At 42.7% G+C, this 144,179-nt stretch overlaps 1 protein-coding gene across 2 annotated transcripts; it reads left to right on the forward strand.

Moving 5' to 3' along the window:
* The first annotated feature begins 49,512 nt into the window (after nt 1-49,512).
* STRS1 (DEA(D/H)-box RNA helicase family protein) lies at nt 49,513-119,754 on the forward strand. Of its 2 annotated transcripts, none has more exons than XM_086809794.1 (14): nt 49,513-49,732; nt 49,820-50,434; nt 80,350-80,471; nt 80,686-80,793; nt 89,843-89,923; nt 90,346-90,424; nt 90,649-90,734; nt 91,247-91,303; nt 91,721-91,788; nt 116,032-116,100; nt 118,509-118,602; nt 118,728-118,892; nt 119,021-119,113; nt 119,260-119,754. In XM_086809794.1, exons 1-14 carry the CDS (start codon nt 49,579-49,581, stop codon nt 119,347-119,349), a joined length of 1,881 nt encoding a protein of 626 aa, XP_086665920.1. In that variant the 5' UTR covers nt 49,513-49,578; the 3' UTR covers nt 119,350-119,754. The 2 variants fall into 2 exon arrangements, with proteins under 2 accessions (XP_086665920.1, XP_086665921.1); XM_086809795.1 differs by having other exon boundaries at nt 49,513-49,726.
* The last annotated feature ends 24,425 nt before the right edge of the window (nt 119,755-144,179 follow it).

A 144,179-nucleotide genomic window follows, 5' to 3' on the forward strand; every position in this document is an offset into this window, starting at 1 on the left:
GTTCTTTCAGATGTTTTGATGAAGCTTAATGACATTCTTGAAGAGGAGTACAAACAATTTGAAATGTCAATTGAAGGTCATTGTTTTCATATCAGAGACAATGATTTTTGTCACCTTACCGATTTTACTCAGCTATCAGTGGAGAAAGCCAAACTTACAAAGAGGTTCAGTAGATTTTCAAATAGAATCTCTTTCACATGCCCTTCATCCATTTCTTGTCCAATTCATAAAAAGCTTTGTAACTTGTCCCCCAAAGATGTCTCCTTTCTTTTCTTTCTATTTTTGAGAGCAGAAATACAAGATAAAGAGCAAGAATCAGATATTGATGCAGAGAAGGAGGAAGAAAACTTAAATGTCACCACAGTCTCAAAGCTAAAGAAAAGTGAGATTTTAGAAGAGGAAGAAATTGATGTTCAAGCTGAGGAGAAAGAAAGTGCAAATCTTGATGTTGCTGAATTTAGGGCTTTCACTGTTACTGAAGAGCCCTCAGAGGAAGCAAGCATATCTGAATCCTTTGTTACTGTTCCAAGCCTTCCTTTCTTCTATATCAATGAGAAAGATTTTATTCCTTTGTCCTATCTTCAATGTCTCTTCAATATCAGGGAAGACTACTGTATTGCAGCAATTTCAGAAGCTTGTGAGGTGACCAAAGACTTTATTGATACAGAAGTAGAGTCAAAGGAAGAATTTTTGGCACTTGATTTGCAAACATCTGACCACTCATTTATCCCTACTCTTGATGCACTTGCCTTGTGCCTTAAAAGAGTGGATGAGGAGAAACCTTCCCTTAGAGATGAGGATTTTGAGAACAGGCTTATTGAGTTAGGTGTAGAGTCTTTTGGCAGAGATTTCAAGCTTCAAGTAGATTCTGATAAAGTGGAAAGGGTTGGCTCATGCAACTTGATGAAAGACGAAGTAGTAAGTGAGGATGAGTTGTAGAAGGTAGTTTCCTTTTAATCTTTTGCAAAATGCTATTGTGATTGTAATTTTTTTAAAGTGAGGTTTTTGTCTTGCAGATTGAATTGCTTGATAAGGATGATTTTCTAGGAAGAGCTAAAGGCAGCAGAGTGAAAGCTACAGAGACTAGGTCAAGAAGGCCTTCATCTGCTCTCATGCACTACTTACCTACATTGGATAAGGCTGTGTTCTGTGCATTCCACATGAACTTCTCTGAAGATGCTGAGTTGCCAATATTTGCCTTGAAGGTGTTGTCAAGATTCATGGGATACACTCCCCTTCAAATAAATGCTAACAAGGTCTTGCTTCTAGAGAGAGCTGCTGCTCTTAGGATCTTTGGATATGCTGCAGGTTTCAATGCCTCAAGAGCAGGATACTTTCTTTGCTACTCTAGCTATGCAGCTGCAGCAGCAGGAGTCAGATATCAATCTTCTTGGAGGTTATAGAAGGAGAAAATTTTTGAGATACACAGAGGTGACATGCCAAATAGTCCCAAGAGAATCAAAAACTAATGTACACACAATATTTTGCAAGGATTGATTATAATTCAGCAAATATTTTGTAAGAGGTACAAATGTGTTAGTAAATCATTAGTCTCTATCTTGAGGTGTTTGTGTAGTTTCAGATTGCGGGTTCTTTGATCTCATCCTTTGTAATTGCCTCTTGTAGAACCAATTGAATAATTCTTTAAGTGCATTGCTTCTTCTTTGAACACCTCCTCTTCTGGTACATCTGAAAAAGGAAGTTCTCGCTTGATAGTGAGACTTTTCCATTCCTTGTGTGTTCCATGTTGCAAGGGGTCCTTCGGTAGCAAAATATGGTCCATGTGCAAGTAAAGAATATGCTACAAAGACAATTCTTTGTTAGTAAATTTAAGAAATTACACTTTAATTTTAACTGTTTTGATAAGTCTGAACACTCACCAAGCAATAAGTTATGTCTTTTTCTCCCCACGCATCTATGATAGCTTTTATTAAAAGCTTTATTGCTTTTTTGAAATCATCTGCATAAGTATTTGAAATCATCTGCATAAGTATTTGAAATCATCTGCATAAGTATTTGAACCAACTTGTTGTCTTAGGACTTTGAAAAAATTGTCGAGTTTTTTCCAAACTTCCATACGTTTGTTGGCTACATCTGGTCTACTTTTGACATTTGTGGTAATGACACATAGATGTTTCCAGCAGTTCCACATTGCATTGACTTGTTTGGTGTCATGGTTGCTCAAAAATCTTCTTTCTTTTGCTCCTCCCATTGAAACATCTTGCAAAACATCACCTGTACCTCTAGAAAGAACAGGATCTTTTTTAAGATGCACTTCGCCACCATGGAAACCCATTTGAGAGAGCAAGGCTTCGCATTTTTCTATGCACTCATCTGCAAGTTTAGTCGGCTTAATAGAATATGCATAGTCCAGATGAAGTCGGAGCAATTTGTCCAAGATTCTTATCTCTGCATGCAATGTACATATATGCACATTTTTTAAATGTATTGGTAGAATTGGATCCCAAATTTTAACAGAAGTTGGATAATCGACAACATTCACATTATTTCTGGATGGTGGTTTTCCAATCTCATTTTCTGCAAGCCATTCTCTTGTCCCTGTGCTTGCCATGCAATAAAGACATGGATATTTGGTATTTGCTCCTCCACATACACCAAACATACACTTCAATGGCTTGAGGTTGGCACTCAAATGCCATTCCACAATGAAATCACCTATGTCGTCTACATGAAGGTGTTCACCTGCATTTTGGCTCTGAATAACTGAAGGAATGTCTGTATGTGAAAAGAGCCACTTTAATGTTTCATGACTCTCTACTGGCACATGAGCTGATCCAATCCACCATAGCTCCATTTCTGATTGAGTTTTGTGGTATGGAGAATCAAGCTTACCTTGACTATAGTCCAATGCTTTATTCATTAGGGATATAGATATTCTTTCCATTTTTTGACATTTTTGGATTTGGGCTTCATCTAATTTTATAACAAATACAAGTTTTCCTTCACAATCTATTTCTCGAATGTTGTAATATCTCACCATAAAAGATTGAACTTTTCTAATGTTCATCCAAATATTATTATAAACGTTGTATTCAAAAGACGATTTTTTTTTGTCTCTCATATGGCATTGTTCCCTCAATATAGAAAAACTCTCCGAAATGTTTGGAAATTTTCTCATTTAACAGAGTTCTATATTTTCCAACATTGTGAGGTCTAGGCAACCCAAAAACTTTGATTTTGTAATACTTAAGGACCCTGAACCAGGTTTTAGAGATGGCTCTGTATCCCTTTCTACTCACTCCCACTGTGTCACAAACTTCTTGCATTTGGGAAGGCTGGACCAATAAGTCCATATCTTTTAGTAGATGTTGAAAGACTAGTTTTTTTTTAGTTTGATTTTCAGGAAGTTTCAAAAGTTTCAAGATATCCGACCTATTCATAAGCTCATTCAAAAATCTTACCCTTTCCTGAGCATTAGACATGTCAAATCCTAGAAGGGTAGTAACATGATCTCTTACAAGTTTTAACCTTTTTTTCCTTTGTCTAGATCTCTCTGTCAAGTTAACTACATCTCGCATTCGTTTTACTCGCTTAACCCTATTGGAGTTTCTTTTAAGGTTTTCAATTGATCATTTTCTTGTTTCAAAGACACTATTTTGTTTTCAAGTTTTATAATTTTTGTTGCATTCAAAGATAAAGTATTTTGAAGATATGTAATATATTCTGCATAATTAATATGTGATTGAGATAGTTTTGAACTATAACCAAGTAAGCCATCCACCCCATCACCAACAAATCTAATCAAATCATGTGGTGTGTGAAAAGAAGGATACCTTCTTGTTCTGGGATCCGGTGGATATAGACTTCCATCAGTCCATAGGTCAATATGCTTCTTTCCTTCATTGCGAAGATGTTGAGCTTCATTCGCACATGAAAGGGGTCTTTGGTAGACACTCCGTGTAGTTGCATACTCTTGGTTGAGCTTGATATTCAAATGAAACTTACGATTAAATGTATCACTCATTACTAACAGAGCTAAAAATATTAGCAAAGCTATTAGAAGATGAGAGACGCAGAAGAATGAGAATGAGATGTAGCTTGTGAAATTCTTAGAGAAGCAAAGGAGTGAAACTAAGAATAAGCTTGTGAAATTTTTTGGAGAATGGATGAGAGCGCGTTCGGAGGGAATGGTCATTCAAAAGTAAGAAAAATAAGTATTTGCCACGAAGTCACTAAAAGAGGACAAATTTCGAGATGAGCCATTTCTCCCAAGTGCTCCCCTTCACCTTTGAAAGGTCCAAGCTGAGATCTATGAAGAGCTTTGCAAGCATTTGGATTGAGCTCTTCCTCATCGAGTCAGGAGCTAACATTTCTACCACGACGACCTCAATCCATGATCCTATCAATACGAAAATTCTTTGTTAAGTCCCTTTTTCCAACTTAACCAACAAGACACTCAGGAGAAAAGATCACTTTATTTATAATTCAAATCCAAAAGGAGTTAAACTTTAGATCCAACTGATTTTGGGATTTCTTAAAGTTTGGTCAACCCTCTCAGAATCTTGGGATAAAGATCCCTTCTATAAGAAGAAACATATAGAATTCATTATCAAAAAAATAGTTCATTCTTATCCTTAACACAATAATGGTCCATCAGACCAGTAATTTCCAATTTAACATATGAACATTTCCCATGGAAATTTCAATTATACAGGTTCTCGATTCGTCATTCCACAATTTGGGTCTACTGGGCCCAAGGTCAAACTGCGAACAATCTGTCAACACGATCCACTAATCTCGTAGTGATCTGCTGAAAGTCTTGATCGTCTACCAAGCTACTAACATCATCACTAGTATTCTCTCCATTCATCATCATTATCACTTATTCAAATCATCATCCTTTAATCAGAATCCAAATCAATTCATCAATTTTCAACCGGAATTCTAAATTCATATCAACCAGCATTCAAAAAATCATTATCTAGGATAGCATTTTTGCTCATAACTTCAAGGTCTTAGATTCACTCATATATAGTGTCAGTAAAGAGCTACAGTATACCCATGGTATATACGGTTTTTCACGGTCCTTAGAGTTATAAGGTTAATACCATCATATCTAGGCCTCAAGAAAGTCAGGGATTCCACACAGTTGCGGTACTTCCATCTAAAAACCCAATTTCTAATTTATGAATTTCCATTTTGAATATCAATTCATATGAATTTTAACACACAATTACAATCCTTCATTGATAACTCATAAATTTTTATCATTTCTTGCTTCTTGGTTTATCAACTTCAACCAATTCGCTTTGATACCAGCTCTGAGATCCCTGCCCACTCTGTGCATCAAACTCTGGAGTGCTGACAGCAGTGGAAGTAGCAACCTCGCACGTAGGGCAAATCTTCCAACTCAAGGCCTCGCCCACGAATGTCCAGACAAGAGACTAATCCCTCGGTTCTTTCAAAACCAAACCCAGAAAAAACTTCCCTCGACTAGAAAGCATAGGCGATTCCTCTAGGAAAATCTTCTAACGTAGTCAAGGGCCTTAACTATCCTTTGTCTTCTGACCGAACCCTCGGGTCACATGGCCGAATCAAGGAGGAACTTGCACTTGGTTCATAGAGACCAAAGCTTTTTTCCCCATCAAAAGAGGCACAACCATTGATTCTTTTCCATAGAACAAGGATTATCCTGTGACTTACTTCAACTATCGTAACTTGAACATAATTAAATTTTATTATAGGAATCCATCAATCCAGCCTAACCCCATCGAATCCCATAGTTTAGCCAACCACCCAACCACTGTATTGATAGGATCCATTATAAAAATTTGGTTATGTTTTGTCCTAGGGGTACCAGGGAAAAGAGTTCCCAGGTCCCCTAGCTAGCTCTAATGCAAAAATTAAATAGACACACCACTTACGCACCCAATATGAAATTTCCTTTTCTTAGACTCAACTATTTCCAAAATAGCATTGCAATAAAACCACAGTGTTTCCAACATAATCCTCGGTATTCCAGTTCCAAGTCCAATTTTCAATCGTTCCTTCCTCGGCGTACCTATGGCATCATCAGCAACTAGAATGCTCACCACCTGCTCACTCAGGGGTATTTTCAATAGTTCCTAGCCCATAGTATCCAAGAATATAATCAAGTATTCCATTCATTCCTTCCTCAACGTACCTCTGATGGCATCATTGGCAACCAGAACGCTCACCACCTGCTCACTCAGGGGCCTTTTCAATAGTTCTTAGCCCATAGTACCTAGAAGTATAATCACATAAAATCCATATGGACTCTCCGTTAAAGATCAGCTAGATCAACCAACAAGATCCATGTAAAAGAACCATGAACTCATCCGTTGAAGACCAGCAAGGCTAATCAACCAGATCCATGCCCATGTTCAGAAAGTAACTCCAACTCATTTTCTTCCTCGACGTACGCGTGGGTATCCTAGGCGACCCAGAGCCCGAGCACTGTATGGTCATCAGCACCCTCTAGGTTCCTTGTTCGCAAGTGACCTAGTGCTTCACTCATAGCCCATGTTCAGAAAGTAACTCCAACTCATTTTCTTCCTCGACGTACGCGTGGGTATCCTGGGCGACCCAGAGCCCGAGCACTGTATGGTCATCAGCACCCTCTAGGTTCCTTGTTCGCAGGTGACCTAGTGCTTCCTTGTTGGTCTCTTACCCACTGACTGGAAGCTCACCATTTTAACCAAACCGAGGCTGGTCAAGACCTCGACCGACCTTGCCATGCGAGACGTCCTTCCTTGACTCTCTGTTAGCTGTTGCAACATTTTCACTCAGGTCCCCACGACCTCCTTCCACAAGATAGTCAAAAATGCTTCCCCAGCATTCTTGACGTAAAACAATCTTTAAAAGATAAGTTTCACATACAAAATACAGTTTTCAAACAAAATTTTCATTTTTCCTCATCATTCCTCATTATTTCTCATCATTCCACATCATTTCTCATTATCCCATATTTTTTTATATCAATTCACATCCATTCACATCATGCCACAGCAATTCACATCCGTTCACATCATTTCCACATTCATTCACATCATCCCATATTATTTCCACATTCATTCACATCATCCCACATCATTCCCACATTAATTCACATCATCCCACATCATTTCCACATCATCTGCATATCAATCCACATCATTTCTATCACTCCATATCATTTTCCACATTCAACATCCTTCCACACATCACCCACATCCTTCTACACATCAATCCACATCATCCTACACCTCAATTCAATTCCCACAAACAAGATGGTCTCTTTTCGCTTTGAGTGAGTCAGGTTTGATTATCATCTTTCCTTGATCTAGTTATCAAGATCCTTGTTCCACAATTTACCAAATTAAGAGTACAGCTACTCTATTTTTCACACTGACAGAACTTCTAAGTCTCAGCCATTACCTGGCTCAGTTAAAGGTAACTATTTTCTCAACTCAATTCAATTAAGTCTAAGTTTCCATTCACTTTTGGATCCTCGATCCTTTCAAGAATTCCAGATTCCTTTCTTAGGGAATCTAGGAATAAGTCAGTCACAAGTATTTTACATTCATCCAACTAAGCATGTTTCTAGTCTTTTTTTGGGAAATCCTTTTCCCGTTCAGAACGTACCCAAGATTCTACTTTTCGCGAATCTAGATGTATTTCCAAAAGTCAATTATGTTCGTGATTCCTCTTTCTGATTAAAAATTTATCCATGTTTTCTGGATACATTCTTATGAATATTTTTGCATTCATTTCTCAATTCTCCCAAAATGAATTATCATGGAAATTCCTCTTTTAACATAAAACAATTATGCACCCAAACTTATTCATTTTTATCTAATGAATTATATTCATAATCATTTCCATAATTCACATAAATTGAATGAATCTAGAATTGTGCATAACCTTCTTTATTTTTCAGGCAAATGAATAATGCTCAAAACTCTACTTTTAGCATAAAATTTATTATGCATAAATTTATTCTCTATAAATGTTTCCATAGCTTTCCCACATTTTCTCTGAAATGATAATTCTCAAAATTTAACTTTTAATATAAAATTTATTTATTCATAAATGTCATTTTCTAATGATAAAGATTTTACCATAACTTTCCCATATTTTCTATGAAATGAGAATGCTTAAAATTCCACTTTTAGCATTAAAATTAATTATGCATAAAATTCACTTTCTAATGCTGAAATTTTTGCCATAGTTTTCCCGCATTTTCTATGATTGAGAATGCCCAAAATTACACTTTTGGAATAAAATTTATTATGCATAAACCTTCATTTTCTAATGATAAAGTTTTGCCATAACTTCCCCATATTTTCTATGAATTGAAAATGTTCAAAATTACACTTTTAATATAAAAATTAGTTTATGCATAAACCTAAGTTTAAACATAAACATTAATTCATCATAAATAAAAAAGCATGGTTTTAAGAGAAAAACCACAAAATAAAATGCTTCCCAAGCATGAGGGAGGTTCGGAAAAAGATTAACAACAAAAAGAGAGCATAAACTTCATTGTTTAGGCTTACCCTTGGTTTGCTTGATTCTTTACCTTACTAGAATTGTGTAGCTCTCAAGGAAGAGGGTTAGCAACCAAGGGGAGAGGGTAATGTTCAAGAGAAGAAGAGGTTTAGTGAAGCCCCAAAGCTTCACAGTGGAGGGCCAATGAAGAGGGATAATAGAAATACACTAAACTGAAATTACACTAGCATAGAGTTACTCCAATATGAAAATACAAAGGATTGGGGGTCTATTTATAAGTGAGGAGGCCACCAACCAAGTCCAACTATAATTTAGAGGCTTCCAGCTTCAGTTTGATTCAATTTGGATAAGTTTTGGGCCAATTAGGCCCACTTTTATGATCTAGTTTGAAAGAGATAAGAGGAGAGATGAAATATCTCATTTTTTTGATTAAAAATTTGGATTAATGATGCTTATTATAGGCACCTCCTTCATGAGCTCCTAAGGTGTCAAAATTCTAATTTTTTACTATTAAGTACCTATACTAGTCAACTCTTCATCTTATGTGAGAATTTACTCCTTTTTGGGGGATTTTCTTTTATATAATTTTTTGAAAATGTGGACTCTTAGGCTAAGGTGTCTAATGCACATTTCGATTAATTCCTAATGCATATTAAGAAACTCTTTTTAAACTTCTGTTTTAGGGGAATTCATTTTAAATTAAAGGGATAACTTCATATCCAAAAATATCTCAAAACTGTATTATCTCTCTATAGACCAAAACAAAGGAAAACAATGTTTTCTTGTATTCTGAAATAGGGGATGATTACAGAGACTGAAGGAGAGGTTCTTACACCTTTACATCTCAAAAGCTGGAGGGAGGAATCTTACATCCTACCCCACTTAAAAAACGCGAGAGGTCCTCATCTCGCAGGCTGGTGGAGGATAATCTCTTACATCTCTTTCTTCTTCTATTACTTCCAGCATTATTGCCTTGGAAGTAGATGGCTGGTTTGGGAACTTCTCTCTCTGACTTTCCCAATTCTGAGACTGAGGTCTTGCATTACTTTGCATCGAAGCTGAGGGTTGGTTAGGGAGTCTACCTCTGGGGTTGGTTAGGGAGTCTACCTCTGGGGTTTCCTTGAATTTAACAGGAGGGACCCTGATTACTTTGGAAGGAGCTAGAATCTCGAATCTTGGTCCTTGACTTCCTTGTCCTGAAAACCTTGATTCAAAAGGAGTTGGGCAATCCATACTATATACGATGACTGTATCTATAGCAGTTAAAGCATTTAATTCCTTTGTTCAAGGGTGGAACTTCTGAAGTTGAGTTTCCAGGGAATTGTGTTCCGAGGAAAAGGCCTTCCTTCCATTCTGTAACTTCCTGTATCCTGGATTTGACTATGACCTTGTTGTCTCTTAGGAGACGGAAGGTGGGAGTCACTTTCCGGGGTTATGAATCTTTTGAAAGATGATGGTGTTGGTTTTGCGGGGGAACCTTGACAACAAAGGCCTTGGCGAAATCCTTCACCATCCGCACTGGCTTAGCATTTTTCACCAAGGTATCCAAGGGTTCGTTCATTCACTGAATGAACCTAGCTATCAGCTATTCTTCATCCAGTAGTGGAGTATTTAAGGAGGAGAGCGAATGCCTGATGATATAGGAGCAAACCGAAGAAGTCCCACAAAGGTTTGATGGTACTCATCTATAGACTTCTACTCCTAAGACAACTCTAAAAATTCATTCATCTTATCTTCTTGAAATCCTGATCTAATTTTGGCATTGGTATTCCTTGTAACCTTCAGTTGGGTAAGAACCAACTAACTTTTTCCAGTTATAATTGACCACATTAAAATACTCTTCCAGTTATAATTGACCACATTAAAATACTCTTCCATATAATCAACCCAAGCCTCCATTGTACTGGCTACCTTGTGGAGAGCTTCCATGTCATTATCCAAGATTTCCATGGAGGATACAAAACTATGCTGATGGGGACCATGAGGTATCTCCTCATGCGCTTGAGAAATAATTTACTCGTAAGATAATGAATACAATAATTTGATATTCGTAACAAAGAAACCCCTTGAAAAATCTCATTATTTAGTAAAAAAAGTCTTATTACATCCATCAAAGCTTAGTTCCCTATTTTTCAAATAGTCAAAAACTTTGATACGGACCTTGATATACAAAATTTTTGTATGGAAGATACAAACTGAGATGATTTAGTCTAGAGAGATATTTGTGCAAAAGGAAGAAAACTATGTCCAACAATCCTATACTCTTCTAATAGATCTAGAATTTCCATAATCATAGGTAACAATACATTAGAGGTATAATATGTTTTGAAATGTACATCTATCTCTAGAATAAATTTGGCCCTTTGAGTGACCCACTAATATCGTCACATTAAGAGGTGCGCACATAAGGTTCTCCAACATACTCCTAAAACATATAAGGTCCATAGTGTGAACCTAACTATGGTGCTACGACTGTGCCATAATAACTCTAGTAAAACCAAAGTGGTTGTCATAAAGCTTGTAAACCATGCCAGTGGTATATGTGCGGAGGTGTCATCTGACACATCCATATCTGCACTAGTTGATCTTGATATCCATGGGCTCACCCATATCTATAAATAGCATTTGCAACCAAGCTACCTCACTAGTTGAGCTTGATATCCATGGGCGTGATCACCCATATCTATAAATAGCATTTGTAACCAATCTACCTCACATCCTAGCAACCCAGCTGAATGTCTCCTTATATTCAATGGCATATGTCTATGCATATCCTTTGGCAACAAATATTACCTTGTACTTGCTAACAAAACCATCTAAATTATGCTTCACTTTGTAAACCTTGGATGCAAGTCCAATTGCCTTGGTCCAATTACCTTCTTTTCCTTAAGCAAAGGCAATAAATCCCATGTCCCATTTGTTGAAATATACAAGTGAATAGGGTGTGTGCGGGAACAAGCCCTTGGCTACTAGAGGCTGTAAAAGAGAATCTGTAAATGTGAGAGAACCTGTGAAAAGGTGAGAAGTATCTACTGGGAGAGAATAAAGGGAAGCATGAGGAGATTTAGGAGGTGTGGAGATATTCTGGGAGAGGTGGAGAGAATCAAGTAAAAGAGGTGGAGTGAATTAAGGAGAAATCAGTGGGATTAGATGCTTGGATGTAAACTCTATAAATTAAGGCATTGGCCTAATGAGAGTTTGCTGGTTTTTGATTATCCATGCCTACATTAAGCTATCAATTAATTGCTCACTAATCATGTCTTAATTATCATCTAATCTCTTTGTTAATGATGTTGATTCTAGCATTTGATCATCACATTGTTGTAATTTTAGCATGGCGTTAGAGCCTAGCCTAGAATCCATCAATTTGTGAGCCCATTATCTTGCTAATCACTTAGCTAATTAGGATTAGTAGATAATTAGATTTTTTACCTCTTTTTTCAACTAACCTCTGCACCCCCAGCCAGTGGAGGGGCTTGATCTCCCTCCAGGAGAAACATTAGGGGAAATTCTTCTAGCCCAACATAGCTATACTCCCCACAATTCAGCTCATTCAATCGGCGTGCCAAACTGCCTTCCACAGCTGCTGATTTTCGTGATTTTGCAGGTGCCACTTTTCTGAAGAAAATCTGAGATCTTGTCTTCAAACATCAATTGCAATGGGTCTAATTCCTCTTAGCCTCCTAGGGGTTTTCAAGGATGCTCTACAAGCTGGTGAAGTCAGAATTTGATTTGATCAAGTCTATTGTGAGATCCAAGCTCTTCATCAAAACTGCAGGTGACTTTGGTAAAATAGAGATTAAGCATTCAACGTTTGGTCAAATCTTGTGTTTCTTAGCTTAATCCTCTACTAGAATAATTGCTATTGATGGCCTTGAAAGAATTTGAGCTCATTTGAACTCTAAGGCCTCAGATCTGGGCTCCCCGTATACTCTATTTTTTGCACACAAAATAGAGGATTAATTTGCTAATGATTAATCAGTGCTAATCACTATATTTTGGTGCAATTGAGGATTCAAATTAACCATGAGGTATCTGATACAGATCCCTATAACTTCATATTGTAATTCAGAGATGGCTTAATACTCCAACCATTCTGTACAAATTGGTTACCCTTGATTTAATGTAATTTCTGGTGATTTTATGCTGATAAATCTATTGTAATCATCTCCTAAACACCAGATTGAGTTGTAAAAGGATAGACACTACCCTTGAATCTTGAAATTGGATCAAGAGGTAAGACCCCCTTCACATTATCATGAGTACGACGCACAAGAAATAGCCAAAGTTAATGGGGAGTAGTTTTACACATGGCAGACAAAAACCATGTATCTACTCATGATGAGGAAAAATCTGTGGGGGCTAGTTGAGGGAAGAGATGAATGCCCAGAGGTGAGAGGGAAAAATGAATGGAAGAGCAGGAATGAAAAAGCATTGGGACTTATCGCACTCAATTTAAATGATGAAATCATTCATCACATCACAGGGATACAATGGGCAAAAGATGCATGGGATGAAAATAAATTATTTGGCACACAAGCTAAAAATTCAAAGATAAATCTGTTAATGCAATTCTACGAATTGGATATGAAGGAAAGTGAACCTTTAATCACACACTTGAACAGATATAAAAGCATTAAGCAACAACTGGCAACTATGGCAAAAAGGTAGAAGATGATGAGGCACTAGCAGTGCTTCTGAAGAGTGTGGACAAAGGTGAATATGAAAACATTGCAGCAACACTAAAGAATGTACCTGAATGGACAAAGAGTGATAGAAGGAGCTCTACTAGAGCAAGAGAGCAGAGGCAAAGAGAAGAAATGGCTCGACTCAATAGCAGGAGAAGAAAAAGCATTTTTCACCTGAGGAGGATTCTCTCAAGGACGAGGATGAGGAAGAGGCAGAGTAGGAGGAAGGACCTTCACTTGCCACCATAACTGTGGAAAGCGAGGACACATGGCAAGAGACTCCTACAACAAACCCAGTGGAGAAGGAACGACATCAGCAAACTTCATGGAGGCTCCTAAGGAAGTGGAGTCAGATCATCTTTTCTGAGAGAGAGAGAGAGAAAATCCACAACCCAATGTAACCTATCCCAACAGAGTAAAACCACCTGTAAGCCACTGATGATGTAGGCCATGTGGTAGATGTATGTGTGAGCACTTTAGTCAAGGTCACGACAGCGGGCACTTGTAGTAGCCTTGGACACATAGAGAGAGAGAGAGAGAGAGAGAGAGAGAGAGAGAGAGAGAGAGAGAGAGAGTGTGTGTGTGTGTGTGTCAAGGACTATGAGTTTAGGGACTTGAGGCACTGGTCACGGACTATCAAGTAAGAGGGAAACTTGGTATAGGGTCCAGGTGTGCCAGGAGTATTCACTTGAGGGGAGGTGTTGAAATATACAAGTCAATAGGGTGTGTGCGGGAACAAGGCCTTGGCTAGAGGCTGTAAAAGAGAATCTATAAATGTGAGAGAACTTGTGAAAAGGTGAGAAGTATCTACTGGGAGAGAATAAAGGGTAGCATGAGGAGATCTAGGAGGTGTGGAGATATTTTGGGAGAGGTGGAGAGAATCAAGCAAAAGAGGTGGAGTGAATTAAGGAGAAATCAGTGGGATTAGATGCTTGGATGTAAACTCTATAAATTGAGGCATTGGCCTAATGAGAATTTGTTGGTTTTTGATTATCCATGCCTACATTAAGCTATCAATTAATTTCTCACTAATCACATCTTAATTATCATCTAATCTTTTGTTAATGATGTTGATTCTAGCATTTGATCCACCATGGCTCATCACATTGCTGTAATTTTAACACCATTAGCAGCTAACACAATCATCTCTTCATTCATGGTATCTTTCCAATTCTTATGTCCAAGTGCCTCCTCAAAACATGTGGACTCTACCTTTTGTGTATAGCTTTGTACATATATGCATATGATATGATGGGCTATACCCATCATATCTCACCATTGGATATTTGAGACCTACATACACCTAGATCACTATCATGTATTATCAACAATGGTTTGGCTATACACCAAGTGTATCAACCAGGATTCTAAACTCCTCATCAAGGTTGTGTTCTCTTAGCCACTATAAGACCAAGTTGTTGCATGAATGCAAGGATGCAACAAAAAAGACACTTAGGGCTCTTGTAAAGAGTTCTAAGTTGTAGATGAATGTGGGAGTGGGCTTGACAATAATCCCACATGGGAACTTTTGGAAGTTTTAGAGTTTTTGTATAAAAAGTGGCTCATTTGAGAGCTAAGGGGGACTTTTTGGTCATTTGGTTGAGAGGCTCATAGAGAGAGCTTGCTCCATAGCTCCTTCTCATGTGCTCTCCCAAGGCTCTCCATCTCCATTCTTTCTTCAATCTTGTACTCTCTATTCTCTACGTATTCAATGATTTGAGGTTGCGGTCTACACACTTGCTAATCTAGATTTCATAATGATGTTTTGATGCTAAAATCTGATTTGTGAATTGTAGAGTGCATGTGATGAAGCTTGTGCACGCATGAAATGATGTGTAGTTGAGGCTTGTGTGATAGCTCTTTGCATGTTAGATTCTTTGCGTAAGTTGTAATTTTTGTGCTTAAGTGTAGCCTAATCTTGATGCGTTGATTATGTTAGATTGAGAAGGAATCAACGATTGATTGCTTGATTGTTGAAGAAGGATTGAGTAGGATTAGAAGTCATTAGTGTGTGGTTAACTAATCTTCTCCCATTCGGGATAGCCTCTATGCGGGTACCGGGTTGCATTCACGGATTGACAAAGTGTGTGGGTTGGAGTGTAGCCTCCGCTATGCTATGATGTCCCAAACAATGCCGCCGCTGCCAGGGACGCACACCTAAGTTAGTGAAGGGTGTTAACCATTACTTCATACTAAGTGCTCCATTGATTGCAAAATCGTGGATTAGGGTAGATTAGAGTAGAGTTTGCAAGGGCATTGAGTGTGTGATCTCAAGGGCGCCTTGTGTGTTTTTTGTTTTTGATTAGAAGCAAAAAAAAATAAAATTAAAATTAAAACCCCATTGCGGTAGAGTAATCCCGCCATTAAGTAGGTTCAAGTGGTTTCTGTTTTTGTATTTTCCAACGTCGGGCTGTAGGAGGTGTGTCGTTGGAGGTGCAGCAAAGAAAAATATATATATATATATATATATATATATATTTATATTTATATATATACGTTGAAGTGGCTGTTGGGCGGCCGGCTGAAAGCGAAGGCGAAGGCTTGTGAAAGTGTGTGGAGGTGGCGGTCGTAGGGCCGTTGGCCGTAAGCAGTGGAGGCGAGCTGTGGGCGGGCTGTAGCAAGAAACGTTGAAAGCGGCTGAAAAATATATATATATATATACGCTGCAGCCTGTAGAAGAGCAGAAGAGAAGGTCGTCGTTGCGTGGGGGCCGACGACGGCTGACAGAAGAAGGCTGAAGGCGAAGAGGTGACCGCGAGTAAGCTGCTGGTGAGGCGATTAGCAGCTGTGAAGCGAGTGCCAGTAGAAGGAGCAAAGCGTGTGGAGGCGGCTTTTTTAAAAAAAAAGAAAAATATATATATATATATATACTCTGAAGGAGGCGCAGCTTGGAGAGGCACAGTGGGGGGCGTCTTCATCGGGCGTAGCAGAAGAGGAGGTCGTCATTGCGTGTGGGCTGCGTGGAGTTGGAGGTGTGAAGTTGAAGCGCTGCAGCCAGTAGAAGGAGCTTAGGCGACAGCTGGCAGAAGCGTGGAGTGAGAGGCAGCTGAGGAGATGCCTGGCCGCTGCAAAGAGAGCGAGGAGAAGATAAGGTCCGCGGTGCATTGAAGAATCCGGCGAGGCGCACAGAGCTTCGAGCGGATAAGGTTGGTTCTTTTTTATTTTTTTTTATTTTTTTTATTAATTTTTCATGTTTTTATATTTTTTAAATAAATAATAATAATAATAAAACAACAACAAAACAATAAAAAAATATATAAAAAAATTTAAAAAAAAAGAGAGAAAAGCGAAAAAAGAGAGAATAGAAAGAAAAAAAAAGGAGAGAAAAAAAATTTTAAAAAAAATATTTTAAAAAAAACAAGAAAATAATTATTATTTTCGTATTTTGAGTCCATTTTTCATTTCTGAATTTTCTATAAAATTTTGCATAATTAAAGTAGCTTGCATTTTTTTTAGAATTTCTGTAAATTGTGTGCATAATTAGTATTTTTTAGCGTAATTCGTATTTTTTGTAATTGGTACAAAATTTATTAGTTTTTTTTTTAAAGGAAGAAAAAGGAAGAAAACAAAAGGAAAGAAATAGAAAATTAAAAAAAAATCTATAAATTATGTGTTTTTTTAGGAGTCCATATTCTTGCATATTTTGTAATTTTTTATTTTTTTTAATTTTTTGTAATTTTTTACATAATTAGGGTAACTTGCATTGTTTTAAAATTTTTGTAATTTTGTGCATACTTAGTATTTTTTAGCGTGATTCATATTTTTTGTAATTAGAAAAAAAAAGTAAAAAAATAAAATCATTTAAAAAAATAATAATAAAATCAAAATCAAAAAAATAGGATAGGTATTTATACACATATTCATTTTAGTTGCATTTAGTGGTTAGGTAGGGTAAATAAATATATATATATATATATATATATATATATATATATATATATATATATAACAAAAATAAATAAATAAAAGGAAGAAAAAAACATAAAAAACCAAAAAAAATTTGACCTTATGCACTTGCGATCGGGACGTCTTATAGATTCTGCCATAGGGCCTAGGGCACCTTCTAGAGTACCTACGCAGGAAAGTGGGACCCAATCGGTAGGAAATTTGGCAGATATTGCTGAAACCCTTTCCGAATCCCAATCCGACACCCTTTCCTCCAGAACAACTAGTTCATTGTCCATGGACAATCTAGGGCCATCAAATAGTCATCCCTTAGCCCCAAATAGGACACCCACAAGATCTTTTAATCCATTTGAAGCCAACACCATGGGGTTAACACTCAATGTGAGGCTCCAATATGTCTACACGAATGCTCAAGGAGCTGAGATCTTTAGGGATCCACAACAACGGTATCTTGTTAAGATCGCAGACATTTTCTCATAACTTGATAGAGCACCTCTAGTCAATGACCAGGGTAACATGTACATGGGTGGAGATGGTGTTCGCTACGAAGTCACCTACCATCCAGAAAATGTAGACAAATTAGGGGAGCTCTCTAAAACCGAGTTCTTAGACTTATCAAAGCTTTCCAAAGCAAGGGAGTCTAGAGATGACTGGCTCATTGAGCTGGACATGCCTGGACCATCCAATGCCCAGTCCTCAAAACCATCCATAGATGATTTACTTCTTGTAGATCTAAATTTGGAAAGGGATAGGAAAGGCAAGATGTGACAATCCCTCAGGAAGAGTTAGGAAAGGCACGCCTACTCTTGAGAGGAAGGGAGGTTCAAGTAGAGATCCCTCAAAGCCGACCTAAACGTAAATGCTGTAAGAGCCATAAAAGAATCCGTAAACAAGATGAGAGGGAACGACGTGAAAGACTACAAAAAGAAAAGGAGGAGTCTAAGAGTGAACACTCTCGCACCTCACTTCTCAGGAAAGAATGGATATCTATACTATGTCCAAGCACAAGATAGTATCAAAGACCAAGTAAAACGATCAGATGGATTCCAAGCAGGAGAAAAGCTAAAAATTGTTAGCAAAAATCGTAAAAAAAACAGAGAAACAAAAACCAAAACTCAAGTCTAAAACCGATTCAAAAGAGAGTGTCGGAAGTGCAAAGACAACGGTTGAACAAAAAAATCCGATGCAAGATGGCAAAGGAGAGCTCAAAACCGCATGGTCTTCAATGAGTGAAGACTCAAGTGGACAAGAACAGGGTCTCAATGTTGTTGGAATTAGGGTTGCAGGAATGCACACACAACTTCAAGAAGATGAGGAAGCTTGAGCACAACACTGTAGTGTATTATGAGTGCCAAAAATGAAAGATAACCAACCCTAAAAGATAATGGGCGTATATACAATGCACGGGGGAAAAAACCTCCTAGTGAGGGAAAAAGTGCCCCGGCGGTCCTAAGTGTGTTCACACACATCACTACTATAATATGGTAACAAATCCCCCCTGGAGTGATGCGGTGAACAAGAGCTAGCACTCATGTATAGGGAAGTGTCTAGCTATGTGGACGAATCCACAAAAGGGAGTAAGCCCAAAGCTTTGCGAAAAGCTTCGAACTTTTCACGAGGCAGAGCCTTTGTGAAAAGGTCTGCAAGGTTATCCTGTGTTGGCACATAAGCCAAACTAATCTCTCCTGCAGAGAGTCTCTCCCTGACATAATGGTAGTGCACCTCAATGTGCTTCGTACGAGCATGGAACACTGGGTTCCGCGCAACTGCCAATGCGCTTTGACTGTCAGTGAAGATGGTGGTGGCAGATGGCTGCCCAACACCCAAATCAGCCATAAGGCGTCTGAGCCACACACACTCAACCGTAGCTGTGAAAGCTGCCCTGTACTCAGCTTCACAACTAGAAGTGGCCACAGTAGGCTGCTTCTTGCTCAACCATGATATGCATGAGCTTCCAAGCATGAAGCAAAAACCACTCGTGGACACGCGTGTGTCATAACAACCAGCCCAGTCAGAATCTGAAAAAACATGTAAATCTGGCGGCAATGATCCCCCCTTGGGATAAAACAACCCAAGATGCCGAGTACCACTCAAATAGCGAAAGATACGCTTCACTACCTGCCAATGCTTAATGCCTGGGCTATGCATAAATCTGCTCACCTGTGAGACTGCAAACTGAATGTCTGGCCTCGTAATGCATACATAAATGAGGCAACCAACAGCTGTCTGATAGAGTGTGACATCAAAGTGATCTCCAGCATCATGAAGACTCAACTTCAAACCTGTCTCCATTGGAGTAGCAATAGGCTTGCAGTCTTCAAGGCCAAATCTCCGCAACAATGTTTCAATATACTTTGTCTGACACAAAGCAATACCTCCATCACACTGCTTAAATTGTATCCCCAAATAATGATGCAAATGCCCCAAATCTGACATCTCAAAAGAGGCATTCAAATCAGCCTTAAAATCAGCAATATGACTCTCATTTGGTCCTGTGAGCAGCATGTCATCGACATAGAGAGCAATGATTAGATGTACACCATCCACACGTTTAACATACAAAGTGCTTTCTGTTGGACTATTCTGAAACCCATGTGCAGTCAAATATGCATGTATTTTTTCATACCAAGCTCGTGGAGCTTGCTTTAAACCATATAAAGCCTTTTTTAACCTGCACACTTTGTTTTCCTGCCCTCTTTGAACAAAACCACGAGGCTGCGATACATACACCTCCTCATGCAAATCTCCATTTAAGAACGCAGTCTTTATGTCCAACTGATGTACATTCCAACCATTATGAGCTGCTAATGCACAGATGCTACGAACAGTGGTCATACGACATGTGGGAGCAAAAGTCTCATCAAAATCAATGCCCTTCTCTTGAGCATAACCTTTTGCAACAAGCCTAGCCTTATGGCGATCCACTGTGCCATCAGGCTTACGCTTCAATTTGTATACCCACTTAGTGCCAATGGCCTTCTTGCCAGGGGGCAAGTCACATAAAGACCATGTACCATTCTTCATAATAGCATCGTATTCTGCTTGCATAGCAGCCATCCAATTTTCTGAACTTTGTGCCTCATCAAATGAAACAGGCTCACTTTCATCGCACATACTAGAAACAGCCAATGCATAACAATCTGACGCATAAGAGGCACCATGAGAGCCAGAACGAGTGCGACTAGACAAAGGGGCATCCAACTTGCTGTCACGCAGAGTCTGCACCAGCCATCTAGGCATATTCCTAGAGCCCTCAATCTCTTGTCTCTCATCCTCAAGTGCATCATGCACATCTGCATCAGATATAGGCTGATCTGTGCCATCATTTAAAACCTGCATAGGCTGAAAAACTGCCTCATGAGGTATTGCACTTGACTGTGCACCACTGAAAAGAGGCAACAATGTATCATAGACATCACGTGAGCTGATATCTGTCTCCTTAGTACATGAAACCAAGGGCTGAACTGCATCTTCCACAAATACAACATCACGGCTAACCAAAATGCGCTTTGTCTGTGGATGATACAAACGATAGCCTTTGCTCTCAGCACTATATCCAACAAAAATACATTTGACAGCTTTGTCATCCAATTTTCTGCGATGTTGCACAGGCACTAATGCATATGCCAGGCAACCAAAAACACGTAAATGGCCAACAGATGGCTTGCGGCTATGCCAAGCCTCATATGGAGTGACAACCTGTAATGCTTTGGTGGGACACCTGTTTAGTACATAAGTGGCACACATGACAGCCTCAAGCCAAAAACCATGTGGTAGACTTTGACTCTTAACCATACATCTTGCCATTTCCATGAGAGACCTGTTTTTCCTCTTAGCCACACCATTTTGCTGTGGTGTATACGGCACTGTACATTGGTGTTTTATCCCACGCTCAGCCAGAAATGCATTAAATTCTGAAGACATATACTCCCCCCCTCGATCTGAACGGAGGGTGCCCATCTTACTTTCTGACACATTTTCAGCCATAACCAAAAACTGTTTGAAGCACAAAAACACTTCGGACTTTGCCTTCAAAGGATATACCCATGCATGCCTGGTAAAATCATCAATGAAAGTCACGAAGTAAAGGTAGTTTCCAAATGATGGAGTTTGCATGGGACCACAAACATCACTGTGAACAAGCTGCAATCTGCGTTCAGCTCTCACTGATCCATCTTTGGGAAAGGAAGCACGCTGCATTTTACCCAATATGCAGCCCTCACAAACATGCTTGACAGGTGCCTCAAGCTTAGGCAAAGAAGACACCATTTCAGATTTCTGCAGGCGCAGCAAACTTGCAAAATTCAGATGACCAAAACGTGCATGCCACAGTTTTGCATCTGAAATAGCCTGCGTATCCATAATAGCACATGCTGAATCCTCTACACATTTGCCATCCATATTGAGCTTATACAGCCCTCGACATAGTGAACCAGATGCTACAATGATGTCACCACAAGAGAGATCATGAACAGTACATCTGTCATCCACAAATTTTACAACCAAACCTGTTTTGGCAAATGCGGAGACTGACAGCAGATTCTTTTTGATCCCTGGCACATACAATGCATCAAAAAGTGTAAAGGTGTTGCCATTTGCAACATTCAGCACAATCTGTCCAACTCCTTCAACGGGATAAGAGGAGTTATTGGCACAAGTGACAGTATTCCCTGTGGGAGCAGACTCAAGGAAAGTGAATAAACTGCTCTGCGAGGTGATATGCTTAGTGGCACCACTGTCAAAGTACCATACATCTGAATCTACTGCAGACATACATGTGTCATGCAAAGATGGGTCATAACTGCACTGCGCATTGAATGCCCATTCTGTATCTAGCACAACATTAGCAGATTCATTGTTAGAAGGAGAGGCATCTGCAACAGCCATACCAGCCTCTTTCTTCTTAGCCTCTTTCGCAGCCAGCTTAGGACACGCTTTGATGACATGATCATTTCCCTTACAGTACTTGCAAAATGTCTTCTGTTTGTCACCCTTCTTCTCATCTTTGTCTTCCTTCTTTGGTTGCGCAGCATTTGCAGATTTCTGCTTACTAGAAGAAAAGCCAGCTTTACCTTTCCCGCTTCTCTGACTAGCAACGAAAGCTTGATCTGCGACACGCATAATATTCCTGTTTTGCCTTGACTGGTCTTCTTGCAGCAAAACAGAAACTAACTCCTCAAATGATAAGGCATTGGGATTGCCTTTCATCATCAAGCGAAGAGTGGAAGCAAAACCCTGATAAGAATCTGGTAGACCATTCAAAACAGTCTGCACAAGTGAACTGTCTGACAGGATTTCATCTGCAGAAATGAGCTGCTCTTTGAAATCCTTGATCTTTGTCAAAAAGCTATCCATAGAATCACCTTCGTTCATATGCTCACTCTCCAACTGTTTTCGGAGATAAGCAACACGAGCCTCATTTCTTGCCTGATACAATGTGGCAAGTACATCCCAAGCATCCTTAGAAGTCCTGCAGGAGCGAATATGTGGGATAATGGTACGTTTGACAGACAGCGCAATCAAGGCATGAGCCTGCGCATCTCTACCATCCCAACGAATCTGCTCTGCTGAAAGTGGTGGTTCTCGAACAGCTGCTACAGCACTTGTGCCTGCACCATCATCAACAGTATCTGTTTCTGATGTGTTTGCAGCATTCCCAGCCACAATAGGACGTGCATCAATACCCTGCACAATGTTCCATAACCCCTTTGCTACCAATACATGTCGTATCATATATGCCCACAATGGATAGTTGGTGCCATCGAACTTATCCTCAGCAGCCAACATGCGGAATACATCATTGTTGTCAGCCATGGCCAATGACTGTACTACTAGATGTAAATGCTGTCTGTAAGAGGTAAACCTGTATAAAATCGACCTGTGCTATGTAGCACAGCCCAAAACAGACGAATGGGCACCTGTCCTGCAGATTTTAATCTTGACAGAAAATCTGCACAGTAGGACGATTTTGCCTGCGCAGTACTTGGAATGCAAAAACGGAGGGCGAAATGACTTCAGATCAAAATTCTGAAACGAACAAGTCCTACGGGCTTTCCCACGGCATATACTAACCTGCAGACGCTCGTGAAACCTCGTTGCAATCGGAGGAGATGAAGCGGCAGGTGCCGGTGATGCTGCCCGGGAGGAGGAAGCCTGCTCTGATACCAATTGTTGGAATTAGGGTTGCAGGAATGCACACACAACTTCAAGAAGATGAGGAAGCTTGAGCACAACACTGTAGTGTATTATGAGTGCCAAAAATGAAAGATAACCAACCCTAAAAGATAATGGGCGTATATACAATGCACGGGGGAAAAAACCTCCTAGTGAGGGAAAAAGTGCCCCGGCGGTCCTAAGTGTGTTCACACACATCACTACTATAATATGGTAACAAATGTTCCCCCCAACTTCACACAGTACACTCTTCAGGATCGGAAGATTGTTCTTCAACAGCCCATGAGACAAAAACCAAGCATGCCAGGGGTTTCATACGATGGTCCAGAAGATGCAAAAAAGATTGATATTGCTAAGCCAGGAGAAGAACCTCGCTATGTGTGGATTGCCACAGACTTGTCCTTAGATGAGGAGAAGTTATTAATTCAAACAATAAAGGAGTATCGCGATGTTTTTGCTTGGAGTTATAAAGACCTCAAAGGAGTTGATCCAAGCATATGTCAGCATACAATTCCATTGCGAGAGGATGCAAAGCCCTCCAAGCAACGTCCTTATACTTACAATGAAAATTTCGCACGGAAGATAAAGGAAGAAATAGACAAGCTCTTAGAGGCAGAATTTATCTATGAGATTGAACACACTGAATGGGTCTCCCCTATTGTAGTGGTGCCCAAGAAAAATGGAAAACTTCGAGTATGTGTAAACCTCAAGAAGGTAAATGCAGCTACTGTGTGTGATCATTATCCACTTCCAATCACGGATCATGTTCTGAAACGAGTTGCAGGGAAAAAGGCATATAGTTTCTTAGATGGATTCTCCGGTTACAATCAAGTGTCAATTGATCCAAAGGATCAACACAAGACAGCCTTTGCTACTGAAGATGCGTGCTCCTACCGCGCTCGAGGACGTGCACAAAATAGGAAGGGGGGAGTGTTGCATGACGAATGAAGATCAATGCAAGGATGCAACAAAAAAGACACTTAGGGCTCTTGTAAAGAGTTCCAAGTTGTAGATGAATGTGGGAGTGGGCTTGACAATAATCCCACATGGGAACTTTTGGAAGTTTTAGAGTTTTTGTATAAAAAGTGGCTCATTTGAGATCTAAGGGAGACTTTTTGGTCATTTGGTTTAGAGGCTCATAGAGAGAGCTTGCTCCATAGCTCCTTCTCATGTGCTCTCCCAAGGCTCTCCATCTCCATTCTTGCTTCAATCTTGTACTCTCTATTCTCTACGTATTCAATGATTTGAGGTTGCGGTCTACACACTTGCTAATCTAGATTTCATAATGATGTTTTGATGCTAAAATCTGATTTGTGAATTGTAGAGTGCATGTGTTGAAGCTTGTGCATGAAATGATGTGTAGTTGAGGCTTGTGTGATAGCTCTTTGCATGTTAGATTCTTTGCATAAGTTGTATTTTTGTGCTTAAGTGTAGCCTAATCTTGATGCGTTGATTATGTTAGATTGAGAAGGAATCAACGATTGATTGCTTGATTGTTGAAGAAGGATTGAGTAGGATTAGAAGTCATTAGTGTGTGGTTAACTAATCTTCTCCCATTCGGGATAGCCTCTATGCGCTAACCGGGTTGCATTCACGGATTGACAAAGTGTGTGGGTTGGAGTGTAGCCTCCGCTATGCTATGATGTCCCAAACACAAGTGTATACACCAAGTGTATCAACCAAGATTCTAAACTCCTCATCAAGGTTGTGTTCTCTTAGCCACTATAAGACCAAGTGTATCAACCAGGATTCTAAACTCCTCATCAAGGTTGTGTTCTCTTAGCCACTATAAGACCTACTAAAGCATCATTCCTTATAAAGGTTGATCCACCTTGTCTTTTCCCTTACATGATGCATGTGAACTTGTTGAATTCAACACCTACAGAGTAACACCACATGACACATCAAAATATGTAACATTCTACCTCAACCTACCTAACTAAGATCTCATAATGAAACCATTGCTAGATGTTGCTAGAGGACTCTTTTGGTTCACTAAGTGCCTTTGATTCCTGCTCAACATTTAAGGCACCCATTTGATTCTTTACTTTAGAATGCTTCAGTGGTGTATACCACTTACTCATCTCATCAAACACAACATTCCTACTCACTTGTAGCTTACACATATGGTGGGGTTATAGATGCTATAGCCTTTCTGCTCAAGGGAATAAGCAATGAATGTATCTCATCTACTGTTGCTAGTACATGCAATTAAGAAAATCATGCACCCAAGCACTTTCAAGTGTGACAAATCTAATTTACTTTTATTTAAACATTGTGTAATTGCTACTGCCCTACTTGAAAATAATGAGATATCTCTTTCTCATTGATCAATACGTAAGAAACTTTCTCATTGATCAATACATAAGAAACTTTCTCATTGATCAATACACAAGAAACTTTTCACTATGCATGTTTTTCCTTTCTACAACCCCATTCTGTTGTTACAAGGTGTACATGCTTGTAAACTACCTCTTTATCCCAAAATCTCTCAAATAGTCATGGAGAACTATTCTCCCTCACTATCTAACCTTAGGTATTTTATGTGCATGCCTTTTTCTTGCTCTACCATAGCTTTGAAGCACTAAAAGTGAGTAAACGCTTCTCTTCCATGAAATACACCCACACTTTCCCTACTATGGACTAATGGGAGAGAAGACAAGGCACTATTAATTATTCATGAGCTTGAAAGATGGAACTATATGGACAAGCATGGACCGTCAGATGGCTCATTCCCTAGAGGATCAAGTGATGGCACAAACAAGGAGGCCGAGGATATGCCACCAAGGGTCTAGCAAAAGATATCAAGGAACCAGCCTCACAAGTGCACAACAATCTGCAGAGCAACCTAAGGACATCGGGGCTTTCCACGAACTAGATGGGACTATATAAAAAAGCAAGGACCAATAGATGGCTCACACCCTAGAGGACCAAGCAATGATGCAAAATAAAGAGGCCAAGTATGCCAATTAGGGTTCGAAAGAAGATATCAAGGAGCCACCCTTAGGGGTGCAATAGCAGTTGAAGAGCAACCTAAGGACATCGAGGCTTTCCAAGAAACTCCAACAAAGAAAGAGGATAAGCCCTATGGGATGGAATTCCCAGACCTCAATGCCAATGCTTTAGAGGAACCACCTCGGCCATAAGAGGGTAGAAAAATGCAAGCAAAAGAAGAGGTCTCCCCATCACAAACCAGAGAACCATTCCATACTCGGCATACGAGCCTCTACCTAATGAGCAACAGCAGTAGGCCATGACGTGCTCCTCTCCACACCATTACCCAAGCATTCTCTAGTTGGATTGCCTTATTCTAGAACTCTTGAAGGGTCCCCTAGGGAGGAGGAAAGGTCTCTATTAACTTCAAAGAAGTCTAAATGGGGACCCAAAGAACCCATTACCTCAACATGTAATATCCAAGATCTTGGGGAAGCCGAGCCACAAGAACTTTAGCTCATGTGGTGAGCTAAGAAACATTCTCCCCCTCCTACATGGTAAGATTATTAAGCTCTGAGTTATTAAAATTATAATAATTTCTTAGCCTAAAAGGGTTGGCCAATCAAAGAAATGATCTGCAAATTGGTTGTACCATTGGCCGTCTCCTTCCTCAAGAGTTGTGGGAAAGAGAACCAACTGGGTATCATTCCCATTGAGTCTTTGAGAGTCACACATCATGATAAACTGCCTTACATGGTCTTTTGCATCCTCGATGATAATACCTTTGAAGGCTGGTAACCTCACTTGCACTTAGCCTTTGCTAAGGGTTCCAGACCTTGAGGAACAGCCATAGTTGGGGAAGTAAGGGAGGTGTGGGGAATAGTAAGAGAACGAGAAGGTTACTATAGAACTAAGTCTACAGCTTTACTTGAGTGTGGTTTGCATGGGTGAAGAACCACTAGAAGCTCTCATTTAGGGGGCATACACACTATATCGCCACCCAAAAGGTAGAATGTCCTTGACCTTTGTGAACTATTGGGACTGCTCACTCTACACTTACACTCACTCTATACAAAAGAAAGCAAGGTCTACAAATAAGTGAGGTTTAACCCTCATGAATGTTATGTGGAAGATTTCAACAACTAGTGTTGCTTGGTTGCAAATAGAAATAGAGTTGGCAGAATACATTGACATGTAAGCTTGCTTGAAGTTTGGCATGTAAGCTATTAACAACCAGTGATGGTTGGGTACAAAAAGGAAACATAGTTGGCAGAATGTTTACATTGGCATGCTTGAAGTGAAGACTGAAAAGTTTGCACAACATGGTATGGGTTTGATCATAGACATTGATATTTGGCATAAATGCATTGGACATATCAATATTCAATGGCAGCTAAAGCATATGCAAGCCCAAAGTATTATTATAGGTTTTCCAAAGTTCAAAGTGGATGGAATGCATAAAGTATGTGATGTGTGCCAATCGGGCAAGCAGGCTAGCATGCATTTTTTCTTGAAAAGTATGTAATTCAGTGACCTTGGATGTGGTGCATTCTGATGTTTGGGGACCAACAAAGATACCATCAATTAGGGATTGGCATTTAGCTATTATTATATATCTTATAGTAAGACAACCCTAGGAGAAAACCCAGAGGCACTCGTGCAGAAGGCGGTCGACGAGGCGGAGAAGGTAATGTTTTTTTCCAATGCTTCCCAAATTTGATGTGCACAGCCTAATGGGCATGTACATCATGCACATGTGATGGCATACCAATGAGGGGCCAGCAGGGGGCCTATCTGAAGGCTTGCGTGGGCATGCCTACTCTTTTTTGAACTGCAGGCCTACCCACGCAAACCTTTGGACAGGCTGTGTGTAGGCCCCTAATTGGCATGCCATCACATGCGCATGATGTACACGATCATTAGGCCCTACACGTCAAATTTTAGTTTAATCCAATTTTTAAAAAATGGCCTTCAATGCATTGCATGTTAGATGCCTAAATCTGTATGGTGGTGTGTGTAAGAAATTGTTTATCTTGATGAGTTTGCATCAAGACAAAGTGGAAGATCCGAGGTAAGGGTAGGGTGCATGACTCAGTGCTCAAGAAGTATATTGGAAAACTTGCCATGCAAACTTAACAATGATCTCATCATTTTCCACAAGAGCTACTCTCCCAGATTTGCAATGTTTTTTTTAAGCTCAAAGCACTCACCAAGGGTGCTCCATTTAAAATAATCCCTATTCAACAACCAGTCCATATAAATTAGTACTTCTTCATTAATCCAAGCTCCTTTATCTCTATTCTCGACACAAAGATTAGCTTGTACTCTATGGTGGCCTGTGGCATTGTTGTGGGGGTACATGATCCAACGCAGTTAGAGTGGATCTCCAAAGGATAGCATGTGTTGATTCTAGCCACCATCAAGGTGGCTTCATAGATAGGAGAACCCAGTAGAGCAAGAAGCCTAGGATATAGCTATAGATGTCTAGTATGAGATATCTTTTTGTACCCTTTTTTACTATGAATGGAATTTGGGTTGTGTAGTTTTTTGTTTAAACATGTCTTATGTTGTGTTTTATTAGTAAACTCTAGAATTTTATATCAAATTACAGATGTAATGTAAATAAACTTTATAACCATTCAAAGATGCAAATAAAACAACAAATTATATTAACTCAAATTAAATGAGACTCATTTGCAACACAAGATCACAACAATTCTTTTGTATTAATCAAAATATACACCAAGGTTTTCATAGATTTCAAGTACATATATGTAAGATGGGTAGGATGAGAGATAATAATCCTAAAGATCCTAGCCAAGATGATCTCTTCAGTGCCGCATGCATTGCATCAAATGCATGTCTTTCTCATTGATGATGACCCTCTTTGCATGGACCACCGCGTGTACAATGTCCCCAAAGATGTCAACTATATAAGCCTCTACAGCCTCCTATAGTGCCTCCATAGCCTATGTTATCCACCACATAGGTAGTGGACATGTTGCCATGTGAGCCCAAGACCTTCCCTTGTACTGTAAATCTTACATAATCTCTCAAACGACGTGTTGGAAGGATGCCTTCAGGAGAACTAGGTCTAGAGACTTCTGATACTTCCCTGATCTCACAAGGAGCCACCATGTCGGGCCTGGGTCTCCACCTACACTTGTGGTGTTACTCAGGTGTGATGGTGCGGGGTGCACCAGGTCTATTCTTTGAGGGGGGCTAGACTCTCCTCATGGTTTGCTTCATGCAAGCCATGTGAATGGTGGTGAGAGAAAGGAAGAAGAGATAAGAAATGAGGCTTACTTTAGCCAAAAACTATTTTTTGTCAAATATACATGATTTTGTCAATTTATAATTTTTAAAATTAGTTTTATTAATCATATTTGGTTGAAATTTGATGGGTCCTTAGATCATGGATGGTACATACAAATAAATACTCAGCCCCATGTAAAGCCTGTAAGGTGAAATTTGATGGGTGCATAGGTCATAGACATTAAACCTTAGGGTCTGCTCTTGTCCATTCACACTCCTTTTTACACTTTTTTTTTCTCACACCTTCTTCCCAACCCATTATCTCCTTGCCCACACTCTTCACCATTAACCCATCCCATTTTTTTGCATTCACACCTTCACTACACCATCATTATAAAAAGGTTGTTTTCATTTAGCTTGTGCATATGTACACTTGGAGAGGATGTGTGATTTTTGGGCTTGTTCACACGTCGTGTTTCACACACCTACATAAATTTTGGGGATGTTCACACGCTTGAGTGTGATTATGAGTTCGTTCACCCGTGATTACATTTTATGTGATTGTGAGGGCTTGTGTTGAGTTTTGATTCGCATTGTTCACGTGCATTGGCACTTTATTTGGGATTATTCACATGCTTAGTGCTTTGTGAGCATGTTTCCACATTTTTTTGGTGCTGCTTTGTGGAGTGTTCACACATTTAGGGATACCTTTTGGAGAGTGTTCACGCACATTTATGAGTTCCTCCTACTATTTTTACCCCTCATTCGATCAACACTCTACACCCCATCATCGTCATCGAAATCACTATGTTACCATCTCAGATCCTGATCTTAGGAGGGTTGCTTATGCATTGTCTTCATGGCTCTTCATGGCTCTATGCTCGTCACATCGTGAGCTACCATTTCATGTTATGGATCATATTTCCTTGTCACATTCACACATACTTTTGGCACTTCAAGGTTTGGGCCTTTAGACCCTCATTCATTGACTTCATGCTATGATAAGGTAGCCTATTCATGCCACAGGTGGTTTTTCAAGCTTGAGGGATTGATGCCTAGTTATTTGAGGCATTTGTTTGATGAGGTGGATGTATGTGACAGATGGTCTACACACGGGGATTTCATTGTTTTATTGCTTGACTACCTTCACATGGATGGTTTGGCATTGTTCACATGGGACGATTCTTCCTTGGGCATCTCACATGAGTGAACTACACCGACATAGGTTCAGATGATGATGATGATGATATATCACACCCACATATCTATGATGATGTATCTCATATATATACACATGATGTATCGCACACACACACTTATGATGATATTGATACAGGTGTACATGATGATACACATGCACATGATCATAGTGATGCACATGCACATGATGGTATTGCACATATATACATGATAATGATGTATGTGCTAGTGATGTGTGTCATGTGGGCATGATCTCGAGGGCAGAGATGGCAGCAAGCACACCAAACATTGATACTTCTATGCTTATCTTCCTTCTTACGGATCATGTGAATATTAGTTGATCGTGGGAGCATTCTAGAGGATAGTGTGCATTTGATTAGTTGATCGTGGGAGCATTCTAGAGGATAGTGTGCATTTGATTAGTGATACATCTAGTATAGCACACGAGTTTAGTGATACTTCACATGTGGGTTCTTGGGATACTTATGGGCATAGGCATTAGTTCCTTATCCTACATAGGATAGGCTATTCTTCTAGGACTTTCACACGTGGGGACATTCAAGATTTCACCACTACCACTACTCCTAGTTCTTATAGCTTACGTGGCAGCATATGTAGTACACATATATGCACAGTTAGATATTGTGTATGAGAGTACTGGGGACTTTATTGAGGTGAGGCCTCATAGGAGAGGTAGGCTGATGCATAAGCAACCCTCCTAAGATCAGGATCTGTGTATGTTGCTTATGCATCAGACTTAGTAGAGGGTATGTTGCATAGTTTGGATCATATTTATACATGCATAGATGTAGTGGATCATGCCGTTGATTGTTTGAGTGCCACTACATGGCACGAGGGTATTGGTTCATATTTGATCTTGCATGATGCCGACCTCGAGTTGTGTTCATTTAGTCTCCACGATTGTTCAACATGATCCTATGGTCTTTGGAGCAAGATATTTCTCTTTGGGTGCAATCCATGCCACGCGACATTCAAATGCACCTGCGAAATATCATAGTCTTGGTTTACATGATGTTTTTTTGTGTGCCAAGACTATTTAACATTCCGGCCAGGAGTTTTGAGCTCATTGGTGGATCTCTTTAGCGCCATATTCACACTCTAATTGTTGCAAGGATGGGCTGAAATAGTTTTCCCTTGTATTTGAGCTTTTATTCCAACCCAGGAGCTATTTCTACATCAGCTTCGGAGGTCTGAGATGTGTACCATGCACACTCATTTAATCCTAGAGGATATGCGACTAGCTTCCTCATCGACAGTGGTTCCTCTATTTGATCGAGCTCACCACGGAGCCATTGTCTTGGAGTTTGCATGCTTCGGATTTCCTTTTGATCCAAACGGAGGCATAGCTAGCCTCACCATTGACATTGGTTCTCTACAATTTCCATTTGACCTAGGCGACGGATGGAGAGCCGTTGTCTTGGATTTCACATGGCTTGGACTTCCATTTGATCCAAGCGATTGCATCATTAGCTTCATCATCACGATGGGAGTCCCTTATCCTTCTTCATGTGTTGGTGTTCCACAACATAGTTTTGGATGTGATATTTTTTGGCTTTTGTATATAGCCTTTTGCATCTTTTGTACATGACCACCCTTTGATTTTGAGGACAAAATCATTGTAGGAGGGGATGGTGTGTAATGAAGCAATTACATATGCACATGCACATGTATGGGTTTGGGCCTAGGCACATAGACCTTGGGTACCTTGAGCATAGGTTGGGGCATGGGCACATGCACATGTATGGGTTTGGGCCTAGGCACATAGACCTTGGGTACCTTGAGCATAGGTTTGGAGCATGGGCATACTGTTAGCCAGTGTGAAATGGCCAAGCACTATCTAAGTGTTCTTGGTCTTGGCTATTGTACCCTTTTAGTACTTTTACCTTACCTTTTAATATCATTTGATATGATAGACATCTTGTCGTCCTGGAGCTTATGCCCAGCTCATTCATGGTGGAAATTTTTCCATGTCTAGGTGCTACTCCCTAGGATGAGTTGGATATGTGTGTACTCTATGCTAATGAGTGAAATCCCCTAGGTCCCTTCATTGCATTAGTATCAGAGCCATGGATTCTCTTCATTGTAGGTATCGTCTCACAAAGCAACATTCATGTGAATAGATCATCATAAAGCAAGGCAACTTATGTCACTGTGGTAGATGCCATATGGTGCATCCCTAGTGCAATGTTGGTATCAAAGCTATGTGCATCCACAATACATCATAAACCAAGGCAACCTACGTCATATAGAGGCTGCCATGCGATGCATCCCTAGTGCGATGTTGGTACCAAAGCTATCTTTTTTTTAAAAAACTTCACTTGAAGCCTTATATATATAGTAGTGTCTCCATTACAAAGATCCATCTTTGCTTATGTAGAATAGTAATGTGTAGGTTCTACATGTAAAATCAAATTGATCATAGTTGGGAACTCTTGACTTCCTTGTAATAAAAACTATTTGGTATATCTCTACCAAGACTGCAAAATGTGGATGCTGAAGTGCTAAAATGCTTGCGAAATAATGCTCATATGATAAGTATACTTGGTTATATCTGTGGTTATTTAATATACTAGCATTTAAACCTAGATTAGGTCTAATAAGTTTTATATCTACCTTTCTTTGACTTTAAGTTCAAGGGTGGCTATGGGTTTAGGTTTTCTTGGTTGCCATCTAGGTAGCTATATCTATTTTAAGAGCTAATTAGAATTCCACTCAAGCCAATTTACTTGGACTTGGTAACATAGGTGAGCTATATATGAGTACGAGATCCAAATAGACTACTGAAGAATATGCAACAAACTTGGACATGGCTAGACACTTAAAGTCGATTCATATCGAAAAAGGATGAAGTTTACAATGCTTGATGTTGCTCAAAGCCTTACTAGAGTGAAATTAGACTTACGACAATCGAACTTTGCCAGTTTTATTTGTTTAAAAATTGTGTGCAGGCTCTGTTAGCTATGAACTGACTTCTTTGCCGATAGGACGTCCAACTCTGTTATGTGCCTTGTCATGGGGTTTGTGATCGGGTGGTAACGAGTAGAGCACCAAATGATTTTTTGAAGGGCCATGTGTAAAGGAAAGTCTCTACTAAAAAGGAGCCTTAGTCACACGAAGGGCATGTTGATGGTTGAGCTTACCACCCGTGGTGGCCAAATATTAAAAGTGGAAGTCGAAGGTGAAGCATCATTTAGGGGAAAGGCTATTTAAAAGGTCAAGAAGTATGCTCTCTCTTTGATGTTAAATGTGTTGAGGGCGATGAGGTTGCACCATGAAGAAGCGGCAGCTGCTAGCAATAGGGGAAACCCCAGCTATTTTAGCGGCATCATGCCGCCAGAATTAGCCACATGTCCGCCACCGACGAGTGATCCCTCTCAAGCGGAGTACACAGTTCATGGTTTCACACGAGGCTGCTACCAACTCTCTCCCCACTGGGCGGCCTGCGTGACCGACGTCCACCATCCGAGTGGAGAAAACCTTGTGGTTTTCCCATATCCATCTGCGGAGCTGCGTAGGGCGTGGTATGACGCCGCCATGACAGAGCTCTATGATGTTGACACGTGGCGGCTCCCAATGCACTTAGGCTTCAACATGCCATGGTGGATGCAAATGACTACTACTAGTGCACAAGAAGAGAGCCACCATCACACACCCCCGTGTGACCCTCCCCCTCTTGATTTGAGCCGCTTGAGGGCCTACCCGGATGCAGAAACCTCTCCATCTCTTGGTCGCATCAATTTGCAGCTCACTATTGCCCCCCCATCTCCACATGAACACCCTCCTCCACTACAGTCCTTAGACGGAAGGACCAACATTCCTGTCCATTTGGGCCTCATTATTCCAACTACAACCCACACACATGCTCCAACTTATTGAAGCTTGTCTCTCTCTCTCTCTCTTAATGCTTACATATTCTCATTTAAAGGTCCACAATATTAATGCCCCCCTTAAAGCCCATATTTTCTTAAAGCCCACTTATTAAAAAGCCACGGTGACTTATTAAAAAGTCATTCTTGGTAGTGTCTGTCGGTCCCTCCCTTCGGCACCATCATATACAGGTGAAGTGGGTTGCTTAGTTAATCAACAATATTCTGTCCACCATGCTAGCAATCTAATGATGGAGATCGGTTGCATGTGTGTTTTCTCTTATATTCTATTTTGTTTGTCACAGGAACATCAAGTTGAATGACTAATCATTTTTAATTTTTTGGGGCTTGCTTGGAAATTTGAAAGTACACTACTCACACACACTAGATGCCATCACTTGCACAGCGTAGATTTGAACCCATCACCTAGGGACTCTCTTTTTTTGAAAAAAAAATCTCATTGTCTTCTACAATGTGTAGCCGAGCTACCAAGACTCCATTCGCGGTTTTATAATTGGGGCATGTTCTTTGTAGTAGTCAATTTGGATTAGCTCACGTTATGTTCTTTTTTTATTTAGCAATGGTATATTGTGACTTACCTATGTAATGAATATTACACAAAAATTTATATATTTTAGTACAATTAGTGATTGTAAATCATAATAATACGTTCTTAAATTGAAATATATGCATTTTATACCTTTTTCGTTGGTTTTGCGTTCACTTTTCTTGGTTATTTTAACTTAATGTCAAATATGTTTTATGTTCTAGGGTGTATCAATTTTATTTACAAGTGTCTATATAGCGTATGTCGTTTAAAACAATATTTGGCTTGTCAAATCTTTCTCTCAAGCTAGTTGTTTGTGACTTTACATTAGAATTTAATGATTGTAGTGGTTCTTGTAGCTTAACATATATTATGCTATACAATGTACATAATCATAAAAATTGTAGCTTAACATATATTATGCTATAAGATGTACATATTAAGGTCACTTTATTTAAGTAATGTTAAAAAATTTGTTTCATATATAGTAAAGTGATTAGATCAAGAATGCATTTCATTGCAATAAACATGTATGAGCTTTCAGCACTTGTCTTGATATATAAATAATACTTTTATTATGTAGTAATATTAAATATAAAAATAGATAAGTTAATTATTTTTTCCTTTTTTCTTATATATATATATATATATATATATATATATATATATATATATGATTGTGTGTGATTAATTTTCATTAAAAAAATTTATAAATAATGGCTAATTAAATTATATTATATCATATCAAATGATTGCTAATTAAATTAAATTATACATCAAATGGTTGATGCTCTACAAACTCTTAGGGTTTGACCCCTTACTTCTTCATTTAATTTATTCAATAAGTAAAATTAAAATATAGATATTAAATATCATAATCACTTATTATCCTATAATGATTAAGGATATTGCAAAGCTTTTTATAGTCATTACAATATGTAGTTTTATTATTATTATTTCGTTGAGCTTTGCATACATACATTCTTTAATACTTTACCTAAAGAGTGATTATTAAACTTTGATTAAGCTAAATTGTAAGTTAATAATTACTTCTTTTGCATTAAAAATAGAAAACATAGTCAATGGACCTTGTGAGTTAATTTTTAATGAAGCACTCTTTTTTATGATATGATTTTGATCAGCATCGCATTAATAGAATTTGATATTTAATGATAAAATTTTAGAGTAATTCTTCATCATATAGTGGTTAACTCATTGAGAATTTATGCAAGTATTCATGAAAATTTATAGTGGTTAGCTCATTGAGAATTTATGCAAGTATTCATGAAAATTTATTCTAGCTTAGAGAGAAGCACAGAGAAGTAGAGGGAGAAGGAAGGTGCCTCGGAAGCTATAGCATCGTCATCATCACCATGTGGAAAATGGGCTGCCATTTTTTTCTCTTGATCAATGCCATGGAGATAGAATATACTAATAGTGTTATCATTATTAAACCTTGCATAGAAGGGAGGTTCATATGGGTGTTTCAAAGGGGATTTTCTTATGCATGTATAGATGACAAGTGTTTTTTAAAAATTCCATCAACTGTGTGGTTAATATAGTGTTATGTTACAGGGATGGAGAACTATTGGTGATGGATATATAACTCTTATTATTAATGAGATTTGCTATAAAGAGTTTAATAATTCAATTAAAGTGGATGATAGCACTACAATAACTAATTTTGTGGTATGTACAAAGAATTAAGAATTAAGGTTTATAAAATTATAATCACTAAGACTATCTCATGCTTAATGACATCATTAATTGAATATGGGTCTTTAGTAATCCCATGCTCGATGACATCATTGAGCATGATGTCACTGATTGGATATGAATCATAACTGTACTTCACAGATGCTAACTACTAAAGAAGTTGCACTAAAATCAAGCATACACTCAAGATATTATGGTATGTACAAAGAATTAAGCTTTATTAAAAATATAATCACTAAGATTATCTCATGCTCAATGACCCAACAATTGATTGGATATGAGTCATTAGCATTCCTTGATAAGCTTAGTTGAGATATGCTAATAACTACTAAAGAAGTTGTGCTCATCAAACATGCATTCAAGATTAATAGTAAGCATCACACTTAACAAGAGCAAAAGCTTAACAATGTGCAAGAGACATGATATCCCCACAAAGGACCGCTTCGTATTACTCACAAGAGAGATTACAAAAGCTATATCTCTCACATGTGCCACGCAGTGTGAGCCTCCTAAATATGCCCATCAAAGAAAGGTTCCTAGATCCACTTGTTGACTTGCCCACTTGGCCATGTGCCCTCCATCAACTAAAGATGCCATGAATGTTTGCATTGACCTATCTGACCATGGTAGCACTTAGTGACCCATAATTATGTGAACCTTCAACCTTAGCCTGTAACTTATTATAATCTACCACAAAGGATTTATATGTGACCATACAACCCATCACATTTTCAAAACCCTCTCATGATCTATATACAGACTAACATGGAATATAGATTACAATGTACTCACATAAACATACAAATTGCATGCTGGCTATAAACCACAAAGGTATAATGTACTCACATAAAACATACAAATTGTCGCTGGCTATAAACCACAAAGGTATAATGTACTCACATAAAACATACAAATTGCATGCTGGCTATAAACCACAAAGGTAAAATGAGCCATAAAGGCTTTGTTAAAGACATTATTACTAAAACAAATGGTTAGCTAATTTTTCTTCATGCATTGAAGAAGAGTCTTCCTTGGTGTTGTACTTGCCTTCTCTTCATCATTCTTTTTTCTCTTGAACAACCATCTTTGTTGATGATAAGGTGACATTTCTTCTTGCAATAATAATAAGACCTTGGGGTTCTTGTTCTTGTGGGTCCATGACAAGTGCTTACTCACCAAGAGCTTGGGGTTCTTGTTCTTGTGGTCCGTGTGACAAGTGCTTGCTTTACTCACCAAGAGCTTGGGTTGATGGTCTTGATTTGGTGGTGCTACTGAAATAGAGAACTTGGATCCCTCCAACCTCATCTCCTCTAGAATGAGGGAAGAGGCAACAGACATGAGAGTTGAGTTGGGTTGAAATTACTACTAATACACATTGTTTAAATGATGAAGGCATTTTATAAAGGAGAACGAACATTGATTCCTCCTCTAATATGTTGACCCCTGCTCCACTAAGGCAGTCCATTAAGGTGGTCCACTAATATGATGACCCCTGCTCCACTAAGGTGCTCCACTAAGGTGGCCAGTTATGCATCTTACATCATTAATTTGAGAAGCCATAGAGGTCTTCTCATCTTTTTCCGATCTGCCTTGCTGCTACATTAGATCCCAAGCCTTATTTGAACTAGGAAGGAGATGAAACTACTTATTGTATTTGTTTGTTGCTTAGTCCACTAAGAATTTAGCATTAAGGCCAAAAAATGACTCATAATTTTTAGGCTAGTTACCTCCCTTTTCACCCACACTTTTTAGGCTAGTTACCTCCCTTTTTACCCTTGATTAATTAACTTAACTACTTCCTAAGCCTTTCCTTATATGGCCCATCTTTCCTCCTTTTTGGTGCTAATGAAAGTCTTTAGAATCACTTGTTTCCCACATACTCAACAAGTGTGGGTTCCTACCCGAGGTTATTATTGTCCAAATATTACCTTGATCCTAGCCCAAGCCTTATTTGAACTAGGAGATGAACATACTCAATATATTTGATTGTCATACGAAACTCTTGTTTCCCATTTATTCACCAAGTTTGGGTTCCTTCCTGAGGGTTTTCTCTTAGTTCCATTCACAATGCCATATAACTCCTTATCTAGTAGGGGCCATTTGCGTCTTAATAGTCCAAGTATAGAACTTGGATCCATCAAATCTATTACCTTTATCTAAATACCCACACATGTTGTTTGTCATGATGATGCTGCTAAGAATTTATCACAAGACTTTTCCTTGATTAAAGGAATTATAAATGAGGGTTTGTACAAAGAGATCTTCATCACAAATGAGGACGATAACTCACACTTAATTAACTGAAACCTATTCTCCCCATAAAAATGAAGGTTTTTACTTAAAAATTTTGAGTATCCCAAGCTTTTAGCATTGATATGATAATGGGGTATTTTTGGTTTCTTTGCTTTGATAGCTTGTCTCCAATGGTTAATGGAGAGTCCTTATCTTTTCCCTCCTCTCACAAAGAGAGTGAGAGAGTAAAGATCTGTTTTCCTGTAAACAATGGGTGGCAGAGAGACCTTATCTTTTCCCTCCTCTCTCACAGAGAGAGTGAGAGAGTTAAGATCCATCTTCCTCGAATGGGTGGCAAAGAGACCTTATCTTTTCCCTTCTCTCATCACAAAGAGAGTGTAAGATGCCTCTCAATGCTACTCAAACATTAATTCCATTATCTCATAAAGTGCCACTCATAGAATGTGAGGAGGTAGCACTCAACAAGATTTAGAAGAACTAAGATATAAAATGAAGAAAAAACTTACCCAATGTGCCACTCTTTAATGGGTAGAAATATCTCTCTTCCACATAGGACTCAACACACTAGTGAATGTATTGTTGGATAAACACTAACAACTCATTGTGCCAGTCAAATCAGAGATTAGTGAGGATGAAAATAACTCTTATTGAAAGATTAGAGTTCTTAATATTGACAAAGAATAAAATAAACAAACCCCACAAGATAATTCCATCTCTCAACTCACAAAAAGATTACCATTCCCCAAAGAAAGATACCATATTAAAATTATACTCACTAATATTATCTTATGCGCAATGACCTAATCATTGGTTGAATATGAGATATTAGAGTTCCTTGATCTTGATAAGGTTACTTGAGAGCTGCTAACTACTAAAGAAGTTATGCGCTAATCAAAATTTCATTCAAGATTAACATTTAGCATCACCAACAAGAACAAAAGCTATGTGTAAGGGATAAAATACCCACAAAGGGATATCCACATAGGATTACTTAGTATTACTCACACCTACAGAGATTACCAGATATGCCACATATAGTGTGAGCCTCCCAAAGATATAAGTCCATTAAAGTAAGGAGCCTAGATCCACCTACCTTGCCTACTTGTGCAACGGGTTCTTGATCTTCTTCTTGTTTTCCATGACAAGTGCTTTCTCACTCATTATATATCTTCCTCGGTCAAATGAATAACCAAAGTGTAGACCATCCAACCATGGAACAATGTGTGAGCACCTGGATCAATAAGGAAGTATCCAAACTCCTTGTCCAAGGTGAAATGAACACCACAAATACCATCATCCAACTTGGAGACAACAAATGACATAGGGGACATAACATGATTCAACATGTTGACTGAAAAGCTGCATGTTTAAGAGACTCCTTTACCTCAGAATAACGCAAATAAGACCAAAAATCGGGGGCACTTTTGGAGCTCCATTATGCATAAAAAACCCTAGCTAGAGTCAAGTTTTGTATGCTAATGCCTCTTTAATCTATTCAACATATGTTGGCCATCCAAGGGTTATGCACCAAAAGTCCTAGCCTGACCTTGCTCGAGGAGATCATATATACAGACAGTAAGTTGTAGCCTTCTATTGTAATTTGGCTTCACACATGGCACCCTATTGTATTGGTCTCTTACAAATGCTATCCATGCATTCTTTTTTTATATGTGGGCTACTGTGGGTTGCACAACTATGTTTTTGTTTTGTAGTTGGCTTTGGAGAGAAGTGATTCCGGAAAAAATATTGCACAACTATGTTTTTGTTTTGTAGTTGGCTTTGGAGAGAAGTGATTCTGGAAAAAATATTGCACACAGCTCAGGATCTGCTTAGAGATTTTCTAGATGTTCCTGGTGGAGTTATGATCCTGAAGATTCCTTAAGGTACAACTACTATGAAGAGGTGAAGGTTGAGAAGAGGAAACACTTATTTCTTTTAGAGACAAAGGAGAAAAAGGGTGATGCAAGGGCGATGAAGAAGCTTGATTTGATCTAGATGGCGCCCCAAAGGCTTATCTACAAGTATCATCTTATGTGAATATTTACTTTTTGAAGAGTAGAGTGGGATCTTATCTAATTCTTAGTTTATTGCTATAACTTAAAGAAAATTTGATACGATGTGTGTGCATGAATATACATACAGATACTTTGTTTACTTGAAAGATAAGGGTCATTTTCACACTATAGCAGTAAGATAAAAGTAACGGTTAGTGATTGAAAATGAGTGTCATCTACTATGGCTTTCCACAGCGTGTTTAATCTGTTTTGCTTAAACCTCTTATTTGGAATATTTCATGTGGCATTCTATGCCGAAGAACGAGTGGTGTTAATACAGAGAGGGTCCTATAAAGCGAACGACCACTTACGTATATGAGTCAGACTATACACTTGGGGAGGATTTTTTGGGGGACGATCCCAAGTGTTTAGTTGTTGCTAGTGACTACATCACTATTGGGAGGGATTTTTCGAGAGAAATGAAAAATCCAACATACACAAAGATTCATGAGCATATGCAGATGTGTAAAGAGCAAGGTCATGAGTATGCTAGGAAGGGGAGGTCCGTGTCTTGGGCAGCAAATTTTGTGTTTTTAGACCTCCCCTTTGGAGGTGTTCTACATGGTGTCGTCTCTAGGCTTCCTTGGGACACTATCACAGAGAACCATGCGCAATATAGAGTTTCTTTAGCATCAATACTCTGATTAAGATTGGTTGTTAATTATGGCATCTATGGGACATGTTCCCTGAAAATTTTTTAATTTGTAAATGGTTGTTATACAATAAATTAATTATTATTTTTGCATTGGATTGTAGGGGAGACTATTGATTGAGTAGATCGGTAGTGTCATATATCAGATTTGGAGATCTGGCAGTGGATTGTTGTCATGCATCTCCCTGTATGGTCACTGTGAGAGTGGTGACTTCCGGATAGAGGTAGTATTGCCAATGTTGCTTGAAACTCTATGCTTAATGCTAGAATGAGGCATTATCTTTGGTTTGATTATTGGAATTAGGGTTAGGGTTGCAACAATGTACACCCACAAGATAGAGAAGCTTGAGAGCACACAAACTCACTAGATTAGAATGAAAAAATGTGTGCCAGATACAAACGATAAGTACACAGCCCAAAATGAGTAGATAAGAGGGTGTACATATGCATGGGGGAAAAAACCTCCTAGTAAGGGAAAAAGTGCCTCGGTGGTCCTAAGTGTGTTCACACACATCACTACCATATAATGCTACAAATCCCCCCTAGAGTGATGATGTGAACATGTACAAGGTATGGCTGATCAATCCTAAAAAGACAGTAAGCCCAAAGCTTTACGAAAAGCTTCAAACTTTTCACGAGGAAGAGCCTTCGTGAATAAATATTCCATGTTGTCATGTGTAGGCCAATAGACCAAGCTGATCTCTACTGCAGAGAGTCTTTCCCTCACATAGTGGTAATGCATCTTTCACTTAATCTGTTGGAAAGCTACCTGACTAATCGGGTCCACTCGTCTGTAGGAGGATGGTGCCGTCTCGAGGCTGAAACATTGGGTTTCCCATTTGCTAATGCGCTCTGGCTGTCAGTGAAAATCGTAGTGCTAGACGACTGTCCAACACCCAAATCACCCATAAGACGTCTAAGCCACACACACTCAACTGTAGCTGTAAAAGCTACCCTGTACTCAGCTTCAGAGCTGGAAGTAGCCACTGTAGGCTGCTTCTTGCTGAGCCATGATATATATGAATCACCAAGGCAAAAGCAAAACCCATTAGTGGACACTCATGTGTCATAACATCCAGCCCAATCTGAATCACTAAAAGCATGCAGCTGTGACACCCCCTTTTGGATAAAACAATCCAAAATACTGAGTGCCCTGTAAATAGTGGAAAACCTGCTTAACATCTTGCCAATGCTTTGTACTTGGGCTATGCATGAATCTGTTGAACTGTGAGACCACATACTGTATATTTGGCCTTGTATTGCATATATAAAGAAGGGATCCAACAGCCTACTGATACAAACTAGCATCAAAAGAGTCTCCTGCATCTTGAAGACTAAGTCGAGTACATGTCTCCATAGGTGTAGCCACAAGTTTACACTCTTCAAGATTAAACCTCTTCAATAGCTTCTGTATATATTTAGACTACAGCATAAGCAAGCCATCATTGCACTACATAAACTAAATCCCCAAATAGTAATGCAACGGCCCCAAATCCTGACATCTTAAACAATGACTACAAATCAGCCTTAAAGGTTGAAATCTGATCTATATCACAGCATGTTATCAACGTATAGAACGATGACCAAAAATGTGTCCTTACTTGTTAGATCACCGTAGCGCCACTACAGGTGCTACCACAGGAGGGGACAGTTCACCACCCAGCCCCACAGAGGAAGAATAAGGATTGCCCCTCATCCCCCAGGCTATATAGTGTGTGGCCTGCCGTCCACACTAGCCTGGCCGCCCATGACTCCGCATGGGCGTCCTCTCCCACACTGAACCCTGGATGGCCACGTCCTCAGCGCTCCGACCGAGGCGTTGACGCTAAAGCCCCGTCAGGCCATCCGGTCTACCGTCGGTCTCACAGGCGTTACAGCCTACGTAACATTACTCCCCCCTTAAGAAGAGTTTTTGTCCTCGAAAACAAACTGGGAAAACCTCTTGGAAATTGCACTACGGCGTTCCCAAGTAGTTGCCTCCTCATCCCTGTCTGTCCATTTACAAGTACCTCCTGGTACACTTTATGTCGGGTTTGTCCTGTCATCACGATACCCTAGAATCTTTTTAGGTTCATGTGGTATCTTTTCAGACTTTCATGGTCTGTCCAGACCTCAAAAGGAGCACCATATAAATAGTGTCTCCACTTTTTTAGTGCATGAACTATCTCTAGTAACTCTCACTCGTAAGCCGAGTAGTTACGCTGCGTACGATCTAACTTTTTTTTCTCAAATGCAATTGGGCGTCCCCTTTGCGCGTAAGTATGGCTCTAATGGCCTCATTACTAGCGTCTGTTTCCAAGACAAACAGCTCATTTGGATCGACAATAGTCAAGATAGGTGCAGTTGCTACGGTCACCTTGAGCTTATCAAAGATCTTCTGTTGGGCTTCTCCCCCAACTAATGTTTTTAGTTTTTGACTGTCTGTAAACTAGTTAGTCAACGGGACTGCGATCTTTACGTAGTCCTTCACATACTGTCGGTAGAACCCTGACATGCCAAGAAAAAATCTGCAGTTTCTCAAGATTCTTTGGCGCTGGCCATTTAAGAATAGCCTCTACTTTTTCTGGCTTCATCCGCGTACCATCGACGGATATAATATGGCCAAGGTAGTGAATTTTTGTTTGAAAAAATTCACATTTACTCTCCTTTGCAAATAGTTTGTGCTCTCACAACAACTTGAACACTAGACTCAAATGCTCTATGTGTTCTTTCTGTCTTACTGTACACAAGAATATCATCTAGAAAAACTACTACGAATTTTCCCAGATATGGACGTAAAATGCTGTCCATCAGCATCGTGAACGTCGCTGGAGCATTGGTTAGCCCAAATGGCATAACCAAAAACTCAAAATGCCCGAAACGGGTCCTAAATGTTGTCTTCGCAACATCTTCTGCTTTAATTCTAACCTGATGATACCCTGATCTCAGGTTTACTTTTGTAAAGTATCTCAATCCATAGAGTTGATCAAACAACTCACACATGCGTGGCATCAGATACTTGTTCTTAATCGTTATCTGATTAAGAGCCCTATAGTCTATGCACATCTGCATAGATCCGTCTTTCTTCTTTACCAGAAGAATAGGCGATGCCCACGGACTTGAACTAGGCCGAATAAAGCCATTGTTCAAATATTCCGTCAATTGTTTTTCCATCTCTTGTGCCTCAGAGTGGCTTAATTTATAAGCAGGTTTGCTTATAGGTTTTGATCCTAGCATAACTTCGATGCCATGGTCTAATTCTCTAGATGGTGGTAAGCCATCTGGCAAATCATCAAGAAAAACATCCTAAAATTCCTCTAATAAATTCATTAAAGTATCTATGTACTTTTTCTTTAATGTCTCTTTCACCTTGGATTTTTTTCTTGTTTGAATCGCATGCATGCCAAACAGGGTTTTCAACCAGTGGGTCTCGTCCAAGGCTATTTTGTTTTCCTTGTTTGTCTACACAAACATCATTTACAGTTTCATCTACGAAAACAGAATTTAAAAGAGGGTAACAAGCATATACCTCTGCTATCTGGCCTCTGCGGACCGCTGTGCACGGCTCCATGGAGGAAATAAGTGGTGTGGCGGGGACAATACGGTCGCCCTGCAGGGTAAGACTCTACCTCCATGCTTAAAACGTAGCGTATTATGTAGGTAACTCCGAGCTAGATTAGGGCCCAAGCCATATAGCCACTTCTTGTTAAGTGCATGACCTGAAAGTCAAGCGGAGCCTCATAGTCCTGCATAGATAATGGGACCCCCAATACTACGGTATTCCATACCATTTTGTCACACCCGTTGGCTAGGCCAACAGTATACTCATAATCGCTCTAGGTCTCAGTCAACCCCAACTTCTTAACTAACGAGTAGTTCAAGAACTTGTGGCTAGCTCCATCATCGATAAAAACTGTGACTCTACGGCCACCTATGGTGCCATACATGCGCACCATGTCATGCGGACCTACAGTAGGCTGCCACATCGCTGGTGTCACCGAACAAGCGTGATGCTCATCACAATGACACACTGTCACCTCTCTGAACTCTGTGGAACTGAGAGGGAGTCTCTGCACTGTATGCAACTACCTAGAGGATTTACCATTTCTTTTGGGTTCGTTGCCGCTCGTGCTAGCTTTAAGCTTTGGAGACTAAGCCTTTGTGTGCCCTACATCGTTGCAATTAAAGCAGTGATTTTTCTTTCGCGCTTTAATATACTCCTCTTTTTTTTGGACTTCGCTGTCTCTTTTCTTCCTAGATGGTCGCGGTTTTTTAGACCAATGACCACCCTGTCCTCCCTGGTCCATCCTATCCCCCTGCTTATCACTGCGGAACCCTTTTCTTTTAAGGCCTGACCTCCTCTTCTCACTACCCTTGGTCCTGTTCGAACCACCACGCGCACTACGGCGCTTGATGTCATCAAATATCTACGCATACTTAATTGCCTCTGCTAAGTCTTTAGGCTGTAAGGGCTCTACGTACTCAAGGTAATCATCTTTGAGGCCTCTTTTAAAGCCTCGTAATGTCTGGAATGCATCGATCCCCTTTAGCTTGAGTACTATCTCCCTATAGGCTAAGATGTACTGAGTCAGGGATTTGTTCTCCATCGAGCACTTGTTCCATAACTCCGAGCTTCTCTCTGCCTCATTAATAGGCAAAAACTCTTTTCAAAACATCGTTTCAAACTCCGTCCAAGTGGCAGGACGACGAGTTGTCAATCTATGGGCTGCACCCGGCTAGGCTGCTGTTGCAGTGCGTGCAAGTTTGACCACTTCGCTAGAAACATGTTGACCGAGTCCTTGTTTCTCTCCTTCTCCTCGCCACCAAAACTAGGCGGCTTCAAGTCTTTCAATAACGACGAAGCTGTCTCTACGGACGACCCCACAAGAGCATCAACCTACACCACTGGTGAGGCTACGCTCACCCGTGTCACAAGAGCTCGTCTATCACAAGGAGTCGGAGTACTAGCCGAGGCGGCTGTCAGTGCGTCTAACCGTGTGGAGATGCTCTGTAGCATCATGACTAAGTTAGCCTGGACTTTACCCATATTGTTTAGTTTTGCATTAAGATATTTAAAAGTCCACTAGAGAGCTCCGTGTCTGTCAAGACGTCGGTAGGGTCCAATAGGTCATAATCGTCATCGTCGTCATATTCTAAGAGGTCCTCCTCGTTCCCCTCGGCGACGTCAGTGTTCATGTCATCTGGCTCATCGGCCAGAAAGGGGTCATTTGCTACTTCGGCCACTGTGGGCTCGCTGGGTCCTAAGGCGGGGTAAACAGACGAGGAGGGCGCTGGCGGATCACGCGTGATCGACAAGCACACTCCGGACCGGACAACGGTCGGGTGTATACGGCCTAACAATTCGGTCGGGGCCAAACCCGCGACCTAGGACAAGAGACCTGAAAACCCTAGAGAAGTAGAAGGCGGTGGTGGGGACACACTACGCCTAGCAGACATATTTTAATTCTTGCACAAATAAAAATGCGAGAACTCGGAAATTACAAAAACGCTAATAAAATGAGCACTGGAGAGAGAATAGTCACCTCCCTTACGGTCGCCTGCGCGACGACTGTCGATTTGTGTTGCACTACTGTGAGCCTCTACAAGCGTCGCTACTCCGGGATGCTCCGTTTCGAGAGAAAGGTGCCTGTTGCGTCCTCCGCCTCTGCCTCCTTGCCTCTACCTTCTGCGTCTCCTCCGATGGGTAAAGCGATAAGGTAGCAGGCCTGTTATGCCTCCTCCACCTCTTCGAGCTATGGTGCCATTTTCTTCTTCTCACGGGTTACTGTGCACGCCAAAGCGAGAGAGGGAGAGAGAGATGGAAAATCGCCTCTACCGTTGAGATGGTGCTACCTTTGAGTTTCACCAGGCGAATGCGTACATAATGCTTGTAGGCTCCACCACAACAGAGCTTGCGGCTGCTGTCCACGCACCCCACGAGTGCCCCTCCCCCCTTGCTTGCTGCCTGTGCACAACGAGAAAGATGGCTTTTGTGTTGTTGCTTTTCTTGCTTCTAAAGGCCTTCTGCCCGAACGAAATAGAGGGAGGAAAGTGCCCCCGCCCCTCCCCCTCTTGCTGCACCAGCGAATAATGAGCAAGAGGAAGGGAGGTGTGCCTCCCCTTTGCCGCCCTCCTCATGTAAATCACCATTCAAGAATGTAGTCTTAATGTCCAACTAATGTACATTCCACCCATGATGTGTTGCCAAAGCAACAAGACACCTAATGGTAGCCATACAAGATGTGAGTGCAAAGGTCTCATCATAATCAATGCCCTTTTGCTGGGCATATCCCCTTGCAACAAGTTTGGCCTTGTAGCGATCAATGCTATCATCTGCTTTGCGTTTTAACTTGTAAACCCACTTAGTACCAATCGCCTTCTTGCCATGAGGTAGATTTGTCAAATACCAGGTGTCATTCTTGAGTATAGAGTTATACTCATCATGCATAGCATGCATCCAATTATCATCATCCTGTGCTTCCACAAAGGAAATAGGTTCCTCCTCATTACATAAAGTAGAAATGAGAACATGATCAACATCAAAATAATCTGCATGATGAGAACCTTCACGAGTTCTGCTAGGTAAAGGAGCTGCCAACTTGCTATCCCTCAATGTCTACACAAGCGATTTTGGCATATGCCTAGATTCTTCTATGGCTCTCTCCTCATCCACTACATCCTCAATAATTGCCTCATCAAAAGGCTGATTTATAGGTTGATTTTGCACCTGCAAATGCTGAATTTTAGCACTTGGTTGAGTATTCAATTGCTCTACATTCTCAATAATTGCCTCATCAAAAGGCTGATTTATAGGTTGATTTTGCACCTGCAAATGCTGAATTTTAGCACTTGGTTGAGCATTGAGCATTCAATTGCTCTACATATGGCTGCCCTCCATTAAACAAAGATAGGAGCGAATCAAACATGTCCAATGAGCATACATTCTGCTGTTTTTTGCATGAAAGAATGGGTTGAACTGAGTTTTTGACAAAAACAACATCTCTACTTACCAAAATCCGCTTTGAGACCGGATAGTAGAGTCTATATTCCTTGCTTTCTTCTGAACTATATCCCACAAATGTGCATTTAACTGCCTTATCATCAAGCTTACTGCGTTGTTGCCTGAAGACAGGCCGTATGTGTGCCTCAATGGACACGGATGAGAGACTCGTGTCATCATACATGCAGCCCCTACTTTTTGCTAGGAAGCAGGGAAGACATGGGAGGCTAGGAGTTCATAGGCTGATGATGATAAGATTAATGCACATGTGAGAGATAATCCATATGACTAGTGAGCATCTGCACCTTTTTCATACTTTTAATGGTGATTGTGTTTGTGTTTTTTTGGTTATTGCTTGTGATTCCTTTGATTTCTCTTGTTGTGTATTTCATGAATGGTTTGCATTATGGATTCCTACGATTTTGGATGCTATGATTTTGGTTATGGATTCCAATGATTATTGGCTCAGTGTATAGTCAACATAATTGTGTTGCTATAGCCTTATTAATGATGCCAAGTTGCTAGTCATTTTTGTATATGTGGTGATACTGAATTGTCAAAATTTTTGGTTGTTGCTAGTGAATCTTCATGGGGACAACAAAGATCCATTTCTAAATTGACCTTCTTTTTGGGATGTTGTTTGCCATGCCCTGCTCGTTATTTTGGTTCTCGCTCAGAAGACAAGACAGTAAAACCCATAATTTATTTAGGCTAAATCGATGATGAGGGGTGCGATTAAAAAACTTCTAAAATAATAATATGTTTCTTAGGGCTCCCTATATAAATGTAGGCGTTTCAGCACTATAGTTTGCCGCCAGCACTTCTTCGCAAGTTCGCAGCCCAACAGCTACCCGGCGGCCCATGGAGCCCGACAGAGGAGAAAACCACCCTCTCCTAACCACGCAGGCGAATTTTGGGCATTCCCAAGAAGATGGGCGACTTGCGACAGATCAACCAGTGGCCCAGAAGAAGAAAGAGAAGAAAAAGAGGAGGAGAGATAAGCACCAAAGTAACGGTCAGTTTACATTTGAATTTGAGTCTTCGACAGTTAAATCCATGGTAGATGGATTTATGTAACTGTCAGAATTTGAAATTTTTGCAGGTGAAGTGGTGGTGGAGGATACAATTGAACCAGAAGACATGAATGGTGGGCGCCCAAATTGCTCTGTAAAGGACAAGAAAAAGAAAAACAAAAAGGGCAAAGGCATTGAAGAACCTAGTGAAGTGAACAAGGCGGGAGATCAGACTGAAATGAAGCATGTGAATGGTGCCAACACAGTTAAAAAAAAGAAAAGAAAAAGTGAGGCAAAGGGTGAGTTGGGCTCTTCAGATTTGGGGCTCCATGCGAATGGGGGCTCACAACATTACAAGAAAAGCAAGCATGAAGCAAAGGAGGAGAAGAACAAGATGAAAGCAGAGTCTGCAGGCTATGAACGTCCAAATACTGCAGTGGAGAATCATGCAGAGAAGAAGAGCAAGTCTGAGGGCTTGGTTAATAGAAACATCGGAGATGATGGGCATTTGCAAGTGAAGGTTTCTGGGATTGGTGCTCAAGATGATAAGTTTAGGCCCCTCCAGTCGTTCGCTGAAGTTCAAGTGCCAGAGAATGTATTGGACTGTTGCAAGGGTTTTGAGAAACCTTCACCCATTCAAGCCCATGCATGGCCTTTCCTTCTGGATGGCCGCGATTTAATTGGTATAGCTGCAACTGGCTCAGGTATGGCATTTGAGTAAAATCAAAGTTATTTCAGTGTTCCCTTTTTGTTGTAGAGTGTCCAGAAAGGATGCTCATACTCAGTGGTCAGATTTGTGTTAGACTTAACATTAAGGCCGCTAAGTTTTAGATACTCCCACTATGAAGTCACAATGTGTTGGAACTACCTTGTTTTGGCCTAAGCCCCTTGGTAGTCTAAGTGACATGGCAAGGGAATAAGGCACAGGGTCATGTCTTAGGTGTGTTTTCATGTAGAGCACTCTCACATTCTCTTTGAACCAATTCCATGAGTGAGATGTGAGAGCCTGTAAGTTATGGCAGGTATGGCAGAGTCAATGGTTTGAAGCTTTTTAAGCAGTTCTCATGAGAATTTCCTGCATTCTTTGTGAGCTCGATTATTTGTAGATACAAATCTTCATTGCGAAAGAGAAAGAGAGGAAGGTAGGTTCAGTCCAACGTATTTTAAAGAGTTGATCACTATATTGAGGGTCTAACATGGTTTTGGGGGCGTTGCCATACATGAGACATTATTAACAGAATTACATAGTTTTGTAGGGAAATGGGTCTTGTGAAAATGATACCACATGCTATTGATCAAGTGACAATTGATCCAATAACAATGAAAAGAATAGCTAAACGTGATCAGCAAGAGTTGTCAAAGTTCCCAAAGCCATGTATGCCATTTAAACTGAGTTAAAGCTAGAATTATTGTATAAAATGGTTTGGACAATGTTCTAGTAGTTACTTTTATGGTAGGTTTATCAAATGGTGTGATGTGAGTCAAATTAAGCAAGCAATGTTTGAGGACATAATGTAGAATGCGGAAGACTTGGAGATGATTTGTAAACTTGATTAGAGCACAAATTCAGAGCATATACTTGGTGATTTGCAATGCACAAACGAAAGAGAGAGAATCGGGAGAGTATACACCATATTAGCAAATTACCCTATGAAGGGCCCCCACTGTGAATATTACGGTTCAAAGCTAGGTCTTGGACCCTTGTTAACCAAGGTTAGAATAACCCAAGCAGAGTCACGAGAAACGAGAAACGGGAACGAAAACGTTCGAGGAATGGAAACGGGGAAACGAGTTTTTAGGGGTGGAAAGAGCCATTTCTTGTGACAATATCAATTGGGAAATGAGAAATGGCCATGGAAACAGATGGGGTCCTGAAACGGATAAACACGTTTCTAGGGATTGAAACGGCCGTTTCCTTTGACTATGAACCCAAGGTTAAGGGATAAGCAATCCCGCGGTTAGGGTGAGGGCTTAGCCGAGTTTGGACTCACTTATGATGATTACGAGGGTCTCTCGAGGTGGAGGAGCTCCGCCTGGACGAGCAGGACCTCTAGGCTAGAGTAGGTGCAGGTGGGCAAGTGCACTGGTGGTATGGGATGCGAGGGCATGGTTGTTGGGGCATGGCTGACTCACAGCAATTCGACCTCAGGTCCGGGGGTGGCTTTGGAATGGAGCCTATGGTTGGGATGTGAGTTGCTAGCCACAATCTATTGCGGTCATCGATTCAGATTCGGTGCAGGTATGTGGTCCTTACATTGGTATCAGAGCCAAACCTGCTGGCTTGGAGCATGAGTAGCTCCTGAAGGGAGTAACTTGTAAACCCATTGTTGGATTCTTCTGGACTTTGGCTGTCCAGTTGCTTTTTGTGCTTTCCAAGGTTTGGGTGGTATGGGACACCTCGAACGGAAAGCGGTGAACAAAGGGATAAGATTGCACGGTTGGATGTGTGGAGAGCGGTGTTTTGTGCTTTTAACCATTCTCATGAGAAGGAGATTTGAACTGTTTTGCTGTGCATAAGGTGCTGGTGGGGTTCTGCAAAAGGGTAAATCCTATGCGTTTGCATATATATGTATAGTTCTTGCTATCTGGGGCTCTGCTGGATGCTTTTGTTGGGTGCATGGCTGTAACAACCTCTCAACTTGAGAAGGTGACTGTGGGATGGGGAAACCCTAGTGCATGCGTGAAGGGGTCTCTATCAGTAGGTGGATGCATGCTGGAGACAGAAAGATGTGTGGACTGTACCGCGTTTGTTGGCATGCTTTTGAGCTGTGGACAGTCAGGGCAGCCTACAGGAGATACATGCCCCTCTCAAAAAAGAAAGTGATGTGGAGGTATACTGAGAGAAAACCCTCTTAAAGGGTGGAGAGATGATGATTTCTGGACCATCTTATCCATCTTTTGACCCAGGCAGCTTATGGGTGGCCAATTGTACGTAGGCCTAGGCCCAGAAGGATGAGGGTTGTGGGCGGTTACAGACGGCTAGCCAGATGGCGAGCTGTTTTTAGAAGCAAAGGTTGTGAGGGACTACCTTGACAATTTACTGATGGCTAGGTCATGGCTTGAATGGGAAACTGAGGTTGTGGACATGGTGGTATCTGTTGTCTCTGGTTATACGGATTGACCTAGCGTAGCGCTAGGTTGATCTGGAGGTTTGAACATGACATCCAGAGGGAGGTTTGGTTGCATCAAGGTTCTGTCTTTGGGGGAAATTGGCCCTTCCACCTTAGATTTGTGTAATTAATGGAGGTTTTACACGGGATATTTTTTGGTGGGGTGGGACTCCAGAACCTATTGCATGTAAGGTCTCCTGATGCTGTGCAGTCTCTAGACTGGGATGCCCTATACCTTACGGATAGCTAACCTTGAATGACCCTACGGGGTGTGGTGCCGATTTGTGGGACAACAAGATAATGGATCTTCTTGGGTGTCGTGTGCATGGCAATTCACTAGGGTTGTGTGAACCGCTGGTCAAGATGATTCTTGAGCAAGTTAGTGCTTTGAAAGTGCCGGATTCATCACCTACCTGATGGTACCTTGTGTACAAAGAAGTAGCCTTAGTTGTACATGAGAGAGATGAGAAGTTTGGGAACTTTTGGGTCAAAGACCATTTGGCTGTACCCTAGGGTTTTGGGAGAACTATGATTTACTGATTTTTGCGTGAGGATCCCACAAAGTTCAGTGATGCTCCAAGGAAGGTGTAGTTCCATGGATGCATGTGGTGCTTCATAGGTGGATTGAAATCCACGGAGGCGCCCACCAGGTCCCTTGATTCTAGTAGTCAAATGGAAATCCACCTATCTTGTGGTGTGCGCACCATGGATATAGGGTGGAAACCTCTTGTTGAGGGGGTTGTGTGTTTCTCTTCAGAGACATGTGAGTACATGTTGTGGATTGGGAGTGGAGTTGTATACTCACCCTTGGGTTAGGTTGAAACTTAAACCTTCGGCTAATCACAATTCTTGCTTTTGTGAGTAAGACCTTTTGTAGTCCTAGAGATTTGATTAGCTGCGTCTTGAAGGAACAGCTTGAAGAATTAGTTGATAGAACCTCTTTGAAGAATTAGTTGATCGAACCTCTTTGATTTCGGGACTTGTGGTACTGTCTTGGGGAGTCTCTGAGTGTCATTAAGATTCCAATAACCAGTGACACGAAGAAGCTTATGTGAAAAGCTTGCTTAAGTTCACACCCAATTTGGGAGTTGGAGAGTAGCTTGAACTAGTTTGTCTGGCACGTGCACACCTGTGCCATGGCTAATCCTCAGCATGAACAGTCTAATCCCTGATTAATCCATTAGTTAGGGCAGCATGTAGGACATCATCAGTGTCATCATGAGCATAAGCATTAGTATCAGATCATCCGTATCAGCAGTAGCATCAACATCAGCCATAGCCTCATCATCATCAGCATCATTATCACTGTCAGCAGCCTCATCATCATCAAAGGGGGATGGAACCCTGTCGGCTGCCATCAGATTGCTGTCGGCAGCCAGCAGAGGGTCCCAACCAGCCGACAGCCTGAAAGAGTGCACTTAGTGGAAGCATACAAGCACTAGAGTGTGCTGAGAGAGAGTGCGAGAGAGAAATATGAAGCAACTATGTTGAATATACTGCACTGAAACAGTCCCGAGCAAGGGTCTCATAAGTGAGGGATACAAAGGAAGACTAGACTATGAAAAATGAGGGAGGCAAGCCCGCTGATAAATAGGTAAAGAGGGCTTGGCCGACTAGACAACATGAAGCTGGCCGATTGGACATCAGTCACCCGATCTGGGAAAAATGCTAGAAAAATATGGAAAAATAGGGTGGCCAGCCCACAACCAAGGGCCATGAAAAGGGACCAAAAGGGAACTCCAACCATGAGCAAAAATTGGGGATGAATGTGCTAACAGCCAGAACAAAGGGCAACATGGCTGGGCAATAGGAGGGCAGTTAAGCGCAACGATTTTGGGGATTTTCCCTTAGTACCTTGTCCAGCAACAGGTCGACTGCCTTCAGGACTGGCTGACTAGCTCCTCCAAGCATATATAAATACATTCAGTCATTATTCAGTCAAGCATTGAGTCATTTCATCATATAAGCATTCTCAATCATCAATAGAAGTTATGTAAGGGCAAAGGTCAACCCCTTTCGGGCTGACCAAGGGCCTCAGCCATGCACATACATTCAGCCACCTTTTTGTACAATATTAAATACAAGAAAAACCTTGACACCAATGTGTCTTCTTCTTTCTCCTCTGTCTTAATCATGTTTGAATCATTATTTTGTTCTTAATTAGGCTTAGGGCTGTGGATCAGTACAACAAGGCTTCCATGTATGCAACATTGGTATCAAAGCATTCAGGCTCAGCCCACTAAGCATAAGTCCCAAAGAAGGTGCACAGTTCTAGCAGAAGAATGCAGTAGGGTAGCAGATGGAGTGGTCTGCTGGACAAGGTACTGAGGGTATGTACGTGTAACCAGTACATCATTAAGCTGTTAGTTTGGTCCAAAGATCTAGCAACAGGCATTATGAGTTCCGGTAGGTGACTCGTGGTTGTGTTAAGGGTAAGGGATAGTAGGTATGGGGATAGTAGTGGAATAGGTGCTTAGTTCATGGGACGGGGAACGGGAATGGGGAACGTAACGGGGAACGGGGACGGGGATCGGCATACAAAATATGCAATTTTAAGTAAGCACTCATTTAAGAAACTTAACAATACTAAAACAAAGTCACTTTACACTTCCAAAGCATCAATATTAAGTCATACTAGCAAAAAAATGGGTGTTACAAAAAAGGAGATCGGGCACCCAGGACCCAGTCGCCAAAGGCTAAAGCAAAAGACAAGGGCAAAGGCCTAGGCCCTAACCACGTAAGTGGCATACAAAAAAGAGACTATCACTAGAGTAGTACATATGTCAAAAAGCCTCAAGGGGCATGTGAAGTGCTGGCCTCACGATCATGGGTCCCTGCAATGCCTGTAGGCTCCATAGAGATGTCCTTCACTTGCTCCTCCAACTCCTCATCATCTTGAGACATCTCCTACTCGGTAAATGCATCAGCCTTTCCAGTTGCACTCTTGCAAAGCATTTGCAAGTTTGCACTCACAAAGACTAGATCATTTGCCCGTTCCACCCCAAGATAGTTCCTCTTCTTCGATGCAATGTGATTGTGTGAGCTCCAAAGTTGCTCTAGGCAAGAGGAACTCACTGCCTGGCTGAGAATGCGGATCGCTAGATGCTGAAGCTCAGGTCCATCCGAATCAAAATCTTCCCACCACAAAGCAGCCCCAACTTTGAAGTGATCATCCTGTGCATCCATGTCTCCATAAGAGCCCTAAAAGCTCCTATACCTGGACAACTGGTCACGGATCTTCCGCCTAACATTTGGGTCAGGCACAAGTCGAGTCAAGACAAGTCTCCATAGCTTGCTCACCTCTGCATCACTTTCTTGCCCTTTGCCTTGAAATTTTAGGGTCCACCACATAGGCTGCTGCATGCAAAGGAGAGGAGTAGGAGTTCCACCTACGCACACATAGGGCACGGATCTCCTCGTACTTGTCCTCATCTGGCTCCAAATCCCTCAGCTTCTCTATCATGCTGTCCATAGCCTCATATACCTTGCCGATGCATGGCTTCATACCATCCACAAGCCTCATCAAGTGGACAATAGGTTGAACCATAGCATCAATGCACTTCACTTTTTCCCAAAAATCAGGGCTCTCTGCTTTTTCCTTGCATAGAGCTCTTGTCTCAGTGGAAGCCAATGGTGAAGAAGTAAACTCGTCACTAATGAACAACTGTCTCAATGCACCACTACACTCTTTCAATCGGTGGAGCATCAAGAAGTTGTAGGCAAACCTCGTATCTGAGTATTTGAGGAGCTGACGGCTAGATTTTTTGGAGAATTCATGGCGTAGGAATTGATGGTTTGTGACAAATGTCACTATTTGGCTGCCCACTTGGATGATAGGCCGGATCCATGGCAAGTCCCCAATATCCTTCAAGAGATTATTTAAGCAATGTGCCATGCAAAATGACACGGTGATGCTGGGGTACAATGATCGCTCCGACTGCCGTGTTTGAAGCCTCCCCATCAGCAACAAAGCCCACAATTAGGTTTGGGCCAATGATCTCTATGCCACTAGCCCACTCTGTTGCTAGCACATCAGCACTCTTCCTGGTCCCACAAAGCATCATGTGAGGCGATGAAGTACATCTCACCGCGGGAATATGCGACAAGGCCATGGATGGACCTCTTCCGCGTATCACTCCATCCATTGGCTATCAGGGACACTCCATTCCTTGCCCATTGTCACTTCGTGTTTTCTATTGCTTGCTCCACAAGCCTCTTCTCCTTCTCTAGCAATGTGGTGCTCAAGGACTCCGATGATGGGGGCGTATAGTTTGGACCATACTCCCCTATCTTCTTCACCATGACCTTGAAGTAGTCCGATCTATCCACAAAAAATGAATAATTTAATAATCGATCAACTTCAAAGTTCAAAGTTCAAGTAACTTGTAAGAGGAACATTGTAAAATGATAGATCTTAAGCTAGACATCTTAATTCTTGATTACCTAGAAGCATGGAAAGCAATGTGGTCATGAAAGAAGAAGCGGGCTATGGCCGTATCCACCTCTTCCTTCTTCTTGGGGTCCCAACATACCCTCAAGAGTACTTTGCCGGCGTGAGTGTGTGGATGCGGTCGGCATGGAGAAGGATGGTGTTGGGGCCCGTTCCTGTGGGGTGGGTGATGCGCTCGCGGGTGCCGATGAAGTGGATGCACATGGGGATGCCGAACCTTGGGATGGCCTCACTAGTGTTGTGGGATCCATGGCCACATGCAGCACTCTCCTCCTTGAAAGCAAGGCCTCATGTGCGGCAACACGTTCAAGAAGCCTCCTTCTCGTCTCTGGTGTGACCTGATCACAAAATCGGACCTCATGACTGGGATCATGCAAGAGGTGAGCTCACTTTATCCGCCCCACCCGTTCGCCTATATGGACATAGCTTGTAGGACTATGGGCGAGAGCCTCCTCCACTTCCGGGATGATCGGAGTTGACCTCTTCCTACCAAGACCAACCTTCAGTCTTCCTTCCTCTTCGTATTGGTGCCGCCGGAACGAGGTGCGGGGGATGGTCGCGATGAAGATGCCATGGAGGCAAGTGCCAAGGAGGCTTGAGCAATGGAGGTGAGTGTAGGAGAGAGATGTAGAAGAGGCTAAAGCAAGAGGAGGTGAGACCGAGTGTAGGAGAGAGATGTAGGAGAGGCTTGAGCCTTGAGCAATGGAGGTGAGAGTAGGAGAGAGATGTAGGAGAGGCTAAAGCAAGAGGAGGTGAGACCGTGAGTGTAGGAGAGAGATGTAGGAGAGGCTTGTCACTTGAGCCTTGAGCAATGGAGGTGAGACTCGAGAGTAGGAGAGAGATGTAGGAGAGGCTTGCCAATGGAGAGGCTAGAGCAAGAGGTGAGTGTAGGAGAGCAACAAGACTACAAGTGAACTTGAAATTACAACTTACCCAAGGTCCCAATGCCACTTGAGCCTTGAAAGTTGAGGGTTGAGGAGAGCTAGAGCCTTGCCGGGTTGCCCAATGCCCACTTGAGTCTTGAGCCTTGAGCCTTGAAAGTTAAGGAGTGTTGAGCCAAATTGCCAATGAGCTTTCCACTTGAGCCTTGAAAGTTGAGGAGCGTCGGGGCTTGAGCTTGAGCCAGGAGCCTTGCAAGTTGCTTGAGCCTTGCTTGAGCCTTGCCAATGGGGGCTCTTCTTATAGCCATGGGCCAAGTGGGGAGGGCTGCCCAACGGCTAGGCGCCCGACGGCTACAGGGCGCAACGGCACACTGCGCAACGGTCCGCTGACCGTCCCGTCCAGCTCCATCCCACACGAATTGTCGTCCCACCGTCCCGGAATCGCCGTCCCCTTGTTGCAGCATGGGCTCACACGTCCCCTGGCCGTCCCTTGTCCGGTTCCGTTCCCGCACGTTATGGGACGGCGTTCCCCTGTCCCAAGGGTCCGTCCCCCATGTCCCCTGTGACTATGGCTCAGCTCTTCAGCAAGACTTGGAAGTGGAAGGTGTTCAAACAAAAATATCAAAGTCAAAAGTAGAAGTTTAAGGTCAATAGTCCAAGGAGGAAGGATGACAGAGTGTCCATCCCGTCATCAAGTTTAGTAGGAGGGGATGTCATGTGCATGCTTGTGCCATGGCTAATCCTCGGATGAATAGTCTAATCCTTGATTAATCCATCAGTTAGGACAGCTTGTAGGACATCAATGATAGAAAGCACAGCGGAAGAAGGGAAAGTGAAAACAAAGGAGAGAGAGAGAGAAAGAGAGAGAGAGAGAAAGAAAGATATATTAAGTGTCTACTAAAGACCCAATGGGCCTATGAGACCTAAGTGATACAATAATGTCCATGGCATATCTCATCATGGAATGGAAAATAAAACAGAAAGAAAACATAAATATAGCTATCTCACTAAGTTGATACAAAACTGTCCATGGAAACTCGTCATGGAATACTAAGAACATAAAAACATGGGAGCAACATCAGCTCCGAGAGAGAGAGAGAGAGAGAGAGAGAGAGAGAGAGAGAGAGAGAGAGAGAGAGAGAGAGGAAACACAGGTACAGACTTGCTCTCAATATCATCAACCAAGAATACATGTCCCGAGCAAGAGGCGAGAAAGCTTCGTATGTGAGGGACTGCAACAAACAATGCTAAGCAATGAAAAAGAGTGAGGGTATGGCTGGCTATATATATGCCCAGATGTAGGCAGTCGACCAGCTCACGACTAGGGAAAAAGTGCCCAAGACTCCATAAAGTGGGGATAAAATATGTGAGGGGTGACCAGCAAATCAAGCTAACATGGTTAGCCCTAAGGGCTAAAATAGGACACCAAACAGGAAGCCAACAACAAGGAGATGATGTCTAACACCCCCTCTCAGCACCGGATGTTGAGTGAACTCCAAGAAGCTAGAGACGCTGTCCTCGATCAAAGATGAAAGATTGCAGAAATAGGTACCAGGAAAGCTCCACAAGCAATCTTCTCAACAACTCAGCTACAAAGGCAACAGAATAAGCTGCTAGGTTGTCATGTGCACAGTGTGTATCTACCTTGTGCTACACGCACATGAGACTAGCTTCGAGGTTAGGGGAAGCTTGGAACTAGGCAAGCCGATTGACGAGCTGAGTTAGGGATAGACTAACGGGCAGGCACCCAAGTATGGACGGGCGGGCGTCCAAGTGTGGACGCCCAATGACCGGCCAAGAGCCTATAAAAGGGTGGCCAAGGTTAGTCATTAGGAATATAGAGTCTCGCGTGTCTTTGTGAGAGCTCTATGGTCACGAGCTTGGATCTAGTGCAGACGTGCACTTGCTTCATGCAACCGAGGCCGCGGTAGCAGTCTCGAGGCCCGCTATGGGGATTTGACATAGGTACACTGCTCCTCTGGAAGAAAACAACCATAAAGGCTGCGACGTGCTGCTCCAAATGATGGTTCCAAACCCTAGTGTAAGAACACTCCCCAAAGTTGTATGTTGTGTATCCAACCTAGAGAAGGTATGAAAAACCTCAAAACCAACCAAGATCAGATCCTGTAGATAATCAATCCTGGGAGAAGCAAACTGCTCCTCATTGGAACCCTCAAAAGAAATAGAGCCAATCTGCTCCAACTCTGCACCAAGAGTAGCCAAATGCTGCTCAAAAGTATCCTTTGAAAAGGTCGGCATCGCAAGATGTAAAGACTGTAGAAAAATGGGGTCCATCTGCTCAAACTCCATACCATGAGTTGCCCAATGCTGTACATAAGCACACTCCACTGAGGTGGGCATCGCTAGATGAAAGGACTCCACATCCCTCTCTGAGAAATTGTCATGTGCACAGTGTGTATGTACCGTGTGCTACACACACACGAGACTAGCTTCGAGGTTAGGGGAAGCTTGGAGCTAGGCAGGTTGATTGACGAGCTGCGTTAGGGATAGACTAACGGGTGGGCACCCAAGTATGGATGGGCAGGCGTCCAAGTGTGGATGCCCGGTGAAGAGCCTATAAAAGGGTGGCCAAGGTTAGTCATTAGGAATATAGAGTCTCGCGTGTCTTTGTGAGAGCTCTATGGTCAAGAGCCTGGATCTAGTGCAGACGTGCACCTGCTTCATGCAGCCGAGGCCGGCAGCAGTCTCGAGGCCTGTAAGGGTAGCTTCGTGGCGGTATGGGACGTCACGAGGTAGAGATTGGTTGGTACGTCCATCTAGTTAGCTTAGCTCGTGGCTCGGTGGGGATAGCCAAGACTTGTGGGCTTGCCCACGGTTGTCAAGGTTGGGAGGTGAGTCAGGCCTGCACCCCCGTCATGTTTGTTTCGTTTGTTTGCAGGTTTCGAGTCTTGTACCAGGAGCGTTCTACGAGGAGATCCTATGGGGATTTGACAAAAATGATGTCGTCGGACTGGTATAAGCCCAACCTGATTTTGATCCAAATCCAAAAAACTCTGGAAGTACCACTGTGCCCAGGCACGGTTAGCAACCGTGGATCCAAAGCATCCCACCGGGTCCAAAAAACCATCCTCCAAAACAACAAACCTGCACACCACATCAAACTGGCAGGGGGAGGGGCATCCTTAGAAGCATCACAAAGAGAGGTAGAGGTAGACTCCTCACAATGAGGAAGGGAAGCAAGAATATAAAGTACAGTGGTAACAAAGTCCTCAAGAGCATCACTGACAGCAGAAGATTGTTCCATAAGTAGATTCAGATCCCAAGAATCAACAAAAAACAAATGATCCATGTGAAAGGATCACACCTCAAAGGCAAAAACCCTCCTTTCTTTGCAAACCCTGCAAAGAACATAGGCTCGGACAAAAAATAAACTCTGCCCAGGATCTCTGAAAAGATCACTATTCTCCTCCAAAATCTGTAAACTCCTGTCACGGAAGAAAGTCTTCACAGATACAAAACAGCTCCTGAAACTGATCCTCAAGTGAAGTAGCTAGAGATGGCCCCCCTCGGAGTGTAGAAAACTCCTTGGGGAAGCAAAACACAGTCAAAACACTGCTGTCCAGCAAAAAATAGCACTCCACCGCCAACAAAAGGCAAGGAACATGAAGAAACCGGGTAACTCTGAAGGCCAGGAACAAAACGCCGGTATAGATGCTCCAAAATCAGCAAAACGCTGACTGAAACCAGAAATTCAGTGTCCTCAAGTACCAAACTGCCACCAAAGCCACATTCCACACAAAACACCCCCTGTGCAAGTGATCTGGGTCCACTGAAGAAGAAAACGCAGCACCAACAGAGGGCTGCAAACCTGAAAATTCAGGCCAAATAGTGTCCACACCTCATATGAGGAAAAACCTGAAGAGAAGGTACCTTTGGGTCCAACGGAAGGAGCCCAGGTGAAGGTAGAGCTACCAGTAGGATCAGGTCAAAAAAAAAAAAACGCAGCAACCATGGCTGCAAATCTGAAAACGCAGAAGTATTTGGGGCAAGAGATAGGGCTGAATCTGGAAAAGCAGAATATATGTGTTACCACCAAGCCTCAGAGTAGCAAACAGAACTAGCAAACCTGTAGGAGAAAATAACGCAGCAAAGATGCTGCTGCTGTCCTGCACAGAATGGGCGGCCCACACTACAGGGGGGGTAGATGCTGAAAAATGCTGCAAATCTGCTGTAGAAAACACCTGTAGAAAAAACGCAGCACAGTAGGTGCTGCTGCCCTGAAAGCAGTGCAACTGACAGGTGTGGGGGGTATCTCAGGGGTCAAAAAACGTGTAGAGGATGACCATGGGGCTGCAATGGAGAAGCGCCTGGAAGAGGCAGACGACCACCAGCAACCTGAGAAAAAAACGTAGATCTGTCCACCTGCAGAAAAATGCAGATCTGACCACCTGAGGAGGGAGCATCCAACACTGATCTTCACCGGCACTTTGATACCATGATAGAATGCATAGTGGAAGAAGGGAAAGTGGAAAAAACACAGGAGAGAGAGAGAGAGAGAGAGAGAAATGAAATGAAATGAAATGTTATATTAACGTCTTCAAAAGGCCTTAATGACCTATGAGACCAAAAGTTACATCATGGTGGATCTGATACAATGTCTGGATAAAAAAACCCAGAAAATGAAAAATAAAGATGATACTACTGGCACCTAGAAAATGAAACTTGAACTGGAAGGTACACTATGGAGGTACCTCCATCTCATAATATGTGCCGCATCGGACACTGGCGGATCTCCTCAATATCCTCTGTGGTCAGCACCCTGACTGGGTGTCCCGCATGCCTCGCAAGAATAATCCGAATCTGCCGCTGCAGCCTCCGTCTATGTTGGGATGCCCTCCTCCGTAGTCGTGGGCGTCTGGACCACCCAAGCTCAATCGCACGATCAATCAGTGTACCCCTGGTGTGGGCGGTATCCATGTCCTGCTGCTGCTGTGGTCCATCTGGCGCAGTGATGGCCGGACTAAAGAAGTCTGTAATGTGCCTCTGAGTCTGGCTCTCTGTGCGCCTAAGCAGGCTATCTCTATGTCTCCGCAGCTCAAGCAAGAACAATCCCAAACACCTCTGGTCCTGGTACCCCATGACTCTGGAAAGTGGTCCAAAACCCTCTCTGAATAAACAGTGGAAACGACCACGTATCTCATAGTATGCAGTATAATGGCATATATAATGCAGCTCTGTCTCTGGCTCCCCATGGCATACTCGGCATATCCTGGCCTCAGCTGGTATACCTCTATATCGGCCAATCTCAATCTCAAGCTGGTGTGAGGATGTGCGAATCTGACCAATAGCACATCGTACTGCATGAGACAAGTGTACATCCATGTAACTGGGTCTGATCACAAAACCAAATGCTGTGAGCTGAAGAAAATGCTCTCTGTAGAAAGCCATCTTCGTGCCCAGCTCCTCAGTCGGCTGTATCCATGTCCTCCTAATGTCCAGCTGAACTAAATCCTGACGGATGAGTCTGGTAATCTCTGTCCGTGTAATAGTGAGAGAGGGTGCCTCCAGAGAATACTGGAAGGGAGGCAATCTGTCCATGCTAAAACCATGTGCCTGGAACCAAGATGTCATCTGTCCATACCAACAAGCCGTGTCTCCCTGTAAAGCTAACTGTCGGGAGGACTCCAAGGCGAGGCGTGCATATCTGTCTCGGGGGAGATCCCACAAGCCATGTATGTAGGAGACTGATCTCGTAAGAGCCTCAATCACCAGAGGGGCAGCCGCCAGCTCTGCTCGAATAATCTCATGAGGTACCACAGCCTTGGCTCTAATAAGCCTAGCAATCATAGATACCAAAGGCCTCTCCATACCTCTCCACCCGCCTGTGCTGTGATGGCCCACTGAAGGTCCCCATATCTGCACTCCATAAAGCATAGCTGATGTCACTAGAGTGTCAAAAAGCCAGAGTTTCGTTCGAGGTTCCTGAAACTGAACCTGCGAACACATCCTCTCCAAACCACCCAGGGCTGCATGTGCTCTAGTCAATCTAGTCTCTGCTGCTCTCCTCATCGAAAACACTGGCCCACTGAATACTACCCCAAGATATGTATATGCATCTGTATACTCCACAATCTCCTGCCCATATGTAAATGTGGAAGCTGATCGCCTAACCCACTGTGGCGTGGTGTTAAACACCATAACCTTGGTTTTGCCAAGGTTGACAGACAATCCACTATCATGTGCAAACTCATGTAAAGCATCCAGATGACGCTGCATACCCTCAGGGGAGTCAGAGATCAACACAATATCATCAGCATATAACAATAGTGGGATCCATGTACCTGCTAGCTGGGCTCCTCTGTCCCCCAATCTCTCAATGTAGTCAGAAGCCTCATCCACATACATACCAAACAGTGAAGGAGATAACGGGCAACCTTGCTTCACTCCTATAGTGGAGTGAACCAAAGTAGAGACCCCCTCTGGGGTGCGTACCTGTCCTGCAACTGATCTGTATAAAGCCATAATTCCCCATATGAGCTCTGTGGGTACCCCCATCTCCTGTAATCGCCTCATCAATCTGGCTCTGGGCACTGTATCAAATGCTTTGCGGAAGTCCACAAAGCTACAATAAATCCGTCGCCCATGCGACCTGCCCTCCTCAATAATGGCCCGTAGAGTCAAGATGTGGTCAAGAGTAGAGAAACCTCTCCTGAACCCTGCCTGTCCCTTTGCTCGAATGCCAACTCTCTTTGCCCATCTACTCAACTGCTGCTCAAGAATGGATGCATACAATCGTGCTAGTGTGTGACCAATCATAATAGTGCGATAATTCCCTGGCTGCATAGGGTCCCCTGACTTGAAGATAGGCACGATGGTGGACCTACTCCAAGTCTCGGGTAAGCCTTCGCACCTAGCACGATTGAACATCACTGCTAGAAGCTCTGCCAGCATGTCTCTCGCATGAATAAAGTGCTCAGCAACCAATCCATCGTGATCATATGCTCTCCCAGTCTTCATCCTATCAATGGCCTTCCTTACCATCTCTGCGGTAAAGAAAGTACATGTCTGTGGGCATGGTGCTGGCGGGTCAGGAAAAGGTGTCTGTCCAGGAACTGTATATAGAGATGCTGCATAACTACCCCAGACCTCTGTAGAAGTGATGGCCAAAGCAGGGGAGGACTCATGAAACAGACGCCAAGCCTCCCTCGAATCCTGGCTCAAGAACAGCTGGTATAATTCCTGCTCTAGCTGAGCAAGGAAGGCCCGCTTCTTCCTTCGCACAAGGCGTCGGAAGGCAATACGTGACTGTCGGTGAGTAGTGACTCCCAAAGCAACCTCCTGCTGCAGTCGAGCTCTGGTCTCTCTGCACTCCTCATCATACCAGCTGTTCTGGGGCATACATCTAGAATGCTGTCTCTGTCCAGGCTGAGTATGTGGATATGCCTCTCTCGCTGCATCATGTAAAGTCTCTGTCAGTATACGGGTCAACTCCTCCAAAGGTCTCCCTGGCTCCTCTGTGTACAAACGTCTATAAATCCCATCTGTGTAGACAGCATCAGTCTCTGAGGTAAAAGTATATCGAGTGTGATCTGCCCCTCGTGTCCTTTGAGCTGTGGTAAAGTGAAAAGAGATAGTCAATGTCAACAATGCATGATCCACTACTACCCCAATGGGCCGAGATCCAACTGTGAACTCCTCAATGCATGAAACAAAGCTGGGCATAGCCATAACATAATCCACTGTGCTAGCACCATGTCTATGTGGAAAGCAAGTAAATCCAGCTGCTGACGGAAACCTCTGCAAGCCATTAAGTATGGCCAACCCATGCGCAGTCCCCATATCTACCAAATATCTCCCATACTCTGTGCACTCCACAGCCTGTGAGCGTCTGTCTAATCCCATATCCAGAGTGTCCAACTCTCTCAGCATCTCCTCCGAGGTATCATAAAAGGCTGTCTGGCGGTTGCCCGTTCGGGCATTAAAGTCCCGTAACAGGATGATGTCTCCATCCCTAGAGAACTCCCATATGTCATCATCTAGCACACAGAGAAAGGAGACTGCCCTCTAGGTGCTGCATATGTCGATGTACTAGGAGCAAAATAGCATATGGCAATATACAGGAATCTGCCTGTGTCGGCCCTCAGTCTCACCCACATATATCTGGCCTGATCATCTCTCCGAACTATGTGTAGAAGCGGTTGCAGCTCCTCCCTGAAAAGAACTGCCACCCCTCCTGATCCTCTACTACTGTGTACCGATCTCGTCCCTACTCTGCAAGCTCTCTCCCATCTGTATCCTGTCACCTGTGGCATCATCTGACCAGGGGCCTGGTGAGTCTCCGAGTAGAAGACTATATCTCTATCTCTAAAGCTGTCCTCAAAGGCACCTACATCAAGTCTGAGGGATCCATTGCAGTTCCAAGCTGCCAGCTTTAATTTGGTCCCATAGGTCTCGCACCGTCATGTAGAGCGTCGCTCCACGATGACCACCCTCCCTTCTCTATAAAATGCTGTCTTACCCTTTTCTCTTGCCGCTCTAATCTCTGGCATGACTTCCTTCATATGTGCAAGCTGTGAAAGAGTAAGATCATCACCAAGAAAAATGCCTGTATTCTTTAAAGTGGGTCGTCTCTTCAAGAACTCCTTCTTCGCCTCAATAGAAGGGAAGCGAAGTATGAGAGCTCTTTCCTTTGATGTTTCCCCGTTGCCTCCGCTTTTTTTGTCCACTCTCCAGGCTTTTGCGTGTGTCGGACTGTCAATCCCCATCAACACCATAAGCTCTTTCACCTCCTCTTCAACTTTATCCCCGTCTTTAAGGCCGGTAATCCTCACATGCAAAGCACGTGTACGTCTTCGTTGTTCCTCTTCCAAAGTCATGTTAATGATTGTAGGTGTAGGGGTTGTTATCTCCTTACCTTTACCCTTCTTGGCGACCTCTATCCACTTCTCCGCTTCATCCATCTTCTTTTGCGTCTTGGTGATGACTTCCACCCATGAGGAAGTCTTTGCTTCCTGTTGCTTCTCTTCTTCCTTAATTGCCCGTACTTGTTCCTTGATAACCTTGAGCTCTTCTATCATGGATGGCTGAATTTCACCTTCTTCAAGTCCACCATTTGCCTTGGCCTCTGCAAGCTCCCTCTGAAGAGCTGAAATTACGCCTTTGAGCGTGTTGACTTCCCCGTGAAGGTCTTTGACTTCCGCTATGAGGTCCTCCTTCTCCTCTTTCCACCGCTTACCCTCATTGAATACCATTTGGAGAAAGTTTGCTTTCTCCTTCCACCATCCCTCCATCTCTGCCTTCCATTCCTTCATTTCCTTTTCCACATTTGTTATCCTCTTGTTTGTGACCATAAAGGTCGCCTTCGTCGGGTTGCGCAAGGGGGAAGCCATGGAAGAAGCGAGAGAGAGAGAGAGTTATGCTGCTGCCTTGGGGGCCTGAGCAAGGGTGGGTGAGTGGGTGTGTGGGGGAAGGAAGACACGCGCCCTAACGGATAGATAGACTGGCCATGTGCGGCGTACAGCGAACAGAGAGGGGGCGGCGAACAGCAGGCGGGAGGGAAGGCGGCGGAAGCGAAGCAGGCGGCGCTAACAGGGCGGGAGGGAAGGCGGCGCAAGCGAAGCAGGCGGCGTTAACAGGGCGGCGGAAGCGAGCAGGGTGGTGGCGGCAAGCAGGGGAGGCGGCGGACAGGGAAGGGCGGCGGAAGCGAGCAGGGCGAACAGCAGGCGGCGGAAGCGCGAGAGAGAAGGCGGCGGACAGGGAAGGGCGGCGGAAGCGAGCAGGGCGAAGGGAAGGGCGGCGGAAGAGAGAGAGAGAGAGAGAGAGAGAGAGAGAGAGAGAGAGAGAGAGAGAGAGAGAGAGAGAGAGAGAGAGAGAACACAAGTGTCATGACCCTGTGAAAATGGAACATCACAAGTGTGGGCATGGTGATTGCTGAGCAAAAATATTAAAAGATTCACATTTGGGGTGCCCGGACAAATGAGAATGATGTGTGGACACTTCAGGTGTGAAGGGGGGAACTAGAACATTAATATTTTAATGTTATATGTATGGTTGCCCCTAGGCCTTAGTGGCCCCTAGGGAACTTTAATAATTATAAAAGTTGGGACCCTAGGATAAGTTTGGAGAGAGGCCACTCCACTTTTGGAGTTGCATGCCTCTCTCACTTCTTTCTCTCTCTAACTTTTGGGGAGTCGTGCAAGCTCAAGCGTGGAGAAGAAACGTGGAAGCTGGTCGACTGCTGTTTTGGGGTTTTTGCTGCTGTTTTCTGTGCAAACCTAACCGTACAGTCCACGTGTGCATGTGTACGACTGCTGCAGGACAGGCGGCTATCTTCTCTGCTGCAAGTTTTGCTGGTACAGGCGGCATTGACAGAAGTTGAGCACGTACAGGTGGTGCTGTGGATAATGTTGAGGCTGTACTGCAGGTACAATTGTACGTACAGCAGGTACAGGTATCTGTACGATTGCTGACAGGTGGCTGTGCTGCAGGTACAGAACTGTATCATCAGGTACAGAACTGTATCATCAGGTACAGTCGGGTACAACAGGCGCACCAGTAAACTCAGGCGACAGTAGCACCGTCCGTACAGTTTTGTACGGACAGATTCAGTCAGGTGTGTGTAGGCTATACGGACAGGTACAACATCTTCAGTTGCAGACAGAGTTTTTCGAGAGCTTGGTTGGTGCAGAAGTCAAGTGATTGCAGGGGAAAGAGTACAGACAGTCATTGTCAAGTGCAGACTGGTACGAACTGTTCCACGGGTGCAGAATCACGCACTGACTTGGTAAGCTCTGAACTTGTTCATCTGTCTTTCTTTCCATTGGCTTATGTCTGCTGCAGATTTGTGCTATCTGGCCCCTTGTGAGAGGAGGGGTATGGCAGATTGAAAAGGGTGGAAACAGAGATTGGACAGTGAATGTATGTTTGTGCTGAGTTGTGGAATCATGTGCATGAGGTATGCCAGATGTATGCTCAAGGCTATCCTGCTGAATGGTCTTGGCTGATCAGAGGGAAGCACAGAGTGTTGCTTTGAGACACTGATCTGTGTGTGTGAATCCTCTGTGCTAAGAGGTATTATGGGCTGCCAGATTGGACATACAGGTGTATTCTCTTGGCTGGTTTTGTTGTACTCAGCCTTACATATTTTTGAAATTGAATAAAGAAATACCGCAAGGGGCGCCAAGCTTTGGGGCCAACAGGTGTCGTTTTATTTTCAGATTTGGGGGACTACAAGTGGAAGGGTGAATGCTGGTCTACCACACTTTGGTTCCTACCAAAGGCCGGTTTCAAGGTTCCGTTGCCGGGACCAATCATCAACTTTCTTAAGGGGGTGAGCTCGTGGTTGCCTTGAGGAAAGTCATCACTGAAAAATTCAGCAACATGTCTGATACAGAAGACGAGTACTTTTATCATGAAGAGGAAGAGCAAGAGACCTCTCCTGAGAGAAATGTATCTGAGGATATTCTTGGAGGAGAATAGGCTGCAGATGATGAGCATTATGAGGATGTAACACAGCCAGAAGATGTCCTTGGTAAAGAGGATGATGATGCTCGGTTTAAAGATCGTTTGGCTAGTGTTATGGATGTGTTTATGCAGCTCACACAAAGTGAGAAGTTTGCTGAATTTATGAGATCCCGTACAAAGCCCGAAAAGAAGAAGAAGAAGGTGCGTTCTAAGAACCTTCCTCAAGGTCATAGTGGTGCCATCCCATAGGATCCATCTTTTGGACAGTTTCCGAACATGCAGCATGCTTATGGTGCTAACTCTCAGAGTTCCTTCTTTGGACAGCCACCTATTCCTCCTGGTGGTGGCTCGGTGTTCCAATCTATGACTGGGGGTTATCCTCAGGGAGGCATGGGTATGCCAAGGCCTTTTGGAGCAAATTTTCAGCCTGGAATGTAGGGGGTATGGTGGTATGCAGTCCGGTATGCAAGGAAATATGTTTGGGGACATGCAACCTGGAATGCAAGCAAATATGTATGGTGGCATGCAGCCAGGTATGCATAATGGTATGTTTGGAAACATGGCTGGAATGTATGGCATGCTAGGTGTGGGAATGGGAAATGTTGACCCTATGATGGGCATGAATGTTGGGGGCAGCAATCTTGCGAAGCCACTTCCATACGATAATCTAACGCCTATGGGAAAGGCGAAGGATTATAAGGAAGGAGGAGCTGCTGTGAGTTTGATCCATTCAGTGGAGCCAAAGATAAATTAAAAGCACTTACCTTTTTACAGCAGTTTGATGCTGCTTTTTCTGGTGGGAATTACACGGAGTGCTCAAAGGTGAGAAAAGCTGCCACTTTTCTCAAAGGCAATGCATTGCAGTGGTGGTCTACTCTTCTTTTGCAGGGCATAGCACCCACTACTTGGGTACAATTTAAACAGGTGTTCTCTTCCGTATGGCTCACATCTACATTTGAGGTGGATGTTATGACTGCATGGCACAAGTTGGATGCTTCAAAATGTGACAATTTGGAAGATTATAACAAGAAGTTTTGGGAAGCTTTACTTCCAGTGACTTCTTACCGTGCAGTGCCTTTGTCTGAGCAGGTAGAGAAGTATTGTTGTGGGCTGCCCAAAGAGGTGCGAGATTATTGTATCAAGACTCGAGTAACGAACATGTCACAGATGATAGAGAATGCTATGACAGCTAATGCGTTACTCACTGGAGGATCATCTGGGTTTAAAGGAAGTAAGAACTCGAGCAAGAAAGCTGAAAAATCTCGGCATGCTTCGCGTGATGCTAAGGGTCTTCAGAGACGCGGCATAAGAAATTGCCAATGCCCAAGAGAACTTTTGAGGAAAGACAGGCTTTGAGAGATACTCGGAAATGTTTTTACTGTACTGAAGAGGGACATGTCATTTAATTGTCCCAAGAGAAAGTCCCAAAAGGACTCTGACAATAAAGGAGAGCCCAAGTCAAAGAAACCAAAACCTTCTGCAGGGTTAGTTTCTGATCTTGTGGGGGAACAGCCAGGTGGTGAAGAGACAGAGTTGTGCGGGCATGGGGCAAAGTGAGAGATCAAAATGCCTTGATATTCTTTGACACAGGTGCTAGAGCCAACTTCATTTCACCAGATTTGGCTGGCTGATTGGGGAATCGTGCAGAGGAGATGGGGCCGTTATATGAGGCTAACATGGCTTGTCTAGGGTATGCAGAACCCGTTACTCCTATCATTGGGAAGCTTTGGCTTCATTTCAGGTATTGGAAAAGATTGGTGGTGAGGTAGCCTATCGTTTGAAGCTACCAGATCACTGGAGGATTCACAATGCTTTTCACATGAGTCTCCTTAGACCTTTCCGTGGGGATGTGCCTGAGGATGTATCAGATGAGGCTCAGCCGGAAGTTGAGGAACTTGATGAGGTTCTTATTCCAGAGCAGATACTGGCACATAAGGAAAGAAAGGTACGAGGTAAAGTTTCCCGTCGCTATCTTGTGAAGTTCAAGAACTATTCACCGATGGATGCGAAGTGGATGGAGGAAGGTGACTTAACAGATTCACCTCAGGTTTTGCAGCTTTATCTCGATGCCTTTGAGTTAGAGCCGACTCTTGTTGTGGCTCATTCAGGTTCAGTAGAGCATGGGTCTGGAGCATTACCTGATGCTCAAGAGGGGGGTAGCACCTCCACTCCCTTGATACAAACAGGCTCAGATGACATCTAGAGGTCACTTGGTGCAGTTTTTATCTCATCCGAAGGTACTGATGGCTGACAGTACATCTGTTTATGGGACTTCTATGATATATGTGTACTAGTCACATGGGATGTAGTGGTTGTGTATGGTTCACAGTGGTATACAACTTGGACTACTACTACGCCATCGGTTTGCAGTGAATGTTGATACATGTGCATGGCTTAGAGAGATTGGGACGCTGATCTTGCCATATTGTATATTTCACTTTGGATGGTTGCCCCTAGGCCTTAGTGGCCCCTAGGGAACTTTAATAATTATAAAAGTTGGGGCCCTAGGATAAGTTTGGAGAGAGGCCACTCCACTTTTGGAGTTGCATGCCTCTCTCACTTCTCTCTCTCTCTCTAGCTTTTGGGAAGTCGTGCAAGCTCAAGCGTGGAGAAGACGAGAAGAAACGTGGAAGCTGGTCGACTGCTGTTTTGGGGTTTTTGCTGCTGTTTTCTGTGCAAACCTGATCGTACAGTCCACGTGTGCATGTGTACGACTGCTCTGCAGGATAGGTGGCTGTCTTCTTTGCTTTGCAGGTTCTGCTGGTACAGGCGGCGTTGACAGAAGTTGAGCACGTACAGGCGGTGTTGTGGATACTGCTGAGGCTGTACTGCAGGTACAATTGTACGGACAGCAAGTACATGTATTTGTACGATTGCTTATAGGTGGCCGTGTTGCAGGTACAGAACTGTACTATCAGGTACAGCAGGCGCACCAGTAAACTCAGGCGACAGTAGCACCGTGCGTACAGTTCTGTACGGACAGATTCAGTCAGGTGTGTAGGCTGTACGGACAGGTACAATGCTGAATTGCTGAGCTGTATGGACAGGTACAACATCTTCAGTTGCAGACAGAGTTTTCCCAGAGCTTGGTTGGTGCAGAAGTCAAGTGATTGCAGGGGAAAGAGTACAGACAGTCGTTGTCAAGTGCAGACTGGTACGAACTGTTCCATGGGTGCAGAATCACGCACTGACTTGGTAAGCTCTGAACTTGTTCATCTGTCTTTCTTTCCATTGGCTTATGTCTGCTGCAGATTTGTGCTATCTGGCCCCTTGTGAGAGGAGGGGTATGGCAATTTGAAAAGGGTGGAAACAGAGATTGGACAGTGAATGTATGTTTGTGCTGAGTTGTGGAATCATGTGCATGAGGTATGCCAGATGTATGCTCAAGGCTGTCCTGCTGAATGGTCTTGGTTGATCAGAGGGAAGCACAGAGTGTTGCTTTGAGACACTGATCTGTGTGTGTGAATCCTCTGTGCTAAGAGGTATTGTGGGCTGCCAGATTGGACATACAGGTGTATTCTCTTGGCTGGTTTTGTTGTACTCAACCTTACATATTTTTGAAATTGAATAAAGAAATACTGCAAGGGGCGCCAAGCTTTGGGGCCAACAGGTGTCGTTTTATTTTCAGATTTGGGGCACTCTAGCTCCAATCATATTTGTTTTATATCTGGACTACAAGTGGAAGGGTGAATGCTGGTCTACCGCACTTTGGTTTCTAACAGAGGCCGGTTTCAACAGGTATAGACCTGCTCTCAATATCATCAACCAAGAATACATGTCCTGAGCAAGAGGGGAGAAAGCCTTGTATGTGAGCGACTGCAGCAAACAATGCTAAGCAATGAAAAAGAGTTGAGGGTATCGTCGGTTATATATATGCCCAAATGTAGGCAGCCGACCAGCTCATGACTAGGGAAAAAGTGCCCAAGACTCCATAAAGTGGGGATAAAATATGGGAAAAATATGTGAGGGGTGACCAGCCCCTCTAGCTAACATGGTCAGCCCTAAGGGCTAAAATAGGACACCAAACAGGAAGCCAACAACAAGGAGATGATGTCTAACAGTCATCAATGTCATCATTAGCATAAGCATCAGTATGAGATCATCAGTATCAGCAGTAGTATCAGTATCAGCATCAGCATCAGCCATAGTATCATCATCATCAGCATCATCATCACCATTAGCAGCCAGCATTAGCATCATCATCATCATCAAAGGGGGATGGAACCTTGTTGGCTGCCATCAGATTGCTGTTGACAGCCAATAGAGGGTCCCAACCAGCCAGCCAAGCGCCAAAAGAGTCAGGCCATTTAGGCCAGGATATGAATGTAACTTGGAAGAATGTTTGTTCTTTAGGAACAAGTTACTTCAGCTAGAAATCCTCTTCTACGAGCCGTGACCTTAGGGGTAGAATGGAAGAAATCTCAAATAGAAGCCTAGCTTCATGAAGGCGCTTGGAGTAATTTTCTATTACGCTTTCTTGATTCATGTGGAGGGATCTCTACGAGAGACTTTTGTAGGAACATATTCTGGTGGAAGAGAGGAGATTGAGACAAGAATAGAAGGTTGACAATTGAGTCTCAGACCGTACAAGAAGTGAGTTGGGAGTTTTTCTTGAGAGACTTAGGTTAGAAATTGACTACTTTTTACATCTTTATCTGGAAACACTCCGTTACATTAGAACTTGGGCCTCATGGTAGCTAGGGCCAATTTTGGTGGATGAGAGGACTTTTGGCTGAGAGACATGGAGAAGCAACAATATCTATTGACTATTGAACTGATTGGGAACTTGATCTCAAATCAACCCTTCATTTAGATTTTTGATATTGAGGAGATATGGTAGTTGGACAATCATGATAAAATCATTTGTGATTTCAGTGTTGACTACTGAGGAGATCTGGTTGTTGGACAATCATGATAAAATCATTTGCGATTTCAGTGTTGACTATTGAGATTCGGTGCTTGTTTAGTACTTGATGTACTACAACACAAATGGGACTTGAGGGTGCGGATGATGATGTGATGAACCTCTCATGCATGGAAGCATGTACCTTGTGTATTTACCAACAATGCTTTGAGAAAAGCTGTTGGTGGACAACATGGTACGACGCTATAGTTTGTGCAAGTGATTGGAGGGTTCATATGTGACATGCAAGGGATTGATCGTAGTAAAACAACCTTAGCCTTAACTAAACTGTACTTAGTAACACTTGAGAGATAGAGAAAGGTTTCAATGCAATGCAATGCAGCTATATTAAATGCAATGGTTACAACTGAGATCTGAAAAGATCTATGATGGTGACGCTAACTGAATGCTGAATGTTGAACTCCACACCTTCCTAGGGCCTTGGGCTGAAGACCACCAAAACGATGAGAGAGATAATGAACTGAATGATGTGCTTGGCCTTTTATATGTGAACTTGATGCTGGTCGGGTAGTGCATACTGCTGTCGGCTGAGGGAATGTGTCCACGACTGGGATTAATGCCAGTCGGCTGGCTATAGTACCCTGTCGGCTGCTGAATACTCATGTTGGCTGCTGAATATTTCTGTCGGCTGCCCACAATTTTGGCCTAATGCTTGAATGCCATGCTTAATGCTTGCGTAATGCTAAGAATGCTCTGATAAATGCTAAGAATGCCATGCCACATGTGCACCAACTGGGTGTGCATGTGACATTCCCCTCTGCTAGACTGTGGCTAGGTGGTACACCTGACAACCCTTCGACTCCTTTGTTGATCCTCCTCCATTGAAACCACTGCCCCACTTTGTCTTCTTTTGCCGCGGGACTGAGGTCGATTGTAGGAGTTGAACCCTTTAGGCCAAAGCCTTCTCCACTGCGGGAACTGCATGGCAAATGCTGATAAATTTGCTTGGAAAAACCTGAATCACCACTGATCTGTTTGTGGAATCCTTTCACACCATCTCCGTCGTTCATGGACCTTTGTGTCACGTGCATCTCACACTTGGATGCCACGTGGACATATCTGAGCAAGAAGGTGTAGGACCTGGAGTGGAAATTGGTCCCATGTGAGCCCAGCCCGAGACGAGTCAGCCATGGTTCCACTCTATGCGTCCAAGGTCAGGTGTGCGTTGTCGTGCATGTGAAGCAGTACTAGTCCTTACTATGAGTCTCCCTCTGGAATGATGTCAGGTGGTCTGTGTAGTTGGTTTGCGACCAGATGTCGGACGCCTTTGTAGGCATGTAGGAAAAGGGGCCAACCCATAGGGGCTACCCCATGTCAGAACTTAGAGCTATAGACAGTGAGCAAGGGGCTAGGAAGGCCCCATGTTGAGCCCATCAGCCCTAGTGTGGGCTGGGCAGGCTCTCGGCCAGCCCCAGGGGTCTTGGCCATACAGCCGGTAGGCCTTTGGGCCCTACCCAGTCAGGCAGCCAGGCTATAGTGGCTGTCCCTTTGCCAAGCGCAAGCTGAACAGCAGTGGCTGGGTTGGTCCAATGTGAAATGATTTAAATATTCAGCATATTTTGGCTACATCCATGGTACACTGGGGGCGTCCCCGTCCAGTGTACTAGCACGCCATAGCAGGCAAACACATGAAAACAAGTCATGCGAAAACAAGTTTATGCATGCAAACATGAATGCATGTGCACATGTAATGGACGAAATCTCCCTTTCATGAAACTTGTACAAGAATTTCTTCTCGGCACAAAACTGGCGCGACATAAATGTGAAGTCCTGGTCTTCCTATGGAGTGACAGTCGCATAGGCAAAGCACAAATCCTGGCACGAGCCTTCCTATGGAGTGACAATCCCATAGACAAAGCTCGGCACAAATATCAGTCCTACCATGGAGTGACAGTCCCAAGGGTAAGACGCAATCTTGGTCATACATGGGTGGTAGCAAACTGGCTCCCGTCCATATGGCACAATACTGGTCACACACTGGTGGCACAAAACTGGTTCCCGTCCATGTGACACAAGATGACTAACCCTTTCACATAGGACCTGGCCTGGCCACATGTGAACATGGTACAAATTTGGCCGCTCTATGGAGTGACAGTCCCATAGAACTGGCTCCAGAAATGGAGATGGACCAAATGGTGATATCCATGCGAGGGATTGCTCATAGTAAAACAACCTTAGCTTTAACTAAACTGTACTTAGTAACACTTAAGAGATAGAGAAAGGTTTCAATGCAATGCAGCTATATTAAATGCAATGGTTACAACTGAGATATGAAAAGATCTATGATGGTGGTGACGCTTACTAAATGCTGAATGCTGTACTGCTGAATGTTGAGACCACCAAAACGCTGAGAGAGATAATGAATTGAATGATGTGCTTGGCCTTTTATGTGCAAACTTGATGCTGGTCGGGGAGTGCATACTACTGTCGGCTGAGGGAAAAATGTGTCCACGACTGGGATTAATGCCAGTCGGTTGGCTATAGTACCGTGTCGGCTGCTGAATACTCCCGTCGGCTGCCCACAATGTTGGCCTAATGCTTGAATGCCATGCTTAATGCTTGCTTAATGCTAAGAATGCTTTGATAAATGCTCATGAATGCTAAGAATGCCATGCCACTTGAACACCAACTGGGTGTGCATGTGACATCATATGTTAGTATGAGACTTGTGACAAAGTTGATATGGGTATTATTTAGCTTGACTCAGTGAACACATGATTGTTCAAGTATTGCAGAAGTGTTCACACAATTGGGTTAGTCAAGGCGGATTTACATTCGCATGATTGTGGTTGAGGAGTGGATGAGTGATGTTTATTACTGCATGACCTCAAGCTTTATATGAGACTTGTATTGCCTATCTTGTTTACCCGTGTCTCGACGTATGGACATACTCATACATGGAGCTGATCGGATATTTATTTACTGATTGATCACATTTCTTGGATGTTGGATCTTAATATGAATTTTCTTGCCAGTTGACTTGGCGAAACTCACCCATAGTGGCGAGTGAGTTTATAGGAATAGCTTCTTATGAAGTAAGTTCCCACAGTATTGGATTGGAGACCCAATTCCTACGTGGAGTATAATTTGCTTTGGGGAAAGAGTGGAGTCTAGAAAGACTGATAGTTTTTTGAATGGACTAGACAAGAACCTCTTGTGTCCAATTGTATCACATAATTCTACAATGGTGACATTGGGTTTTTCAAAGACTAGACAAGAACATCTCATGTCAAGTTGTATGACATGAGCCTACACTGGTGACATGGGATTGATAATCATTTGGAGCTTGTAGCACTTAGTCGGCTTATGATTGGTGACAAGGCACATAGAGTTGGTATGATGTACTAAAGTGTGCAGTGATATAGTGCTACTATAGTCGAAAGGTTATTTTGAGGTTGTCTTCTGAAGTTATATGTGGTATAGAATTTGCATTTGACTCACTAGCTGTGAAGGTGTATTCGCTTGTATTGCTAAATGAGTAATGGATTGACTGTTAGTTGCAAATCAGCACCAAGACCTTGGAATTCTGCAGAGCAACCAAGAAGGGGACAAATATATACCTTTGTGACACACCTACGAGTGTACATGGCACATCCGAACATCAGATAGCAGCTGATAGGCAGAGCCGGATAGCACATGTGTTGTGTGTTGACTGATTGGATAGGGTAGAGCACTGAGATTCCAAGAGTGCACAAGTTTGGGTTTGGGGAAAGTGAATATTTGGATTCTCTTCATTGCACCTGGGTTAAAATTGGGGCATATTGTGATTCCCTACCCCACCAAACCCTTACCTCATCACGTAGGGTTGAATTCTCTCACTTGGTCCTTGATCACTTGATATTTTTCATGGATTCAAAACTCACTGATTTATTTCTTAGCATGAAGGCATCCATGGACACATAAGTGGCTAAAATGAAGGCTATATTTGCCCGTATCGACAGGATGGAGTTGGCACCTTGAGCACCTAGTATTCTGGATACGGAATCTACAAGGGCCCGTGCTTTGGAGCAAGAGTTGGATTCCAAGGACGAAGTGGCAAAACTTTATGGAGGAGGATTTTTCACTCCATGTACTAGATGAGCTTTGCTCCCAATCAGACATTCATCATTCTACACTTGCTCGTAGTCGGTAGGAGAGACGTTCGCGTCCCTGACAGTCTCCTTCGCGGAGTCCCGCTCTAGTGGATTCTCTGGACAGTTCCCGCTTGCCTTCACTAGCTCGACATCGGGGACTATGGGTTTGTTGAGTTCTTCCTCCATGCCTTGTGAGGAATGAGCTCAGTTATTGAAGCTTCTGAAGTCTCCCAAGTTCAACGAGATGATGGACGAAGAAGTCCTTATGAATTGGACCCAGGAGATGGTTGCCACACTGGAAGCAGCAGGTGGTTTAGATATTTTTCAGCTCCATTTGGACTGCCGCTAGGTGGACTTAAAGCAGTCTATTCCCGTAGATTACCAACGTGAATTGAAGACACGGTGGGAGTATTTCATGCAAAAACATGGCGAATCAATAACCGAGCTATCTCGCTCATTTCTGGAAGCTTTTGCTCATGATCCCAAGGACCGTCCGGCAGTAGGAGCATGTTGAGCGATTTGTGGACAGCTTTGCACGTAGACATTCGTGCACATCGGCCCCATGATCTCTCAAATGCAGTTTGTCTTGCTACAACCTTGAGACACGGGAGAGTTTGAAGTCTAGGACTCAACAACAAGGGCATCAGAAAGGCAAAGACAAGGATAGCAAGTCCACGGCCAAGGATGATGAGGACAAGGCAATTGGGGGACTTGTCTCGTCCTTGAAGAGCGTTGTGCCAAGATGGCTGTTGGACGTTGCTTTTATTGTTATTCCACCTAGCATATGGCTGTTGTTAGATCTGTATTCTGACGTCCTCGACTCTGCTGCCTGACCTGTTGCAGACCTGCCTGACCTGGCTGACCACACCTGGGTGCCTTCTCTTGGCTGTCTCTTGGCCGGTCTGGCTGCTCACGTTGCTGCCACACAAGCCATGGATCGGCCCAAGTGGTGACTTTTTATTGGTGATCACCCGAGGAGATAGGCACTCTAATAAGTAGAGAATATGTCCTAGCTAGTCTACCAAAATTACCATACAGTGGGGAAGAAGGGGGCACAGGATGTTGTAGAATGCATTTGAGTTTTGACTTGTGGGGCTAACTAGTAGATGCCGTTAAATGGTGGGGAAAACCTACACAGAAAAGGGTCTCAGCATGGTGTGGGAATGCGAAAATTTGACTGTGTGCAAAGCATCCGTGTGTCAGCAGTTTTCTTCCTCCAATGCCCCCATTCTGGCAAACTCCTTTCCTACTACTGGATAATAAGTGGGAACTTCATGGCTTGGTGGGTGGCTAGAAACAGTAGAAACCTCTGCCAGTATGGTCAATGTCTAATTTTTTTTAAATGTATATGCAGATCTATGCTTCATAGGTCAATAGAACAGTGTCACAGTAGGTGATGCTCAAATAATGCAATTATAGAAGGCAAGAGGGGCAGTAAATTATTGCTATTGGACTTTGAACTTGCAGGCTGGCTGGTCTCTCGGGTTACAAATTTCAAAAATGCGAGACATCTTATCTCACGGGCCCATTTTAGGGGCTTGGACAGATGTTGGAAGTGCATTTAATGGTTGGATCAAGTTGGGTCTGTTTGCCTAGATTGGCTCTGCTCATGAGCCCCTTTGGGCGGCAGGGGTGGAGATTGTAAATACATTTTAGTGTCTGTATGGCTCAAATGTTCGTGGTTAGATTACAGTTTCTGGTCAGTTTTCGGGGGATATTTTGCTGCTACTCAAAACTCTTGCCTTGGTTTTGTGCAGGAAAGACTTTGGCATTTGGGTTGCCTGCACTCGTCCATGTTTTAAAAAGGAGCAGGAAGGCATCAAAGCAGAATTATCCTGCGTGCCTAGTCCTTTCACCTACTAGGGAACTGGCCCAACAAGTATGCACTCATACCAAATTCATAGCCACTTAAAGCTTCTGCTCATTATAGAAAATAGCAAAGGGTTGTTGGCATGCATTTGCTCCCTTCAAGACCACTGGGAGGGTCTAGTCAAGCAGTACTATATCAAGAAGATTAAGCATGCCACTTTTTGTGGACCCTTCATTTGGAGCTACATAATAATATTTTGTGTAATTATTTATTTTCTCAACAGATAGCAGAAGTTCTTGTTGAGGCAGGGCGTCCTTGTGGAGTTAGAGCTGCATGTTTGTATGGAGGGACTTCTAAAAAGCCTCAAATTGCTGCCCTAAAGACAGGCGTGGTAAGTAGTACAGTAGGCTGTGGTGCTACCTTCTCAGCACAATTGATTTATTTCAAGGTCACTAATATTAATCTAGATAGCAAAGCTGCCTGTGTTTGCAAATTAATTGCAACAACAGAACAACCTCTCACCTCTCACCTCTTACCCCTTACCCCTCACCGCTCACCCTCCCTCCCCCTTTTTCCTTTTTCCCTCCTTCCCCTTCCTTGTCCTTCATCTTTCTTTGGCTGGCTTCTTTGTAATTGTATGTGGATGACATGCACGATGTTGCTGATGTGGTGAGAAGGTAACCAGTTTTTAGCCAATGGGTGTGTAGCCTAGTGGTGTGGGTTTGTGACTGGGAAGGGGGAGGTCACGAGTTCAATGCCCGCAGGCTCTCCGGAAGCATCTGGGCTGTTTGTGGCCATAATTGTACCGCCTTTGGGTGGGAGACCAAGCGGCCTTCGGGTGGGCACTCAAGTTACTACTACAGAAGGATTTACTCAAGGGGAAAAAAAGGTAACCTGTTTTCATTTAGATCATGATTATTAATAAAGTTCACAGGGTACAGGTTAATACAATCTCTGAAATTCAAACTTGGAGATCTGATTGGGCATGGGCTATTGACTAGGAAGCTAGTGAATCCCCACGCATTAGGTTTACTTTGTTGCTGCTCAAAGAGGATATCTCAATGTTGCATTTCAACAGGACTTGGAGGGTGAACTGGAAAACTAAGACATCAAGTAAGAGGCTTCAGGGGATATGGAGGCTAAAATCACCTTTGCACTGCAAAGTCTTGTTCGACTAAAAATGCACCTACGGGTGGTAACTACGGGAGGATCTTGGGCCCAAGGCCAGTCGGAAAAAAACAAGAAAAAGAAAACAGAAAAAAGAAATCTAGTTGTAGAAATGGAAAGATATATTAACTTTTACAAAAGACTTTTAAGGGTACTATCAATCATTAGCTCAGGTGGATAGGGTGTTTGCTAGCATGATGCCACAGATTCAAACCCCGTTGGCTTCCTCATGTGGTCTGTTGTAAATATATGTATATATATATGTGTGTGTGTGTGTGTCGGTATGTGTACATGTTTCAAAGTGCACTTGCGTGTCAAATTTTCCCTTTAAAAAAAGGACTCAAGGAGTCTATGAACCCAATAGTAGTACATGGAACCTGTAACCACTCCCTATGGGAGGCTTACAAATCGGAAGACAAAATACACATTTTTAGATAACTTAACTAATACCAACAATGGACATTATTAGCAACATTAAAACTGAAAATGACCAAGAACACACTTGACACCATCACTGGGGCCGGAAAGGCTCCCCTCCCCCCTCCCCCCCCCTTTGGAGTATTTATATGTACAAGTGTTCATGGGCCTCAAGGCTAGATTTCTCCATAACCTGGAGTGAATACAACTGAAAAAACAATAAAATTTTATCGATGAAGAATCAGTTGTCCGAGTAGATCAAATCACAGGTAATCTCCCACCTTCACTGGTGCACATCTGCCCTCACTGGTCTTCCGGGACCGTGCACAACAGGCACGCCCTACCTGGTGCTCCCAAGTCAGCGTTGCTCCCAGTTTTTCTCATACTGACCTTCACCGCCAGGTGTTAGTACAGGCACGCCCGTACTAACACCTGGCAAGGTGAAACACCACGGAGGGAGTAATACCTGGTGCTCCCAAGTCAGCGTTGCTCCCAGTTCTCCTCATATCCACATGACCTTCACTGGCTCCTCTAAACAAGAGGGCACGGTCAGGGTAATCATGGAAAAAAGTCACTATCCCGGTGGCCTTCCATGGTGAAGCCAACTGGGAGTGATCACACAACTTGTAAAAACAACATTTAACTTTAATTTTATTTGAATTTTAAAAGAATGTAGAAGCAAGTACTTGGCAACGATTTCAATTCAGATCTCAGGAGAGAAGATCATCCCCTTTTAATGTACTCCTAATTGGTGCAAGCAGCAGGTACAAACAGGTACAGTCAATAGCAAGTACAAAAAGGTACAGTTGGTACATCCGGTATTGCAGGTACAACAAGTATAGCAAGTACAACAAGTATAGTAGGTCTTGTTGGTACAGATACAGATGCAGGTACAACAGGTACAGATGTAGATACAACAAGTACAGTAAGTATTGCAAGTATAGATGCAAGTACACTAAGTACAGTAAGTACTGCAGGTATAGTAGGTTCAGTTGCAGGTACAGTAAGTACTGTAGGTACAATAGGTGCAGATGTAGGTACAACAAGCGGGTACAGTTTTGTAGCAGGTACAGTACAGCAGCAGCTGGGTGCAAGGACAGCAGGCGGGTACAGTTTCTGCAGCAAGTACAATCTTGCAGGTGGGCACAAATAGGCGGGTGCAGCTGGTATAGGTGTAGATGGGTACAACAACATATAAGCAGACGAGTACAGTTGGATACTTTCCTTCAATTACACTCCAATTAAACCTCCACGTGTGGGGGAAAAGAAAAGTTTCCCATGCAATACATGCTTTAAATATTATTAAATCTTACTCAAAGGTTAACTCTTGGGCACCCACACTAGAAAGTGTCCGATCAATATTTTAAATGTGTGTGAACACACAACCTTATAATTATTAAGGTTGACAATACTTAAAGGATTTTACATTTAAAAAGGCCAAAAAAGGGCAATACTTACCACCTGTTCACACGCCACAACAACTCGTCAATAGACAGCACACCCACGGTACACTGGGGACGTCCCCGTCCAGTGTATTGGCACGTCGTAGCTGGCAAACACACGAGAACACGTCATGCGAAAACAAATTTATGCATGCAAACATAAATGCATGTGCACATGGACGAAATCTCCCTTTCATGAAACTTGTACAAGGATTTCTTGTCGAGCACCAAATTGGCACGACAGAAATTTGAAGTCCTGGTTTTCCTATGGAGTGACAATCCCATAGGGAAAACACACATGATAAGATGAGATCCTGGTCATACACGTGTGTCAGCACAAAATTGGTTCCCGACCATGTGACACCAGATAACTGACTTTCACATGGGGCACTGGTCTGGCCACATGTGAACATGGTACAAATCTGGCCACTCTATGGAGTGACAATCCCATAGAAGTGACTCCAGAAATGGAGATGGACCAAATGGTGACATCCCCCCCTCCCCTCCCCCCTCCCTCCCCTCCCCCGGCTTCTAGACAGTTGACCTCAACTGAAAAGCCTCAAGATATGCCTGCAAAAGCTGCGGATAGTCAACAAAGTAATCCTCATCTACCCACTGTGCATCAATGGGTAAATAGTTCTTGAATTTCACAAGGTATCTCTTGGTAAGCTTCCCATGTGGTAACTTTCTCTCCTTGTGAAATACAATCTGCTCGGGCTAGAGAATCTCCTCAAGCTCATCAATCTCGGGCGGGTCTTCTCTGAGAGGCTCTTTTGGATTTGGCCCCACATACTTGCGCAAAAGACTCACGTGAAAAGCATTGTAAATCTTCCAATGACTGGGTAAAGCAAGCCTGTAGGACACTTCATTGATCTTGTCAATCACTTTGAAGGGTCCATAATATCGAGTAGAAAGCTTTGGATATGATCCCTCTCGTCCGGGCCTCTTCCGAAGCCTAGCTTTCTCAAATTTCAACAATACCCAATCACCTTCCTGGACTTGCATGCCCCTTCCATGCTTGTCAGCAGCCCTCTTATGCTTGTCTTGTGACCTTGCAATGGCTGTCCGCACCTGAGCAAAGGCTACATCCAAGTCACGTACATACTCATCGGCTACAAAAATCTCATCCTTTGTACGAAGGATGGGTGGCAAGACTACTCTGCCATAAATAATCTCAAGCGGGGCCTTTCCCGTGGAGGCATGTACAGTGTTGTTGTAGGCAAACTCTATAAGTGGAAGATACTTCTCCCAAGCACTTTTTGATTTGCTACATAACACTTCAACAAATCCAATACAGCAGAATTTGCAGCCTCACTTTGACTATCTGTTTGGGGGTGATAGGCAGATGAGAACTCAAGCTTAGTGTCCATGTTATCAAATAAAGCCCTCCAAAATGAAAGCACAACTTTCCAATAAGAGGAGTGACTTGCACCTCGTTGGCAACAAAAGCTGCCGTTGCTTCAATTTGGGGTCCCATGTCCCCAATCTCTATGCCCAAGGCAACTGCCATCTGTGTGGAAATGAAATTATTTGTTGCACAATCATCAAACATGAATAGAGGAGGTTGATCGTTGATTCGTCCCCAAGCTTTGCATACCTCTCTCTCTTTGTCATCATGCTTAGTGTGGTACCGTGCACATCGGGCAATCAAGAAATGCTCATGATCCAAATAACCCTGTATATGAATGCGCAACTTTTCAATAAGACGAGTGACTTGCACGTCGTTGGCAACAAAAGCTGCCATTACTTCAATTTGGGGTCCCATGTCCCCAATCTCTATGCCCAAGGCAACTGCCATCTGTGTGGAAATGAAATTATCTGTTGCACAATCATCAAACATGAATAGAGCAGGCTGATCCTTGATTTGTCCCCAAGCTTTGCATACCTCTCTCTCTTTGCTATCATGCTCAGTGGTACCCTGCACATCGGGTATGGCATGCACATTTGCCTTTGGTGGCTTGTCTTCATGCTTTTGCTTGCGGGTAGGGCATTGCCTAAACATGTGCTCTTTACTACCACAAGAAAAGCATTTCCCCTCTTTGGTATATTGCTCCCTTTGCTTGGGGGTCAAGCCAAACTTGTTCTTCTTTGGTGCAATGTCTTTGGTTGGGATACTTTCAGCTTAACCACCCTTTTGGGCTTCGCGAAAGCTCTTTTTAGGTGGCTGTCCACCTTTTTGCAGGTTTGGGATAGCCCTTGCCCTTAGAACTTCCCTGTTCCTGCTTAATTTTAAGCACCAATTGCTCCGTAGCAAGAGCAGATGCTATGAGCTGCTGAAGAGTGTGTTTTGGGTGTAATTCGTTTCCCGAACAATAAGCTGGTTGCAATCTGGAGCGAAACTTCCTCTTCCTTTCGTCTTCGGAGAGGTGCATAAAGGGAGTTACCTCAAGCAACACTTTCCAAAACTTATTAACATACTGCTGCACACTTTCATTGTCTTTTTGCTCAAGTCTATCCCACTTTTGGGTAAGAGTTTGCTCCGCATTAAGAGGCAAAAATTGTGCATAAAATCTGTCCTTGAACTCTTTCCAAGTGCAAATGGGATCTTTGGTGGTCTTTTCAGTGATCCGCCAATGGGCAGCTGTCCCCTTCAAGAACATGCTTGCATGACGAATTTTAGACTTCTTAGTGAAGTCCTCATCGCTAAAAGCAATGTCAAATTGTGCCACAAAAGCAAGCACCTTGGAGGCATCATACTCTCCATGAAAGGCATCAAATTTCACGGACTTGTCCCCTGCCTTGAACTCCTTGAGCTTTTTGGGATGTGATACATGTTCTTCTCTCTTTCTCTTCCCCTTATCCAACGGGGCAGCCCTCTCTACATGGGCTTCATGGGCAACCAAAGATGTTTCAAAGACACGGTGGCATGTGCATTATGAAGCTGTGGTCTAGATGCATGTGACCTTCCCAAATGATGCAATGTCTCACTACGAGACAACTCAATGGGCAAAGTCTTTCGGCTTGCATGCAAACCACTCTCTCCATGATATACATCCTTTGAATCCACAAGGCCATCATGTCGCCCACTAGCTCCAGCATGCATATAGTTGTTGCCTCTTGTCCCATGAGGAGTAGATGCATGGCGAGAAGTAACTGATACCTCTTCCTTGTGTATAAAAGACCTCAACTGTTGAGATTTGGGTCTCCCTGCTCCAAACGAGGTGGATTCTTGAATACTAACTCTCCATCCTCTCCTTCCTTGAGATCACCCTTTCGGATGAGATAGGAGAGTGCCAATTCCTTGGCTTCTTGCCCACTTCACGAGCCATGGACTCAAAGGTCATATCCACCATAGCATCAGCTTTCCTTGCTTCAATGACACTTTGTACATGGGGATCTTCATGCAAAAATTTCAGCTCTTGCTCCTTTGCCTGCAAAAGCTTCTTCATGTGCTCCAATTCATCCCTCAATGCATTGGGCTCATCCTCATGCAAAGGCTCTTTTCCAAGGGATGGTTGTCCCATGAATGCACTGGCATAACCTTTCTCAAGAGGCTTGTGCCTTCCAAGCAATGCATCAGAATCACGAGAAGTACTGGACTGGCCTCTGGAATTTGGCACTTCCAAAGGTTTGCCTTGGCTGTCAAGTGTCTGTATTTGCTTCCGATCTCAAAACACCGTGTCTCCTCTTGAGAAAGAGAGACGACCAGGCTCTGATACCAATGTAACCACTCTCTATGGGAGGCCTACAAATCGGAAAACAAAATACACATTTTTAGATCACTTAACGAATACCAACAATGGACATTATTAGCAACATTAAAACTGAAAATGACCAAGAACACTTGACACCATCACTGGGGCCGGAAAGGGCCGGCCCCTCCCTCAATACAGTTTGTATTTCTTGGAGTATTTATATGTACAAGTGTTCACGGGCCTCAAGGCCAGATTTTTCCATAACATGGAGTGAATACAACTGGAAAAACAATAAAATTTTGTCGATGAAGAATCAATTGTCGGAGTAGATCAAATCACAGGTAATCTCCCACCTTCACTTGGTGCACAGCTGTCCTCACTGGTCTTCCGGGACCGTGCACCAACAGGCACGCCCGTACTAACACTTGGCAAGGTGAAGCACCGCGGAGAGAGTAATACTTGGTTCTCCCAAGTCAGCGTTGCTCCCAGTTTTCCTCATACCCACATGACCTTCATTGGCTTCTCTAAATGAGAGGGTGCGGTCAGGGTAATCATGGAAAAAAGTCACTATCCCGGTGGCCTTCCATGGTGAAGGCAACTAGGAGTGATGTTTGTCTACACAACTTGTAAAAACAACATTTAACTTTAATTGTATCTGAATTTTAAAAGAATGTAGAAGCAAGTACTTTGCAAAGATTTCAATTCAGATCTCAGGAGAGAAGATCATCCCCTTTTAATGTACTCCTAATTGGTGCAAGCAGTAGGTACAAACAAGTACGGCAGGTACTGTAGATACAACAAGTACAACGGGTATAGCAAGTACAACAAGTACAGTAGGTATTGTTGGTACAAATGCAAGTACAGCAGGTAGAGTAGGTACATATGCAAGTACAACAAGTACAGTAGGTAAAGCAGGTACAGATGCAAGTACAATAGGTACAGTAGGTATTGCAGGTATAGCAGGTACAGATGCAGGTATAGTAGGTACGATAAGTATTGCAGGTATAGTAGGTACAGTTGCAGGTACAACAAGTACAGTAAGTACTGTAGGTACAGTAGGTGCAAATGCAAGTACAGCAGGCGGGTATTGTTCTGCAGCAGGTACAGTACAACAGCAGTCCGGTGCAAGGATAGCAGCGGGTATAGTTTCTACAGCAAGTACAGTACTTGCAAGTGGACACAAATAGGCGGGTGCAGCTGGTACGGGTGTAGATGGGTACAAACAGGTGGGTACAACATCATATAAGCAGACGAGTACAGTTGGAAATAACAAGTTGGGTACTTTCCTTCAATTACACTCCAATTAAACCTCCACGTGTGGGGGAAAAGAAAAGTTTCCCATGCAATACATGCTTTAAATATTATTAAATCTTACTCAAAGGTTAACTCTTGGGCACCCACACTAGAAAGTGTCTGGTCAATATTTTAAATGTGTGTGAACACACAACCTTATAATTATTAAGGTTGACAATACTTAAAGGATTTTACATTTAAAAAGGCCAAAAAAGGGCAATACTTGCCACGTGTTCACATGCCACAACAAGTCGTCAGTAGACAGCACACCCATAGTACACTGGGGGCATCCCCGTCTAGTGTATTGGCACGTCATAGCATGCAAACACATGAGAACACGTCATTTGAAAACAAATTTATGCATGCAAACATAAATGCATGTGCACATGAACGAAATCTCCCTTTCATGAAACTTGTATAAGGATTTCTTGTTGGGCACCAAATTGGCGCGACAGAAATGTGAAGTCCTGGTTTTCCTATGGAGTGACAGTTCCATAGGCAAAACACACATCTTGGCATGGGCCTTCCTATGGAGTGATAGTCCCGTAGACAAAGCCCAGCACAATATCAATCCTACCAAGTGACAGTCCCATGGATAAGATGAGATCCTGGTCATACACGGGTGGCAGCACAAAACTGGTTCCCGACCATGTGACACCAGATAACTGACTCTTTCACATGGGGCACTGGCCTGGCCACATGTGAACATGGTACAAATCTGGCCGCTCTATGGAGTGACAATCCCATAGAAGTGGCTCGAGAAATGGAGATGGACCAAATGGTGACAGAACCCATGAGAAATTGAAAGTTGGACTTGAAAAGAAATAGCTCCACATTCATCTTCAGATTTACCTGTGAGTCAATACGGAAGTGGTTGGAAAGCGTTGATTGCCAGGAAGACCTTTTCCTATCAGTTTAACTCGTCTCTTGCTTGGCTGTGTATATTAGTCTCTAGCTTACAAGAATTGCTTTCAAGGTAACAAATCTCCACAACTCAATACACAAATTGCTACCTCCTATCAACCCAAATGACAAATACAAATAGATGCAGATCAAATTAGTTTTGAGCATTTTAGGCAGGCAATGAGCTGCACTGAAGGGAGAGGTCGTTCATGCACAAAGGCCCCACATGAGCTTATGATTGCATTGGGACCTTGATGAGTGACTGGATGTGCAAACCATATAGCGAAGCTTACAACAGCTGGCATGCTTTTTATAACCATCTTGCATGTGTGCTTGTTGGACTAGCTATTAGAGCTGTGCAAGTCAGCTATAACCAAAATGGTCAGAAAACATGCATGCATTGTTGTTTTTTACATCCTCAGTCAGTACAATTTTAAAGGAAACGGCAGGGAACACAACACAGGGGTGAAGCTTTGGATTGGGCACCTTAAATGTTTATTTTGTTGCCTGGAAGAATTAGGTATTATAATCACTGAATCGGATACAACTTCTACAGGATGACATATTGAATTGAATTTGACAGGAAATAGTTGTGGCTACTCCAGGACGTCTCCAAGATCTTGTCGAAGAAGGCTATTGCTCTCTCCAAGAAGTTTCCTATGTGGTATGTCATCTAAACGTTTTTGAAGCATTCTTGATTCTTGCAAAGGAATGCTTGTTTAGTGCTTCTAAGCTTTTAGATCTATTGGTTCTCTCTAAATTAATGCTTTTTTTTTTCTACTTCAATGGTTGGCCTGCTTGCCAAAATTGCCCCAGGCTAGGTTCAAAATAGATCTGTTTTGTGGCTAGAATACAAAAAAAACTCCTGGTGGTTTTGGAGGGATCAGCAGGGGGGTTTGGATAGAGCCATGCACAGGGAGTTTGTGCATTCCATGTGATTAGCTTGAGGTGATATTAGTTACAATTTCAAGGAAATGAGGGTGCACCCATATTTGCTGTGTTGATGAAAATGCTGGATAAGCAGCTGTGTATGTTTACATTAACAGCCGAAGAACAGATTGCTAGACCTGACAACTGCTTTTTCAGGTATTGGATGAGGCAGATCGAATGCTTGACCTTGGGTTCGAGCATGCAGTTCGAACACTTATTGGTCAGACTTTGAAAAGTACGTTGAAAGCTCTACTAAATTATTGCGGAGTAATGTTGGAGTTTTTTGCAAAGAGAACAGTCCTGGCCCACTGTCAGTAGGGCTTCATTTTGGCCGCCCATTAGGGTTGTGCCCATCCAACTGCTATGCATTTCAATGATAGTAGTTAATAATAAAGAGTGTTTTCTTCACTGCAATTCTTGTTGTTGTTACTGACAGCATGTTTTTTTCTTTTGGCATAGGTCGTCAAATGATTATGTTTAGTGCAACATGGCCTTCAGAAGTCCATGAACTGTCCAAGGAGTTCATGCAAGAGAGTCCCGTCAAGGTAACCCATTTATTTCCTGTCTTACTTCTTTCTTTAGATGCATAAGGTTTATCGTTAAGAAAGCCGGAAGCTTTGCATTTGTTATGTGGAAGCGATGGCCAAGACGGGTAGTCTTGGCTTGTGCAAGGATTCCAGAGTGAGCCTGTTGAAGGCCAGCTCATATGAAGAAGATGCCTAGTTTGGGATAGGTTCAGGCAGATTTTCGCTATTAGAAAGGGTATAGATCTTATTGACTGTATTTATATAGGGGGCTCCCATGCTTATTATCTAAGCTAGTGGTAAGCGCGGAATTGTGATCCATTGATAGTATGGATTTTTTCTGTTTTCTTTTCTTCTGTTGGATCTAGCGCTTGCTTAGAAGCAAAATTCTTTGGCCTTGGGGAGGCTTTCACTTCCCTCTTGTATTTATCTGCATAAGTAGGCTGTCGATTCCCTCTTGTATTTGAAGAAGCTGGTCACAGTTTTTTCTGAGACATACTTTTATTGCTTTTCATATTGGAATCAAATTGCAGGTGATTGTGGGGTCACAAGATTTGGCAGCAAATCATGCGGTAACTCAAGTGGTAGAGGTCAGTTCCATCTTATTCATATCAATCTTTGAAGAGAGAAGCTGTGAACTTATACATACACACGCATCACATACTGCACTCACACATACACAGACACGCACGCACGCATGTACATAAATACACATGCAGACATGCATGCACGCACGCACACACAATTTGCACACACATACCAACATGGGCGCACACACACACACACCTATATACCTACATACATGATGTCAGTATGTATGTATGTATGTATGTATGTGTGTATATGCTCTGCCTGCTGATAGGAACTCAGTGAAGTCGTAACATTCAAATTTTGGGGCATGTCAATATTTCTCTTCCAAAAGTTCGGTGTTTCGCATAGATAGCTATAAGTTCCGACCTGACGTTGCAATGTCATGATATATATTGTACTTGCTTGCACCTATGCAGGTGATAGATACTACGTCACGAGATACACGCCTATTTGAACTACTAAAAGAATATCACAAGTCTGAAAGGTAAAATCATGTTGCTCTTGCAACTCCTGTAAGTTAACAACCCTCAAGCTATGGTGGTCCTTTTGAACCTACAGATAGATCCCTTGTATTACTTTGCCTCAAACTTCATGTGAGAAAAGTGTAGGCTGAGTTATATTAATGAGATAATCTGGCAGGGGGACAAGCTTTCCCTCTCTATATTCTGCAAACTTGTGTAGGTATTGCAAAATTGTGATATGCATCATCTACAGACAAGGAAAAATGTCTCCTACTAGGCAACCATTAAGGTAAGGATTTAGCAGAGTTCTGGCCATTGTGAGCCCTAACTGATAAAGGGATGTGTTAGTTAGGGTTAGCACAGGTAGCTATAGGGGATAGAAGATATCCATGGCATGTTTGAAGATAGAGAAAAGAGAGACCAGATATGCTCGAGAGAGGGAGACAGATTGCGCGACTCAATGATTTGATTAGATTCATTCGAAATCCTCACCTAGTACAATGCTTTTATAGGCAATGACACATAAGCCTTATCTTTTGACTAAGTCACACACATTAAGCAATGACACATGGCATGGGTTATGACATCATTGCTTACTAAATATCTAGCCTTAAAATGCTGTTCACCCACATCCACACTCATAAGAGTGTGTTCACACGCACAGATACATGGACACACAATCTGGGGTTTACACATGGCAGGTCAAGGGTAGGACTAGGGGGAGTCGGGCGGTTCAGGGGAGTCCGGACATGTGTGGATGGCTAGGGCTATAGTTAGCCGGCTAGGGTCTATATCCGGTGGTTGGGTGGAGAGTTTCTATATTCTCTTCTAGGAGTTCTCATGGTGGCCTCAGAATAATGTCAGGACAAGGGTAGGACTAGGGGGAGTCGGGTGGTTCAGGGGAGTCTGGACATGTGTGGATGGCCAGGGCTATAGTTAGCCGGACAGGGTCTATATCCGGCGGTTGGGTGGAGAGTTGCCCTATTCTCTTTAGAGCTTCAGCTAGCGTTCATCATCTTAGTACTCCATGTGAACAAGCTGTGGTGAATAAGGACTTGATGTAAAGAGTGCCTGGTTATATGGATATGTTGCACTAGAAAGCAGAGCCTTGAACACGTAACATAGTTGCATTCCGTACCCGTACTCATCCGATGAGTACCTTCAGTACTTTCCGTACCACTCCATACATATCGTACCTCGTACGGATAAGGTCTTCGTGCCAAATATGAGGTTCAATGTACAACACTTATTTAGCCCGTTTTTTTTAACTATTTTACTTAGTGATCATTGCTTAGTAGTTAATAGATTAGTTTTCATTTCAGTATCACCATTGTCTTTCATGCTATTTTGGTATGGATGCTAGATATTTCTTATTTTACATACATACATACTAAAAAACGTGAACGTACTTAAAGTACTTATCTTGATGCGTACTTTACGTACCCGTACCGTACATGTACCATACCACACCGTACCTAAAGTACTCAACCAGTATGACACGTAAGACGTAAATGCAGATGAGGAAGTAGATTCGAGAATGGCCATGGTAAGCAGCTCTTCTCTGATGAGAGGAGAATATAACTATGGTGGAACAAGCGAATAAGAGCAGGGAGCAGATGAGAATGCCTGTAGCAGAAGGTGAGAAGGGACAGAGAAGGAGGTGGATATGGCGATGTGGGCTTATAGACCTGACTATGCGTGAGAGAAGCAGAGAATAAGGAGGCAGAGGGAGAAAAATTGTGTTACGAAGAAAACAAAGGAGGTCGGAGGTCGGCTATGGCGATGGGGCTTCTTCTCTGAGCTGATTAACTTCGGCAATGGCGAAATGGCAATGAAGATTTCAAAAAATAAAAAATAAATAAAAAATAAAAAATCTGCCAGGATGACAAATAGCTGGAAAGTACAAGAGGCACCATTTGCTGGTTGCAAATAGTATCCTTGCAGGAGATGAGCGCTGCCCAGAGCTGTGGAATTGTCGAGGAGCTTTGATACCATTTTTGTTAGGTAGGGTTAGCACATGTAGCTCTGGGAGATGGAAGATATCCATGGCGTGTGTGAAGAGAAAGAAAGAAAGAAAGAAAGCTGTATTAACGTCTACTAGAGGCCGAACTCGACCTATGAGACAAATCAATGTACAACTGTCAATATCTTCTGGATGTCCAGAAAAAAAAGGACAAAATGAACATGAAATAAACTATGAAAGTACTGAGCTAGTGGGGGGGTGTGATGGATGGAGCACTACTGCTAGAGGCTCAGTATGCAACCTATATGCGCAGGGTATACAAGAATGCAATGCAGATCTGTTTAGCTCCAACCAGTACCATAATGGGGGTGTAATATGTGATACATAGTCGATGGCGAGGCAAAAATACCTCGGAGCATGATATCTGGGTGTGTGTAAGTGAGCTAGCCGCTCCTGGATATGGTGCTGATGTTGAGCCCGTATCTCTGTGATCTCCCTCTGATGTAGTCTCAATGATTTGATGAGAGGAGAGATGAGATACGCCCTAGAGAGAGACAAATTGCATGACTCAATGATTTGATGAGATTCATTCGAAATCTCACCAAGTACAATGCTTTTATAGGCATAAGCCTTATCTTTTGAGTCTTGACTAAGTCACAGACACTAAGCAATGACACATGGCATGGGCTATGACATCATTGCTTACTACATACACACATAATATCTAGCCTTAAGAAGCTGTTCACACACATACACTCACACTCATAAGAGAGTGTTCACATGCACATATACATGGACACAAACTGGGGTTTAAACTTTACACACAAGGTGGACACGCACACATGTAGCTCCGAAGAATCCCAACAAGGGACATGGGTTTGAGTGCAGGGAGAATCTGGTATGCACACAGGTAGATTAGATGCATACTTATGTGTAAAATCCCATTATTTTTTATTCTTTCTTTTCCTGGCTTGCGAACCCCCACAATATTCTCCCTCATCATTTCTCCCCACCACCCATGCTGCACATGCCTTCCCTCTCTCACTTGTCTTATTCTCCCACTGGCCAGCCATGTCTTGACTTCTTCTACCTCTCCCTCACTCACACATACTCCAGCTCCCCTCCTGCTCCTATAAAACCACTCCCGCCTCTCAATAGTGACCCCCCCCCCCCCCCCCCTCCCCCCTTCTCTTTACAGCTTCCTTCACCCCTTATTAGTAGTGCCACATGTGAACATGGGCTAACCAGGGGAACTTTTCTCCCTTTGGGTTCCCCTTGGATATTAGGTGTGAAAGGACACCACATTTATTGTATTTTTATATTGTGGAGTCAATCCCCATGCTCCACACATTCTATACTATCATCTTTGTGTGAGCATCAATCACCATCTCTCTTGAGTGTTCTTGTTGCTGTTCATTCTCTGTGTGTCCTTGTCTGTGTGCAACCCTAACCCTAAGAGTGGTATCAGAGCCAAGGTTGCAGCGTTCTGCACGATTTTGTTCGTGGAGTTCTCGCTGATTCTGTCCGTCGCTCGCAGCGTTTCCATCCACCTCTATTTGTGCCTGTCTGTCACGCTCCTTTTTGTTCGGCAGCTGCCGATTTTTGTTCGTGGAGTTCTGGTTGATTCTGTCCGTCGCAGCGTTTCCATCCACCTCTATTTGTGCCTGTCTGTCATGCTCCTTTCTGTTCGGCAGCTGCCGATTTTTGTCGCGTACAAGCTCCACCCGACTCGGCCACCTTCCGCCCGTTTGCACCTCCACCTTGGTCGGCACTAGTGCCGAGGGATCCACCATTGCCCAGCCCCTCGACTTCACTCGCACCACAGGAGGCGGCCTTGGGCGATGCTCAGCGGCACTTAAGGCTTATGTGGCAATCACTGGAATTGTGAGATTTTGGGTCACTCCTTCCGGCGACAACTCTCCCGGTTCCGTTGTCCAACTCATTGCCATCGCCGACTCCCGCCCGTCACCTTTGTTGCCTGCTGTAGGTCGCCGTCTGCATGCTGCATCCGCCGCCTACTCGCCTGCAGACCCCCGTTTGCGACGACATCAAGTCGCCTCTCTTCGTCCAGTTCCGTAGCCAGTCGCCAGTTGCTACTGTCCTCGCCTTCGACTCCACAGATGCTGGCGTCTTGTCAGTCGCTCCCGTCTACAGCTCGCCGAACCTGCCGCGTGCGGTCGTGTCTGCAAGTCTGCCACATGCGCCGCCGCCGACCTGTGCAGGTCTTACTTCAGCCTGTCGCCCATCAACTGGTCAGAGGCCGTCGCCAGAGAGTCAACACCTCCGCTTGTGGTATCACATTTGTTGTTGCCACTCGTCGTTTGCCAACTGCCCACCTGAAACTCTGCAAATTCAGGTTCCAGCCATACAGGTAATCGATTTTCGCGTCAGTTCATGGGACTTTTGTGAATTTATTGCTTCCTTGCGAAAATGAAGTGCACGGCAACATCTGGGTGCAGGATTCAGGAAAATTTGGGGATTTTTCAGAATTTGTGCTTAATTGCACAATTGTGGTTACAAGACAAAGAAATTTGGGGCTTTCTTAAAACGAATGCTTATTGTAAATGCACAATTAACGCTCATTGGTACACAGCTTTTTTGGGGTTTTTGCAAATTATGTGCAATTGACACATAAATCAGTAAAGAGATTTCAACAAATGCCTGGAAATATGATCGATATATTTGGGGTTTTGTCCCAAGAGGACAAATTGGATGGCAGTAATTACTCCCTCTGGAGTTTCATGGTTTGAAATCTTCTTGTGGCCAAAGGATTATGGGGTAATGCTATAAATGATGGAAAAAATACTGGATAAATTCTAATAAATGTCTGAAGGCTTTTGCAATGGTCTATATGCAATGGATGAATGCTGTGCATTTTGCCGAGTACTTTCTAATGCAAACCCTAAGGCTTCTACTGACTCTACATGCATGAATGCATCTCTTCAAGTGGGTTAAGGGACTTGGACGAACTGACTGACTGTCTAAGGCTGCGGAATGATCTACGTAGCTCGTGCCTGACTTATCCTGGACTGAGGATTACAATGGGGTCACGGCGTACGACAATTATCATCCTAAAGGGTACTAATAATGTACAGTGTTGCACTGATGATGATGATGAGTCATCTTGTCACCATGTACTACAGTGCAAAGTGCATGGGACATTCCCTCCTGCTTAGCTTGGCGGCAGGTTCATGGCTTCCAAGTAGTGCGCCAACAATTGGGGGTACTCTTGAAAGAAACCTCGTCTAGCCAAACGACTTCGTGGGTACCTCAATCTCGGAACTTCGTATAGAACTGACGTATTCGTCGACTGGAACCATGCTTCCAAAGATGAAGAAGGATCTGCTTAGGCTCGATGACTTATGCTTCATCTACCACGTCTTGCTGCTGTTCATCTGAAACATCAAAAATTTTTGGTCCAACATATGGTTTTAGCCAAGAGACATGGAAAACATCATGCATTGTTTAACTATTAGGCAACTTTAATTTCATGGAGACATCACTAACTATTGGGAAAGGTCCAAAACTACGGACTGAAAGCTTGGAACAGCGTTTGCCCACTTGTTTCAATCTTTGTTTCATGATGCACAGATAGACCCAATCCCCTTCCTTGAAGTGGACATCTCTTCTAGACTTATTTGCTTGTTTGCTATAAGCTTCCTATGCTTTGGTCAAGCGGTCCTTGATTGACTCAATGATTTCGGAAAATGCTTCCGTCGTTTTATTAGCCTCAAGAGATGGAGACACCAATCTCGTTTAAAGAGAAGAGAAACGGTGACCAAAGGCTGCTTCATACGGAGTCCGCCGTCTTACACTGGATGAATGAGTATCGTTCAAGATGGCTTGGACCAATGGAAGATAATATTCTCATTTGGACTGCGGGTCATGACAATACGACTTGAGAACATCAAAGGCCAACTGGTTATAGATTTCTGTTTGGCCGTCTGTCTGTGGATGGAATGCACTAGAAAACTGTAGCTTGGTTCCAAAGTTTTCAAATAATGCCCTCCAAAAATGTGAGGTGAACTTGGAATCCCTGTCTGATGTAATGGTGCTAGGCAAACCACAAATGGGGTACCAATGTTTGAGAAAAAGACGGGCTACGTCCTGAGCTGTGGCCGTATACTTGCATGGTATGAGTATGCAGAACTTACTGAAGCGATCCACAATGGTGAAACATGAGTGTTACGGGATCCGGTGGATGCTAGTAGAGGTCCTACAAAGTCCATAGATATGTCGATGAAAGGTCCGTCGGGGATAGGCAAAGGTTGAAGTAACCCAGCCTTCTTTGTATGTGGAACCTTCACCTTTTGACAAATCTTACAGGCTTGAACATGTGAATATACATCAGGTCTCATTTTTGGCCAATAAAAGGACTGTTCTAATTTCTGAAGGGTACTGTTGATATCTCTATGTCCTCCAACTAAGGAGTCATAGTGGGCAGCATCATGGAGAAGAGCTGATTGCTTTTTCTGAATGACACAGAGACGGTTCTTGAAGAACAACCAACTGTTCTGCACTGAATAATGGCCAGGCTCAGAAGTGAGGGCCAAATTGTATTGAGTGTCAAACTCAGGGGAGTCGACATATTGGTCTTTCATGCTATCTAAGTCCTTCCCCATGATTTTGAGAATGGTAGACTCTTGCACTGCTTGGATGCTGGCCTTTCGACGAAGAGCATTTGCAACAACTGGGTTATGCTTACCAGGGATGTACTCGATCATTCCTTTAAATTGTTGGAAGAGCTGACTCCATTTGGCTTGCTGATCACTCCATTGGGCACTTGGCATGGTTTGAAGCCACTTAAGTGCTTGGTGGTATGTTTTGACTGTGAAGACTTTCCATAAAGAAAAGGCTTCCAATGTTTGAGCGCTGTGATCACACCCAACAACTCTTTGTCATAAACCGAATAATTCTTTTCGGCGACATCCAACTTTCGACTATAGTATGCCACGACTCTATTAACTTCAAAACATGCGCTTCTGAGGTAGCTTGACATGGGTGCTGTAGGCTTGATAAAGACCCATGAAAGAACGGATCTCTTGGGCGGTCTGAGGAATGTCCCAATCCAAGATCCCTTGAACCTTTGAGGAGTCCAATCGAATCCCATCGAAACCGATGATATAGCCCAAGTATTGAACCTCTTTAATGCCGAAGATAGACTTTTTGGCGTTTATGTAGAGCCCATTCTCTCGCAAAAGTTGCAAGACTTTCTTCACATCTTTCTCATGCTGCTCCACATGTTGGGAATACATGTCATCAAGAAAGATGAAGACACACTTACCAATGAGGATTGCGAAAATCCTGGACATCATTTTATTGAAGGTTGCGGGTGCATTTGTAAGCCCAAAAGGCATGACTACACGCTTTGTCCGGAAAGCTGTTTTTGGAATGTCAGCTCTGAAAATGCGGACCTGATGGTAACCACTCTTGAGGTTGATCTTAGTGAAAAATTTTGCACCGTCTAAACGCTCCAAAATGTGCTCAATCCTTGGCATAGGAAACTTATTCTTAATGGTGAGTTTATTCAATGCCATGTAGTCTACACAAAGTCGTGCAAACTTGTCCTCCTTTTGGACAAATAGGATGGGTGTTGCAAATGGTGAGGAAGAAGGCCGAACGAATCTGGCTCGGAGGAGCTAAGACAACTGTCTTTCTAGCTCACCCTCTAAAGTCTTCGAAAGACGATAGGGAAACCTGCTAGGAGGTTCTAATCCAGGGACCAAATCGATATGATGGTTCTCAAGACGTGATGCAGGGAGACTGGGCGGAAGATCGTCCCTAAGCATAATGTCCTGATGTCTGGACAGGAGGTCTGCTAACTGTGGGACTGAAGATGAGATAGGTGGTACCGATGAGGTACAGGCTGTCTGAGCATGAACATAAAGTAGTGCTCCTTTCGCTCCCTTGCGGCGGATAGCTCGTCGGGCCTAGAGGTGCGAAATCAATGGGATGCCAAGAATGCTTCTATCCCCACGAATTATGACGGGCTTAGGAAAACCTTTACAGATAATAAGAGTGTCCTGCCCCCAATCGGGAATAGGCTCATATTGATGAAACCACTGGATTCCTAAGATCATGTCACACCCCAACAGAGGCGAGACAATGAAATCTCATTGGAATGAGGCCTTCTAAACTTCAAAGGCGAACTGTTGTGCCTTCTGAGATATGTAGGTGCGGAGACCAAGTGTGAACCCGTCCACATTCAAATGATATGGTACTAATGTGCAGCTCATCTTGTTAGCCAATTGGGGAGAGATGACGTCCTCAGAACTGCCCATGTTAAACATGACTACAAACTGCCGGCCCTTGGTAGAGCCATAAGCTCGGATGAGGCTTTTTTGTGCAGCATTACTCTCACCCTCTTGCTTAGCATCAAATATCACGACTGGCATAGGATGCATAGAAGGTAAAAGCTGGACTGTGTTTGTGGTAGTAGGCGGGGCTGGAGGAGCTGGAGATGCTGTGGCAATTGTGTCAGAAGGTGCTTTGGAGGCTTGCTCCGCTTGCCATTTATGGCAATCCTTCTTACCATGCTCAATGGTATGACAAAAAAAGCATTTGTTTTCTGATTGGTATTTCCTTTGCTTCTTTAGAGAAAGATTAATCTCCAGTGATGCTTGCTTTAGCCTTTTCCTCAGGGGTTTTCTTAGGCTTGGATTCTTTATGCTTCTTACCCCTTGAACTAAAGCTATTACTGTCGTCTTTCTTAGCATCTTTAGAAGATGCGTTACCTTTCCCTGGCTGCGCAGCAAATTGCTGCTGTTGGGGTTTGGTACTGGACTGTGACGACTGCTTGGGCTTGCCTCCGTTCATCTTTATTTCTTCATTTTGAGCAAGAGTCAAAGCCGGTCATATGTACTGGGTTCAAAGTTGTGAACTGTGAACTGGATGTTGGGATCTAATTCACGAATGAATTGATCCATCTTGGCCTGCTCAGATAGCCCTAACTGTTGTGCTAAAGTGATAACCTTTCCGGAAAACTAAAGCACTGTTGACCCGTTCTGTTTGAGTCCATAGAACTTATTTGCCAGGTTGGTCATATATTGGGGCGGGAGGAATCTGGTCTTAAGGTCATGAACAAATGTATCTCAGCTAAAAGCTGTGACACGTGGCTCTATCTGTATGAAGACTAGACCAATGTTGCCACCAAGTGACTGCCTCACCTGTAAGGTGGGAGTCGTTACGTGGACTCTATCCTGAGGATCTGTGATCCTAGCTAATGAAAAATGAGCAGTAAATTGATGAATGAACTGATTAACTACTAAATGATCACACTTACCATCATACTTACTAAAATTTGGTTGACTTTGAATGACAACAGTTGATGTCGCGGGCTGGTGGCTGGTGGCACCTGAGGCTAGGGAAATTGAAGAGAGGTGCTGGTATCTAAGGTGCATGGCCTTCTTTTCCCTTTGGTGCTCGAGTAACATACGTTCTTGATCGAGTTCTCGTTGGTGCTCCCGAGCGGTGAGTTCAGTCTGATGCCAATCTTCTTCGATCCTGCGTTGGGCTTCCTCATAGTCCCGTCTATCTTCTTTTTCTTGCTACTTTCTTGCTTCAGTTTCTGCTTTTTCTTGCTGCTTTCTTGCTTCAGCTTCTGCTTTTTCTTCTCTCTGTCTAGCCTCGTCTTCTCTTCTTTGTTGTTCCATCTGAAAGAAGAGGGAGATGTAGTCGGGGGGTTGCTGGAGGCGGAGGAGGATGTGTTGCTATTGTCTCCATTAGTTGGAGGCGCTCCATGAAAAGCTGGTTCTGAGCTCTGAGTAGAGCTATGGTGTCTGCTGTAGTCGGAAGAGCAAGGTCTCCTTCGAGGAAGACGTCTTCCGACCGTTGGTACTCTCCTCTGTAGACATGATGCTGAAGTCGGTAGTCGTGCTGCCGAAATGCAATCTGACCATCCAAGGATGCCCTCACGCTAGGATACGGTGTGTGGACAAGCTGAATCTGATACCAATGTGACATGCAGCGGAAGTATTCGTAATTTGAGGATCCTCTCACACAAATGCTCACACCGTCTTCTGTATCCGAGTTTTGTGAGTTTAGCAATCCACTTTAAGACTTCAAACTTTAAGAGATTTGAGAGAGAGAGAGAGAACTTTCAGCTCCACTTGGTAGGACTCGAGCTGGTTCACGTAATGCAAGAGAATAGGCATATGTTGCTTGCATGAGTACACTTTGTGATGCAAATGAGCTAGATTTATTTGAAGAGGCTCATGAGGATGACCATTGGATGTAAGCCATGCAAAATGAGATGGATTCTATCCATAAAAACAACACGTGGGATTTGGTAGAGTTGCCTGCAAGCAAGAAGCCCGTTGGCACAAAGTGGGTATACAAGTTGAAAAGAAAGTCTGATGGTACCATTGACAGGTGCAAAGCCAGGCTAGTGGAAAGAGCATTGATTATGATGAGACTTTCGAACCTACTTCTCGTATGGCCATAATTAGATGTGTTGTTGCATTGGCTGCCCATCATGGATGGAAAGTGCATCATTTGGACATAAAATCAGCTTTTCTCAATGGGGATTTGCAAGAAGAAGTGTATGTAAATCAGCCCATTGGTTTTGTGATGCATGGCCATGAAAACAAAGTATGCAAGCTTCGAAAAGCACTTTATGGTCTCAAACAAACTCCCGAGCTTGGTATGAGAATATACATACTTATTTGACCACACGGGGATTTCGTAATAGTCCAACAGATGGCACCCCCTATGTGAAAGAGGACCATGGCACTTTGATTATGCTCATTCTTTATTTGGATGACATGTTGCTAATTGGGAATGATATGGAGAAAATTCTAGCATTCAAAGCTGAATTGCAAACGTCATTTGAGATGACAGATTTGGGATTGTTGCATCATTATTTGGGCATACAATTTGTGGAGACAGATGTTGGGATTTATGTACACCGATCAAAGTACATTCAAAAGCTGTTGCAAAAATTTGGGTTTCAAGATTGTAAGCCCATCTCTACTCCAATGGAGCTAGGGCTGAAATTGAGCATGTATGATGTTGGAGAGTCTTTTAATATGAGTGTTTACAACCAAGCAGTGTGCTACCTCATATACTTATGCAACACACGTCCGGATATGCAGTTTGGGGTTTCCCAATGTAGCAAATTTATGCACAGCCGAGGTACAAAGCATTGGCAAGTAGTGAAGCGGATCTTCCGCTATCTTTAGGGCTCCCTGGATCTTGCGTTGGGATATACCTGGAGGCAGCTTGCAGTTACATGCTTACAGTGAATCCGATTGGGCTAGTGACTATGATACACGGCAATCCACGAGTGGGAATTGATTCTTTTTGGGGCTTTCATGCATATCATGGTTGAGCAAAAAGCAGCCCACTGTTGCCACATCTACTTGTGAGGCTGAGTACAGGGCAGCCTTTGCAGCCACAATAGATTGTGTATGGCCAAGGAGATTGATGTCTGATATTCGTGAGTGTGGCAGACATCCACCACCATACTCACACTGTGACAGTCACAGTGCTATAGCCGTGGCACGAAACCTAGTGTGTCATGCACGTACTAAGCACATAGATATTCATTAACATTATGTTAGGGAGAGGATTTATGCAAGGGAGATCTCATTATCTTACTGCTCTACACAGGACAGTGTTGCATATCTGTTCACGAAGGCGTTGCCTCGAGAGAAGTTTGAAGCTTTCTGCAAAGCTTTAGGGTTACTCTACTACAGCGAGTGATCTGCTATACAGACCTTGTACAGGTTCACACTGCCACTATAGGGAGATTTATTGGCATATATGCTATGAGTGGTGCTACATGTGAACATGGGCTAAACAAGGGCACTTTTCTGTCTTTGGGTTTTTTCCCTTGGATATTAGGTGTGAAAGGACACCACATTTATTGTATTTTGATATTGTGGAGTCAACCCCCAAGCTCCACACATTCTATGCTATCATCTTTGTGTGAGTATGAATCACCATCTCTCTTGAGTGTTCTTGTTGCTATTCATTCTCTGTGTGTCTTTGTCTATGTGCAACCCTAACCCTAACATCCCTCACCCACCTTCTCTAGTCCCCTCGCAGCAACTCTCCCGTTCCACTCACCCCCTCATTACCCCCTCTTCTCTCAGCAGACGACACACACACACACACACCCGCCAACCTCTCCCTCGCCAGCTCTCTCCCCCTCATGCACTCTCTCTCCCTCTCCCTCACTTACCTCCTTGTCAACCCCTTCACCCCACCTCTCTCTCTCTCTCCCTCTCATCCCACCTCTCTCTCTCTCTCTCTCTCTCTCTCCCCCCACCCTGATCCCCTCACAATCCCTCTCTCCCTCTTTACCCTCTCTCCCTCATCTCTCTCTCTCTCTCTCTCTCTCTCTCTCTCTCTGTCTCTCTCTCTCTCCCCTTTCATTTTAATATTTTTTTAAAACATTTATTCCAGAAAGATAAAGCTGATAAGTTTATCTTCACTAAGATAGCCATTAAAACTTCTTGGCCTAAAGGATTAAGTATTCTTTTGAGGTTCTGAGTTCAAAACCCACATAGGTACCAAGTTATTTCTTTTTTTTTCTCTCTTCCTAAGAAGAGTTTTCTCTAGCAAATGAGGAATCCCGTCACGAATTAGTGTATTCCTTACAACTTGATTCCTCCTTTCTTAAAGCTTTTTTTGACACCTCGCAAAAGCGAGAGGGATCCCACCAAATCTAATGCAAAATTTACTGCCCATAAGAGGAGTATGGCTCGTGGTGGAAGTGTGGAGGGAGACGGAAGAGGCAGTCCAAGAGCAGATGATCGTGGCGAGGTGACAATGGGACCTCAAGTGACGGTAGTAGCCACGAATCACTCACAAGGAAGTGGAGGACCAACTCACTTCCTTGTGACCGTGATTATTGTGCCTCCACCTCATTGTGTAAGTGGGATCAAACCCTAGAAGTTTTTGATTAAGAAAAGGGATTGTCTTATGCATTTAGCTAAGAATTTTTTGGATTAAATAAAGAGAAAATACAAAAGGTTATTTTTCTTATGTGAGAATGTTAGTTGCATGGATTGATACGTGAAATATGGATGCAAGGTTACAACAAGACCGGTAATATATTCTAAAATTGTTGTAAAATAAACCAAGGGACGTGTTCTCTTGGGGATAACCATTCCGAAGTGATTAGTGTGGGGCAACTGGATATTCCTCTACCTAGGGCAATGAACTCTTGAATATTCCTCTACCTAGAGCAATGAACTCTTGAATATTTACGGAGTTGGGGCAACTGCCTATGATGGTTAACCCACCACAAGGCAAGGCAAGGGTTCCTTCTGGGATTGCAAATCCGAGCTTGATAGATTTCATGTTAGTGTAGGTGAGTGAGGGAATATTTCACCTTACTAATATGTGATAATTTATTGCCCCACGACGGTCACAATGCCTAGATTGTATGCAACTTGGTGGGCCGAGTGATGTTTTTCCAGATTGTGTTGTAATTCAAATTTATGATTATAAATATTATTTTTTAAATGATTTGTCAGCATTAAGGAGTAAAGGAACCAGTGATGCATCTGTAATTCAAATTTATGATTATAATTATTATTTTTAAATGATTTGTTGGCATTAAGGAGTAAAGGAACCAGTGATGCATCTGTACTGACAATGTCCTTAGTAATTCAAATTTATGATCATAAATATTGTGTTGTAATTCAAATTTATGATTATAAATATTATTTTTTAAATGATTTGTTGGCATTAAGGAGTAAAGGAACCAGTGATGCATCTGTACCGACAATGTCCTTAGTAAGACCGTATCCCGAATCTAGAAAGTGGGCGGCAGGGTGGACCTGATTAGTCGGGCACTCTCCAAGCAAAAAATACATAAATGTTAGGTAAGACACTCAAGACCATGAATGTATTCGTATATTGGATAGTTAAGGATTGGCTGTCGATTAGGCGATCTTTATACAAAGCGTAGGGTGTTACTTACCTATGAGATCCCCCACGTACCTCGAAAGAAGGAAGGGTATGGGAGGTATCTTACATTATGATTGGTTTCCAAGTACCCGAGGCATTTGGCCAATAAGGAAGACAGGCCGGAAACACAACACATTGACAGCAAAGAAGGGGCATGTTCAGTATGGAAAGGTGGCCAGGCAAGAGGAGCAATTTGGGTGCCCTTTGGTACCCTTTAGCTGTGCCAAACCAGTGGTGGTTATGAGCTAGGCATGGAAAGGCCCAAAAGGGGGAATCACTTTACATTTTATGGGTCCATACAACAGATTGATGTGCCGTGGGGGGATTCTGTATAGAAGGCCCCCCCAGACCCTCGTCACTTTATCTCTCAGCATTAAGTTCCTCGAGTCAGTCAGACAGAGCCCAGTCTGCCCCATGCAAGAGATACTTGTAGTTTTGGGAGGAATCCAGTAAAATTGTTCGGTTACTGGCCTGATTTGCATACACAACATAGGGTGGTAATTTGTGTTCAGTTCTCAGCCACTGCTTTGCTTTATTACTCTCATATGAGGGAGAAGTCAATGCTCCACTCAAGATTGGTCCACTTGGCTCTTGTGGTCCTTAATCTATGTATAGACATATAGGAGGGGTACAATTTAATTCTCCACACCCGTGATCTGTGGTCAGATTTTGGCTCACTCTAGTTGTTAAGCTGCCATTTATGAGGAGAACAAGGTGGTTGAAAATGTCAGGTATGGTGATGCTTTATGTGTATGGAATGAAGATAAGAATGATAAGAAGAAGATGATGATGACCTTCCTCTTCTTTTTTTTTTCCTTCACACACATGCATGCATGGATGCAGGCACACATACATGCCGCGCACACAAAATATGTATAAGCAGTCTACCTTTTGGTTTGGAAACCCAATAATTAGCTAGTCAGGGGTTTGTTAGGCAGCCTAGATCTTGTTTTGGAACTGATGACTGGCTAATCAGGGATTCATTGCTAAAGTAATGGCTCTAGAAGGTGTGGCGTATAAATGGACAGGTGAATCAACTTGCAAACACGCCAAGCTTTTCAGGCAGAGGCCAAACAGGAGGTATAAGGGGAACACATAGGATCAACTAGTGTTCAACTTGAGCATTTTTGTGTGCAAAAAAGCTTGTTTTTGTGAGTATTTTTCTGTACATCAATGAACTTTTAGCAACATGGAGAAAATTTCGCTATCACCTGACTTGGGGAGGTAATGTTTTAGGAATCTTGCTAATGAAATTAACCTTTTGATGGGACTAAGCCTTTAGGAATAGGTGGCGTGTTGTGGCCATATGGCTGGCAATTATATTCGAGGTAAGGTTTATACCTATGGATGACCATAGGAATGGACACTAAAGGTCGTAATTGACTTAGGGGTACGGCATGGGCTAGTGGGAAAGAACCTATTTATTTATTGATTTGTGTTCTTTTATTATAACCCAAGACTGTATAATTGAGTTATCAGCTCATACATGGTATCCTTCATAGGAAGGACTCCCTAGGGATCAAGACCAAAAATACCAAGCAAGGCCAAGTGGGCTTCTTTGGTATGGGACGCGGAGTTTGGGCAACAAGCATGGCTCGGTGTTGGTCTAGCCTCAAGCTTAAGAGAGCTCTACATGGAGCTAGGTTGGGAGATTAGCCTGCTGGCCACTTATCCGTGTGCGTGTTTTTGTGTGTGTGTGTGTGTGTGTGTGTGTGTTTGTGTTTACTTTGTAGGAACTACTAGGGAGCTGATTGGCTGTTTAAGTTGGTATCAGAGTGACTCCGATATTCCATGCAAAACTTTCTTTTGGTTAGTGTCGCTTTTATGTGTGGTTGATTTTAGATGACTTTATGTGATGCTGATTTATTGTACCGCCGGGGGGGGGGGTGGGGGGAAGGTGTTTTTGGCAGATGTCAATTGCAGATAAGCTGTATTTAGTCATATTTGTGGATAGTGAAGGAGTTTAATTTTGCTTAGCACATGTGTATGGCTGGATAGCTGTGCATTCTTGTGCACTTTTGCAAATTCAACAGTGCAGCTGGCGCTTGTGTGCAGCCACCACATATGCACCCGAGGCTTTTCCACATGCGAGGTCGCCAAAAGTAGAGGGTTTAATGGGGAATATATACTCAAAAGGGGGAAAAAGGACTTGGATAGCTGTGCATTCTTGTGTGTTTTTGCAAATTCAAGAGTGCAGCTGGCCTCTGTGTGCGGGGAAAGGGGACTTGGACAAGAGGGGAGTGAAAGGGAAAGAGGGATTGCACACCTTGGCTATGTATTTTCTAAAGAATCTTCCCAAAAGACAGTGTTACAAAAGATTTTATATTTTATTACTGCTTCGACCTTTTATGTGGCTGATGCTCATCTTATCTGTAACGAGGAAAATTTGGTGAGCTTTATCATGGTTGTGACCATTGAGCCACTTGCTCTTTCAGATGGCCTTTGAGGGGGGATGCCAGTGCTTCACCCTTAAAGTTGCTCCATATTTAGGTAGGCAGGGGGTGTTGGAAATAAAATTTTGACCCTCACTTGTATCATATTCTAGTTTTGAATCCTCTATTTTTTTTTTGGGGAAAAACGATCCTTCTATTAGTTAATGAGAAAACACCATAAGGCTACAAAGCTCACCTCACAAGGAGGGATAATAAACATAGTGAACACCGGAGCTCCACCCCCGTGGCTGGCCGCTCTCTGGGGGGGGGGCTACCTAGTAGTACATGCGGGAGGTGAGAAGAGCCAAACTGGAGGCCTGTAGTGCAAGTGACATCCTCGCCCCTCGCGATGAGGAAAGGGCCAGGCTGCCAAGTGCGGAGGAACGCCTTGCGGCGACCTCTCATGCGATCCGAGTCGCCCTGAAGTTTCCCCCAGTGTCCTCTCAAGGTGTGAATGATGTCCACCCAGAGGGCCTGTATGACCTCCGCCGATGGAGTCGCCTGGCGGTCTATGGCCTCCCTGCATCGCGGTCTCCATATGTGCCAAGATGTCATGCTGTTGATCATCTCCCATCTGTGCCCGTCCCCCTCCTGGGAGACTGCCGAAGAGAAGTCTGGCGTCGGAACCACTGCCATCGCCCTGTCAGAGACCTGGATGGTCACACTGCTAGGGACGTCCTCGTATCCAAGGGCCGGGCCGCTGTCCGTGGCCCAAGCCACCGCACCCCACGTCACCATCATCTCACCTGGCGAGCCTGCAAAAACCATCCTGAGAGCGCGTTGCTAGACCTGCTGTGCTTGTGGGCAATCCCATAAGCAGTGCCGTTGCGACTCCTGTGCATGGCCGCACCGAGGGTAGGACGCTGGGTGTCTGCCAAAAGCTAGCCAAGCCCCCACAGCCAGTCCTCTATGCGCTGTAAGCCAGAGAAAAAGCGTCACCTTCCGGGGCCGGAAGCTGGCCCAAAGGCGCTGCTAGAAGTCCCTAAGGAAGGCAGGGGAGAGCCCCTGTCGTGGCCAATGCTCGGCCGCCGCCGCCGGGGTGCCCACTATCCTGTGCCTCTGGATCCGCCGCCCGAGCCTCGCTGTGTACTGAAAAAAGGGGGTGCCTGGGCTGGTAGGGGCCGAGTAGGGATCTCGCCAAAGCCACTCGCCTGGATCCCACTGAAGGCGAATAAGAGGCCTGCTGTCCCAAGCCCATAATCTCCAAGAATAGTCCTCCCCTATCGAGGCCGGTGAGGGGTCTACATGCCACTGTCTCTGATGAAAGCCGACCACCCGCACCCTCTGAAAGATACAACCTTGGAACTCATCCAAATCTAGTCGGGTCCTTTGAAGCTGGCCTCCCTCTCCCACCTCGAAGGTGAGTGGGGCGACTCTCTCTGCTGAGCCGCAGACCGCTAGAAGGATCTCATGCCGAGTAAAGACGCCCATCCACTGTGGAGGTGGAGGGTCCTGTACTGGAGTCCGCCACTCCCGAGGGATGGCCGCCTCAATGTCCTGCCTCATCAACTCTCTGCCCCTCATCCCGCTGAGTCTCCTCTCCTGAACCTCTAGAGGCAGCTGCTGAAAACATATCCAGTCGTCTAGGGATTGGGCTGGGCCGGGGCTCAACGGGCCCCACGACACGTGAGATCGCGATCCAACCATATGACCACTGGGAAGTCAGATCAAGGGGTTCCAGATGAATGGCTGCCTCAGGCGCTCCTCATCGGTGCCCGGGGGAGTTTGGAAGAGTGACGGCCTCAGATGCTCCCAGGCCCTCAGAAGGCTAGCTGCGAAACGCTCCTCGAAGCCAAGGCCCACTCCTCTGGATCGTTGCTCTGTAAAGATCCACCTGATGCTGGGGGTCCAGGGGCCGCTAAGAGAAGGAGTGCGGCTGAGAATCCTGGAAACAAGAAACTCCTTCCACGGCTCAGCGCCTGGTAGGAGGCCACGAACCACCAACTTGCCAAGCAAAGCTCGGCTCTGACAAATAGGATCAACTATGCCCTGGCCGCCTCTCTCCCTCGGCTGAGTGATCACAGCCCATGCCACCTTGGCCCTGGCGGGCCGCCCGTCGCCACCGGACCAAAGAAAGTTCCTGATGAGCCTCTGCACCTGGCCAATGCACGCCCGAGAGAAGGCCTAGCAAGAAGTGATGTACCACATGGTAGCAAGCAGAACCTGGTTGGCCACAACCACTCGGCCAGCCAGAGATAAACGAGCGGTACTCCAGTACAGAAGCTTCTTCCGAATGCTCAGAAGAAGGGGGGCTATCTGCTGCTCCGGAGATATGTCAATGCCCACATAGCATCCCAAATAGCGCACTGTAGTGTCGGGGGGCAGCCACTGAAACCCATCAACTGGCCTCCAAGTCGGGGGGGGGGGGGGGGGGGGGGGGCAGAACTGACCCACAACCCACACGACTTGTGCCAGTTGATCAAAGCGCCCGAAGCTCTGCAAAACCTGTCCATGGCTGAGGCGAAGCGGCGGAGGTTCTCCTCCCCTCCCTGAAGATAGACAGCAGTGTCATCCGCAAACTCCGAGTCTAGGAGCTCCTCCGAGGTGCGGATGGGGAGCTGGAGGCCCTGCAAACCTGCATCCTGTGCCGTCAAGAAAGTGCTCATGGCCTCCGCCACAAAAAGAAAAAGAAAGGGCGCCAAGGGGCACCCCTGTCGCACTGAGCGCGAGAGCTGGAACCTCTCTCCGCGCACGCCCTGTATCAGCACCTGGCTATGAGCCGATGTGTAGAGTGCAGAGACCCCACGGATCCACTGAGGGGGAAAGCCCATCCTCTCCATAGTGCCTTCCAAGAAGGCCCAGTCCACCCGATCATATGCCTTCTCGAAGTCGAGAAGGAGCACTGCCTGATCCTCCTGCCGAAATCTAGCCAAAGCCGTAGCCTCCCAGAAAGAGAAGATGTTATCCAAGATGCTCCTATCTTGGATGAAGCCTGTCTGCGTGGAGTGGATGATGTCCGGAAGGTGAGGTTGAAGCCGCTTGCTGATCGCCTTAGCTAGGACCTTGTAGGCCGTGCCTAGCAAGGTGATCGGTCTCCACTGTCTAATCTCCAGTCTGTCTCCTCCCTCTTTGGGGATCAAGTGAATCAACCCCTCTGCCATGCTGTCCGGCATGTCTCCCGACTCCATGATCTCCTGGAATGCCAATCTGAAACCCCTATGCAAGAGACCCCAGTACCTCTGGAAGAAAGCCACTGAGAGACCGTCCTCTCCTAGGCATTTGCCCCGAGGAAGTGCCCGAAGAGCCGCCTCCAGTTCCGTATCCGAGAAGGGGGAGAGAAGGGAGTGCTGCAAATGGGCCGGCACAACCGGTCTCGTGAAGCTCCAGACTGCCTCCCGAGCCTCTCTCACCTTGTCATCTGTTGGCTCAACAGAGAGCAGATCCCTGTAAAAATATGTGGCGATCGCCCGAACTCTGGGGGGATCCACCACTACCTGGCCATCAGCCTGCCGAAGACGCCTGAGACCCTCTCGTCTGAAGCGAGGCCCTGTCGCCTCAAAGAAATCTCGAGTAACTCTGTCTCCAGCCTGTGTCCAAAAAGAAGCCCGAGCATGGAATCGGAACTCCACCCTCCTCTCCTCGATGGATCTGATCTCTGTGCGAGCTGACTCCATCTGCTCTGAAATCCAAGGGCTCGTAGGATCCCTCTCCTGAAGTCTCTGAAGGGAAGCTAGACTCCTCCGCAGGCTCCTCTCGTGCTCTCTGAAAGCCTCCAGACGGTCCAAGGCAGCCTGTCTGAGCATCCTATTGATCTCCTGCAAACCCCTGTCAAGATCGCTGGCTGCCGATCCTCTCCTGAACTGAAGCTCCTGCCAGACATGCTCAACTCTGGTCGCAATCTCGGGCTCCTCTATGAGACAATCTGGAATCCGGACGCTCTGGCCTCGCTCTCCTCTCGTGGGGTCCTCGATTTGGAGAAGCACTGGAAAGTGGTCTGAAAACGAGGAGCCTGCAAGTATACCCACAGTGCCACCTCTATCGCAAGCCCACTCATCAATGTAAAACCTGTCGATGCGGGAAAGGTTAACTCTTGTGGCCCGTCTATCCGAGCGCGAGAAAGATAAACTCCCCTGCAACCTGCCAAACTCCGAGAGAGTCCACGGATCCTGGCCTCTCACCTGCAGCACTAGTTCCTCCCAGGCAGCGAGCTCCGGCCCATGGATGGTCTCCTGGCTGCCCCCCATCCTGTCCTCTGCATCCTCCAGCATGTTGCAATCCCCCCCTAGGCACCAATGGTCTGCCATGGGGAGGGACTGCCTAATGGTGCTCCAGAACTCACCTCTCCCGGTCGCCCCATTAGGGGCGTAGAAATTGAGGAAGCCAATGCGGTCTTCCCCAACGCGAAGGATGATCCACTGCGCTCGACCCTGGACCAGAGTGCCAGAATCCACAACCTCGGATAGAAGCTGCTCGCTGACTGAGATGCATACTCCACCCTGGTTCCCCTGGGAGCCATATGCCGGTGACCAAAAAGTGTGACTCCTGCCTGGCAAGATCTTCCCGCAGGTACGGGTACGCCCGGCAGAAAGGTGGTGCTCCTGGATAAAAAGGATATCTATGGGTCCTCCAACGAGAGCCCTCTGGATCTCCTGGCGAAGTCTACCCCGACCAATGTAGTAGCGAGGTCCACCAAGACCCTGGATGTTCCATGAGAGGATCCTCATGGATGAGCTATGGCAAGTGAAGCAGCCGCCACTGGCTCACCCCTCTCAGCCGGCCCGGATGAGCTGCCCTCCACTCTGTGAGTCTTGGGTGCCGGCTTGGAGGGAGAATAGTCACTGTCTGTCCGGGTGCGGAGTCTCTCCAAAAAGAGGGTGACCTGTCTCTGTGTCCAGCCCCACTCCACCTTCGCCCTGTCCAGGGCATAGGCGTGAGACCAATCCTCTGCATATATGTATCTAAAGGTAGGCTGCATCCTCGGGGCGGCATGGAGGAGAATCAGTAGCACCGCCTCAACTGAGGTGTGGACCGGATCCGCCCGCCAATCACCTATACCAAACAAGCTCATGCGGGCTGAGTGTAATCGGGTCTGCAATAGGTCCATGAGCCCCAAGTCACTGACGTGGTGAGAAAACTCCAGTATCTGATCACGCAAAACTTCCTCTACCGAGTTGCAATCCCATGCTGTGTCTGGGGCAACAGTGAGAGGAAAGGAGAAGGCCACCATGCTGCTCACCACTGAAGGAGAACGAGAGGGATGGCACACCACGCAAACTCGCAAGGGCGCGACCAGTGTCTCGAACGGGCCAGCATCCAGCTGGAGACACCTGAAAAAACCGTAATCCACTGGGAGCCCCATCACTCGCGGGGGCCCCCCAGGGGAGGCTGGAGAGAACTCTGTGGCGGGCGAAGGTAAGATCGCCATCTCCACCGGCCCGGAGTGGCGGTGGAACAGCCGCTGAACTGAACTCTGGCCTACCCAGCTGCGCTGCCCCGGGGCAGTGGGTGGTCTGGAGGAGTATCCTGGAGAGGCCGAGGGAGGGATGGTGGCTCGCGGAGAGGAGTGAGGAGAGCGAGGAGAGGATGGAGAGGCATCTGCCAGAGGAGAGGTGTCAAGGGGGGCTGCCGGGGGAGGCGGGAGGCGGGGGGTGGGAGGGGAGAGGGGGGGGTGGAAGGAGTGCTCTCCGAGTGGGGAAGAGGGGCCGGGGGTCGCAGAGTGCGGCCCGGGATCCTCAGGAATCTCCTCCATGGAGGGGGCGGGGCCCCCCGAGGAGGGAGGCGGGAGCGGGGTCTCCACGTGGGTGGCTCCACCGGCGGCCTCAACGGGCACTGAGATTGAATCCTCGTCCATCGGGGTGGGACCTGCTGGCCGCCTATCCCTGACTGGAGCATAAGTGTGGGTAGGTGCCTGGACGCCAGCCGGAGTCGCTTGTCCACCAGCCTGTCCGCCAGCCTATGCTGCCCTGCTGGCGTCTGCGACGGTCCCTGCGGGCCGGGCGTTTCCGCCGGCGAACCTCCTGCCATCCGCCATCCTCCTGGGTCTGCGCGGCATCCTCCGCCGGGGCTTGCTCGTCAGATGATGGCGCTTGCTGAGACGAGCCAGGGATGTCCGGTCTCTGAGGTGGATGGCCACCCCTCGGGCCTCTTGAAGGGGGTCCAGAGGCGGCAGAGTGTGAAGGATGAACCCCCTTGCGGGGACAGGCGCGTGCGAGGTGGCCCATCTCCCGACAGATGTAGCACTGGCCGGGAAGGCCCGAATACTCCACGCGCTGTATCAGATGTCCTGCAGAAAGACAAGGGAGGAGGATCATCTTCGGGAGGGACTCCGGTGACGGAACCACAACACGAATGGCCGGGAGTCCTGCTGCCCGAGCTATAACTGAAGCCGCTGTCTGAGGCGTCTCCACCACCTGCCCGAACGCCTTGCCAATGGATGACAAGAGGGGCAAGTACTCCCTGCGGAGTCCAGGAAAGCAAATAGTGATGGGGAAACCTGTCGCGCGTGCTAGCGGGTCAGAAGCGGGGTCAAAACCGTGAGTCCATCGTGCCAGGAACGCCCAGGATGAGCGGAGGGCAATGGGGCTCCGAGCCAGCACCGTCTGAGCTGCCTGGGGGGACTCGAAATCCACCTGGTAGTAGCCACGTCCCAAAAAATCGACGCTGACGATCTTGGCAGGCACGCCAACAAGGCTGCCTTGCAGAAGGTCGCGAAGCTCTCTCCGCATCGGACGGCTACCCACTATCTTGCAGACCAAGGAGGAGGCCTCAAGAGCGGATACTGTGGAAACAAACAACTGATGATCTGCATCTGTGAACTCCAGACGGAGACCGGAATCGGCAGGGGTAGTCGGAGCGGCTTCCATGGAGTCCTCCAGAGGGAAAAGGCCAGAGACCGGGGTCACCAACGGGAGGGACACAGCCCTACGAGGAAACGGAGAGGCGGAAGGAGAGAGGATAGCGGGGGGGGGGGGGGGGGGAGCTGAGGCGGGGGAGCTAGCGGTGGGAGGAGGGGCGAGATGGAGGGGGAGGTGAGGGAGAAGGCAGGGGGAAGAGCTGCGAAGCGGAGGAGAAGGCGGGGGGGGAGAGATGGCGGGGGAGGAGAAGGCAGGGGGGGAGAGATGGCGGGGGAGGAAGCGAGGAAGGAGGCGGGGGAGAGAGGCGGAGGAGATGGCGGGGGACGGGCGGGGGGGGGAGAGGGGGGCGCACGACGGCGAGAAGCAGCAGGGAGACGGGAGGGGGATGAGGCGGAGCTCGCAGGAGCAGATGCTTCAGTTTACACTATTTTTGAATCCTCTATTAATTAGAGCACTCTAGAATGCAGATTTTGGTTTGGACAATCGTAAAAATTTCAGTATTTAGTTTGGCACACAAGGAGACGGGATCAGCTGTGTGAATATACAATGGTGGTAGGGCAGAATGACGTGACAGCATGCAAGACAAGCCAACCTTGGCAAGAACAGGTCAGACAGGCATGCCTAGGCTGGAGATTGGGTGCATGGAGGGCATTTGGAAGGTGCAGATGGGCACCTGGTGTGGAAACCTGAGATGGCCAAATGGTTGGCCCAAGTTGTGGTGTGTATATCAAAGGCTTAGAAGAAATCTCAGATCTGAGGCATATCGTTGATTGTATCAGAGTAGTACTTTGGCAAGTTGATTTTTTTAAATAATAGATGACATCCAAAGGACACTGTGCTTTGGAAGTAATATAGCTCTATGTTCTTATATAATAAAAAAGATAACATCAAATAAACTAGACATTGGAATGAGGACAAGAAAAGCTATTATTGACTACAAACAATCTTCGGAGGTAAATTGCCCTGGCTCTATCAACACTAAATATGGTATGGTTTTCTTTGTTTTTGCTTTTAGGTCATTGTTTTTTAACCTTATGATATGCTAACTCTCTTTATTTCTTTGCTAGAATTATCGTTTTCTACAAAGCAAAAGTGGACAAAGTGTGAATTATGAGTAACCTGTAGTTTTTTTCAATGGTTGTTTTCTTATCTTTCCAGGAATCGCATCCTTGTATTTGTCCTCTACAAAAAGGAGGCTGTTCGTGTTGAGAACATGCTACAAAAAAGGTAAATATGGCTTAGATTAGTGCAATTTTTTGGGGGAAAAAGAAAATTACCTTGAGTAGTGCAATGTTTGAAAAACCAAAACAGTGCTTTCAAAATTAATTTTTTGGATTTCTACTTTGAAAAACATTTTTCTTTACTTAACCCCCCCCCTCCTTTCTTCCTCCTCTCTCTGGATCACGAGCTTTTTCTCCCACATCCAGGAAGCCTCTCGCCGCTGCCTGAGAGAGGAACCCACCCAGGACCCCCCCGCCTCTTAGACGAGTCAGACAGTGCACACAAGAGTCTCTCCGTTTCCCTGGGTCCCTGGGGTTACCATAGACCAGGTAGTTCAGATGCAGCGAGCTAGGCACCCAAGACCTACTGGGCCGCTTAGGCACTCCGCCCATACAGAGATGCCCACACAGGACATGTGGACATTGATGCCCTTTACACAGTTCTTGAGGATGATGATGAGACCTCTCCACCAGCCACCCTAGCTTGATGTTGCTTGGACCTTGGGTCATCTTGCTATTGTATTCCTGAGGATGCTACTTGTATTTGTAGCTAGTAGTCTTTTTCCAGTGTTTTATTTTTCTGTTTTACCAGGATCAGTGTAACACTTGGATACTTTGTAACACCTTTTTGTCTCTTAGACCCTAGTGGTCTTTTGAAGGCGTTTATAGATGTTTCTTCTTTCTTTCTTTCTTTTGTCCTGTGTAGTCTAGTAAAAGCATTCTAAGAAAACCAGAGGATTTTGAGATAGCCTAAGAGGGAGGGGGGGAGAGGAGGGGCTGGGGAGGCTGATATCCTTCAGTCCCTAGTGCATTGTTTACTACAACACGCATACATGTTTGATAAATTATGCGAGTGGTGAGTCTTGGATATCTTTTCTTTTTCTTTTAAATCATTTTGGCAATCGATTTAAGAAGTTTGATCCTACATGGGGTCGAGCTTGCTCAGTATTATCAGATCTAGAGCCAGGTTCCATTTGTTAGGCTCCCCACAGATTTGCATGTTAATAAGAGGATGTATCACACTGAGGTAATGTACACTATCATTGGGAGTGAGGAGAGGAGACAAAATGGAGCAACTTCCATAAAAACTTTGCCATCAAAAGCCAGCTGCTGAAGACGAAACCCATTCACTAAGACACATGTGCCAAGAACTTTGGCATGCACTCTATAAACCTTCATATCGCATTACCAGAGACATATTCATGACCTTGACATACCTTTCCATGAAGAGGTTCTTCATCAAAAACATTATCTGCCACTGACATACCTATAGCCTCATCATCATTCAAGCTTGCAAATGCCTCACTGATGTAAGAGGAGGAGGATGTTCTTTAAAGTCACTGAGAATTGGCGTTTCTCAAATTACGTGACTCACTGCTTAGTTTGTGGCCATCTTTCCTCATTGTATAGGGCTCACATGGATCTCCTATTGCACCTACTATAGCTATGGTACTATGCTGGGCATTGATTTGGTAGTAAGCATCTGGTGCCACTTACACTACTTTTTGGGGTGCTAGTGGGTCTTGGTCTTTGTCTGGATTGATTTGCATTCAGACAATTTGTTTTTTTAGCCTGCTCTCAAATTTGGGTGTGGCATGAGCTTAGACAACCAAGCCAGGTAAGAATGATCTGGATAGAGTTGACGTGTGTGTGGTGGCAGTACATGGTATGGTGCACGACATTGCCTGAGGTGTGTGCGGAGAATGGCATCAAGTCAACGTTTCAGGCCTACTTGAATAGGTGGAATTGCAACATGTCTTGTGGTAGTTTCTTGTGAAACTCCTTGAGCTATCAGCTGTGTGTGAATTACAAAAGTATCATTGTGGCCTAAAAAGGTACAATTAAGAATGAGAAATAGAAGTCTTTATGAAGAGTAATAACTCGATGTGCTTATGATCAATCTGCAGACATGGATGAACAGTGTGCCCATTTTATCATGTGTTGACACTTACGGCGCAACTTCACACGTGTGCATGTCTGACCAGTGTCGAATCTTGAGTCGCACTTTTGATGATGTCTCACCTGCAATGCATGAGATAGACTATACAATGCTGTAGCTGGTGTTGAAATTTTCACTAGTGCAGCTGCTTAAAAGGTCTTTGGATCAAAGAGCACAGTGACTTTTTGCACTTTCAGTTGGCTTGTTAAGTCTCAATTCGTGGCCAGATAAAGGCACCGGCGTTGCCTTATGTATGGTTGTGTGGGCTCCTTGACAATCCAGGTGATTGCTTCACCAGGAAAAAAGATCAAGGCCTGGAGTACCTTAGTGCCTCCACCGTGATGAAGGGGTAGATTAAAATGAAAGTTTCAAGTGCGTCTTAGGGTACTTTTATGGCCGCAGGATGGCATTATGTTTTTTTGGTAATGGCACCAATTCCGCTACCTGTAACTAACAGAAAATTACTGTGATTTCAGAGGCTGGAAGGTTTCTGCAGTGCATGGAGACAAGGGACAATTTGATCGTAACAAAGCCGTGACGTCATTTAAAGACGGAACCTGCCCTTTGCTGGTATTTTAGCCTAGATGGATTTCTTCTAGGTTTTCATACACAACAATTTGATGTTGAAGAGGCTAAAAGCTCTCCATTTATCTTGTGGCAGACTGCTTACACTAACAATCATGTTCTGGTTGTAGATTGCTACTGATGTAGCGGCAAGAGGTCTGGATATCCCGGATGTGGAGTATGTAATCAACTACAGTTTCCCTTTGACCACAGAAGATTATGTGCATCGTATTGGGCGGACCGGTAGAGCGGGGAAAAGTGGCATTGCACATACCTTTTTCACTCAGGCAGACAAGGTCTTTCAACCCTGTTTTCTGAGTGTAATGGTTTCTCAGTAGCCTGATGGCAAAACCCGGTCTGTTTTATGTTGCACGAGGTCTGTTTTATGTTGCACGAGTGAAGTGGTGGATGCTTTCTCTTACAGGCTAGGGCTGGAGAGCTTGTAAATGTACTGAAGGAAGCAGGGCAAACTGTACCACCGGAGCTTTTGAAGTTTGGGACCTCAGTAAAAAAGAAGGTAAAACCTATCAAGGTTATTAGGCACATTGCAAACAGCAAGCTTGTGTGGAAGAATTTGTGTAATTCATTGGAGTCTTAGTTTTGTTTGAGTTTGGAGACTAAGAAAAAACCCATTTTTTTTTTCGTTTTTTTGGTTGCTTTTAGGAGTCTAAGCTTTATGGGGCTCACTTTAAGGAGGTTGCAGTAGATGCTCCCAAGGCTACCAAGATCACATTTGATTCAGACGAGGAGTGAGGCGGTCGCGCACCCGTTTATTTTCTTAGCAGCATTGTTGAAGCTGCCCAATGATTAGAGTGCTCAGTGTGTCCCAATTTTCCCAACAACTTAAGGGACACATGGCGGTGCATCACATGCTCACATGATTGTGAGATGTTCGATTTGCGTTCTAAATTGGCATATGAGGTTCACCTCAAATCCACTAAAATAGTCAATTGTAGGAACACTTGTCTATTTAATTGATATATGTTTTTCCTTATCCTCCAAAGGCCTGCTCTTTGGCTCCTGCAAATTCATTGTAAGTGTAGCAGTATAATACCTTAGATGAGGTAACCAGTTCTCAGTGATACGATTTACTTGAAACTATCTGTAGCTGTCGTTGAAAAAACAAGTGAAACTAACCATAGGCTTGCATTTAGAAAATCAAGATTTCTAATTTTATAATGTAAAAATGATCAAGAACCTAAAAAACACGTGAGAAACGAAGTATAGGCTTGCATTTAGGAAATCAAGATTTTTAATTTTATAATGTAAAAATGATAAAGAACTTAATTTTTTTGGTGTTCTTAAATATTTTAAATGTGAATTAAAGAACACTGTATGTGTGTGTGTGAGGGGGGGGGGTGAGAGAGAGAGACAGTTAAGTCTCTTTGTAATTTGATGAATTGAGGAGTAGGCCTCAATTTCAATATATTGCACTAAATTTTGGGTCTTGCAAAGTCAGCCTTTGAAACCATGCCAATTCAAGCACATTTCTCTATATCAAAAGCACATTACTTTGGAATTTGTACGTAATTCTCCTCACAAAAATCATAGTTCTTTCATAAGGTATTGCAAAACGAGGGGATTTGGATGTAAAGAGCATGCATGAAGTGTTGTCTCTTCCAGCCTTAGAACATTTGTGAGCCTTGATATAACTCAGCAAAAGAGGTAGCCAAAGTAAAAAAAATTTGCAAGGAATTTGACCCCCATTCCAAAAGGAAGTGAAAATAACCAATGCAATGCATGGAACAAGGGCTGAAAGAGCAAAAGCCAAAGAGGATTTCCTCGAGGAACTCTCGATTGACAACTCTGTAAGCAGCCCATATGAGACCAGGAGGAGAAATCGAAGATGAGGAACTTAAGAGAAGCAGAGGTCAAGAATCTATAGGGAAGAGATGATCATCCAGCTGAGGAGGCATCCAAACCCTCTGAATAGGTGATTGACTTGAAACTAGAGCAAGCTATGCAAAACTAGCACGTGCCCTAGGGAGTGGAGCCCCCTCTAGAAAGACCACTCCAAGACAATGGGAAGTAGTTATTTGAGAATGTCTCTCCCTCTTTTAAGAGAAAAGCAAGGAGATTCATGCACTGAAAGAAGCTAACCTAGTGCTACCCAACATAGCACTAGAGACAATAACACAAGCTGAAGCTAGAACTTGAATGAATTGATTAATGATAATTTAGAGAAGAGATCTGGCGAGTTGCATACATTACTAAAATAGCCGAAGGAAGAACTAGAACAATTGTTGGAAGAAGAAAGAAAAGATATTTGGCAATGGTAGTCAAATCTATCAGGTAGAGAATCAAAAGATAACTGTGAACAAGGAAATGATTGAAAAATTTCCTAATGAGATGACTTTTTTGTTAAAATGGAGAGTGTGATGGATGAAGCGAAGGCCAAGGCAAAGGGGTACCAAAGGACATGGAAGAGGTAGAATTAATGACATAAGAGGGGCCTAGAAGAATTATTAAAAGATGGATGTTCTCTCTCGTGTTTTGAAAGATGTATTCTAATGCGTTTACAAAGGAAAATGCTAGCATGGTAGTTGCCACTACAGAATGTGGTGCATAAACAACTAGAAGAGATGCACACCAACCAGCTTAAAGTGACCATGCTTAGATCATTGAGATGGTCAATACAGATGCTCAGACAAGCCCACTAAACTCTTGGATCATTGAGATTAGCCAGCTTTTGGAACTCAGGGATATGCAAATTGTCCCTTGTGAATGACCTTCAATAATAAACAAGTATAAAACGAGATATTCATGACCAAGATCGAGTTTATGATGGCAATGATGTGGGCAACATGAGAGGAAGCTCATATGAGTACACTCCAAGGCTCCTTGTCTTTGCAGGAACATTTCATCAATGTCTTTGAACTCCACATATGTCTCTAATCCTCTGCTCAATGCAATGAAAATAAGATCTATTTGTGTGAGATCATTACCAACTTGTTTTGGTTGGCTGTGACATGCAAGTAGGTGCATGGAAGTAAAGTTCCTTGTGCAGAAACTCACGTTTGATGGCTGGCTACACTTCAAAGATCTTCTTCAACCACAGATAGCAACTGCTGTTTGCACTCAAAAGGGATTTATAATGAAATTTAGGTGTCCTGCATGCACACACCCCTGTAAGGTAGGGCAAATATGTAAGGCACACATGTTCGTGAGCTGGAAGGAGAAGCGTACCACAAAAACTGTGAGGCTGATGAACCCACAAAATCCTTCAGGGCAGGCTTTGTTGCTTACACACATGTACATGAATGTTGCCCACTGCCTGCATGTTGCGTTGTCATTGATGATCTCATAGCTGCGTTGAGACTAGGCTTAAGGAGAAGAGGGATGCCATTTTGCATCTCTCTTCTCTCTCTCTCTCTCTCTTTAAAAAAGAGTAGAAAGCTTTAAATTATATTAAGTAAAGACGGATCTGACAGTCTTTACAGACTTAAAAGCTTTTTACTAAGAAGCTTAACTCCAAACCAACTCATAAAGAAGCATGGACCTCAATTAGGTCCATTATGAAATGCATTAAGTCCTCATCTCTGGTCGCGGAAGCTGCCATTAACTCCCTCTTCTTGGAAACCAGCTGTGTCTCCGTGTCTCTTATAATATCTATGGTGTCCTCATCCACATCATCCATCCTATCCGCAAGAGTGTCATTCATGTCTTTTATCTCTACCAATAGCAGTTTCGTGGTGTCATTTAGAGCACTCTGCATTTGCAACATCAAGGATTTTTTTCAATCCCTGCAAAACATCAGACCTTTTTTTTGTTGTTGTTGGAAAAAGCATAGTATTTCTATTAATCCATGCATTCCAAAGAAAGGCTGATCTGATTAAATTCCACATTTTAGTCAAACAACCATATGCGAGCTTTTACTTTGATGTTTTCATTGAGCGTGATGTTCCCTTTAACTCTGTTCCAAGCTGACCACATTCTTTTGACAAGCAAACTACCCTTAGATTTAATGGGGATCTTACTGAAGCAGAGGGTCACAACAGGTAATTTCCTCCAATTGTTGCACTCTTGGATAGAGAACGAGGAAAAGTCCCTATGTAGTAGCAGGGCCTAGTCTTTCGTGGGATTCAGCAAACTTCTTACCATCCATTTACTTATCATCCTGTCAGCCAGTTCTGCTATATCCGGTAGACCCAAACCCCATTTTTTTTGGGCAATGTACAATATTTCCATGCAACTTTTGGGATCTTGAATGTGTTTGCATCGCCTCCCCGGAGAAAGTTCCTACATTGAGCCTCAAGCGGTTTAATTTCTGCCTTGGATGGTCTTCAACAGGACAAGAAGAAGAAAGTTGTAGGGATTAGAATGTGTTTCAAAACCACTATTCTGCCTACTTAGTTGATTTACAAACCTTTCCAACTGGCAAATTTCATTTCAACTTTATCCATAACCCATACCCATCTTTGATGCATGCTGACACCAAATCCCATTGGAATGCCAAGTAATTTGAATATCCTTCCTTCCGGAATAATTTGACATCCTTGCTCTATGAGCCATTGGGACGGGTCCTGCAGAAGAGTTTTGATACTTGTTTTGGAGTGATTGATGACAAAACCGGAGGCCAGGTAGAAAGTATTAAGGCATTCCCAAAACACCTCTATTGAAAGAGGGTCGTTATGAATGAGGCTATTCGTATCATCTTCAAATTGTTGTAAACATAAATATTTTGGGCTTCCTGGGATATTGATCCCTTTCAATCTCTGATCCTGCATTTCTTTATCAACAAGCCAACCCAAGGCGTTTGCAGCAATGGCAAAAAGAAGAGGGGCAAGAGGGAATCCTTGCCAAATAGATCTTCTTAAAGTGAATGAGGGAGATAGCTCTCCATTAACAACAACTCTCGTAGAGGCATTTCCAAAAAGGGTATGAACAAAATTGATGAACCTGGGCCCAATGCCCATGTCCTGCAAAGACTGTAATACAAAATCCGAGTCGAATCTATCATAAGCCTTGTCAAAAACTATCTTGAAGAAGATGAAGTCCTGGTTAGATCTTTGGGCATGTTCAATTCCCTCCCATAATGCAATAATGGCGTCCAAAATATACCTACCCTTTACAAAGCCTTTTTGTTCATTTCTAATCCACAGATTTATATTGTTAAACTACCTAATTGCAAGTGCTTTGGCGAAGATCTTATAAGCAGATGAGAGCATAGTAATCGGTCTACAATTATTGATAAGTTCCTTATTTCCTCTTTTATGTATGAGCTTTATGACACCTTCATTCACTTGTCTAGGTAAAGCTCCAAAAGCAAGAGATTCTTACCAATAGTAGATATGGTACTAGAATCTTTTTGAAACATTTTTAAAATTCATTAGGGAGCCCATCTAATCCCGGGCTTTTTTCGTTTTTAAGGGCATCAATAGCACTGTCAATTTCTCCTTCTCTAAGCTCTTTTTCTAAGGAAGCAGCTAACGATGAAGGGACTATTTTCTTCCTACACCTGGGTACTTTTGCACACACTCTTTGTTTGTCCGGGGATCTATCAGGAGAGGTGAGCCAAATATCTCTGAGAAGTGGGAATGAACAATTGTCAGCAATTGTCAGGTTTTCCACAAAAGATTCAGCTAGCCGACCATTTGCATCTCTCAGCATTGATACCAAGTCCTTTTCCTGCTTTTTCTTAAGGCATTTAAATGTTTCCTTATTAAGTCTACTATCTTTACTTGCCCACCACTCTCTTAGGAAGAGTTGCATTCTGTCGTATTCAAGATCTTTCTCCTTCTTCAAGGCTGACTCTTAAAGTATATACTTTTCTTGACATTCTAGTTTACCTTGATTGACTGTTTTTTCTACTAGTTCAAGCTCTCTGATAGTAGCCTTTTTCTTGGCTGTTCTATATCTGTCCCTCTGGACTCTAATGTTTCTGAGAAGCTGTTGAGTCTGTCTAATAGCTTGTGACCATGCTCGTGCAGGAGATAGCTGAGTGGAAAGCACTATGGAATATACTCTGAATTTCTTCCTGAACCATAGGTAGGTGGAATAAGGATGGGTTAGCATGAAACCAGCTAGCCTTAGACTGAGAACCTGTTTTGAGGAGGGAGATGTGGGTTGGCTTGTGGTTGTTTCCAAAACTTTGATTTGGGTATTGCTGTACTCCTTGTTGGCAATGCTACCACTAATGTAGCACATGTCAAGCCTTGCTTTCCTCAAGTGAGAGTCAGCCCTCCCATTGGACAAAGTAAATTCTACAATTGAAGGCAAAGTCAACCAGGTTATGAACGCCTTTGTAGGAAAGCTAGTCCCTATGCTCACGACCCTTCAAAGTGAGCCCTAATCCACAAAATCTGTCTTTTTTGTTTTCCACCATGTTGAAGTCTCCTACTAAAATGATCAACAAGTGTAGTTGAAGAAAATATTTCCATAAAGCTGACCTAGTGCTAGTAGCATAAATTGAAACAATGTACCACTCCATGTCTGTGAATATCTTCACAACAATCCATCTGTTGGTGGGGTCAACTACTGTATCCTTGATACAACTATGCCGTCGTTTATGGATGCCCAGAGCAGTACCACCATTGCCATGACTATGATCGGTGAAGAACCAATTCAGATCTTCAGAAGCCTTCGCTAGGTTGGACTTAAGCAGAAGGCTAGAGGCCTTTACTTCTTGAAGACACACACAGTCCATGTATTTTTTCCCTAAAAAACCAATTTTTAATCTTGGATGCTTTGAGGGGGTTCGTAATCCCCTTTACATTAAATGAGATAATTGATTTAAACATTACTTTCTCTGAGTTTTTGGAATATTTCCGCCCCTCGTAGAGGCTCTTTTCTCCTAAAAAACAAGAGAGTCCGCACTAACACCAACTTTGCAAATTCTTCGTTTTTTTAGAGGTTGTGATTTCTTGCTGAGGTAACTCTGATCTGGGGGAGGGACGCTGCTACATAGTTAGGGGGAGACCATCATATTGAATAGGGATTGGGTTCCTGAACCTCCTGTAATTTCTTTATCTTTGTGTTCATAGCTAGGAAGTTTCTCTTCCTCCGAGGTTAGGACATTTATTGGAGACTCTTCACTAAAGTCCATTTGGTCAATCTCCTTTTCCAATCTTTTTGTAAAATTGAACTGATAATCTTGGACCACCTCATCCTCATATGAGGATTTAATACCTTCATCATCTGGTGAAGTTGGGTTGGCAACATCGACCAGTAAACGTGGTAAACCTATTCTGATTCCTTACTCAGGCTAGAGGCATGTTAGAGGGATGTCTAGGTCCCTTACCCCTCCTCATTACTGGTTGGAACCCCTCTTGTTCTTTTTTTTAAACTTACATGAATATGGGGAAAGGCTGGATGGAGAGAACAGAGCTTTCTCGTATCGACTGCTCTGAGTAGGGTTCATCCCTCTCTTTCCTTTCTTGGTGGCATCTACCAAACTAGAAGCGCTCAGTCTCATTAGCTCCCCGCTCAGTTTGTCGTGGGGAGGCTGCTAGTAGGCGCTCCCCTTGTGATAATGCCTACGAGCCATGCCATCGGATGGAGCCACCACCTATACGCCTTGGATTCTGCAACCTGTCATAATGCCTATGAGCCGTTGGGATTGGATGGAGCCACCACCTATACACCTCGGATTCTGTAACCTCTTACCACACGATCAACGTCAATGCCACCCCTCCCAACTATGGTGGACAAGACCATTGGCATGCAAGAGCCAACATGGCACGTGGCAGAAGTGCCCTCTTTCTTAGCCATGCATCAGGACTCCCTCTTCGAAATGACTACTTTCTGGAAGAAGCGCATTTCAATCTTGAATCCTCTCTGGTCCTCGTCCATCCAGCTTCCACTAGCCTCCATGGAGGGAGCCAAGCAATCCAAGGAGATGGAGGCCTCCTACCCCAAGACCGCCTTTCGAGAGTGCCAATTAACCCGCTCTTCATTCCAGGTGTTAAAACCCTAAGATCTCTCTAGATAATTGTTATGCATAAACATGTATAAATCAGACATAAACTCATCCACCCGACCACCCCTGAGCCCAAGGGGGGATGCACACATGAATTATAATGAAGTACATCATACCTTTACCTTGATGTCCCATACCATCAAAAGGTATAACTCCAATCCACCAGCATGTAGCTATAGTGTGAAATGGTAGGTGAGTAGATATAATCCTCTACACAAGAGAACATAACATAACCTAGCCTCAAGATAACATCAAGAGACCATAGCCTAAGCCTCCTTTGAGTGTGCCCCATGCCCCTATTATATAGGAGGGCCTTCAAGTCACACTTGACTCTCCATCTCCCATGTGTGACCCTTGGATGCCTGACCCTAACCTTAACCCTTAAGGCTAGTCCTAACCCATGCTCCACTAGAGCTTGTTCCCATGATCCCATGCTCACAAGCCTAATGTGGGTTAGCCTCCTAGTATATGCACACATAATGTGCATATAACATACTTTCTCTCTCTCAAAACATTGCACTCTTGCAATGAAAAGAAGGAGAACTGCGCTGAACAATCTCAACTAACTCCTAAGTCGAATCCTCTATTTTCTTATCTTTCCACCTAATTTTAACCTCAGGGATTAGTCAACTACAAAGTTTTCTTTCCCTGAATTCAAGTACCTTATCAGGTTCATGTGGAATATAGGATAATTCTTCGATTTCAATGAGTTCTTGAGGAGTAACTATGTTATCCTCACCTCCCAATTTCCCTTTCAATCTATTGATATGAGAAATACTGGATGAACTCACACACACACACACACACACACACACACACATATTAGTCCATGTAATGTGTACAAAATCTAAAATAAAGATGTGAAGGCTTGAAAAATCACAAAGCTAGATGTAACGAATGATGTTATATCCAGATTAAACATTGTTCACTAGATGGTGAGGTTGAGATATTTGCCAATATCTCAATCATACCAACATACCTACACACACATATATATATATGTGTGTGTGTGTGTGTGTGTGTGTGTGTGTATACATACATACATACATACATGTATGATGATATATATACTACATATACATATACATATACATATACATACATGCATACATACACATACACATACACATACACATACATACATACATACATACATACATGTATATATATATGTATGTATGTATGTATGTATGTATGTATGTATGCATGCATGTATGTATGTATGTATGTATGTATATATATATATGTATGCATGTATGTATATACATGTGTGTGTGCATGTGTATTTATATCTATACACACACACACACACACACACAAACATATACATACATATATATAAATATATAAATCAAATAAATACACATTTATATATACATATGTATATGTATATATATATATATATATATCTAAGCATATAAATACGTATAGGTAAGTATACATACATACATGTTAATATACATGGGGACGAGCATTTTTTGAGCAAAAACTTTCAAGCGTTTGAGCATACATATGTATATATGTTTGTGTGTGTGTGTGTGTGTATATATATATATATATCTAAGCATATAAATACGTATAGGTAAGTATACATACATGTTAATATACGTGGGGACGAGCATTTTTTGAGCAAAAACTTTCAAGCGTTTGAGCATCGTGTATATTTTCTTTGAGAAACTAGATATACAAGGAAGATAAATCTTAATGGATAATTTCATACATACATACATACACACACACACACACACACACACACACACACATATGGTGACGAACATTTTCTGAGCAAAAACTTCCAAGCATCTAAGTAATGGTGATTTTTTTGCTCAAAAAATGCTCGTCCCCATGTATATGTGTATATATGAAATTATCCATTAAGATTGTTTTTCTTGTTTTATTTAGTTTATCAAAGAAATATACACAATGCATTTTCAAATACAAAATAAAAACTCTAAATTATTCCTCAAAAGCTCTTTACCTCTTTTCAATATCTTTTTTGGTGAAAAAATAGGGAACTCCTCAGAACTATTCTTTTATCTGTTTTTGTAACTTTCTTAAAAAAATGTACACTATGCTTGTTTTCAATACAATGAGAACTCCCAAAATTATAATTTTTCCCAGAATTTCTGTGAGAGGCACTTCACCTCTCCTCAAACCATTTTTTTTTGGGGAAAAAATATGCATGCGACAATTAAAAGTACGAGGAGTTTTCTATAGATATGCATATTTAAAAAAAGAAAGAAAGAATAATACAAGTTTTGAGTGTTCTTTAGAGAAAACCAATATAAATGGTTCTCTTTGCATATTATTTCCATACAAAAAGTGTGGTATCTTTTTCTTATACGTCAAAATATTAAGGTAAAAATGCATGATTTCTACTCTTCAAACATAGTTTTGTTGGTGAAACTAGGTTTGCAGGTTTTCAAAGAAGCAATAACTCCTACATCTAGTGTCCAAATATATCCATCATTCAACCACTAAAATCAAAGGGAAAAAACCATTTGAAAACATTTAAGGGTTAAATCTTATAAATCTCATTCTTAAAAATATATTTTATTTTTTTTAAATATTTTTGGTAAAGAATGATTGATACTTTATGTAAGTGTATACATAAATGTCTATATATATATATATATATATATATATATATATATATATATATATCCATATAAACATATATATATATATATATATATATATGTGTGTGTGTGTGTGTGTGTGTGTGTGTGTGTGTGTAAACAAACATATATACGTATACATATATACATATGTGTGTGTGGAAACATTCATATATGCATATACATATATGTATACATACATATATATATATATATATATATATATATATATATATATATATATATATATATATGTATGTATGTATGTATGTATGTATATGGGATGTGTGCATAGTCTAAGCACACATTCTGAGAAAAAACCTCGTCAACAAGGTTTCTACGCGACTATTTTTAGAGTTGTGTAAAATTTATTTTCTCAAAGAAAAATAGTTATAGTGCATAGTCTCTCCCAATATATAGTAATGATAAATTTAGCATCATAAGATACGTGCCTAATTATTTCTACCATTATGATGATAAAATAATAAATCTAACCTACATCTTTTCATGAGATTTATGTAAATATATGATCTAAGTAAGAAAAATTTATTTGATTGATACTAGAGTAATGAATTAAAGAAGTGGTAGAGTGTTCTAAGTAAATTAATTTTGCTTAAATAAACATCTTATTCTAAGAAGATAAGAACATATCAAAAAGAAAGTATGTTTTACTCAAGTAGATGAAATAAATATTTTAGTACTTTTATATGTTTTTTAAATGTTAAATAATCTTCAAAGAAAATATAGTTTATAAATAAAGAATAAAACATAAATATTTCTTCATTAAAATACCACATTAATATCTATTTCAAAAATAATTAAGATAACAATTATGATTATAATACTGATTTATGAGATAACTTTTACATAAAGTATCAATAATTCTTTACTAAAAATATTTTAAAAAATAAAATATATTTTTAAGAATGAGATTTATAAAATGTTTTCAAATGCCTTTTTCCCTTCAATTTAGTGGTTGAATGGATATATTTGGACACTAGATGTAGGAGTTATGGCTACTTTGAAAAATTGCAAACCTAGTTTTGTCAACAAAACTATGTTTAAAGAGTAGAAGTTATGCATTTTTACCTTGAGATTTTCACATATAAGAAAAAGATACCACACTTTTTGTATGGAAATAACATGCAAAGAGATCTAAAGAACTTGACATAAAACTCAACAACTTGTATTATGCTTTCTATTTTTTTTAAATATGCATATCTATAGAAAACTTCTCCTACTTTTAATTATTGCATGCATATTTTTTTTCATAAAAATATGGTTTGAGGAGAGGTGAAGCGCTTCTCACAGAAATTCTGGGGACAGTTATAATTTTGGGAGTTTTCATTGTATTGAAAACATGCACAGTGAACATTTTTTAAAGAAAGTTACAAAAACAAATAAAAGAATAGTTCTGAGGAATTTCTTATTTTTCACCAAAAAAGTTATTGAAAAGAGGTAAAGAGATTTTGATAACATTTTGAGGAATAATTTTGAGTTTTTATTTTGTATTTGAATATGCATTATGTATATTTCTTTGGGAAACTAAATAAACAAGAAAAACAAATCTCAATATGGATAATTTCATACATACACATATACATATACACGGGGATGAGCATTATTTTTAGTAAAGAATTATTGATACTTTATATAAGTTTATATATATACATACATATGTGTGTTACATAATGTCCACCCTTTATCTATATGGGATGCCTGGACACTAGTGTGCCATCCTAATGAATTGGTATCATGGGTGATCCTGCATTAAATACTTGTTACATAGTGTTATTGGTATATCTTGAGACAATTATTTATGGATGTATGTTGTTGAGGTGTAACAAGTAGTGCCATGCTTGACAATTGTACTATGGTCAAAGTGTAACAAGTGGACTATGCTAGATAACTGCACATGGTTGAAGTGTAACAAGTGATTTATGCAATTATTGTGCCATGCGAATTGAAGTGTAACAAGTGGTATGCCATGCGAATTGAAGTGTAACAAGTGGTATGCCATGCTAATTAAAGTGTAACAAGTGGCAATACACGCCATGCTAGATAATGTGTATAATGATACTCTCATCGTAGTGAAACAAGTGGTAAGTGTATGTTGTGTTTGTGCCTATCAACATTTCATATTGGGATTTATTGTAGAGAAGGGAAATTAATTAAAATAACTAATGTGTTTACATTTGTGAGATAGGTGATGAGCAGTGCATGTGTCGCACATAGAGGATCTTATCTATATCATCTCGCAATATTATTTTTTCGTATTATTTTATTTGCCACATGCCAAAAGATTGTACATATTATTTATGCACTCTTGTGCATGGTGTTGCTGTATTACTAGCATATGTTAGAAGAGTTTTGATATTTACACTTAGTGTGTGAACAAGCTCTAGTGTTTAAGCTATTTTTGTTAAAGTGAAAAGCAAGCCCAAAAGCCCAATTTTATATGCATAACTATTATTAGATCCTTGGGCTATTTATTGAATACAATTCTCTAAATACTCATGTCGTGGAAGTAGGAGCTACGCGCATGAGGGGGAGATTGTACCTAATAGTGTGTTGATGGTGACAACGATTTCCTGACCATTGAAAGTGGTTTCGACAAAAGGTACCTCCCTCATGTGGGAGATAACGAGCAATCTCCCACTCAAACACCAACTCTTCCCAAAGAGAAGAGCTACAAAAACCTTCCAAAGAACCTCAAAGAGTACCCCAACCTTGTTGGACAATGAAAAATAGATGAAACAAGCCCAAGATCTTGTAAGGAAGGTGCAAGCTAAACTAGAGCCAACACTTGAGCAAGTGGTCGAGTATGAACCATCGACCCCACCTGAACATATTTCTAATATCAATCATAGAACCTGTAAGGGAACCTTAAAGCATGCCAAAGGCCGTAGCTGAACCCATCCATTCTTAAGAAGCCATAAAAGGAGTTAATTAACAGAGCCATTTCTCTATAACTAATCCAACCAGATCCTGCATACTTCTAGATGTATTGAAGGAGGACTTAATCGGAGGTGAAAGTTAGCCTTACATTCATCATAGTCACCATAATATTTTCTTTGATTTGATAGGGGACAACTTCATTTCAACTTTAATGTGATAGGAGAAAACTTACAAGGAAATTCTCAACTTTGGAGAGAATTTGATGTGATAGGGAATAACTTCATTTTGACTTTGATGTGATAGTAGGGAACAACTTACAAGGACATTCTCAACTTTGGAGAGACTTATCCAACAAGGAATTTCTCAACTTTGGAGAATTTGATGTGATAGGGAGGAAAAACTTCATTTTGACTTTGATGTGATAAGATACAACTTACAAGGAGATTCTCAACTTTGGAGAGACTTATCCAACTAGATTACCAAGAACCTAACTCACACATGTGAACTAAAGAGGAGGAGGATGAGCCATGCCATATTGAGATACAACTCTAGTTGTCGCACTGGATGACTGTGTGGGTTCCTTTTATGGAAACCCAATCTCACCAAGTAACCTCCGCACAACCACACCACCTCACAAGCAACACCACAAGAAGCTCGATACTCTGCCTCAGTAAAAGACAAGGCAATAGCTGACTACCTCTTTGCTACTCCAAGAAATGTCTCCTAAGCCAAGGGTAAAGCCGTATCTTGAAGTAGATCTCCTGGTGTCTAGATGTGGCAGAGATGATTTTCAAAAGTGTACATTACTGTTGGTCTATATATCATACTAATAAGATATATCATACTAATAAGCTGAACAATAGTTTGTTTGTTGAGGCAGTATAGGCTTTACAGATAAGGATTAGATGATACAAATATCAGCTAACGGAATATTTTCACATACTAGGATTTCCTAATGTTTGTTGGCATGCTGCAGGTATATACTTGGAAGGATGTGAGGGCTAAGAACCCCAATATGGGCCCAAAACTCAAAGGTGGTATATGAAGGAGAAGCAACATGTGGACATATTTATGGCACTAATTGAAAATCCTATGGCAAAAATACCTGTGGTAAAGATTTAGGCCAAGGAGGACTACTTTGAAGAGCAAACTCCAAGGGCTTCACTTTAGAAATCCTTCTGATTGCCTGTATGCAACTAGGCTTTCACTTAGTATGGGGAGAATCTTCATTTGTTTGGGAGGACGAGAGTTGGCACTTGATATGTGGGAATGCTAGGTCTATGGGGATGTTGTAAGAGGATCTTTTTGTATTCCCAAAAAAACCATAAGTACCTAAACTACTTTCCACTTTCCCACCTTGTTTTAATTTTAACCATGGTTTTCCACTCAACCTTAGAACCTTAGACCATTTAATTCATTTTTTCCAAGGAGTGCACACACTTAGGCTAAGCCTATTTAATTTGTTTTTCTCAAGAAATGCACACACTTAGGCTAAGCTTATTTAATTTATTTTTCTCAAGATGCTAATAACCTTTTATGCCCAAGATCTTGGTCCTAGGATCAATCTTACATTTTGAATTTAATTATAGGTTTAGATTTTTTAAATTACCTACATAGAGGTACATACACATATGCACAATTGCACTTTTATGATTTTCTGAGCATAGGAACTTTAGAAAATTTCAAGGTTATTTCTAAGAAAAAAATTCAAAGGTTTTTTCTTATTTTTGAATAATTTCCTATGAGCATAATTCTTTTTTTAAGAATTTTATAGTGTTTGAGCTAAGTTTTCTTTTATTATTTGGATACAGGTAGAAGGTATCTTACATTCTCTCCACCTTAAGCATCGAGATGTCCTCATCTCATGAACTAGGGATAATTTCTAGCTAGATCCTCTTCTTTTTTCCAAGTTGCATGTTTAATGGGCAGGGACAATTTTTCATTTAACCAAGAGTTCTCTCAAAATCTTGTTATATAGAGGTTTTTCACAAACATCTAGGATCTCTTCGGGTTCTAACTTCATATGTCCTTGTGTTGGCATGGCAATGTGTTCATCATCTAAGATGTGCTCAGGTTTTGGATGATACTTCTTCAGTAAGCTAACATGAAAGACATTGTGAACCTTAAGATGTGATTGTCTTCTAAGATGTGGTCAGGTTTCAAATGATCAGTGAGCTAACACATTAGGGCCAAAAATGAAAACAAAAGGGCCGTGTAAGGATTGGATTAACTTTCTTAATCAAATTGATATAACTAAAATAGTAGAGACAAATAGCTATATTAAATGCATCTCTTTTACCTATATTTAGAGGAGAGTGTCTTTAATATGCCATCCATCACGTATTTGTAGTGTCTTTAATTCACCTATTCTTGGTGGCCATCTTACCTACTTTAGTAAACGTTTTCTAAAATAAGCTTATTTCAGATATTTGAATCCATAACATACTTCTCCCTTCCATAGGGCATGACGCAAGTTTTTCCCTCTCTTTTCTTTTATTGTCTTTTTTTTCTCTCCTCACGCCATCTCTTGCTTTCTCTTTGAATTATTTTTATTGCTATGGCCACTCCAAAGGTTGATCCACACTCAAAGAAAAGACACCATATCAACTTGGTACTTAATAAGACTATTGCACATGGAGAAGCATTCATCATAAAGCTCTACATGATGAGGCTTGCTTTCTCTTTGAATTATTTTTACTGCTATGGCCACTCCAAAGGTTGATCCACACTCAAAGAAAAAACACCATATCAACTTGGTACTTAATAAGACTATTGCACATGGAGAAGCATTCATCATAAAGCTCTACATGATGAGGCTGAATCTCAAAGACTACGTGCAAAAGGGAGAAGCATGTAGATTTGCGGGTTCAAGGAGATCTATACCCTCTTGACCCATCAACAAACTGGTAAGCATCCATCATTTAAAACTTTGCATGATCTTGTTCGATTCATTGGGGATGGTAGAGAAGGCTTATTTGGATACGGTTCAAGACTGAATAAGGTAGCTACTATTTCCCATTATCAACACACACACATGGTTGAAACTATGCTTGGTGTATATAAGCAATCTGTTAAAGGGTTAGAAGACATTGTGATCTCATAAACTCAGCATGTAAATGAGTTAGAAAGACTACTTCAATAATCTCAGGAAGAGGTAACAAAGCCTAGACAAACTAATAAAAATTTAGAGGAACATGCAATCCAAAAACCCCAACTAAAAAGTACTCTTTTTAGGTTAAGAGCGAGACCTAGACAATTTAAGAGTGTTACATGCCTAGCAACACATGGGGCTGCTAAGAAGAAATGGATGAGGCTTGCTCGAAGCTACATGAATAGTGTGGGAGGTTTTTGCTTGGATAATCGTCTAGATAGAATTGCTATAATCAAGTCTGCTATAAAAAACAATGACTTGATTGAAATGCTCAAGCTCTCAGAGTGTGTAGGGCTTTGAAGGAGGGTAGTCAAGGAAGTTTGCAATGACTTTTGTGACTTGTTCAAGCCTGATGAGGTGGTGGAGGCTTGCGACAAGGTTTCAATAAGAAAGAAGGGATACAGAGCCATATCAAAGCTACTCATCCAAGGTATGAGGCCTTGTCGTCTTCGTGTGTTCGGATTACCCCGACCACATACCGCAATGGCAGGACACCAACAAAATTTGGCTATTCCAGCATTCACAGAGGTGAATATAAACACATTAATAGTTTAATGACTATATAAAGAAGCCAAAAAAAAGGAATCAACATTCAAGTACGCCATGTATAATAACATATTTACAGACATTAGAAGGGTACAATTATAGCTATGGTGAAGTTCTATCAATGCACAATAGAGGACTGTGAGAGTAATCTTATTTTTGTTATCAATATTGATGAGGCACAAATCCTCAAACATCAAAAAATGGAAAGAATCAGTATAGGACTGATAAAAAAAGATTTAAATCATGCCCAAGGTAATGGAGACCAGCCATTACATAGTTCAGAGTCAGAGATGGAACTATGGTACCTAAGGGCAACAGCTGCAATGCCAGATGAGAGTCATGATACTATCAAATGGTTGTTCTAGCACACAAAAATTCCAAGCGTCATTGATGCACATAATAAAGGTGAGAATCTTGTGGTGGATGGGGTAGGAAACTTTACATTTGAGTGGGCACATGAGTGCCAACTTGAAAGCATTGAAGTGTATGTATGGTGTGTGTGGTGGTCTTAGATTAGCAAACCCATGTCTCTATTGCATGTGGCAGGCATGAACAGTCTAGAATGGTAAAACCCTACTATGGATTGTACAAAACCTCCATCCAAAGACAAGACAAAGGAAGTAACTGGTGATGGAGACCAAACCAAGGGTAAGGAGAAATCAAATACCGGGAGTAAGGGAAAGTTAACAAAAATAGCTGAAGTCAAGGGTGAACCTTGTATTGTGTATGAGGATCCCAGTAGGGATCCCATACTTCCTATAAAGCTAGAGAGAGTTCACATTTGTACTTTACATGCAAAAATTAGAATACTCGATAAGCTATTAAAGCTTCATATTGACTATGTTGATTCCATTTTTCCATTAGAGCTATCGGATGCATGTTTAGAGCAATGTGAGATATTACTCTCTAACATGGGCTTTCATGGACATGTGTAGCTTAAAAAGGATGACAATCAATCAGGTACCACTGGTGATGTTTTGGCAAATGTGTGAATGGGAGAAGCAAAGCTAGGAGGTTCTTATTAAACTATGAGAACAAACAAGTTACAACAGTATGGGAAAGGTGGAAGGCTTTATGTGAGCACACAACTAACCAAGGTAGTGATCCAAGGATGACAAAGCTCGTATGAGAGTCTGGATAGAGCTTGATAATTTTATAAAACTCTTAAGTAAGCAAATGACTGAAGGCAATTATGCAAGTCAGTTTGAGACAACAATCAAGACGCTTGTGAAAACAATTGTAGCTACCTTGGGGAACAAGGACATAACCTTCTACTTAGTAAGAGTTTTTGCTTCATGCATTGACTAATAAATATGACATAAATTGATTATTAATATGTTCTTTTTTCTATGTGAAGCATATTTTGTTTGCACATGGCCCATACTTTGTGAAGAACCAAGGGCCTCTATGGAGTACTCAAGGCATGGAAAAATCACACTATGCCGCACGTATCAAATATTTTTGTACAACTCGACACACTGGTGGGGAAAAAAAAACAAATGCATTACAAGAGCTCTTCAACACATTCTATTGAAGATAAATACAATGATACAATGTAATTCTTAAAAACCAAGTTAGTTTATATATACTACACAAAAATATAGCCACTATTATTAACATCAATGTATTATAAACATTCATCATGCATTGACTAATAAATATGACATAAATCGATTATTATTAATATGTTATTTTTTTTATGTGAAGCATATTTTGTTTGCACATGGCCCATACTTTGTGAAGAACCAAGGGCCTCTTGTGCTACATGGAGTACTCAAGGCATGGAAAAATCACACTATGCCACAGGTATCAACTATTTTTGTACAACTCGACACAGTGGTGGGAAAACAAAAACAAATGCATTACAAGAGCTCTTCAACACACATTATATTAAAGACAAATGCAATGATACAATGTAATTATTAAAATCCAGATTAGTTTATACCACACAAAAATATAGCCACTATTATTAACATCAATATATTATAACATTCATCATGCTCAATAAAGCGTATCTCTATGCAGGATAGAGAAAAAGTCATGGTGATGTAAATCTTACAAAATTTTGAAGAAAGTGTTCGCTTTTAAATGAGTAGCAAACGCTATATACCAATAATTGCTCTACATTAAGGTAAATACAATGTATTTTTTTTTCAATACAAGTAGAGATAGACTTCTTTAAAAAAGTCTTCTTTTCCCATTTTTCCTCTTTTTCTCTTCTGCAAAACGAGATTTCCATCCTTTTCGGGACTTTATTTGGGCAGTTGTTCACCCTCCTTTTTAGGGTAGTCCTCTTTGGATACTTGTTTGCCCTCATCTTCTTTGGGTAGTTTGCCTCTATACCTCAACAACTTTTGTCATTGATAGCTTCTAAGGTAACGAGCATTCAAATCAGGGATTACCTTACCATAAGCTGCATAACACAAAAAATACCCTACCCTCGATGCCCACAACCCTGGTACTTCTCCATTAACATGATCTTTTTTGTGGTATGCTGTATCTTTGAATATCCTAAGTATGCTGACAAAACTTTTAAGACCATTAATTGAATGCATAGATTATCTGAATATTTTAAATGGTAAATGATCAACACACTTGGAGGTATTCTTGAAATATAGTAGCCGAGGGCTGAATCTCTGCCAACAAAAGTATGTGTGCCTCCACCTCGGATGAGGAATTCATCTTCATCTCCTATCTCAAGCTGCAAATAGAAAAACAAATTACTTTACAAAAATAAATTCTTGAAAAAAATAGATTCTGAATTTATTCTTATAATTACCTTTTTGTTCCCATTTTCAACAATCGCCTATCCTCCCACAAGTCAATTGAGCTTTGTGGAGGCATCTCTTCTTTCTGAGCATGGAATTTTTGGTTGCTCTCTTCCCATACTTTCTTGAATAACCCTTCTTCTGTGGGGAGAGTGTTTTCTTGTTCTTTAATCTTTTTACAGCACATTTTTATAGCCCTTGGTGCATCAATGAAATTTCTCCCTATTGCTTCTGTATCAAGCACTGAAAATTCATCCACCTCATCTGGATCTATAAATTTGAAGCAACTTAACATCCATCAGCTATTAATCTAAGACAATAGTCTTCTCTTAAATTCAAGAGCTTCTGGATATTTGTAAGGAGTACAAAATCCTTATTATCCTTGAGTGGGAAGGATGGAAGGCATGGGAGAATGATCTCCTTCTCTGAAACTCTATAGAAACATCCTTTTCCTCTGGCACAATTAAGCTTCCCTTAAAATCTACATCATCAAAATCCTTAATATTTCTTCTTGTGCCTTATTTGAGACCATTTCTACATCATTCATTTTTTCTTGATTTTCAATATCACCTAGAAATTCCACAGATTGCACACCAAAAGTGTAAGGACCGCTCTTTCCGGCATCCTCTATGTCTGCTTGTGCATGCAGATAGAAAAGGAAGGTTACATGATGCTGAAGGAGCCTGCATTTTCTATTATGTAGCTTGCACTGCTTCATTAATATGAGATCGTGCCAGATGTGTCTACTCGCGCCATGGGAGGAGGGCGAGAAGGCATTGAGGTCGAGAGGCTAGCCGTCCATGGTGTGACAGAAGGTTCTGGAGCCTGTCGGATGTGTCTACTCGTGCCATGGGAGGAGGTTGCTTTTTCAAGGGAGGACATGGTCCATGTGCAAAATGCGTGAATGGAACCTATTGGACGAAGCTATTCGCACCGTCTAGGGATGGAGGACACTGTCCACCACAGTAGTGCGAAAAGCATGCTGAGTGCCTGATAGATGGTAGTATTTGCGCCATTGATAGAGATTACGGAATGGTACCCAATAAAAATTTCACGCGCCGATAATTTTTTTGGAATATTTTACCCATTTTATAGAATGTGATGTCATCATCACAAGTGTGACGTAAGCCCTTCAACGTGTCACTCCGGTGATGAATCAATCCTACATGTGTCACTCCGATGATGATGTCAGCTCTACACATGGCACAATGGCACAATTTGTTGATGTCAGCCCTACACTTATGTCGTACATGTATAACATCAGCCCTAATTAGATCTATATATATTCGTGTCTTGTTTAATTTTTTTTTAAATTTCTATCCTTTACCCCTTCCACACGCGCTTTATAGTTCTGTTCACCGTGCGATAAGAGGGTTTGTTAAATAGTTGTTTCTTCATCCTTGCGTCGTGGATTGGCTTCCCTCACATTTGCAGTTCACTGTGCGAGATAGACAACTCTGCTTCCTACTAGTTATTTGTCATCGCGTCGTGGGCCAGCATGGAGCAAGTGGTTCAAGTGGTTCACTCCTCTTATGATCCTTTGGAAGATGTAGAGGCACTTGACGAGGTATTCTGAGGTTTTTTCAAATGCTTAGGAAGTGCATCATACTTATTTTACAGTTTGGCCTTTTCCAAAGACGCATTTGCCAAACTACTGAGATGATCAAAATTTACACTTTTAATATCTAAAGCACCATTCACTGTCAAGCCAAGGAAAGCTTCCATTTCTTCTTCGTAGAACCCTTGAAATGATCAATTGAGTGAACACAAGTCAAAACTTACATTAAAGCATTCCTTATAAGACACAAACATATCATGTGCTCCTGCTGTTTGTAGAAAGTCAAAGAGCTTCTTTGTAGGTGTTCCCTCTACCACCATAGGAATACCTTCATTACTTAAACCCATTTCAACAGATAGGGAATCAACTTAAAAACACGCAAATCACCAAAACTAGCTGCTTTGGAAAGTCTACAAAAGAATGGCATGATTTTGTGCATCCGATGTCGTCTGAGTGACTATGTTTGCGTCGACTTTCTACAACAATTAAATATTATAAAAAATAATAATTTGAATTCAGGTGCCTTGAAAAAGGACTCTGGAAACTATATAAAGGGCAATAAAATCGAGGAAAGTTGCTCTGAAAGGACGGTGCAAGTATAGAAATTTGATCTCCTCCAATGACGTTTTTCGTGCCTTATTTCTATCTAGTGAACTTTGCAAGAGCTGGGGTTGATCAAGCTAGAGTGGTTGGAGCTAGGGTGGCTGAAGTAAGTGGTTGGAGAAAATGGAGCAATTGGGGCATTCAATTAGCAAACAAAGTAATTGGAGTAGAATAAAAAAGATTTAAAAATGACACTACACATATTTATAAAGTTGTGAAGCATGTACGGCCACACGTGGGATCCGTATGGATACCACAAGTCCGTACCTCCACACACACGAGCCATGTGTGCCACATGTGGTTGCATGAAAATCGGAGACACATGTGACCCACACATGTGTGCACGGTTAGAAGACGCATGTCTATATGACCACACATGCATGTACAAAATACATGTGTGCCGTACAGCACGTCATCTCTGTACTACCACGTGTGTCCTATCTCACAGTCTATAAATGTGTGGGCAGATTTTTTTTGTATGTAGAAAGTCGATGTGATCTGCACATTTACCCTTCTTCACACTGTGTGTTCAAATTGTGCCATCATTCTCACACCGCCGATACCCTGGTTGTGTGCAGAGGTCCTAGCCTATGTTGTATACAATCTATCATCATATTGCCTTGCTTTCTTGGCTTAGTTTGCTAAAACTATTGGAAAGCTCTCATTCCAGCTACACTCTTCATAGAAACACATTATTTGATCTCATATGACCAGTAGAAGGATGTCGCAATAGTAGCGATTGGAGGTGATCGGATTGTCCTATTCGCATCGTCTTTCCATCAGACAAGAAGTGCACATTTCTTCAATTTTTTTTTCAATTTTGGGTATCTTATTATTGATTGCTCCATCTTTTTGCCTTCTTGCACATAAGTTAGATTGGAAGATTCTTGTATATATCTGATATGTTTTCTTGTGTTTGTTATGTTTTCTTCTATTTGATTGACATGCCATAGATGGCTAGAACAAAAAAAACAGTAAGAATGGTTGGCCCAGGTCCAGGTTTGGCAGAGAAAGCAGTAAATCAAAGTAAAATAACAAGGCAAAAGCTGAAGAAAAGGATCAACCAGCATATAAATGCCCTTAGAGAGATAAGGAGGGCCCAAAAACATGTTGAGCTTCTCATACCCAAACTTACATTTATGAGAATTGTGAGACAAATTTGTGATGATTGGAAGCTTGGGATGAGATGGGCCTCCACCAATGCAATATGTGCCATTCAGAAGACTTTAGAAGATTTTCTTATTGACATCCACATTTGTTTTGCCCATGCTCCATATAGGGTCACTCTTATGGACAAAGACATGCATACTTGCAGGCTTATTAGATATAGATTTGAAAAGCTATTACATCCTATACCATTGAGTGACTCTAGGGTATTTAATATCTTGAATGTGTGCCACTAGATAGAAAACCTAAGGATGCAGGTATTAAGATTGAAGATGTTACACATGACAGGGATACTATGACTGCAGATCAAGCAAAGGCTGAGAAGTGTAAAGAAAAGATATCTTCTAAGGAAGAAAGGAGAATTGATGAAGAAAGAATAATGGAAGATGAGCTGATGGATCTTGAGAGGAAGGACCTTCAATATTCAAAGAGATCAACTTATTGTTCAGGTGAAAGATTTTGCGATGGTGCAGAGTACCTTGATATAGCATCATCAGATACATACGTACTGGCAGAGAGAAATCAAGAAATAAATAATGTAATGATCCTAATATCTCTCAAGTAAGCTATCTTTCTTGAAAATTTTATTATTATAGTCTTTTATATGAGGATAAGAAACTAATTTACCTAGTGATTTGTTTTTTTGTACGCTTCTTCTGGCCAACCTACCCCCCCAGAGGCCTACTATGAGGATAAAAAACTAATTGACCTAGTGAATTGTTTTTTTATAGGCTTCTTCTGGCCACCCTACCCCTAAAGGCCTACTATTATCTTTTTTTGTTAGACCCTATAGTCTCTATTTATGTAAGAGAAACAAACACCACATTAGTTTTTCATTTTTCCTGTATGTTATCAAAGTATCAATGATAACTTTAAAGTTTGTAATACAGATTTTGTTGAGAGTTTTACAACTATCATTGCTATAGGTTTCATTATTACAAAATTGATGAAAGCTCATGTGGATGGATAGTGGTTGCAAATACATGGAGATACATGCAATCAAAATTTCTAGTAGACATATCAAAAAGAGTAGCTATGAGTATTTTCAATAGACACATCAAAGTAGTAAAAATTTAATAAATTTATCTTAAACTTTCATATCATACTAATATTTACTAAGAATTATGTCATAATTCTTTACAGTTTACAACTTCATGCTACACAAACACATACATATGGTGGGTGAGAACAAAAGTAATTAGATTAATGCAACAATCATGTAGATCTTCTCATAGATCCAGATTCACCATCACCATCAATCCCACCTAACCCTACAAAGAAGCCATTAAAAAAGAAAAGACTTCCCACAATGTCTCCATTGAAATTTGGGTTGCATCTAATAGAAATTCCAAGGATGTACACATATCCCTCAATGTCCATTTTGTATTTATAGTAGGGACAACTCTCCTGTCATCATCATCACTCAAGTTGATCATGTTTTTTCTTCTGAATCCAATGGCATCCAAGTTCCTATACTCTAAGTTGATGTACAAGGTTTGTGGAGAGATGTTGTATGCCATCACCATAGAATCAATGCAAGCATTACATTTTATAAAATCACCCCTATGGATGAATTCACTCACTTTCCATTCTTTTTCGATTGCATTATCCAAGTTAGACTTAGAGATGCATGATGAAATGGAATTAGGAGTGCACCTTGGGTTAGATTGTTGTCTCAACATTATTAGATGATAGATAGAGGAGTGGATGATGCAAAAAGACGATGAGAAAGAGGAACAATCACGATAGAGTAGGGAATTTGAAATGCATTTACTCAAATGTATGACTCACTTTGGGGGAGAACTTAAATTTCAAAATTTCATTTTTTGAAGTATTGACATTTGGTATGTGGAGGCAGGCCCTTGAAGTTGGAACCCACTAAAGTGATGTTGAAATAGTAACATCGTATTACATTAAAGTAGTAAAAACCCACTAAAATACCAAAACTAGTGAAGTTAGTGAAAAGTGGATATGACACCCAATGTCATATTTATGGTTGAATGTCACCTTTCTATTGGTCCAAAGCTTAATCCAAGTCCGACAAGTGATTAAAATGCAACCCTTTTTTTTAATGTTTTTGGCCCTAATGTGAAAGTCATTCACAATATTGTAGTGATAACTTCTTGTACTTTTTGGCCCTAACGTGAAAGTCTTGCACTGTAGTCTGTGTCTTGAGAAGCTTTGGTATCTTTCCTTATAGACTTCATTTGGTTGTCCATTTCATCAAGCATCTACTTTTAAATATCTACCTTGATTAAAGGTCTACACCAAGTCAAAGTTATAAGGAAATCTTAACCATACAAAGCTTTGATGAAAGGACTCATACCAATACCAATACAAAGCTTTGATGAAAGGA

Source organism: Cibotium barometz, chromosome 15 (assembly GCF_041138505.1).
Source record: "Cibotium barometz isolate CiBa-2024 chromosome 15, ASM4113850v1, whole genome shotgun sequence".
In the NCBI taxonomy this organism is placed as follows: Eukaryota; Viridiplantae; Streptophyta; class Polypodiopsida; order Cyatheales; family Cibotiaceae; genus Cibotium; species Cibotium barometz.

What these genes read in the sequence shown, in the direction of transcription:
- STRS1 (XM_086809794.1), top strand. Translation starts at nt 49,579, where the DNA reads ATGGAGCCCGACAGAGGAGAAAACCACCCTCTCCTAACCACGCAGGCG. An exon ending in CTAGGGAACTGGCCCAACAA is followed by an intron (nt 80,472 to 80,685) that starts GTATGCACTCAT and finishes TTTTCTCAACAG; the next exon opens with ATAGCAGAAGTTCTTGTTGA. An exon ending in GAGAACATGCTACAAAAAAG is followed by an intron (nt 116,101 to 118,508) that starts GTAAATATGGCT and finishes CTGTGATTTCAG; the next exon opens with AGGCTGGAAGGTTTCTGCAG.